Below are 144,179 nucleotides of genomic sequence, written 5' to 3' on the forward strand. Positions count from 1 at the left end.
AACTCAAGGTACAATTGGGGGAAAAGACCATAATGAAGGCAAGCATTGACAATGCATCCAACCTGAGTTATAAAGCTATGAGCACCATTTAGACCTTCCTCCTCGCCAGTATTAAATAAAAATATTATGGCATTCTTGAATCCATGAGCCCACTGAGAAATCCCTCGAGCAAGTTCCAACATAACACCCACACAAGAACTGCAATCTCCAGCACCTTCCCTGAAACATTTAGAGTTCTTATTTGAGTAAAGGCAACAGAAAATGACGTATTTGTTAAAACAAAATTGAAGCATTGTGTGATCAAAGCATATGAAAGATATTCAAGGATGCAGCATAAAGGCCAACTTGTGGATGTCTTAAAAACATAATGTATAGGAGAAAGTATGAAACCTTTCCTAAAATTTTTTTCTGGAAGAAAGCATTAAAGATTCCTAATAAATTTCCTCCTTCCATAAGCTACTGGAAAAGGCAACTTTTTCCTGAATCTTTATCACAAATGATAATAGAATATACAGTTATTTCAATTCATAGAATTAAGACTTATATAAGGATTTATAATCAATCATGCAGTATTCTGGTTCTTGACAACAATTCCAATGACCATACATAACAAGGTTATATTGAAACTTGGAAGTCTCCAGTAAGATAATTTTTTTTTTCTTACCTTTTCTAAATCTAATCATGAAATTCTTAAAAGAATTAATAGTGTTTAGTCTTAAAACTGAATTTTTTGATTCTGTCCAATGCTACCATTTGTAGTGGCTGCATAAATTCATACATGCTAGGACCCACAGGACAGAGCAAGAGAAATAATCATCACACAATACACTATTAAAAGAAAGGCAGTCAACAAAAAAGGTGAAAAAAGGTTTTGGTCAAGATAAGCATTAGATTCTCATTAGGAAGAGAAAGATAGCATACGTTGAGAATACAGTATCAATGTGAGAAGAGACGAGAATAGCATTTTCTTCTGCCTCAGATGCATATTTTGGCAAGATTCTTAGAATGATGTGGTTCAGATCTGAATAAACAAGTGTTTTCCCCTTAAAGAGGCCACTGACCAGACGATTTGCGCCAGTTTTTGCATGGAAAAGCTCCACTTGAACATCAACCTCCCAATGGGCTGTTTTCTTAATATTTTCTGCTGCTGCCAAAACATACTGTGGTGGAATGCATGTTAAATGAATATATCAACATTTGTACAAGAAACGGATAGCCAAAAAGTCATTATAAATGATGATATCCAAGTAAAAGCAGCAGGGAAGGGAGTAGTATTAAATGTACATGGTGTAGAGCCCAGACTGAAATCAAACATATGGATTGCATGTACAAAAAACTATAAACAATTTATAAAGGTCTTTTTATCTTGTTCCCCATTCCCAAACCAAGATGTAAAATAAAACTTAAATTAATGATCTGATATCTGACTGTTATTCAAAAGAAAATAAGCAACAAATATCAATAAACAAGGGACTCCAGAAGTGATAAATGGGACATTATATATCTTTAGAGACAAAAACAGGATGTTACAAATCTGTTCCCATTCATTTTCAACGATCAAGCAAGAGATTAACAAGTATAGGCTTCAGCAATTATACTAACACTAATTAGCAGATTGAAGCACAGGAAACATGACTTTTTTTCATTTAAACACAGACAAAGATGAATTCTTTCAACCTAGATTTCCCATATTAAAATTCGCTAATCACAACTTCACATTCACAATCCAATTTTCTAGCGATACATAATATGATTAGAGACAATTGATTATGCTATTGCTAAGGACTAACATACCAAAGTAACCTCAAAAAACAAAACCCACCTCATTTTTTCCAAAATAAACTCATAAATCCATAGTACCTGCAAAGCAAGGTCAATAGCATCAGACCCAACAGGGTGAGGGCCCAATTGAGTCAAGGCTTGGACATGTTTCATAGCCTCCACCTCAGAAAAACCCCTCTTGCCGGCCTGCTCAGCGGTGAGAGGCAAAGGCAAACTCTCGAACTGGTAATAGTAAACAGCCCATGAAGAGTATATGATCACCCCAAACAATATCAGCCATACAAATCCTGACCTTCTCGTCTTTCCACTAATCAAACCGGCATCTTCCACAACATTGGCGGTTCCAGTGGCATCAACTCCGATGGGTTCTTGACTGGTCGATGGTTCCGATTTGGAAGAAGAATTGTTGGGTCTTCTTCGCATTTTGAATTGAATATACAGAGACAGAACTCAGAAGGGAAGAGGAGAGCGATGTCAGCGATGAGTGTCCAGAGCAGTTCGGTTTGACTTGAGCTGATAACGATGAGGTACCGAGAATCACAAGACCCTTGACTCTTAACACACTTTGCCTTTTAAACTGATTCGCGAATTGGGCCTCGCAGGTTTTCATAGCAGTTCGGAAAACGACACCGTAGTGTTCAGTTAGATAATCTAGGTAAAGCTTTGCACGGCTCCCCGGATTCCAAACCAAAATCGAAAACTCGTAGCTGCTCTATCGAATTTATATTTATTATTTTAATTCAGTTTTAATATTTTATTAAAAATTAAACTGAAAAAATACTAAAACTATTATTATATATCACTAAAACAGATAATATTTTAATTGTTCTTAAGAAACAATAAAAGTAAAATTTTATCCCTTTTTTATAACTAAAGCAGCTGACAATTTTACCATTCTTACCATTTTGCCCTTCTTTTACTTTGATTGAATGGTTAAGTGATGACATCTGCTACTAGGGGAGATCAGTTTTCGGTTTAAATTGAAAAATTAAATCGAATCAATTAAATTTGATTTAATCGATTCGATTTTAAAATTCAATCGGTTCGGTTTGATTTATAATTTTAATAATTTTGATTAATCAGTTCGGTTCACTTATTTTCATAAAAAAAATTAAAAAAACCGAACCGAACCGAAATTATTAATATATATAGGAAATCAAAAATAATCCAACCAAATTGAATCGAACCGAATTAAATCGAACCGAAATCAAAGAAAACCGAACCGAACCTTAAGATTTTTGAGTTTTGATTTCTAATTTTTTTGTTTTCATGTTTTTATTATTTAGATTTAATGTTAAAAATATAAAATTTTATAAATTTCAGTTTGATCAGTTTAAAATCGAACCGAACCGATATTTATCGGTTTGATTCGGTTCTTATCGATTCGGTTCGATTTTCTCTTATCAATCAGTTCGGTTTGATTTTCTATTATCAATCGGTTCAGTTCGATTTTTAAAATTTTTTATTTTTAATTTTATCAATTCGGTTCGATTCAAAATCGAACCGACCGTTTGCACACCCCTGTCTTCTGCACACTGCAGTCAGAGGGATACGTAATTTTTTTTTCTTATTCAGCTTCTTTAAATAGTTTTCAAGCATATAATGACAGGTTTACCCTTCTCAATATATGAAATTCATCGAGGATAATCTTGACCTTTTATGTATTATGTATTATTATTATTATTATTATTATTATTATTATTATTATTAAAAGAGCAATTAAAGAAGTAAAATTATCTTTTTTCCTTTGACCTAAAATAAACTTGCTCTCTTATTCACTTTTTTTTTGGCAAGATTTCTACTCAGTTATGTGTCTATTGTATTTTCATACACACAAAAAAAAAATCTTTCATTTATTATCTTAAAAAAATAAAATATAATTTTTAAAAATATATAATTTATTTGTTTAGTACATTGATTATATTTTTATCAATTATTTATATAAATAAATAAATCTTTTTTATTGACCTTACTTTAATTTATTTAAATGTATAATTTTTATTTTACTAATTTAATAAAAAATTTTATTTTATATTATTTATAAATTATAATTTTTTTCTAAGCATCATTATAATTTGAAGTGAATTAATACGTTCAATTTAAGCTATTTTATAAGACATATAGATTGTCGAGCACTGATAAAAAGTATTGACTCGTTTTAAAATAACTTTATTTTATGATAAAAATGAATTTTACTCTATATTAATATTAGATTAATGAAATATCAAAGTTTCATCTTATTATAATGAAAGTGTAATAATAAATTATTAATTTACTTTAATAATATTTCTTAATTTTTTTATTTTACTTTTATTGTAAATACTATTTTAAAATAGAGCAATTTTGATTATCATCATTATTGTTATTTAAAAATATTAAAAATAATATCTATTGATTTCTTATATTATATATTTATAGATTAATTTATTAAAGTGTACAAGTAACAAATAATTTAGTTATACTCTTAAATTTTGATGTAATTAAAATATATTTAATTTATTTTTTAATGATTAAAAAATATTTTAAAGCGATGCATATAGACATTAATCTTACATGTTAAATCTATTATTATGAGAAAATGTTAATTTTTTTAGATGCGTTAATTAATTTTATTTTCTAATTATTATTATTATTATTATTATTATTATTATTATTATTATTATTATTATTATTATACTCTATAATTAAATTTCTTTTATTATTAAATTATATTTCAATGTATTATAATAATTAAATAATAAATATTATATTGTTTTAAAAAAAAATATTATACTATTAGCATTAGTTGATGTTAAACAAAACTATATATATGTAACTAATATGCAATATAATTTTATTAATAGATAATAATTTTATTTATATAATATAAATATAATATTTCATATTATTATAAAATAAAATTAAAATTTTCTCATTTATTATTTATATTCTCATAATACATATATAAAAAAAATAAAATTAGCAGCATCGTGTGGCATTAAGCTTGTCTCGAAATAAAATAGAATTAAAAGACGGATTTTATAAATATATGTTTTTTAATTATTTTATAATTTATATATATAATCTCTTTTAATTGTAACTGTATAATTTAATATTATCTTTTTTTAAAATAATTTTAATCATAAATATATTAAATTATTTTATGATTCCTAATTATATAACTAAATCACATACTAGTCATATAATATAATTTTTAGTGTAATCACATAATAGTCATATAATATAATTTTTAGTGTAAAAAAATCTAAATTTTCATAATTTTTATAATTTTACTCTATACTTTTTTTAAAAATAATTTTATCCTAACCTATGGAGAATGAATTAATTGCACCCTATTGTTAATTTCTTTTGTTATACTTAACAGCTCTGCTAGCGCAACACACTTAATCTCCTAATTAAATATAAAATAAATTTAGTCATTTTACGTTAACAAGTGTTTGATGAAATGCACAAGTTTAACACTTGCTATTATGCCCAGGGAGCTGAGATTGAGAAGCAACTCTCTCAATGGGTGATTCCCTTTTTTGTTCAAACTGAGATTGAGAAACCATTATCCCAACAGAAGCAGCTTTCCAATTGAGATTAATTAACAACAATTATCAACTCTGCCTGTAATTAGAGGTGATTTCCAATGAGTTTACATAAACCAATCAACTCCACTTGTTCCAATACCATCTTTTTAATATCCCCTATTTGTAAAAGCAATTCAGGGATGAATTTTCTTAGGGGGAGGGGGGAATATAACAACCTAAATTTTTTTAAATAAATAAAAAATCATAAAAAATTTTTATTTATTAATACAAAACTTAAATTTATAGTCTGAACAAGATTAATACTATTGCTAGTACATGTGAAGTTCTAAATTACAAATTTAGATAATACTAATACAATTAAATAATTATTAATAACCTGCGAGAAAAAAAGTACGTTATTCTAAAAAAAGTTTCATCCTGTAGCCTAAAAAAAATAGGGTGAACAGGAGTAAGTGTTCGACTTAGAGAGTAAAATATAAATTTTAAGTATAATTTCTATAACTATCTAAAACTAATACATCATAAAGAGTGGAATGCAACACCTTTATAGTTTTCATACAAATCACATCATAACAGTAAAAAATGTAAATTTAGAGCATTCACGAACCCATATAATATTCAAACAGTACATATATGAAAACTGATCCCTTATACAGCTCTCTTAATCCAATATCTGTCAGCGAGTGTCTTTCAAGCCGGACTTTAACTTGATAAATCAAATGCGGGCCAACGAGATCATCTCGAGTCGTGCCTTCATTGACTTATTCATAAAGGACCGGGTCCAAGCGAGTATCTCTCAAGCCGCGTCTACCCGTCCTATCCATATCCAATACCACACACCACACACACGCCAATGCACGCACACTATTCTAAATTACTATAAATAACATCAATGGCACTTCATCAATTAAGAATGCAATATAAAACGTGTCTAGTGTCTAACTACATAGATATATATTTATAAGTGATGCATGGATATGTCTGAACATATAATAATATTGAAATTATAATTAAAATTAATATTTTACTCACAGTACAACAGAGACGACTGTAGAGGTTGGGTGAAGGAAGATGGTTAACCCTGATCACCTACATAATTTTATTGTGAATTTATTAGTACAAATTCAATTAAAAATAAATTTAAAGAGGCAAACACATCATAATTTATGCTGAAAATTTGATAGAATTTTCCCTATACCTAGAACATACCCAGCCTGTAAAATAGTTCAAATAACACTTATAAACTAAACCCATATCTCATTATCATTATATGGCTCATTCTGAACCCTCCAAACCAGACAATAATCACAACATCAGACAACTAAATTATAAGACTTCAAAATTAATATTTTTAAAAAACTATCCAAATTAACTTTAAAAATTCTATAAACTTACGCCGCAGTCCTTAAAAATGGTTATTGCAAAAAGGATCATAATTTTCTGATTATACACAAATATTTTATAAATTTTATTCTTACTCAGTACAAGACCAAATTTGAGCAATGTAGAGTTCGGGTTTACTTATGTCAAATCTGACACCTGAAACTTGTCCAGAACATTTGAAAATTCTAGGATTGGCTATAATATCGACCACGTTCTAAGCTGGGCCATCGGGCTGTCAGATCTGACTGAAAATGCGATCCCAGTGTCATTGAGCTATGCTCGATCCGATTGCACCTAAATTAATTTCAAATTTTGTTAATAATTATCATAAAATTATTTTTAAATTTTGAGAATAGAAAAAGTTCGAAAATCTCAACAAACGATCTAAATCATCCGATTATGATATTTTTTCAAACGGTGTCGGGATTGATCCGAAGATTTTATTGCCCTCAGTCCAACAATAGTCTCGGATCGTCAATCCAACGATTGGATCGCCGAAGAAATTGTCAAAAAGCCACTGCCTCTTCTTTCTCTCTCCTCTTTCTCTCTCTTCGATTCTCACCAGAAACTCTATTAAAATAGGCAAGGCTTGCTGCCATCTTCCTCTTTGGACTAAGGCGTGTTGAATGCTAGCTGGGACGTGGTGAGAAAGTGGCCAGAACGACAGGAGCAAGATAAAAGCTTTGGTCCTTCTTTCCTTCGTATCGCCGGAAAGAATGGAGGACTCCACTCCATTCAGCCTCTGTTTGAAGGCCGATCTGCTTGCTAGACGTACTAAGTACTGCACCAATTCATGGCCTTTGTTGGATCTGCTGGTCGGGGAAGGTGCAACGCGAACCAGATGGCAAGAGGGAAAGTGGCTCGTGACATGAGCTGAAGTTGGAAGAAGGAAAAATTAAACATTCATTTTGTATTATTATTATTATTATTATTATTATTATTATTATTTTACAATATTTGACTAAGCTTTGTACTTTCTGCCATGCTTAAAATTTTCTTTAAAAGGAAATAAAACTAAAGGTGCTATTAATATTAATAGTAACCATAGCATTAATAAAAGCATTACAATAGTAATAATAAAATCAATTGATCAATAACTTGACTTTTGTTAACTCTAAATTGATTGAGCTTATGCGTAAAAAAAAAAAAAAAATCTTGTTATATCTTAAATAAATCTTGTAAATTTATAGCAAAACTTAGTTACAAAAGTATAGTAATATAACCACATTAAATTTATTATAATCTGAAATTGATATAATGCAACCTAACAATTTCTTTTTTTTTTTTAACATACTCATAAAAATAATATTATAATATATACTTGTTTAATAAAAATGGTTCAATCACCATTTTATAACTTTGGTCATTTCATTTAAAGTAAATAAATAAATAAAATGTGTACTTTTGAATACATAAATAATTTAACCATGTATTCAAACCAAAATTTATTTTAGATAGTAATTATAGATTTAAATAAGTTCAGAATATGTATGAATAATATTAAAATAATATTTCAAGTTCATAAAATTTATATCATTATTTATTTAAAAAAATTTAGATTATTACATCAATACTTAAACACATAATTGTACAATAAAGAACAAGTGAAATATACGAGCGATGACATGTATAAAAATAGCCAAATGGCCAACGTGTATTCTGACGTGGCACTCAAGCTTTCTCTTCCCATCTATCTTCTTCTTCTCGTAGAAATCCAAGAAGTAAGAAAGGCACATGCAGAAAAAGGCACAGAAAATGTAACGTATGATGAAAGATCCTTAATCATCGATGGTGAACAATGAATTGTCTTCTTTGTTTTCATCCATTATCCTCACAGCACTCCTCAGGCACATACCAACTGCTATTTCTACCAAGTAAATCTCACTTGTCATGAGTAAATATATCTTTTATTTTCTCTACCTTTTCTTGATAAAGAAAACAAAGAAGAACCAAAACATTGCTTTTCTTGTCATTTTCTCGATTGTTTTATTGGGTTCTAATTGAAGTGCTAGATGTTCATGCTTTTAATTTTTTCTTTACTCTTTTCTTTTTCTATTCATTTGGCTAACTTAATTAATGGGTTTTCTTCTTACTTTTTACGTGCATATAAAACAAAGCAGCCTAAGAGACTTTATCCATTTGTCAAAGATGCTGTACTCTAGATGTGAATGAAATGAAGTTATTGAGCAGTCTTGATGACGTAATAGTAAAATAAAGCAGGTTATTTGCCACGCTGTAATGACGCGAGCTATAAAGGTTCTGCATACGATTAGGGGGAGCAAATTTTAATTTTAATTTAAAAATTAAATTAGATTGAGTTAATTTAATTTAATTTAATTGATTTAATTTAATTTATAAATTTTAATAATTTTAATTAATCGATTTGATTATTTTTATAAAAAAAATTAAATTAAATTAAAATTATTAATATATATATATATTAAGAAAATTTTAAAATTTTTTAATTTTAATTTTTATGTATTTTTTTATATTTTTATTATTAAAATTTAATGTTAAAAATATAAAATTTTAAAAAATTTAATTTGATCAGTTTAAAATCAAACCGGATTGATATTCATCGATTTGGCTCAATTTAATTTTCTCTTAATAATTAATTTAATTTAATTTTTAAAATTTTTAATTTTTAATTTTTAATTTTTTTAATTCAAAATTAAACTGATCATTTGGACACTCGTATATGCAATAATTTTATGAACAAAGTTTAACAGATGGGCATTGTTTTTATATCTGTAGACAAAAAGGTAGATCTAGAGATTATACAAACTCATATTTTTGGATAAGCCATTAAATGCATTTAATAGTTGATAGATGTTTAAATAATTAAATAAATATATTTAATAAATTTTAAAAATTTAGTGAACAATTGATAAAGAGCTAATAAAATATTAAATTGCAATAATTTATATTAACTTTAAAATATTTTATATATCAAAAATAACCCTCTTCATAACGCTAGGCCTCGCGACTTCACTGCTTCCACTACGGTTCTACTTCCTCGAATATACTTTCTTTTTTAGACATTATTGTAAATATCTTAGAATAAATAAAATATCATAAAATTAATATTAGGTATGCATACAGTCAATTTGTTGTCTACTTAATATTGACAAATAATGACAAAATAATAAAATAAATAATATTTCAATAATAAAATAAATGATATAGTATACTAAATTAGTAATTATATAATTAATTTAATAATAAAATAATATAATATAATACAGTACATCAATAATTATTTGTTTATTTTAATAATAAAATTAATAATTATATCATTTATAAAATTAATAATTATATTATTTATATCTTTATTAATAATTTTATATATAAATAATAATAATAATTAAATATAATTTTACTAAATTTTTAATAAAAATAACTATCATAAATTATCAATTAATTATAATATTATTAATTATATCCGATTGTTAAATCAAATAGACACTACCAATAATTTCACTCTAAAATGAACGAAGGGCTTTTTAACGAAATAAAATTTGGGACCAATTTGTGCAACTTCAAACAGTGAGGATTGACTTGTAATTTTTGAAAAAATTATGGTTATTTTGTGAATTAATCCTTAAAATACTAGTACAAATTACTAAAGGCAAGTTAAATGCGATCGGTTACCGGTCCTCCCGGTTCAAAAAGGCCCCGTATAAAAAAGATCCCAGTTTACGGAGAAGAACATTCTGTATAGACGCAGAAAATTTGATCCCAAATTCTCCGGCGACGGAGCTCTTTCCCTTTCTGTATAAATCCACTAACTGAAAGAGCTCCTTTTTCCTTTTTAAGTGTATAATAAAGCTAAGGGTTTTAGGTTTCACCGCAGAGCCATGTCTGCTATCAACCGATCTTCCAGCACCCCGTTGAAGAACGGCGGCCTCCCTCCTCAAGAGCTTCTTGACGATCTCTGCAGGTCCCTACCTACACTTTATTTCAATTCTTCTTATATGTAGCCGTATGAATTTTTGGATTTTTCAGTCCTAGGGAAGTGAATTTCTATTTCTATTTGGGTTGTTATGAATCGAGTTGGTTGAATGTGGGGATCGATAAGAATTCGAGGGTTATTTATGATTGTTTCTGTAGTTTCTTTAGCTGTTTGGATGCTGAGAACATGAGGGAAAAAAATCAACATGAACTTTTGGAATTCTGTATTTCTTTTTTTTTTTTTAGTTTGAAGAAATATTAGCTAAATAATTGAATAATTGGATATCCTTTTCTATCATGGTTAAATTTTACTTCTGAATTTGTTGTTAAATGTTTAGTTTGAACTTTCTACTCTTATTCAACTTCCAGAACCAAAATGTTGTCTTAGCAGTGAGATATAAAAACAAGCAATGTCATCGCCAATATTATATGAGCGAACCTGCAGCTTTTAGTCTTTATCACCCTTTGGTAATCCGTTGCTTAGTAATATGCACTCTGCTTCAATTAAAGTATAGAGTTTGCTTCTTGCCAAGTGATGATTGAAACTTGATTAAGATCAATTAACATACTGCTGGTTATTCTGCTCAACTTTTGGCTGTGGTTTAACTTTAAGGCTAATAATCCTGCTCTGCAGTAAAGAAACCCACTTGTATCAGAAGAAGTATTTTTCAATTTTTCCTGTGCTCTCTTAGCAGTCCAAATGAAGAAATATTCTCTTAGCATTCCAAAATATTAAGTTTCATCATTTGTTATTATTTACCTTGTGGTGAAGCCAAATACCACATAAACGGAAAACAAGTTGACATGTGTGTTTCTCTCTGCTGTGTCAGTGTAGTCAAAAGTGAAAAAAGCTCTTGTTTAAGTGTTGAAGTGCAACAACAAATAGGAAATGCTTTTCCATATTCTAAGCGAAGCGCTTTTAGTGAAGTGAGGGCTTTTTGTTCTTAAAGCACAGAGTGTAAACAGCCTCAACTTCAAGGCTAATGTTGGAAGATGTTGAGACTGATTTAGATGAAGATTTTAATGGAAATGGATCTGATTTCGGAGATGAGGATGGAAGTGTTGGGGACTTTGATGGGAAATCTAGTTAAAATCTTTAGGTTATGACTATGAATTTGAATGCTAAAAACTTTTGGATGTTTGATGATTTCTTAAGGGTTTAAATTTTATGTAGAGGATTGTATTTTCTTTGCATATGATATTATTAGTTAATTTTTTAAATAAATTTGCGCGTCGTTAAATGAGCAAGTGCTTTTTTTGCGCTTTAAGTGGTGGGGTGATAATTGCTTTGACTGTGCCTTATGCTTTTAACTACGTTGGCCTATGTGTGAGTATTGCTTCAACCTAATAAACATGACTTGCATGCTGTGATCTAAATTGATGGCATTAGTGTTCGTGGTCTCTCATAACTTGAGGAGTTTATTTGTTTATTTATTTCCAGAAGTGAGCTATCTACTCTTATTTTGACTTGATATTTTAGTCATTGATATGTAAGTTCTGGAAATATTTCTCTCATTATTGTTGGGGTGGGCCCCTAGGATTGGAAGAACTTTTTCACTTGTTTTCCTCTTTTTCCCCTTAAAAAAACGATATCATATACTTTTATAACATTTCATCTGAAGCCTTTTTATCAATAATTTGATGCAGTCGGTTTGTTTTGAATGTACCAAAAGAAGATCAACAGTCATTTGAGAGAATTTTATTCCTCGTCGAGTATGCACATTGGTTCTATGAAGATAATTCAGTGGAAAAGAATCCCTCACTGAAGTCGTTCAATCTAAAGGAATTCACATCCTTACGTATCCTCTTTATAGCATCTTCTTGGAATTGGTTGCATCCTTTAATTTTGGAAATGCATTATTATTTACTAATCTACTATTCACTTGTTGATGAATATGTTAAGTTAATTCTGTGATGTATATTTCTTGTGTTGTTCTTTTGATGACATATTTTCATTAAACATACCAATCCAGTGTAAAAGAAGGAAGTATTGGCATTAATTGATCAAATGATGGACCGTTTGGCTATTAAGCCTAATGCTAGATTTTTCTTGACTATGGTGTTGTGAGGCTAACATACTAATATGTTTGTATCTTTATTCAGGTACTTCTTCTCCATTCTTAGACTGTAAATCTTTGCTGGTATTTACAAATAATAATAATAATAATAATAATAATAATAATAATAATAATAATAATAATAATTAATAAATACATAAATAAATAAATAATAATTCAGATGGTTAAGGCGTTTAAGAGACTTTGAGATTCATGTCTTTATAATAGGTGAAGTCTGTGACAATCAGTTTGTTCTTTAACATGAGATGCTCAGGATTCCTGCTGTTAGAATTAGAAGAACTTGTTGCCGAGGTTTTTTGTGATTATTAGATTTAATAACCTTTGTAAATTTTCATGTTGTTTGTTAGCATGTTCATTGTGAAAAAAGAATTCTGGTGTACAGAAATGGTTGATGTTTGTTTCCATGAGATCAGCGTCTTGGATGTTGTTTCATTGGTCAATTGGAGAAAGTGAAATGGAGTTTGGAAGAAGCTAATGCAGCTTTATTCCAAGTATAGCAGGCTGATTTAATCTTTTGCCATAGCTTTATTGTTTTGGCCTTAGGGCTGTGTTGACCCTAAATTTGGAATGAGATTTATCCTTGTTAAATTGACATGCACTAAAGAAGTGGCTTGCTTTTGCAGAAAACAAAGAAATAAACCAGCTAAACCAATGTGCACAACCTTATGGTTGCCATGGACTTTTGTATGGATGTGTAGATTCTAGATATGCTGCGTTTATATTGTGCTGCTCTATCACTATGTTAGGACTATTTGCAACGTATTTTTATATTTTTGCATCTATAATTCCTTGTCTATCATCATGTGTTTCTATTTTATTAATATGTATTTTATCATTTTATCCTGTTTCCTTAATATATCACAGTGTTTAACAGTTGTGATGTATTGAGACCTTATGTTGCTCACATAGATGACATATTTAAAGACTTCACTTCATACAAGGTTCGAGTTCCTGTAACTGGAGCAATCATTTTGGATGAAACCTTTGAAAGGGTGAGGCCTCCTATGATGAAATCTAGTGTGAATACTTGTATATGGTCCCTGTTTAGTGACAAGATTCGTAAATGTGAAGTTTTCTCTTAATTTGCAACCAATCCCATATGTCTTTGTTCTATCTTTGCGCATGATATTGTTGTCATTTTATGCAATCATGTGAGGATTTGAACATGAGTATATAGCATTACTGATGCCTTAGTTTAGTTATTTTCTTTCAGCTATTGGAATTCTTTTTGCTGCAACACATCTTCACCATTTTTCTTTAGTGTAACAGTAAAGTTATACCATTTGTGACCTGGATTTCAATGGTTAATAGTAATGGAAACATGTTCTTTGCAAAGCAGGGATAAGGCTGCGTATATCAACACTCCCCAAAGCTCACAAGTTGGGTTGCTTCGTGCACTGAGTTACCCCTTTTTCTTTACATCTTCACCATTTTCCTGAAGTCCTAAATTAAGATATCTCTTTCTCTCTCTCTCTATCCCCCGCACCTCCCTTCATCAAATAACATGCTGAATGATTAGGTTATAGAAAAAATATTAAAGTATTATTTATAATGAGACTTTAAAAAATGAGAAGAATCCAAAATGTTTCTCTCATTTGTTTAGCTCTTAGTAGTAGTTGATAGCTTGTAGTGGTTGCTAACTGTTAATGGCTAATAGTTGTTAGTTGTGTAGTAAATCTTTGGGGATATAGTGGAAACTTTTTATTTCTTTTCTTTAATGAGTTATACAAATTAAAAATGTATTGAATAATAATTAATAAAATCACAGATAAGTTTCTTTAGATGTCTTTCATATTTTTGTTCTTGCTTAAATATATGAATGCCATTGTTAATTTAAATATTTACTTAATATTTTGATGGCAAACATTTTATCACTTTCATAAAATTGTAAATAGTTTGATGATGTGACATGTTTATTAGAAGAGATGGTGTTTCTGTAATTGGCAATTTTTTATGAGGATAATTTAGTCCAACTGTTAAAACAATTCCCAATAGCTAACAACTTAGGAAAAAACTCCAAAATGGAACTGACAAAACCAATAGCTATTTGGGATTTCCAACAACTAATACATCTTGATTTCATTTGCTGAGAACATTTTCTATTCACCTTTTGACTTGTTGGTGGGATTGGCTAACAGCGGCTCTCAATTGCGGAACCCAATGCCTGCTTACTGTTGATGAAAATGTTGAATGCTTTTTATGGTAGCAAAAATCTTAACCCTGATTTTTAAGTGAGTGTCATGAAGTGTTAAATTTATTGCATGTAAGGCAGTTTGGCCTTGATATTACCTGAGAAGAGATGGTCCAGTACTTGAAGATTAAAAGATTATAGAAGAAAAAGGGAAACATGCTCCTAGGTTCAAAGAGTAGTCCAACAACTTGCAATTAAAGGTTACAGAGATGGGACATTAGTAGGAGATGATATTGGCTTTATTTGAAGAGCTAATGTTATTGTACACAGCATAAATTCTTGCTCCTATCTATTTTGCAAAAATTCTAAATATTCATATGCTTACCTATTTAAAGCATGCCTTGTGCCTATCTATTTGTATGGCGTTTGACCAGAGTATTTATAATTAACATGTCAATCCCTTACAATTATCTGTTTGGACTGATTCTCATTTAGCTCCGTGAGGTGACCAGTGAGCACTTTTTTGTGCAATTTAAGAAATAAAATTTTTAACTTGTAATACTTGTCAGATTTATCTGATGTTGAAGTAAATGTTTGAATTCATTCTATCTAGTTTCATTGCTTGGTTGATGTGATTTTATTTGTGATTTGCAGTGCCTGCTAGTGAAGGGTTGGAAAGGGACGAGCTGGAGTTTTCCACGGGGCAAAAAGAACAAAGATGAGGAAGACCATGCATGTGCCATCAGAGAAGTAAGTTTTTATCTTGCATAGTATTGTATTTGTGTAATACCTCATTCATCCATCTTTTAGCACTCTTTTTGCTTGAATGATGGATACTCTTTACATGAACAGTTGAACCACTGGACAAGTGATGATTAGAATTCTTTTTTCTATTATCAAAATGTATTACTGCTGCTAGTGACTATATGATGAATGCTTTAACTGACTCAATAAATGTGGATAGGCTATTGATATCATGTTAATAAATAGTTCTGTAAATGTATGATGTGAATCATGCAATACATCTGTTCAGGGTAATTAATCTTGTTGAGATAAGGATGATGAGCTCAACCAAGGGTGCATATCATGAAGAGCCTTATTGTTCCATGAGAAAGATGGATGGATTGCATAGATTGCTTAAACTTTGGAGGAACACTGTATTTTCTTCTTCATCTGCTCAGGCAAACAATGAAGCTGGCTCTTATTAATATGATCGCCAATTCCTTCTAAAATCAAAAATTACTTTCTTCCTTGAAAGTGTTGATTGTTATACTTTAAAAGTCTCAGGTGGCATAAATATTAGGTTTTTTTTGTGCCTGATTCAAATGCTGGCTTACTTTTATTCATAGCTGAAGTGGAAGAGGTTTTTGCATTTGGCATTTGAAAAATAAATATTTTACTTTGTGGCACAAATGTATCTCAGTTGGATTACACCAAGGTTCAGCTGTAAGCATTTACTTTTTTACGAAACATATATAAGTGAGTATCCTTTGGTGCATAATGCTTGCGGATGATATAGTTCTGATAGATGAAACGCGAGAAATAGTCAATAGAAAGCTAAAGTTTTGGAGAAGTACTTTAGAGTCAAAGGGCTTTAAGTTAAGTAGAAAAAAGACAGAATACATGCAGCGCAAGTTCAGTGAAGGCCGAACTGGTGATAGAGAATGAATTAGTTTGGATGGAATGGTATTGCTCCAAAATAATCACTTTAAATATCTCGGCTCAATCCTTCAAGTAAATGGAGGATGTGAGGAGGATATTAGTCATTGGATTAAAGCCGGATGGTTGAAGTAGAGTTGTGCCACGAGAGTTTTATGTGATTGTAAAATTCCCAATAAGTTGAAAGGAAAATTTAACCATACATCCATACGACTGGTCATGTTTTATGGCAGTGAGTGTTGGGAAATGAAGAAGTCGTATGTGTTTAAGATAAGATTTGCGGCGATGAGAATGTTAAGGTGGACGAGTAGCCATACCAGACTAGATACAGTCCGTAATGAGAGTATTAGAGAAAAGGTAGGAGTGGTGCTAATTGAGGATAAGTATTGAGAAGAGAGATTGAGGTGGTTTGGTCATGTGAAGTGTAGACATACGGAGGCTCCAGTTAGACAAGTAAAGCATATTGGGTTAGAGGATAAAAAGAAAAGAAGGGGTAGACCTAAACTGACTTGGAGGAGAGTAGTACAACATGGTTTAGAAGCATTACACATTTTCAAGGATTTAACCCAAAATCGTTTAGAGAAGAGAAAGAGAATTCATATAACCGACCTTAATAAATTTTTGAAATAAAGGCTTAGTTGAGTTGAGTTGAGTTGAGTTGAGTTGCATTGCACAAATGTTACTGAGAGAATTATTTTACTTGTTGAGTTTGAGGGTAAAAGAAAAGTAGGAGATTCTTTCTTGGATGAGGAACTTTACATTAATTGATTGATTCAACACAAAATTTTCAACAGTTACTTGGAGAAATTGATATAAGTAGTTTTAGGAGCATTTGAATATCCCCTTACTTCCCCCCACCCCAACAGCACCACACCCACACCGCGCGCCTGGACCCCCCCCCAGCGGGCGGCGGCTCTGCAGTGTTTTCTCTTTTGCGTGCACATTTAACTATTTGCTTGATTTCTGTGTGTTAAATGCAGGTTTTGGAGGAAACAGGTTTTGACGTTTCAAACCTTCTCAACAAAGAGGAATGCATTGAAGAGATGTTTGGACAGCAGAGGGTGAAGCTTTACATTATTGCTGGCGTGAAGGATGACACTGCCTTTGCACCACTTACGAAAAAGGAGATCAGTGTATGTGATCCCATTTTATCTAAATTTATTGACAGTTTCTTCTGCCTTTGTTAATTTAATATAATGTTCTTAACTGGTAACTTAAAGTATCGGTTCAAAATTCAGATCTGTAATTAAAAATTTAATCGTCTGTGAAATTCATTTTTAAACCTGATATACATTTTACTCAGATTCTTGGCTGAACCACCTGCCAAGGGCTGACAATTGGGTTTTTAACCATGTTCATATCAGTATTTTGCGTCGTCTCTAAAATTGCTACCCCTATTGACATTTTAACCTAGTATCTATTTGTTTCCAATGTCTTTGTCTCCTGTAGCCTTACCAATTTTTTATGTCTGACTTCATCATTGATGGGATAACCTCAATGAATTTTCCATTGCATAGATATCTTCATCAAGACAATGGAATGCATCTTGTAGAATATCATCGTATTAAGAGCATATTTTTATTGTATCTGCTTGCAGGAAATTGCATGGCAACGACTTGATGAACTGCAGCCAGCAAGTGATGCTGTAATATCTCGTGGGATCACTGGCCTCAAGCTTTACATGGTTGCCCCATTTTTAGAGTGAGTGCTTTAGTGCATAATCTTGATAATTTTAAATATCTAACTATGTCTTCCTAAATTCAATGGACTCGACTTCATGCAGGTCCTTGAAATTGTGGATTTCAAAGCATCAGCCCCCTGTAGCTCCAAGACCTGATATGCCTATCAAAGGTTTCATTTTCTTTTTCTTTAGAAATTCTGATGCTTTGTCGTTGTCATTAGGTTTGTGTGAATCTTATGGATAGAAATGGTGAATAAATAAATAAAAACTCAACAACAATAACAGACTTGCAGCATTAAATTTGCCATGAGAGCATCTTGCATACTCGTGGCATATGTTTCTGCCCATAGATGGTCTTCCAGAAAAGTTGTTAGGGCCAAGAGTGATGATTGTGTGGTGTGTTGATGAACAGTAAAATATCACTAGAAGATTGGAACCATGTTAGATTGCATTTGGAGTAGGCCTAGCCACGGGCTGGTTCTGGGTTGGAGATGGGGTGGAAAAAGGATTGGATTGTTTCCAATCGGTTTTAGTTCAACCCAGTTATATATATATATATATATATATATATATATATATATATATATATATATATGCACTGTTATTAAAGGTGCGCCTGAGGTGCAATGCGCACTAGGCAAGGGACCCATCGCCTGAGACACCTGAAGGCGAGTGACCTACAGGAGGTGCACCCAGGCGCACCTATCAGGCGTGCCTAGAGAGCCCAACCGTAAGCGCACGCTTTTTTTTTTTCTCTTCCCACATGTAGACAACTGTCACAACAAAAAGAAGAAGAACAGAAGAAGACGACATTGAAGACAGCAGACAACAACCTTGAAACAGAAGAAGAAGAAGAAGAAGTTGGAGATGATGCGTACCTGGCTGCCTGCTGATGAAATGTAGGCTGCTGCTAAGTGGTGGGCGTTTATTGGTGTGGCATGTATGTCCTAATATTATTTAAATGGGCTGATTTTAATGGATTGATGGTTATTGGGCTAAACTTAATTTAGAGATAATATATTTTGTTAATACTTGTTTGCATGTATTTTTTTAATTATATTTTTCATAAAATAAAAATAAAAATAAATTATAGTTATAAAATTCAATTTAAATTATTTTAAATTATGTTTTGGTAGATATTACTAAATTAAACATATAGTTAAAATTAAAATTGTAATGCAATAAAAATTAAAATTATTATTTTAATATTATATTAAAAATAAAATTAATATATTAAATTTTAATGATAATTTTCAATAATATCAGTGTTATCAAAGGCGCGCCTCAGGCGCAAGGCGCATCGGGCGCAGCCCCAGGGGCCTCGGGGCAGCTGAGGCGCAAGACCTCACCGAGGCGCGCCCCAATGAGGCAAGACCTCACCGAGGCGCGCCCCAATAAGGCAAGGCACATTATAAAATGATGGGCTGCTAGGGTTTTTTTTTTTAAACTTGTCCAGCAGCCAACAGCCAGCAAAAAGAAAAAAAGAAGAAGAAGAAGAAGAAGAACAAGAAGAAGAAGAGGAAGAAGAAGAAGAGGAGTGAAGGGAGAGATCTCAAACAAACCTGGAATGTATTTTTTCTTCTTCTTTTCTTATTCTTCTTCTTCTCTCTCTCTCTCTCTCTCTCCTGTGCTGGGTATTCTTTTTCTGCTTCCTTTTTTTTTTTGGACTGCCATGCTCTCTCTTCTGCACTGCACTTTCTGTTTCCTTTTTTTTTTTTTTGGACTGCCATGCTCTCTCTTCTGCATTGCACTTTCTGTTTCTGCTTCCTTTTTTTTTTTTTTTGGACTGCCATGCTCTCTCTCTCTCTCCCTGCTGTAGTGTTTCTGCACTGCACTTTCTGTTTCTGCTTCTCTTTTTTTTTTTTTTTGGACTGCCATGCTCTCTCTCTCTCTCCCTGCTGTAGTGTTTCTGCACTGCACTTCTTCTCTTTTTTTTTTTTTTTGGACTGCCATGCTCTCTCTCTCTCTCCTGCAGTGTTTCTGCACTGCACTTTGTTTTCTGCATTTTTTTTTTTGCTGCCATGCTCTCTCTCTCTCTTTCCTGCACTGTTTCTGCACTACATTCTTCTTCTGCATCTTTTTTTTTTTTTGCTGCCAATCCTTACCCTGCAATGTTTTTCTTTTCCTTTTCTTTTTAGTATAAATTTGTGATTTTGACATATTATTTATTGTGAATATGTGAACATTTAGTAGTTTACTAGTTTATTAAACTTTAATTTTTAGTAGTTTATTTTTATCTCTTTTGGATTATAAACTAATTATTACTTGCATATTTGTTAGTTATTATTATATAGTTTTATGTTACTTGAGGTGTGATAGCATAATTATAATTTTTTTATTTTTAATATATATTTTTTATTTTTGCGCCTCGGCTCTCTCGGGCGCGCGCCTGCGCCTTGCGCCTAGGCTCCAAGACACCTTGGCGCCTCGGTGCGCCTTGAGCCTTTGATAACTATGAATAATATATATAACTTAATTAACAATAATGGTGGTTAATATATTTTTATATGATTACTAATATAATAATTAAATTTATGGTGCTTATTTTTAATGAATTTATTATATAATTTATTTTTAATGAATTGCGCCTCACTGCACTAAGGCACATGCCTGTGCCTTGCGCCTAAGCTCCTGGATTCCTTGGCACTTTAGTGCTCCTTGAGCTTTTAATAAATATATATATATTATTTCATCGGACAAGTCTTCAAAATTTTGAAGACAATCCTTAATTGTCATGAATGAAAAAGCAAGAGTATTTATAAGAGGAGATTGCTTCTCAATTCTTGTATGCTTTTAATCTAGGATAAATATGCAACTTACAAATAGACATATTCATAAGAGGCAATGACTCTTCAACTTTAGTTTTTTGTAAACTTTTAATGTGAGAGTGGGACAACTTATTCATATTTATGATAGGAGGGAGATAGCTAAATTCTGTGTAACTTGAAAATTTCAATGTTCTACTTCTACATTGACAATGATCAAGAATTTTGAGAAAGTTTTTATTTATAAAAGGAGCTCTTACCTACTAAAAGGATATTGGCTTGGGCTTGTATGATGTGTAATATTTGAGGTCATCAAGTTAGTTTCTTTTTTTTTTTCTCTTTAAATATAATTACTCTTTTTCTTATTTTTTAAAAAAGTTTTTTGTTCGCACTGAACTGGACCAACGAGGACTGAATTGGTAGTTTGGGTCCTGTCTGGTTCATATTTAGGGTGAAGGGCCCTTAATCTCCAGAGGTGGGGTGTCCTGGTTTGGAACCAGGAACCAGTGACAGATTCCATTTTGTTACTGGCTCTGAACTGGCCTGTGGCCAGGTATAATTTAGAGTTTAGATTCAAAGCATTTGTCTGATGACTTTTCAGTCAAATAAGCAGCCAATCTGGAGTCGGAAAAGTTCTTCAGCTTAGTCTGTTGTAGGATACTAGGATTTCAAGTTGCTCTTTCCAATTTATGTTATTTATCAACACCAGAGTTCTGCATATAGTGATGAATTCAAAAGCATAGTTATGCGTTCAAATGTAAAAAAGAGGGATTGCACTTCTGTTAAATGGTGGCAAATACAAACTCTGTTCATCTAATTGGCTCTGGAAGCCACATATGATGACTTCAATTTGTAATCCTGTATTTTTCTAGAATAGGTAACAGCTAACAGCATCCTTGAAGCTTTTCATTGAAAAAAATAAAGTTAGTATGCTTAATTATACTGTCCATTTTTTTGCTAATGAGTTCCTTTTCATTTCTGTCAAGGCATGTGTGTGTGGAAAGCCAAGAACACTTCCATAGGGAGTGGCACTAGCACAACAATAGTTGATACCCAATCAACTAAGCCTGGAACTGATGCTCATCCTCCTGATGCTGGCCCTGGCAAAAGCTTTAGAAATTTTAGATTTGACACTGCTGGAATCTTGCGAGCAATGGAAGCTGGGTTTTCTTCCTGACGATTGGCAATGGTAACTCTTTGTAGATGCTCCATGGTTACATAGATGGGTTAGTGTTTCTTATGTATCACCAAGCAGCTGTAATCATCTTCATGTCAACTAGCTGTGCTTGATGTATATGAATTGTGTCGGTATTTGGCGGTTGGGTTTAGTGTATATCCTGTACAGAAGCCCTTTTTGTGTCAGAGAGTGTTTTTGTCAAATTTTCTTAGTACATTGCACTGAACTGCAGATCCTTTTGCCACAAAAGCCAAGTGACTTGCTATTGGCTGTTGTCCTTGTCTCTGGGTTTAGATTCTCAATCATGTGTAAGAGTACTATGTCATCCGTAAACCTATTGTTGTGTTGCTTCTTTATTCACTTTTAGTCTTTCTTTTTTTCAAGAAAAAACAAAAGCTGAAGTAAGTGAAATTTGTGAGGCAAAAATGTGGTATGCTTGGAGAACTGGTGGTGTGGTTTTGGCCTTAGCTGGGTTTAGTGATTTTGTTGCACTGTGATTTCCAGGCATTGCTGTATTTTGAACTCACTGTAATGTTCGGCAACTTTTAAGGTAGCATTAGCATTTTGACCATAGTTAAAATACTATCTCTTATATTTATACTGTTTGGTAACATAATGTTTAGAGGTTGAGGGAGTGATCTATAAAAAGTTATCCTCTTAAACTTTTGTAGATTGAGAGAGTATTTTAATCGGGTCAATAAGATAATATAATTATTTTTATAAAATAATTAATTTAACAATTATTTTTATCGAATAATTTTGTTTTAAATCACTTTATAAATCGTGAAGATCTAATAGTTAATTATTATTAAAATACTTGTCAGCTATTAACATAAGTAATAGCTATTAGAACAGCTAATATTGATTTTGCATTCACTATTCACTTGCTAAAAGATGGTTTGAGAAGTTGATAACTTCAAAATAGTGGTGCCCTTTGATTTTAGGTTCTAATTTCCTAGAACACTAGCTTTGAGCAGAGAGGGAGGGGAGAAAATTTGAGATGGTAAGATTTTGGTTGTAAGTTATAATTATTCATACCATACCGCATGCATCTTAATTATAATTATAGTATGATTTTGGTTCTTTATCAATATAAAAAAGTTAAGAAAAACTGATTTTTGCTTATAATTTTTTAATATTTTTTAAAAGTGTTGTACGATTATTTTATGTGTTCAACAATTTTGCTTCTGTAATTATTGAAGAAATTTAATTTAGCATGTTTTTTAACTTTTTATTTAAATTAATTTAAAAAATTCAATTCAAGTATAATTTAACTTAAAAATTAAAATTTATGAGTTAAATTTTAAAATTTAAATAAAAATTTAAAAAGTTTTATTTCTTAATTTAAACTTAAAAATTAAAAGTTTAATTTCTTGATTTTTTTTTAATTTTTAGATTAAATTGAGCTGAAATTAAAATTTTTTATTAGACAAAAAATTAAAAATTAGTTAAATTAAATTTTTTCAGTAAGTACAAGATGAAATTTATCTTTTAAGTATTATGTATATATATAAAAAAAAAAGTTAATGAAAGAATTACATTTATTTTAAATAAAAAAAAAGAAATAATATTAAAACAACATCTTTTAAGCTTAAAATTATATAGATATGAGTTCAAGTTAACAAGATCTGATTAGTTAAATCTTAGCCATTCAATCTTAAAATCATTAATCTAAACCATTCTTGCATATTGTATGTTGACATCATATTTTATGTGGGAAAAATTTAAATATTTTCTTGAAATCAATATTTTACGTAATTTTCTTATCAAAATTTAAATTACATAGTTTTTATTTAAAATTTTAATGCTTTCATTATTTTATTTTATGATTTAAAAAAATAATATTAAAAAAGAATATTAAAGCTATAAAAAAAACAAAAAAAAAATAAAAGAGAAAAAAAATGGCATATTTGATTAAAATAAATTTCAACCCTGCAAAGGTTTTCATTACCAAGCTTCTCCATGACAAGGACCACTGCCATTGACAAGGACAAGGGCACCAAGCTCACAGCTGAGGAATTTTTCACAAGCTTCCTTCTCTTCTTCAGCATGTATATATACTTTGCTATTTTATTTCTTTATTCAATTGAAGACTGTATTAATTATGCAGGCAGACTGTATTAATGTGAAATTAGGATACAAGTGTAGGCTTGAGAAAGCCAAAACTCTTTGTATCTGGACTTTAAAGAGTATCACATGAAATGAAGAAATTATCCTACATGATGAATTTGAAATGAGTTCTACAACAATAGTGGATACCCAGTAAACTAACCCTGGAACTGATGCTCATCCTCCTGATGCTGGTCCTGGTAAAAGCTTCAGAAATTTTAGATTTGACACTCCTGGAATCTTGCAAGCAGTGGAAGCTGGGTGGGTTTTCTTCCTGACAATAATTGACTTTGGAAACACCTATTATAAATGCTCTATGTTTATATCGATGGGTTTGTGTTTCTCCTGTATTACCAAGCATTAGTAATCAGCTTCATGCGAACTAGCTGCTCCTGATATACATCCTTTGTGTTAGTTAAAATGTGACTTGTGTTTTGAATATATTTTTATCGATTCCAAATTTGACTCAGCTTGTAAATTACGTGTTACGATCTAAATAAAATATTTTGTAAGATTTGTGTGGTGGTAGAAGACATGAACCGATAGGCTCGAGCTCAAAACCCGCATAATATTGTATTATTCATCTATTTCAGCAGTCTTTTGAGAGTCTAAAAACACAAGTTGGTATTAAGATTATAGATTTTACCATCAAACTACATAAATTTAGTATATTTTCGTTTTTATTTATATTGTGATTATAAGACTGTGTGTATGCATTAGATATGGCAGTGTCGGTATTCCATAATAGGGCTAATGTATATCCTGTGCATAAGCCCTTTTGTGACACACTATTTTTTGTCAAATTGTCATTGTACATTGCACTGAACTGGAGATCCCTTTTGCCACTAAGAGCCAGGTGACTTGTTATTGGCTGTTGTCCTTGTCTCTGGGCTGAGATTCTCAATAATGGTTATGGGTACAACTTTTCACCAGTCTGCATATTGTTGTGTTGTTTCTTTATTCACTTGTATTCTTGTTTTTAGCATATTTGAAGTTAGAAGTGAAATTTATGATGCAAAATTGTTGAACGCTGGGAAAGCTGGTGGTGTGGTAACTACAAAAATGGTTTTCTGATCAATTTCGTTAGAGACGGCAATGGTTCAGATTTTTATGAGTATTTGATTTGATCAAATTTTAATAGGATAGATTTGGTAATGTCTAATCGTACTTGAAATAGGTTCGGGTTTAAAAAAATAATATCATGATAGATCCGAGTTTTATGTGTCGGGTATCTGTTATCCAAATCATTTACATAAATATTTAATTAAATATAAAAAATATATTTTTTATAATAATATTTATTAATTTTATTTTTTTTAAATAAAACAGAATTTAAATATTTATGAGAATCCAAAAAAACACAATAGCATGGATTCTCATAAAACACAATATCCCCTCCAATGTTTCCTTTTGGAATTTATTTGCTTGGGAAGATCACTTATAATCAAGCTTTCTGTCGAATTGGACTAGGATTTAGAGTTTAGACTTAGAAGATACAAATATGTGGATCCCACTTATTTAATATATACTCCCTCCATCCCATTTCAAGTGATGTTGTAGAAAATTTTTTTATCCCATTTTATTTGCCATTTTAAAAAAATTAAGAAAACATTAATTTTTTTTTTCAACTTTACCTGGTTTATCATTATTCCCGATGCATTTATATCTTGTTACTACCTTTCTACATTCTAAAGATATTATAAGGATGCTTTAGACAATAATTAGAATTTTTTTTATAAAAATGAGATTATTCAATAATTAATTCTTGAAATTTAATGATTCGGGCTTTAGAGTTGTCTTAAGGAATGACGAAGGAACTTTTGTGTCTGTAGAGTTGGGAATTATGCCAAGTTTGCTGTCAAAAAATGGTTGATGTCTTAGGTTTGAGAGAGGCTTTAAGATGGCTATTATCTCGGTTTCCTTTCAACATGGAAATTGAAGTTGATGCTCTTAAGGTTGTTCAAGCAATTTCTTTCTTGGTCCTAGGTTGAGATGTCTATTGATTCGGGTTAGAGTGGACTTTTTAAACTAAGTTTTTCCTGATTCTTAATAGATTATTATTTAAAAAAAATCTTAAAAAACATTTGAATTAGGATAAAGAGAGTATATCCCACCATACATAATGTGTTTTAATTCATGATAAATCAAATCTAAACATAAATTTTCCATTGTAGAATTGACAAGAAGCTAAATATAAAATATACTATATAGTTGTACAAACATATTAACAGTAAATAGATAAAAAGTTAATTTGTGATTTTTATCTTCTTCTTTAATAGTGATATTTTGTCCTTTTTCTTTGAAAATTCGGGTCAATTTTAATTTTTTAATTATTAATGATACTTATTGAGTGTAGTAAATTCTATTGATCACATTAGCAATCAAAGTTTCAAAGTGAATAATTTTAGCCTGTGAGTATAAAAGACGAATGATTGAGAAGAAATTTTTCGAAGTCATGTTAGTCTAAAAAATATTATGTAATTTTATAAAATTCATTTTAAATTCTATCAAATTTGTTAGGAGTTCGTTTTCCTTATAAATAATTTTTAGAATTAAATCTGTGGAATTGAATTTTATTTTATTTTTATCTAACTAAATACACAAAATATAAAATTTAATTGAATTTCACAAATTTTTTTCTGAATGTAATTGTACTAAACAGCTGATAAATTTTTCTTCTTAGTTAATGCACCAACTTTCCTCTGCAAATGAATTTTATTCCTCTTGTGAAAGGTACATTATCTGCAACAAGCTGTTGGATCGGCAGAAGTGAACTGCATCTTCAGACAGAACTTTATCTGTAATGACAGTAATTCGAATTTTGGAGTTATCACTTTTAAATAGTTTATCTGAATATCACTCTGAGTCAGAATATGGATTAATCCCATTTACGTAAGTTATGGCTTATACAAACTGTGTTCATATAATTGTCTCTGAGACCATATGTGATGTGTCCAATTTGTAATCCTATGGTTTTCAAAAATAGTTAACAGCATTCTAGGAGCTTTTCATTGAAAATCAGTTTAGTATGCTAATTTTATTATCCATTTTAGTTGATGAGTTCCCTTTCATTTCTGTCAAAGGCATGTGTGTGTGTGGAAAGCTCCCAAGAACACTTCTCCAGGGAGCGGTATTCACTTCTCCAGGGAGCGGTATTGGCACAGCAATAGTGGATACCCAGTCAACTAACCCTGGAACTGATGCTCATCCTCCTGATGCTGGTCCTGGCAAAAGCTTCAGAAATTTTAGATTTGACACTGCTGGAATCTTGCAAGCAGCGGAAGCTGGGTGGGTTTTCTTCCTGACAATAATTGACTTTGGAAACACCTATTATAAATGCTCTATGTTTATATCGATGGGTTTGTGTTTCTCCTGTATTACCAAGCATTAGTAATCAGCTTCATGCGAACTAGCTGCTCCTGATATACATCCTTTGTGTTAGTTAAAATGTGACTTGAGTTTTGAATATATTTTTATGGATTCCAAATTTGACTCAGCTTGTAAATTATGTGTTACGATCTAAATAAAATATTTTGTAAGATTTCTATGGTGGTAGAAGACATGAACCGATAGGCTCGGGCTCAAAACCCGCATAATATTGTATTATTCATCTATTTCAGCAGTATTTTGAGAGTCTAAAAAAACAAGTTGGTGTTAAGATTATAGATTTTATCATCAAACTACATAAATTTAGTATATTTTCGTTTTTATTTATATTGTGATTATAAGACTGTGTGTATGCATTAGATATGGCAGTGTCGGTATTCCATAATTGGGCTAATGTATATCCTGTGCGTAAGCCCTTTTGTGACACACTATTTTTCGTCAAATTGTCATTTGTACATTTCACTGAACTGGAGATCCCTTTTGCCACTAAGAGCCAGGTGACTTGTTATTGGCTGTTGTCCTTGTCTCTGGGCTGAGATTCTCAATAATGGTTATGGGTACAACTTTTCACCAGTCTGCATATTGTTGTGTTGTTTCTTTATTCACTTGTATTCTTGTTTTTAGCATAGTTGAAGTTAGAAGTGAAATTTATGATGCAAAATTGTTGGACGCTGGGAAAGCTGGTGGTGTGGTAACTACAAAAATGGTTTTATGATTGATTCCATTAGAAATGGCAACGGTTCAGATTTTTATAAGTATTTGATTTGATTAAATTTTAATAAGATAGATTTGGTAATGTCTAATCGTGTTTGAGATAGGTTCGGATTTAAAAAAATAATACCATAATAGGTTCGAGTTTTATGTGTTGGGTATTTATTATCCAAACCATTTACATAAATATTTAATTAAATATAAAATATATATTTTTTATAATAATATTTATTAATTTTATATTTTTATTTTAAATAAAATAGAATTTAAATATTTATGAGATTATTAAATTTTTAAAATATAAATTATTAATAAAAAAATATTTTTTTACATAAATTATTAATTAAAATATATAAAATTAAACATATTTAGATTTTAAAAGTATTAATCGAATTTAAATTTAAATAGAGTGATTTTTACGAGTATCCTATTCATTGTCATTCCTAACAGCTATCGTGGATTTATTATGTGAAGTCAAATTTCTTAATTGCTACTACCTACGTAAAGTGAGTGTGAAATGAATTAAGTGTATACATCAATTGTCTTATTGTGTTTTATATATTCTGGTGGCTTTCTACTCTTCACAAGGTAGATTTTCTATGAATTTCTTACATCTTTTATTGGATTCTCACTTATATATATATATGCTATTTGTTTTTCATATGTCCTCTCCAATGTTTCCTTTTGGACTTTATTTGCTTAGGAAGATCACTTACAGTCAAGCTTTATGTCTGTCGAATTGGATTAGGGTTTAGGGTTTAGACTTAGAAGATATAAATATGTGGATCCCACCTATTTAATATATACTCTCTCCATCCCATTTTCAGTGATATTGTAGAAAATTTTTTTATTCCATTTTATTTGCCATTTTAAAAAAATTAAGAAAATATTAATGATTTTTTTTCCAATTTTACCTCATTTATCATTATTCCTAATGCATTTATATCTTGTTATTACCTTTCTACATCCTAATGATATTATAAGGATACTTTAGACAATTATTAGGTTTTTTTTTTTAATAAAAATGAGATTATCCAATTATTAATTCTTGAAATTTAATGATTCGGGCTTTAGAGTTGTCTTAAGGAACGACGAAGGAGCTTTTGTGTTCGTAGAGTTGGGAATTATGCCAAGTTTGCTCTCACAAAAAATGGTTGGAGTCTTAGATTTGAGAGAGGCTTTTCAACATGGAAATTGAAGTTGATGCTCTTAAGGTTGTTCAAGCAATTTCTTTCTTGGTCCTAGGTTAAGATCTCTATTGATTCGGTTAGAGTAGACTTTTTAAACTAAGTTTTTCCTTATTCTTAATAGATTATTATTTAAAAAAAAATCTTAAAAAACATTTGAATTAGGATAAAGAGAATATATCCCACCATACATAATGTGTTTTAATTCATGATAAATCAAATCTAAACATAAATTTTCTATTATAGAGTTGACAAGAAGCCAAGGAAGTTCTAAATATAAGTTTGAATGCCTCTCCCATTCTTTAACTATGGAAATCTAAGTTAGATAAAATTAATGAAAATGAAATCATATGTACAATTGTCCTCTCATAATTCATAAAAGCTCTATATAGTGATGTTAAATGATATGTAGAGGAAGAAAGCTAAGAATTGAAAATGGGTGTATTGAATTTGTGAGTGGTCCAACTCCTATGGGTTGATTCTAAATTTTCCATTTCTAAGGTGCTTTTGGACCCATGCAAATCAGCATATATTTGATTTGATGGCACCCCACCAAATGGACAGGATTTCTTTGAGACTTTATAGAGTGGAATCAATGAAGGATTTAGTCATCTTTTTGAAAAATGCCCATTTTGCTTTGTTTCTTTGTTCTATATTTCATATTCTAATATATCTTTCTCATTTTCACATCTTTTTTTTCCCTTTTAGTTTAATAAAATTAATTAACTAAATAAAAAGATAATAATATAATAGTAAATTTAAATATTTTAATAAAGTGAATTCAAATGAATTTGAAAAAAAAGAAGATAAAATTCATTTAAACTTTATTGTTTAAAACAATTGATAAGTGAAATGAATGTATTTATTTTCATATTTTATCCTTAATTTTGAATATTTAATAAAAAAAAATCATTGAATCATGCGAAATCATATCATTTAGTATGAATTCATTTTTCTTTTAAATAATTTATTTTTTTCAATTATAAAATTAAATTTTAACAATTTTAAAATATTTAAACATAAAAATTAGTAAAAAAAATTCAATTTTTTTTTCAATTTTAAACTTTTCAAACACGACCATTGAATTTGAAAATGTTGTAAGATTTGTATATTTTTGTTGGAAATAAAAAGGTAGAATTTGGTAGTCAAGAAGGAGTAATAACAAAGAAAGTGAAATGTTAGGCAACCGACCAAGCAAATGAAAGGCAACCAAGCCAAGCATTGATAAAGACTTTGTGATCGTTTGACATTAAGGCAAAAATTACTTTTTAAAAATAATATAATTTTAAATATTATTAAAAAAATAATTTAAAAATATTATTTTATTATTTAATATTTTTATAAATAAAATGTATTAAATTTAATTTTAAATAAAATTTTAATATAGTTTCAACAACTTGATTTTGATTATTTCCAAGGAAATCCAATTCATTTCCCATTTCTCCTTATCTCTTTCTACAATAAATTCCTGATGGTTAAAGTCTCCAGTCGGTGACTCACAAATCATTAGTCTTTCACTATTGCAAACTAAGCTCCCACCCACCTCCTACTGCTACGTGGCACTAACCCATTGTTCACTTCTCGTTTCGTCTACTTTGGTCGGTTATTGCCTTATTTTACCGACATCAATTTTATATGTTCTCAAAAAAATTTTAAAAAACGTAAAATAAAATTAACAAAAATAAATAATTTATTTCAATTAATTTTAACTTAATAATATTAAAATTGATAAGTAAAATTTTGTAAGAATTTATTTTTTTTTTATTTTAAAAGAAAATATATAATTCTTTAAAACATTTTCTATATAAAAAATAAAATTAAAAAAATATTCCTCTGTGATGGACTATGGGATCACATGCATGATGAGACAGCCACCAAATTATGAAAAGGTGTACAAAATATATGTAAAATTAATTCAATTATTTAACATATTTTTCCTAATAATTATAATTATGAGAATGTATGTATTCTCACGAGCCATATCCAAATTATTATATTTATACACTGCTATGATCATTTTATATTTGAACATGATACTGCTATTCAAATTAATCTTATATATTTTTTATTAATAATTAAATATTATAACAACCTCTTTTCAATGGAATCATTGTTTTATCGTAATAATTAATTATAATAAAATTTATGTGAAATTATTATAATTAATAATTATAATAAAATTATTATATATATATATATAGTAATAAGAAGAATATATTATTAATTGTGAGTGATGCAATAATAAATATATTTAAATTATTTATTCATTTAGATTTTATTATTTAACACTCACTTTTGCATTTGAGTTTTTTTTTTCTAAAATTATCAATCACATTTAGAAAATTAGGGAGTGTTAATTATTATTTTTTTTTAATTTTACCCTTTATCTCTATTAAATATAATAAATATTTATATAACTTTTTGAAACTAATAAATTAGAGTAATTAGATGAGATAAATGATAATTTAATTAATTATTAGTATATTTTTATAAAAATGATATTATTCAATTATTTATTTAATTACTATATAAAATTCAAATGTGAAGTATAAAAATGGGTTGCGAGAAATCACATTGCTAATTAAGAAATAATTTAGTTAATTATTAGTATATTTTTATAAAAATGAGATTATTTAATTATTTCTTTAATTACTATATAAAATTTAAATGTGACATATAAAAATGGACGGTAAGAAATCACATTGCTAATTAAGGAATAATTTGATTGGAGATCAAGTTAGCATTATTTTACAATAAATTAATCTTGTATTTGGATGAAAAAATCTTAAATATGAGATTTAATTTTAATAAAAATAAATATATTTAATTCAATTAATTAAAGTTATAAATATATATTAGGTTCATAAATGTGATAATATTGTTGGATTTAAAATAATTTATAAAATGTTTTTATTTCAAATTCATTATAAAAATTTTTTAATAAATGAAATAGTAATATTTGAAATTCACACTTTTTTAATAATTTATACTAAAATTAATTTAATTTCCTTATTTTAAAATTTAATAGCCAAACACAACGCAAGTATATTTAATGCTAAAAAATTGCAATTTTTAGATACTTTATTACAAATAATCATAATTTTTCTACTATTTGTTTTCTTATTTAAATAAATAAATAAATAATGAATATTAAGACTTAAAGGACATTAACCAAACAAAGATGAGTCTTTTTAGTATAATAAGATTCGATTAAAATATTAATTATATTTTTTAAAATTTATATAAAAAAATAAGTAAGCCTATTTTTATGAGGCGGACGAAATATTCTCCAAGGAAATAATAGTTAAAAGGCATTTTTTTAGGTATTTTCTCTCCAACTTCCTATGGATTCTAAACATATCAAGAGATTGGATTCTGCTTGCAGTTGGATTGCAGCTGCTCCCTTTTGTTTCCACTTTGACCTTTGTGGTTAATAATAATCATAATAATAATAATAATAACGCACACAGAGGATGAAATCAAATGGGTGGCTGGCAATAAAAGATAAGCGTGCATGTGAGGCGAAGGTGGGTGGGGTCTCTCGTGCATGATGTGCTTTTCTGCTTAACGCTTAGCTGGCTCACCCACCATTCCAATGACTCTTGTCTTTATGAATGGACATGAGACGACGGACCGAGAACGGAGATCACTCTTTCCATTCTCCTTCTATACAAGTTCAAGATTAGGGCACAGATTTTTCCGCTGAAATGCACGGGGCACCATTTTTTTGTGGAATTTTTTTTTTCTATTTTTTAATTTATAGTTATATCTAAATTTATTTATAAAAAAATAAATTATAAATATAAATTTTAAAATATTTTTAATATAAATATAAACTCTAAATCTTTTAATTTGAAAAGCTCTTAAGTTAAAGTTTATAGATGAAAATTTTAAAAATAATTTTATATTCTCTTATTAAATTTTCTATCATTATAAAAATAATATATATATATATATATATATATTAAATGCAGTTAATAATTCCTCTTCTATATTCAACCAATCCCACATTTTTGCTCTAAGAATGATTTTGAGCATGTGTTATAGTTGTCTAATATTTTAAAATCGCAACGGTCATATAAATTATTAACGTTATAACTCCTTCCTAACAAACATTCGTAATTCATTGTTACACCCATTTGCAAATAACTCATTAGCCCACCGCACTGCCCCCACAAATCTTTTTTAAAATTAATATATATATATATATATATCTTTAATTTAATTAAAATTCTTTAAAAAAAAATAAGTTAAAATTATATTATATTATATATTCAATTCTGATATTTTATTAAAAATATTAAAGTTGTTTATAAAAAAAATTAATAAAAAATAAATAATTTTATATTTACAATCACCGTTTTCTTCTTAAATGCCAAATATGATCACGCTGGGTCCCACATCCCTGCTCTTCCAACGTTCACTACCAAACCGTCGGGCCATCTCAGGCTATATATTGTCCCACGTGGACAAAGGAAACTTTACAGTTGTTGTAGAAGCTTAACTTAATTCACATAAAAACAAGTTAATAATTATTAAATTAAATTAAATATTTATATTTAATTTTATATATTTATTAAATATATTTTAATTAATTTTATATAAATTTTAATATATTAATTTAATAATTATAAAATTCTTTCTCATAAAAATTCAAGCTTATCCAACAGAATGTCTCTCTTTTCACTCATTGTAGTCGACACTCATCAGCTGATGGCTAAGCTGCATCCACGTGTCCTGTCTGAAAATTCTCGATTTAAGACAAAAAAAAGAAATTTAACCTCGAAGTGTGGACTGGATAATCATCAACAGCCAATAGCAAACTCACGCGCACGCAAAATTGACTAGACTCTAGACATAATAAAGACTCGTACACTGGTTTCTTTAATGGGTCTGTGCTCGCGGTCGTGAGTGCCCACCGGCTATCTTTTTCATGTGCCGTGCCCCCTGGGTGCTCACCGTGGACTCAGTCACTTTTTCATGCAAGTTTTTAAAATTGCAAGTTGTTATTACACAGTTAATATTTTAATTATTTGTTTTTAATCTTTTAATTACTATTATTAATATTTAATTATTGCCCTTAAGAGTTAGCTCTGTGGCAAGAGATTCATTCAAATTAAATTCTATCACTAATTTTTTGTTATAATAATATATTTACATTTAATTAATTTTATTTATAAAAATATCTTAAATTTTGATTGTGATATTAATAGAGTAGAATGCTTTTAAATATGTATAAGTGATAAAAGGTTCAATATTCTTCGCAAAGTATATGATCGACATATATATTTATTAATTTTTGTTAAAAATTTCAATATAAAGTAAGTTAATAATATATGCATATTTTATAAATATATATTTTATATTTAATTAAATATTTATATAAATATATTTAAATAATAAATATCCAATATATAAAATTTAAATTCGATTCAAATTCTTGATAAATATTAAATTTTAAATCTGAATTCGTTTCAAACTCCATTATGTATTATCCAAATCTATCATATTAAAGTTCAATTGAATCGAGTATTTACAAAAATTTGATTCGTCGCCATTCTTAATAATATTCTTCACAAAATTTATAGTCTGTCTATATATATACTAATTTTTATTAAAAATTTCAATAGAAGGTAAGTCGATAATATATGCATATTTTTCCTTTCAATTTCTTGCCTTAAAAAAAATAGAAAAAAACAGCTTTAAAGGCTAAAGAGCTTCCCCCTTTAACGAAGGGCATCAAGTAAACGCTTGCTTCTAAGGCAGAAGTTACCAGGTCAAGTTCATGATCAGCGGATTGGCTACTTGCTTTCTTCGTGTAGGATTTGCCAAAGCAAGCTAAAGTAGAAAGGGAAAGGGATGACATATATAATTAAAATATTTAGAGTAAATTATGAGTTGGCGCAACTAATAATTCAGTTGATATATTTGTAAAATCAAAATAAATTAGCCTCTTATTTTTTTATTTTATTAATAAAATAATTTTCTTCGCATTAATTTATCATTAATTATAGTTTTAATTGAAATAATTAAGTCCTTAATATTTTAATAAATTAATAATTTAATCTCTATTTTTTTAAAATTAAATAGAATAATTATCAAATAAGTTAATTATTAATAATAATTGAAATATAATCAGGTGTTAAAAATTTAATATTTTAATTTTATAATTTTATAATTATTTTATAAATCAATTACTATTTATAAATAATTTAACAATTAAAAATAATGAAAAACTATTTTAAGTATAATATATATGATTATTTAAATATAAAATATATTAATTATTCAAATATAAAATTTTAAACAATGAGAGAATAATTTATTTGCTTTTAAAAATACATAAATTAAGTTGTTGAATTTATCAAAATATTTAAGACTGAATTATTTTAATTAAAATTTAGTTTAATAATAAATTAATAGTAAAGATTATTTTATTAATAAAATAAAAAGTGAAAAGTTAATTTAATTAATTTTAAAAATATAAAAATTAAATTGTTGATTACACCAAACCTTAAGAAAATATATTATAAATTACTTTTAATTTAAATTTTATATTTTACATTTAATTAAACTTTATTATCAATTTAAATAATTAGATTGGCCTTTTTGTCCAGTAATAAATCAATCCTTTACCAAAATTACAAATAAAAAAATAAAATAATAATAAAAAAAAAAAAAGCCTCTCACTCCCCATATATACCCCCTCAGTGTTTCCCCTACCTGTCCTCACTTTCAAAGCCAATAGGCCAAACTCTCTCTCTCTCTCTCTCTCTCTCTCTCTCTCTCTGTGTTAAGGGAACTTCTTGTTGTTTGTCTTCTGAGAAGCTCATTTAAGCGCAATTGTCGATCATGGTAAAGGACATTACAGAACAAGGATCATTCTCTGCCAAGGACTACCATGACCCACCACCAGCTCCATTGATTGATGCGGTGGAGCTAACCAAGTGGTCATTTTACAGGGCTCTGATTGCTGAATTTATAGCAACTTTGCTCTTCCTTTACATCACTGTTTTGACTGTAATTGGATACAAGAGCCAGACTGATCCTGCCAAGACTCATGACGCTTGTGGTGGTGTTGGAATTCTTGGCATCGCTTGGGCTTTCGGTGGCATGATCTTTATTCTTGTTTACTGCACTGCTGGTATTTCAGGTGAGCTAGCTAGCTAGCTTTCCTCCTCTTTATTTCCTTCTTTTTCTTCTTCCTTACCTATCAAAATTTTTACAACTTCAAGAATTTCTTTTGGCTTCTTCACAATGTTTATTTTTCTTGGAAGTTTTTGCATCTTATCAAATTTTCTTGGGAAACAAACAGATTATCTCTATCATTAACGAATATCATGACCGTTTTTCTTAAGCTAAATACAAAAAAGGATTTGCCTTTTATACTTGAAAAAAGAAAAGAAAAGAAAAGAAAAAGCATTTCCTTTTTAAAGATTTTCTCAAGAAAAGCTGATAAGCTTATGTCTAGAGTTTTCCATCCACTCGCAAAAGGGCTAGTTAGTAGTTAAATTTCATCCTTGAAAATTGAGTTTATTTTTAATTTATTTTAATTATTTAAATTTAAATTTAATTTAATTTAAAAATTAAAATTTTTAAATTAAAGATTTCTTAATTTAAGTCAAAAATTAAAGTTTAATTTATTTTTTTAATTTTTTGATTTAATTTAAAAATAAAAATTAAATTAAATTAAATTTAAATTAAAAATTTTGAGTTAATTAACATAAAAAAATTAATAAGTTAAATTAAACATAAAAGTGAAATTAAATATTAAGCGTAAAACAAACACGGCTGTAGCTTTTGTTGTCCTATTATTAGCGTATTTTAGCAGATGGTGACGTGATTTTCCTAATATGACCAGGAGGGCACATTAACCCAGCAGTGACATTCGGGCTGTTCCTGGCCCGAAAGATCTCATTGGTGCGGGCCGTGATGTACATGGTGGCTCAGTGCTTAGGAGCCATAGCCGGTGTCGGATTGGTGAAGGCCTTCCAGAGTTCCCACTATAAGAGGTATGGTGGTGGGGCCAACAGTCTGGCTAATGGGTACAGCACAGGCGTTGGATTGGGTGCCGAGATCATCGGTACTTTTGTTTTGGTCTACACAGTGTTCTCCGCCACAGACCCAAAGAGGAGTGCCAGAGACTCGCATGTGCCCGTATGTACCGTAACATCTCTCATTCCCTCACTTTTCTCTATTCTTTTACTATTTAAAATTAATTAACATGGTGTGTAGCTTTTTAAGAAAATATATTATTTTAAATATATTTATTAAAATTTAAAAATTAATTTTAAATTAATTCTAATATATTTGAATTATAAAATTTTTAAAACTAATTTTCAAAAAATAAAATTATAATTTTTTATTACTAATAAACATGACTACCTACTTAATCTGACTTTATTTGATAGCAAAAGGTATATTATTCATATGACAAACTCAATTTAAATCCCATTGACCCCACCTAATTTGTGGTTATGGTAACCTAATTTATTGCCTTTGCCTCAAGGTAAATGCAAAGGTGGCTTAGAAATTAATGCTAGGATCTAATTTCAATGAAAAAACAGTTATAATTAAGAAAGAATGATAGTGTGGACTTATAAACCAAGCATAGGTGGAATATTAAGCCTTCATAAGAAATTAATGGATTAAGCTAGAAGAACTCTCTAGTTAGGATTTCAGGACCATTTATGCATATTTGAAATACAAATTGAGCTTAATTGGTGTTCTAATTTAATTTTAATCAATATGATATTAGTGTTATTTTTTTTAACTATTAAAAGAAAGAATTCTATTCTTTGGTAAGATTTAGAAAATATAATTTCATGGTATGTAATATTAATTTAGGCTTATTTTCATTAGTTTCAAGAATAAAAAAAAAAAGATAGACGGATTCTTTTCGTTCACATCATCTTTAATCAGGAGTTTTTAATTATTTATATTTATATTTTTTTTATCTTATGAAAATATTATGCTGTATTTCATTATAACACTTATTAATGAATTGCCAAAGGGTAAGATTATAAAAAAAAAAATTGTGAAGGAGAAAAGAAAAGTGATAATTGGGATGATATATAATAAAAATTATTAGATGGGTATGGGACCTTGGCGCTTGTGGTTGCCACAAAAAGGGGTTTCAATGCCATTTTCTTGTGTTTTTTTCTTTCCTTCAATGAGTGAATTCTACTGTTTTCGACCCTTTTCCAATTCTTGTTCTTAATAAATGGGTGGTTTTGCTTTTGTGTTACTATTCATTGTCATTTTCTCCTACTTTTTAGTTGCAAAGATCTTAAATAGATTTGTATGTTTGCTTCACATGTGCTATAGTTTTTTTCCTAGTAATTAACAAATTTTATTTATTTGATTATAAAATTAGGTTTTGGCTCCACTTCCAATTGGATTTGCTGTATTCATGGTTCACTTAGCCACCATTCCAATCACTGGCACTGGCATCAACCCAGCCAGGAGTCTAGGAGCTGCTGTTATCTACAACCAGGACAAGGCCTGGGATGACCAAGTCAGTACACACACACACATATCATTAAATATATTAATTATACTTAATTAATTTTGCAAAGGGTACTTAATTTTCTTGTTAAATTATTATTAATTTATTTTTTTTTATTGCAGTGGATCTTTTGGGTTGGACCTTTCGCTGGTGCAGCCATTGCAGCATTCTATCATCAGTTCATCTTGAGGGCTGGTGCTGTGAAGGCTCTTGGGTCATTCAGGAGCAACCCCAGTACTGTTTAAGAAAAATCCATCATCAAAAAAAGAAATAATAATGAAGGAAGAGAGAGCATATGCATGCAGCTGGTTGGCTGGTTTCTTTGTAGTGGTGGGTTAAAAATCGATGAATGTGAAAGAGAGAGAATGAAAGGATTATGTAATTTGTAGATATAAAGTCTCTTTCAAAAGTGAGGCTTTTATTATTTTTACTGTTATGTGGCAATGATGTGATGGTTTTCTAGTTAGTTTCACCCTCTTTTGTCTACTTTTCTTCTATGCACTTATCATGCTTGTGAGCAAAGTTAAGCTATTTGGTCAAGTCTTTTGTTGCTTCTGTCAAAAGTTTAGGTTGTGAGTGTATTATTATGAGCTTTTTTTGTTTTTTTTCAGTATCAAATATTCATTTCTTGTTAATGAAGCATCACAAAAATAACAATAATTACAAATCAAGTACAAAAATTATCAAATCTTTCAACAAAATAACACAATTCAATCTACAGCTAAGAATTTGATTGGTATAAGATAAAAAAAAAAAAAAAAAGTTGACTGTTACTTTCCTTAAGTTTTTAACTCCTAAATAGAGCAATAGTTAAATTTAGTACTCTAAGTTTAACATTTAATCCTTAAAGAGAGAATGAATATTAATTAGATTAAAAGTTAACTTAATTTTTTATATATTCAAACATCATTAATAATGGATTAAAAATTATAATGATAATAATGAGTAATTATCATACGTGATCACTCAATTTTATCAGTGTAACTTTAATTTCTTTCATAAAATTTATTAAAATTAAATATTTTTAAATTAATCTACTAATCTGTCAACTATTTTGTAAATAAAATGAACTAATTAGTAGTTACATATGGAGAAGGAGTAGAGAAAAATGAGGGATTTGACAGCAAGAGAGTAATTAGATGTATTTTTTGTATTTTATTTTTTTAAAATTAATAAAATAAAATATTTTATTAATAAAATAATTAACAGATCCGGAGGTTCATCTAAAAATTTTTAGCTTTCGATCACTGATTTTATGAGAGTGGAAGACTTTGGAATGTTTGAACCTTTCAAAATTACTAAAAAGTTGGAAAATGGAAGGGTTAGATTAATGGGTTGGTGAAGCATATGTATTATTACTTGGTAGAATCTTTGCTTTTAGAACTCTTTCTTATTATTTTATTAATAAAATAGACCTATTCTTTTGCTTTTAAGTACTATTTTTATCATTAAACTATAATTAATGGGTAGTTAACCGGTTGTTACTTAATTGTTGGTGCAATCCCACAGTTGAACTAACGTAACATGTGGTTATTGAACTGTCAACTAAATTAATTAATTAATTAGTGATAATTAGAGATAATTTAGTTGATTTCATTTGTTTTAAAGAAAAATTATTATTTTATCCCTGTATTTAATCGAAATCAATTATTTAATTTTTATATTTTAAAAAATATATTATTTAATTTATATATTTTATTTCTGTTAAACTATTTAACTTCCTTATTAAATTTTATATTATTCATACTATTTAAATTACTATTTAATATCTTTATTTTAAAGAAACTAATTAGTTAATATCTATATTTTAAAAAATATTACTATTTAATTTTTCTATTTTACTTAAATTAATTAATTACTCTATATATTTTGAAAATTTTAATATTTTAAAAAATATATTCTTCAATAAAAATAAAAATTTTGCCATATTTAGATTAAATTTGAATTTATATATTTTTTAATTTCTAATTCATTGGACATCACTTTGTGTTTTCTTTACTAAAAAATAATTTTCCTTTATTATTTAGAAATTTAAGGAAACTAATTAATTTTTTTGTGTAGGCGGTTTGTACCATTCTTATCGATAGATGAAAATAAAGAAAAAAAATGAGGAGGGAGAAAGGTGTAGATATAGAGGAGAAGAAACATGAAGAGAGAAATAAGGGAGAATAAAAGAGAAATAAGAGAGAGAGAATTATGATAGTTTACGTATAAAAAATAATTATGAGAAATAGTAAACAGAATAAATTACATGGACTAAGTAATAAGTTTTTTTAAAAAATAGGAATTAACTAATTAGTTTCACTAAAATAGAAGAATTAAATAGTAATTTAACCAGTACTGACTAATAAAAAAATTGATGAAAGACCAAATAGTTTTACGGAAGAAAAATATAGAGACTAAATAATATATTTTTCAAATGAATTAACTAAATAGTTAATTTTGTTAAAATATAAAGACTAAATAGTAATTTAGCATTTTTAAAATGAAAAAAATCATAAATCTGAATTTAAATTTCTTTATTTATTAATTATAAAATTAATTTTTCAATTTTATAGCAATTAAGAGTTATTAAAAAAATTTATTATTAAAAAAAATTATCTCATATTATATAGCTCATTAATTATTTCTTAGTGTAGTACACAGATATACTGGGTAGAAACTATGTAAAGGCAAGGCCCTTCAAAAGTTTTTAAAATTAAAAGATTACCATAAATTTTAATATATTTTTAAAAAATATCTGCTTGCTCTTTAAAAAATTTTTAAAATTAAAATTCTATTTTTGTAAATTAATTTTTTTTTAAAATAGCATAACTATTAAATTTATATTATTAATTTTTTTTATTATAAGATAAAAACACTAAATTATTATTTTAATAAAATATTAATATTTATTTTTTTAAAAATAAGAGTAAAGATGTTTAGGTCATCCCCATGGGCCTCCTTCCCATATGTGCCTTTCATGGGCCTTATAATGAAGACATTGTGGCCTTATCTTATCTCTATGCTAGTCAAACTAAATGCCTTTTTTTTTTTTTTATTTTTCTTTTAAGATGGCATACACACCTTAATAAAATTATAATAATTTTTTCAATGTAAAGTAAGTTATGGCTTAAAACTCAATTTAATCCCCTGTACTTATTAAGAAAGTGTAATTTAGTTAATTTTTAATCTTTTATCTAAATTAGTTCAGAAATTTTAATTTAAGTTCAATTTAGATCGAAAATTAAGAAAATCAATAAATTAAACTTTTTAATTTTTGAGTTTAAAACAAAAAATAAGAAATTTTACCTAAAAATAAAGAAATTGAACTTTTTAATTTTTTATTTAAATCAGAAAATTTAGCTTATAAATTTTAATTTTTGAGCTAAGTTGAGCTTAAATTAAAATTTTTAAGCTAATTTAGACAAAAAATTAAACTTCTACAATAAGTATAAGAGTGAAATTAAACATTTTGCTGCTAAGTTATATATTTAGTGATGTGAAATCCAAAAAACCAATCTCCACATGCTGAGAGACCTAAAAGAAAAGATAGTATACAATATCACACCACACACCAATACTGTTTTAGCTTTAAAATTTATAAGAATTTAATTATAACCATTGATCATTGTGAGACTTATCTGTGACTAATCAATCACCATGATAGATTATTATAATAAAACTATTGTATATACATCGATTTCATAATATAATTTTTCACCATTTTATTATACATTGAGATTGAATTTGATTTTAGTTTTGTAATTTTAAAGTTGATAAATGACATTTCAGGTTAACGGTTGAATGTCCAACTCAACTGACCCAATTGATGTTGATCCTAGTGGCAAATATGTAAATGAGACCAAAACTAAAAGGATGTCTCAACCAACGATTCATTGGCTTAGTGGTTAATGATGAAATAGGCTTGGGAGGAATCCCAAGTTTAAGCCTGGAGATTACAAATATGCCATTTAACCCGGGGTTTTACAGTTCAATATTTGGCTTCCATGGTTTCTAGACTATTGCGAAAAAAAAAAAAAGTCTCATCTAAATTAAGGATTTTTTTTTGTCTGAAATCTAAATTAAGGATTACTAACGTTAATTGCCTACCTGTGACATATGTTTGATATGTTATTTATTTTATTAATAGCAATTTTCTTTTTAAAAATTTTGTTGCGCTTTTCAAAAATCAAAGTAATGAGTAGCATTGCTCCATAATGGAAGGGCTCTTCATTTTCTTTGTGGGGATTAGGGTTTTGACTTTAGAAATTAACATTTATAAGTTAGTATATTTTTCATTCAGCAGGTATCAAGTTCGAGTTCACACTTTCTTAATTCTCTAAAAAAAAAATACCACTTATTTGTAATATTGTGTGACACCCCTTACCCGTCTACAGTATAGCCGAGTAAGATATGCTACACTGTTTACCGAAACACCCTATTTTATTTCAATTATTTTTATTTTTCCTTATTTATTTTTTTTTTCATAGTTATGAAGTACAATTTGTGAGATATCATTCATTTAAGTCATTTATTGAAACATAAATTCATTTGAGGTTTCGCAAATTTTATAGAAAATCTGACAAAGTACCGGCTAAAAATGGAGAAAACAGTTCTTCGGAACCTGTGAAAAACACTTCTAATATATTTTCAGTTATTCCCAAACTTCATTTTATCAACAAAGTCTCAATATTTTTCAACAACAATTCCATTTCTCATTCATTCATTCCTCATGATATTCATATACAAATCATAAATAAATACTCAATTTTCCATTCATAAACACAATTTTCACTATTTACATTAATACCAAAATACATTACATAAGTCTCAATTACACATGAGAAAATAAAAGTTAATTATAATATACCAAAATGGAACCTAGTATCCTACCAATGCACTGAAAACGGTGAGGTGACACGGATACTATGCAGAGCTGCAGATGATCTCACATAGTCTGTGGTCTACTGGGCTCTCTATCGGTCTCTTCAGAACCTACGCGTGGCAAAAAGTAACGCGCTAAGCAATAATGCTTAGTAGTGCCAATAATAGAATAAAAATAAATAATATAAAATAAATATGCAGTGCATGTTCTGATATCTTATGCAGACAATTTTTTCTATAATTATTTGTGGTTGTATTTATTTGGTACTTGTTATATTCATTATTTCATTAAATTTATCAACTTTCATTTTTGGTTGCCCAAGTAACCTATACTGGATGACTGGACTGGATAAACGGGTAAACTGGCACTGGGTATCAAGTACTTCGAGCGGTCACACCATTAGTTATATATGTATCTCCCGGTGTGCAACAGAACAGCTAATGAGTTGTAATAAATATTAGGCACAAGGCCAAGTATCATCACAATGTCAGAATGGCTAAAAGCCATGAAATCACAGAATGGCATAATGTCATATGCAGTACTGCTAACTGAACCCTATTGGCATGCCAACCTATCCAAACCAATCTTGCTAGGTGTACTAGGGCATGTTACACTTTTAAATTTTACAATTCTTGAAATTTAGGTTTAGGTGTTACTATTCATTTCCTTAGTCAACTAAAATGTTGACTTTTGCATAGACAATAGGTACATTGGTTCTAATACTCTCAACATACCACATTTTGCATTCTAAAGTTGTTGGTATTGGTTGCCAATACCATTTCTAAGCTTAGTGTTAATTATTCACAATTTTCAGATTTCAAGCCTTATGTTTACTGTTCCATTGGTCATTTGTACAGTAGAAATTTGATAAAGTTCTCTTCATAAAAGTTGTTCCTTATTGTGTCTAGTTACATTTCCTTTTTTGAATCACTCCATTTGGAGTTTTGTAACTCAAGTTATGGCCTAAACACCATAACTGGCCGGATTGGACAGAATCCAAAATTATGGGCAAAATTGGTTCTGCCATATTTGGTAACCTAAGTTTGGTTGGCAATTTGACTAGGTTATAGTCAGAATTTGGATTTGTGTTCCTCATGAAAGTTGTAGGTCTATGTCTCAGCTTTCTGCTGATAAAATTATAGGTCAATTGGACCTTTCTACACTGAGTTATGACCAAATGAATAGACACTGTTTATTTGGTCATTTTGCCCAGGCAGAATGCAAGTCATCCGGATTAGGGCAATTTTTAGGCCAACTTGGTTTAGTTTTCTAGGTGGGGTTTCTTCACCAAGGTGGTGCCATTATGTGTCTAGTTTCATGTCCAATTAGCCTTGCATCAATTGAACCTCTACAACTCCATTTATAGCTGCCTAAACTTGATGGACTCACACTCAGTCCTGCAGGTCAGTCAAGGCAGCTCACCCAAACTCAAATACTAATCCACAACTCATTTCTTTTCCTCCTCACACACATTCAAATGGTCACAAATTGACCATTACAAGATTAATAAACCATCACATGAACAAACCCTAGAATTGTTCAAGTGTCCAATTTTTTTCATTTCATATATGCACAATTCTTGCATTTCATTTACTTAATTATGTTCAATCCCTTATCCACTATCAAAGGCTGCTCATAACTATTTTTCTACCAAGCAAAATCATCAAACCCTAGCTAACCCTAGCTGCCAAAATTTGTAAGGTGCACACACACACTTGTTTGTTTTATTTTCTTATATTTCCTACACAATTCATGCCATTGAACATGAATTAAAGCAAAAGGAACAAGAATTGGACACTAACCTTGTTGGAGCAGAATTTCAAGCTAACTAAACTCTTTTTTTTCTTCCTCTTTTGGCTGCCTAGAGGATGTTTAAGTTGCTAGGTTAATTTTTTGTGAAGCTAGGCAAGGATTTCAAGTGAGATTTGGTGAGGTTTAAAGCTTTGATAAACTTTAATGGAGATTGGGTATGGAGGAGAGGAAACGGCTGGTTGAAGGAAGGAGAAGAAGCAACTGATTTTTTTCTTTTTTTTTTCTGCCCATAAAGTCATTTTAAATAAGTTAGTGCCATGTGTCAAAGTTTGATTGGGTGGGAGGATTTTAATGACATCATAATGATGTCATAATTCTAATTTCTTTCATTTTCTTTTCTTTTTTTGTCTACTTAATTTTAATTTAATTTTTAGCAATATTTATTCACATTTTATGTCATAATAATTATTTACTTAACTGGACAAGTCAGCCAAAAATCACCTCTGAAGGCGAAATGACCAAAATGTCCTCCGTTTGTCTTAATAGACTAAAATTGTCTGTACCGATTGAAAAATTTTTCTAAGCATTTTCTTGGCATTCTAACACCATAGAACCCTCAATGACTCTTCTCTGGAGTCTCAAAAATTATTTTATAAATTTTTCCCCAGTTTTAAGGCTCCTAGTTGCGAGAACCGTAACTTCCCACTGGGTTACCCATCGCTAGGGCACGGGCTCATTTAACTTGATTGTATTTTATTTCTAAAATTTTTCCTAAATTTTTTTTTATTAATATTTGAGTTAATCATGGTTCCTCACTTTAGTTTAAATATTCTTCCAGACGTTCTAGCTGTCCGGACCAACACCGGTCACCGAAACAGTAGAATGTACGGAGTTGCTACAGGAGGGTGTTACATATTGTGTCATAAGTGGACCTGGCCAAGCATTTGCTATGATGTTTAATTTTATTAATATTTTAACTAGTTTGTTTTTTTTTTATAAAATAAAAGATAAATCTTTCATTAGATGAAGACGGATACAAATTTAAAGTATAAAATTTTATACTATTATAATTTTGTATAAAAAAATTTAAGATAAATCACTTGTGCAAAATATAATAGTAATTATCTTGATTTGAAAGTTCTGATTGTGTTGACAAAGTATTTGAATTGGTCATTCTGCAAAAAGCACACTTTATTCGGTGGTAATTTACCATTATTCGATTTTACGTTCTTTTTAATATCCTTATTAAAAGAAAATCTATACTTTTATCATTGCTCTCATACCCAAATAAGAAAGTAAAATACTTGACAACTACATGATAAGAAGAAAAATAGATCATCTTAATAGAGGAAATATTAAATATTTGCAAAGGAGGAAATATCAAATTCTCAATAAGAGGAGACATCAAATCCTCCCAAATGAGCGATGAAACTCATATCTAACATAAGAATAGACTGAAGACAAATACAAATCTATTCTAAAATGATAAAGATTGGAGATTATTGGGGAAAAAAAAAACACAAAGAAAAAAGAGAGAGCAAAAGCATTTGAAATCTAGAAATGCCCTCAAAAATTTTTATTTTTTTTAAAAAGATCATTTTTCATTTTTTTTTTCAAGAAAAGAATAATTTTATAAAAAATCTTTCTTTTTTTTTTTTTTACAAAGAAAGCTTATTTTGAAGAAGAAATCTTTTCTAGAAATTTCCCAAGATTTTTTTTATGATCTTTATTTCAAATCAATTGTCACCTTATTAATTAATTAATTAATTAATTAAAGCTCTAACAAGAATTAGCAGTATTAATTAAATTAAATAAAAAATCATTTTCAAGCCCTTAACTTTGTTGAATTTTATCTCTTGCTTCCCTATTTTTCAATCGTAAGTCAATAATAATACAGTTGCTTCTAAGCAAGCATTTCCAGTTGTCATTTCACATGGTCCACTCTATCTCCATCTTAATTTCTTTATCATCCATAGCTTTCCCTTGCAAGAGTTATCAAGAATCCAAGCAAAGCAACTATATCCCATGGACACTAAAAAGACCACGGATCAGAGCTTCAAGTTTACGTTACAGCTCCTATCACCACCTTCTTCTTCTTCCTCCCATCTTCTTTTCATCTTCTAACTGAAAGTTCATCTTCTTTCCTGTACTTATTAAGAAAGTTCAATTTAGTCAATTTTTAATTTTTTCTCTAAATTAATTCAGAAGTTTTAATTTAAATTAAATTTAATCCAAAAATTAAGAAAATTAAGAAATTAAACTTTTTTAATTTTTGGGTTTAAAATAAAAAATAAGAAATTTTACCTAAGAACAAAGAAATTAGACTTTTTAATTTTTTATTTAAATCAAGAAATTTAACTCATAATTTTTAATTTTTGAGCTAAATTGAGCCTAAATTGAAAATTTTGAGCTAATTTAGATAAAAGTTAAACTTTTCCAATAAGTATAGAAATGAAATTAAACATTTTACTGCTAAGTTATACATTCAGTGATGTGAAATCCCAAAAAACTAATCCCTACATGCTAAGAAACCAAAAAGAAAAGATAGTATATAACATCACACCACACACCAATACAGTTTTAGCTTTAAAATTTATAATGGTTTAATTATAACCGTTTATCATTAGGAAACTTATATAGACTAATCAATCACCATAATAGACTATTATAATAAAACCGTTGTATGTATATTGATTTCATAATATAATTTTTCACCATTTTATGATACATTGAGATTGAATTTGATTTTAGTTTTGTAATTTTAAAGTTGATAAATGACATTTCGGGTTAACGGTTGAATGTCCAACTCAATTGACCAAATTGATGTTGATCCTAGTGGCAAATATGTAAATGAGACCAAAATCAAAAGGATGTCTCAACCAATGATTCATTGGCCTAATGGTTAATGATAAGGTGGGCTTGGGAGAGATCCCAAGTTCAAGCTTGGGGGCTGTAAGTGTACCGTTTGACCCAGAATCTTATAGCTCGCTATCTGGCTCTCATGATTTTCAGGCTATTGCGAGGCCCAGGGAGTAATTAGTCTTGTTGATTAATAATTGGAATATACCTCTTGACGATAAAAAAAAAATGTCTCATCAAAATTAAGGATTTTTTTTTTGGTCTAAAATCTAAATTAAGGATTACTAACATTAATTGCCTACCTATGACATATGTTTGATATGTTATTTATTTTATTAATAGCAATTTTCTTTTTAAAAATTTTGTTGTGCTTTTGAAAAATGAAAGTAATGACTAGTCATTACTCCATAATGGAGGGGCTCTTCATTTTCTTTGCGGGAATTAGGGTTTCGACTTTGGAAATTAACATTTATAAGTTAGTATATTTTTCATCTAGCAGATATCAGGTTCGAGTTCACACTCTCTTAATTCTCTAATAAAAAAAAAACCACTTATTTGTAATATTGTACCATAAGTGGACCTGGCCAAGCATTTGCGATGTTTAATTTTATTAATATTTTAATTATTTTGTTTATTTATTTTTATTTTTTTATAAAATAAAAGATAAAATTTTCATTAAGTGAAGACAGAATATAAATTTAAAGTACAAAATTTTATAGTGTTACAATTTTGCAGAAGAAAATTTAAGATAAACTACTTATGCAAAATATAGTAGTAATTATCTTGATTTGAAAGATCTGATTGTATTGACAAAGTATTTGAATTGACTATTTTGCATAAAACACACTTTGTTCGGTAGTAATTTATCACTGTTTAACTTTACGGTCTTTTCAACATCCTTATTAAAAGAAAATCTATACTTCTATCATTGCGCTCCCACCCAAATAACAAAGTAAAATACTTAACAACTACATAATAAAAAGAAAAATAGATTATTGCAATGAAGAAAATAGTAAATATTTGCAAAGGAAGAAATATCAAATTTTGAAATATCAAATCCTCCCAAAAGAGTGATGAAACTCATATCTAATACAAGAATAGATTAAGGACAAATACAAATCTATTCTAAAATGATAAAGATCAGAGATTACTGAGAAAAAAAAAACAAAAAGAAAAAGAGAGAGAGGTAACAATCGGAGAAAATGTTGATCAATAGCAATTTCAAAAAGCTAACAAAGAGGAGAGAGAGAGAGAGAGAGAGAAAGAAAGTAGGGAGTTTTTTTATTTATTTTTTATTTTTTTCTAGTTTTTCGTTATTAATAACTAAAAGAAACAGCCAAAAGTTCAAAAGCATTTGAAATCTAGAAATATCCTCAAGAATTTTTATTTATTTTTTTTAAAGATCATTTTTCAATATTTTTTTAAGAAAAGAATAATTCTATAAAAAAATCTTTCTATTTTTCTTTTACAAAGAAAGCTTATTTTGAAGAAGAAAATTTTTCAAGAAATTTCCCAAGATTTTTTTTTTATGATCTTTATTTCAAATCAATTGTCACCTTATTAATTAATTATAACTCTAACAAGAATTAGTAGTATTAATTATGTCACGACCCAACCTATGGGTCGGACCGGCACTAGGACCTGAGTCAGCCTAAAGCCCTCGAGGCCCGTAGTAAGCCTAATCATTCTTTGACCCAATTCTAAGGCCCATATTAAGCTCAATTTCAAGAAAATAACTGGACAGAGTCTGGCCAAAATTTAGACTATACAATGGAGAGTTTTTGACTCGTCTGACCTGTAAGTACAATATATAATAATTTGGGGAGCTCAGCTCACCCTCCACATACTCATAATGTCATAAAATTAAACAGGAGCTCAGCTCCCTCATCCAATCCAATCATACATGCATCTAATAATTTTACAGATCTAACACGATATTATATTACAGGCCCAATTTAAATAAAATGCTTCTAACATATGCGGAGTCTAGAATTTAGTAAAATTATACAAGCATAATAGATATTAATAGATTGCCTACGAGGGAGAGAGGCAGGTTAGAACTCAACAAGAAATCTCCTGTATCCTGTAAGTACAATATATAATAATTTGGGGAGCTCAGCTCACCCTCTACATACTCATAATGTCATAAAATTAAACAGGAGCTCAGCTCCCTCATCCAATCCAATCATACATGCATCTAATAATTTTACAGATCTAACACGATATTATATTACAGGCCCAATTTAAATAAAATGCTTCTAACATATGCAGAGTCTAGAATTTAGTAAAATTATACAAGCATAATAGATATTAATAGATTGCCTACGAGAGAGAGAGGCAGGTTAGAACTCAACAAGAAATCTCCTGTATCCTGTAAGTACAATATATAATAATTTGGGGAGCTCAGCTCACCCTCCACATACTCATAATGTCATAAAATTAAACAGGAGCTCAGCTCCCTCATCCAATCCAATCATACATGCATTTAATAATTTTACAGATCTAACACGATATTATATTACAGGCCCAATTTAAATAAAATGCTTCTAGCATATGCGGAGTCTAGAATTTAGTAAAATTATACAAGCATAATAGATATTAATAGATTGCCTACGAGAGAGAGAGGCAGGTTAGAACTCAACAAGAAATCTCCTGTATCTTGGAAAAATAAGGTTATCACACCTTACCCCTTCGTAAAGCATAACATGATCCCATAGTATACCTAATGAATTACCGAACTTAGCCGACTGATAACCCATTAAATATACTACAAGGGATTTTAAATAAATTTCTATTCATTTTAAAGTGTGGGGTAATGATGATCAAGTAAATAAAAAAATAAAAAAAAACCTTTAATTGAAATTTAGCTCATAAATTAAATTTTTGATTAGTCTGGGATTTTCGAAGATTTTACAGAAAATTCGACAGAATGCCGGCTAAAAATGGAGAAAATAGTTCTTCCAAAACCTGTTAAAAGCACTTCCAATATACACAAGATCCACAACTCCATTTAAATCAACCCAAACCAATCTCAACCAACACAGTTTCAAACAATCTCAATAATATTTCATTCAGTTCAACTCAAATATAAAATTTGTAATTTCAGAAAAGAAAAAAAATATTAATATCATTACAACTTTGATTGTACAACTACTCGACTAGTTCAATAGATACATATGAATAAAAAATTTACGTAAAAAATAATTTACAAGGGTATAAGGTGTTATACTCGTACAAGATCCAAAAATAGTCTTTTCCTGCAGCTATAGCAGCTCACTCTGCTACTTTTTCCTTCTCCCTATCTGCGACGGCAAGAAAAGCCATCGCTGAGTAATTTTACTCAGTGGTACACAACTAATAGCAATTAAAAATCATTGTAAAATAAAATAAATTAATTCATAACAGATCAAGGTTTTCGTAAGAATGAAGCATATCCAAATTATCAAGTCACTAAGAGTCATTATTTCAAACATAGTTCACAAATCTCAAAGAAAAAGTGTTGCCACGAACACAGAATCTAGACCATGACACAAACTTTTATGATCAATATCGTGTTGTACACTACGACAAAACAAATCACCTCACTAGCCGTTATTAATGAGGGAAAGACTAGCTAGCTAATGAGTACTTATATAGTCTTACCCCACTAACCGTTATTAATAGGAGACATAAGCAATTTTAATTGCCAAACCCCTAATAATCGTTATTACTGGGGAGTTTCAAATGGGACTGTCATGTTAACTGTGGTTTAAAAACTAATTTATAAAATTTCCATTTAAATAATTGCATTTCAATTCACTTAACACAAGTCATTCAAAGAATTTACCCTTATAGGGTTGACAACACATAATTCATAAAATTCAAGAAGAAAATCATAATTGCCACCAAAACATATATAATTACAATTCATTCAAAACAATTTACAAAATTAAAATCAATTGAATAAAATTAGTTGTGTACAAACCTCTAATGAGTCACCTCTCTGCCTTGACTTACTTTTTCCTTATCCTTCCCAGTCTCTTTTTCTACTGAAATACATAATTTAAAGTGTTTCAATATTTATCCAAATTATTTGTAACAATAATTCTAACAATTGCATTTTGTATTTAAAATTTACTTATATAATCCCATAAATTAAGTTATTTGTATTATTAGTTATGGTGGTTACTATTTACTTGACTAATTTAGTAAAATATTGATTTTCTCATACTTAATAGGTATGCTAATTCTAATTACCCCCACATACCACATTTTGAGTCCTAAATTTATTGGCATTGGTTGCCAATCTCAATTCAAAACTCATTGGAAGAAATTCCAAAAATTCAGATTTTGTCTCCTAAGTTTACTGTTCCATTGGACCAATTTACAGTAGAAATTTGGCTAAACTTTCTTCATCAAAGTTGTTCCTTAATGTCTTATCTTTAATTCTCTTTTTTAATCACTCCATTTGGAGATTTGTAGCTCAAGTTATGCCATTTTTACTAAGGCTAGCCGGATTGGTCAAAACCCAAAAATTCTGGGCAAATTTAGGTCTGACAGATTTGGTGACCTAAGTTTGGTTGGAAATTTGACTAAGTTATGATCAGAATTTTGGGTTTATGTTCTTCATAAAAGTTGTTATAATATGTCTAAGCTTTCCAATGGTATAAAAATCAGGTCATTTGGACCTTTCTACACCAAGTTAGGACCATTTGAACATGTATTGTTCATTTGGTCAGTTTTGTCCAGTGGTAGGGTACCTAATTCGGAATTAACCAAAATTTACACCAACTTGTGGTCGGTTTTAGGGTAAGGTTTCTGCATGAAAATTGTTGCTTTGGGTCTTAGTTTTCATCTCCAATTGGCCTCACACCAATTGGAGTAACATAATTTCAGTTATAGCTATTTGAGTGGGCAAGGGTCAAGCTGTCTAGATTTAGACATTACCACATTCACACTTCAATTCCATTCCATGTATTCAATTACACTCATAAAAACACCAATTGACCAATTTAAGTATCAATTATGTCAATTGGGCATCAATTCACTAAAATCTCCAAATTTTCCAACCAAAACCCTAAGTGCTAAGAATCCTAATTTCCAATTATCACAATTCATGAAAATAAAGTGTACCACTAATGTACCACCCTCACTGTAGCAATTCCATACATTCTACTGTTTTGGTGACCGGTGTTGGTCCGGATAGCTAGAACGTCTAGAAAAATATTTAAACTAGAGTAAGAAGTCATAAATAATTCAAATATTAATAAAAAAAATTAAGGAAAAATTTTAGAAATAAAATATAACCAAGTTAAGCGAGCCGGTGCCCTAGCGATGGGTAACCCAGTGGGAAGTTACGGTCCTCGTAGCTAGGAGCCCTAAGCTCGAGAGAAAATTCATAAAATAATTTTTGGGACTCCAGAGAAGAGTCATTGAGGTTTCAATGGCATTAAAATGCCAAGAAAATATTTAGAAAAATTTTTAGATCGGTACAGACAATTTTAGCTCATTAAGCTAAACGAAGGACATTTTGGTCATTTCACCTTCAGAGATGATTTTTGACCAACTTGTCCATTCAAGTAAGTGAGATTTATGACCTAAAATGTGAATAAATATTGCTTAAAATTTAATTAAAAATAAGTAAAAGAAAGAAAAAAAAAGAAAAGAAAATAAATTGAAATTAAATCTAATTATTACATAAGCACACCTCATTAAAAAAATTTCTAACCAATCATAAATGGACAACCACATATAAAAAGACTTAAAAATCAATAAAAAGGACCAAAACAACTCATCTTCTTCATTTTGGATCACCTTGGCTGAACCACTCCATGAAAGCTCTTCTTCCATTTCTTTCATCTCAAGCTTAAATTTCTTGTCTTCTTCTTTATATTTTCTCAAAACCCAAACACAAAAATTTGCTAATTGATCTTGGTGAAGATATTGGGAGCAAAAAGAAGTGGAAATAGTGAAGGTTTAGCTAGCTTGGGAATTTCACAAAAGAGGTTAGTGCACTATAAAACTTTCCTCCCTTATTTTATAGTTATTAACACTCAAACTAAGTCAAATTTTTATGAAACTGAAAAGAAAACCTTGGATACATAGGACTTTAAATTTCAGCAGCCATGGGTTAATTGGAGTTTGATGCTTTTTATGGATGTAAACTAGTATGTGATGATGTTTAATGAGTTGTTATGTATTGAAAGTTGTATGGATTGAGTAAGCTTGACCTTGAAACCTTGAGTTAGGGTTTTGACCTAACTATTTGAGGATTTTGTAAAATTGTTTGAAATTGATCAAATTGAGACTGATTGATGAGATTTAGAAGTGATATGAATGACAAATTGTAGTTTGGAAGTAAGGAGGAATGAATATAAGGAGTGCATGTTCTTTGCAGGAAATTTGGACTTATGAGTCCAGTGCCTTATTTGAGCTATAACTGAAATTGTATGACTCCAATTGGTATGAGGCCAATTGGAGGTGAAACTAGACTCAAAATACCCCATTTTTCATGAATAAACTATGCCCAAATTTTGTCCAAATCTAATTAATTTACTATCCCAATCCTGAAATCCAAACACTGAACCCAGAAAATTGGCCAAATGAATAATATATGTTCATTTGGCCATAACTTCCTCTAGACATGTCCAAATGACCTGATTTTTATGTCATTGAAAAGATTAGACATAGGACTACAATTTTTATTGAGAACACCAAGCCCAGAAATGCCTCTAACCAAATGAAATTGCTGGCCCAAGTGAGGTCACCAAACTGACCAAAACCATTCTGCCCAGAATTTCCTGGACTAAAGCTGTAACACCCCAAGATTTTAAATTTTATTATTATTGAGTATTTTTGATACTTTAATTTTATTTAAATTTTAGAAATTTTTTTGAGATTTTTCGGATTTTAAAAATCAGGTTCGATTTTCCGAAAATATAAACTTTGATGATTTTTAAAAATTAATTTAAAGACCACGTGGCAAAACTAAAAATATATTTGGCGTCTACGTATTTTTCTGAGTTTTATGGAATTTTTTCGGAATTTTTGGACCTCGTTTTCGGTCCCGAGGCAGAGTAAAAAATTTAAAATTTTATATCCTGAATCGAACCGGCCGAATCGAACCGGACCGGATCGGACCGGTCGAATCGGACCGGCCTTTTTCCTTCTTCCCTTTTTCTTCCCCGCGCGCGTCGTCCCTCTCCCTTTTCTCTCTCGTTTCTCTCTCCTCCCCACCCCCAGCCGCCGGCCAGCCACCAGCCCAGCCCCCCAGCAGACCGGCGCCGCCGCCCACACGGCCGGAAAAACGCGCGCAAAGCCTTCCCCCCTGCGCGCGCGCCGTTTCAGCTTCCCCGGCCAAATCCGGCCGATCCGGCCACCGATTGGACCGGGTCTTGTGTCTAAAATCATCTACTCGGCGAGAGCTTTCCATAGACACCAAGAACGCCGAAATCCATTGAGCGGATTGTCCGATTTTTGCTCGGGAAGATTTTAGCCCATTTCGACTTTTGGGCTAGATTTCTCGAAAATCGTGAATCCCACGAGAAAACCGAGGCCACCAGCACGCTCCATTCGTCGAGAGCTTCGCAACGACATAAATTTCGAATTTTTCCGACACCGTTTTTCGGTGGGTCCCACGGAACTTCGCAGTGTTTTTCCGAGCATTTAATGAGCTTAGAAAATTCTGAAAAATTTATGTACTAACCCCCGTGTTATGGGCTTCGTGTAGGTATCCTCGATTCGCGAAAATTCGACAGTTGACCGGGTCTGCAAATTTCGGGCCAGACAGACCCGTTACCAGAAAAGTCTCCGAATTGGACCAAGGTTTTGGCTAGCCCCCCATTGTCAGACGTCCCGAGTGCGTTCCTGAAGTCGGAATCGGCAAAGGTAAACCTGAACCTTGCTTTTTCGTAATTTTCTAGTGCTTAAATGGGATTAAAAATCCATAAAATATTCGTGGTAGCTTAGAAAATTACGATTCTTTTTGTAATAGCTTAGTAATATTGCTAAGGACCGCGGGGCAAAGTTTTATAATTTTTAGAGCTTGTTTGGGCAGTTTTTGCAAAAATGATCAATAATAAAGACTAAATTGAAATTTTGCGTATTGTGATGGATGACTGATTTGATGGGCCCAGGAGGGGCTGTGTGATATGATTGAACTGTGGATATATGGATTGTGAGTATAGAAGTGTGTTTTAAACCCTTTTGCAGGTTGGGTAGGTCCTAGGTATAGGGGAGACTCTGCCGGATTTTCGGCACGACTTAGGACGTAATTGGTCTTTTTCTTTGTTTGTATTGAGTCAGATTGTATTAAATAATTGTAATATAATTGTCAGGTGAGCCGATGACCTTCTTCCTCCGCCACCGCCTCAGTGACCATCGTCAAGTCTGTGAGTAAAATATTAATTTTAATTGTAATTTCGATATTATTATATGTTCAGCATGCCCATGCATCACTTATATGCATATATTTATGTAGTTAAACTCTAGGCACGATTTTTGTTGCATTCATAACTGTTGATGTGCCATGGATGTTGTTGTGGTAATTTGGAGCAGTGTGCGTGCGTTGGCGTGCATGTGATGTGGTGTGGACTATGGATAGGACGGGTAGTCACGGCTTGAGTTCTTCGCTGGGACCCGATCCTTCGAGGGGTAGTCACGGCTTGAGTTCTTCGCTGGCACCAGGTTGGAATTAAGAGAGCTGTATAGGGGATCAGCTCCCATATATTATGAATGATGTTACAGGGTGTGTGAGTGCTCCAAATTACCTTTTTGATGTTATGATGTGAAAATGTTGTGTATGTTGCATTTCACTCTACAGGGTGCATTAGTTTCAGATAGTTATAGAGATTATAGTTAAGATTGATATTTTACTCTCTGAGTCGAACGCTCACTCCTGTTCAAAAATTTTTACAGGCCACAGGAGGATATTTATTCTGGGTTAACCTGCTTTTATACTTCGCAGGTTGTTTATCGATATTTGTGTAATTTTATTTACTCCTAGAATTTCCGCATGTGTTAGCAGTAATTATTTGAATTTGGTCTGTAATATTATTATCATGTTGGACCTGTAAACTTAATATTCTATGTCTGTTTTGATGGATTGGATGAGGGAGCTGAGCTCCCATTTATTATTATGTTGATGAGTATGTGGAGGGTGAGCTGAGCTCCCCATTTGAGAATTTATTGTGTTTACAGGTCGGGTGAGTCGAAAACTCCCCGTTGGAAAGTCCATTTTATGGTCGGACTCTGTCCGTTTGTTTTCTTGAATTTGGGCCCAAATGGGCCTTAGAGTTGGGTTAATGAACAGTTAGGCTTACTACGGGCCTCGGGGGCTTTAAGCTGGCCCAGGTCCTAGTGCCGGTCCGGCCCATAGGTTGGGTCGTGACAAAAGCTCACTCGACCAGTTTTGGCAAAATGGCCATAACTTGGTCTATAAAAATCCAAATGCAATAAAACCAATGGAAAAAGTTTTATAAGACATAGGCCTATAATATTGGTCTTTTGGCCAAAACCCAGAACCCAAAAGAATTAGGTCAAATGCTTAAAAGAACTTGGTACATCCAAACCTAGAAATTTACCCAATTTCATCTGACCCCGGATTAGTGTTTATAGCATGTCTTTCACTAGAAAACTCCATTTAGGATGAGCCATACCTTTTCAGAAACCTAAACACATGGCTCTAACTTTGTTTTAAAAACCTTCTTCAAATTATGAATGTAAGAACCTTAAAAATCCACTTGCAATCACTGACCTGAACTGGAACCCTGAAGACACAGGGTACCTGAGTCCAGGCCAGTGATTTAGTTATAACTAATTCTACAAAATTAGGAAAATTGTGATTCAAAATTTTAAGTGACCATAAGACATAGGGCAACAAATCCTATGAAGAACACTAGACCTAAAAGTAACTGCAACTTATTCAATAAAATTTGTAAAGTGCAATTACAAAATCTGCCTAGTCAAGAAACTAGAATTAGGAAGTGAACCAGTTATGGTTATTTGACCATAACTTGAGTTCTAAAAGCCCAAATGACATGATTAAAAAGGAAATTAAAGAAGACACATAAAGGAATAACTTGATGAAGAGAAGTTTGTCAAATCATCACTGTAGCTTAGACCAATAGAACAGTAAACATAAGACACAAAAACTGAAAATTTCAAATAAAACCTAAGAGGCTAGGAATTAAGTTTGGCAATCAATGCCAACAAAAATAAAATGCAAAATGTAGTATTTTGGTAAACTTAGGTTCAACAAATCTATTATGTATCAAAAAGTCAACCTTTGAAAGGAAATGGTCAAGTGAATAGTAATCTCAATAATATTAATGTAAAGGACCAAAACTTAAATTGCAAATGATAAGTTATATAAATAGTGTAATAAATAAATGGATCAAGTTAATGTATGAATGAGACATTAGTTCTCATTATTGTAGAAAGGAAAAGTACTTTGAGTACAATGGTATAGAAGGATAATTGATTTTGAATTGTGATCATGTGAATTATCAAATGAATGTATAAATTATGGAATTTGTCATGAAATAATGAAGTCATAAAACATAATATATTAATATTTAATGGTATTATGTGCCCATGTATTGCCTAGACACTTGTGTCAGATTGGATAGATTAGCATGTCAATAGGGTATTGTTTTAGCAGTACTGCGAAAGGCTTTATGCTTGTATTCATGGCTTTATGCCCGCACTCATGGCTTTACGCCCGTACTCATGGCTTTTATCCCTGATTATGTGTTATTATGGCTTTTTAGCTATTCTGACTGCATAAGTGGTTGACGTTCCGCGTCCCATGGTATGACGGCCTGAGGCACCGCGGTGTCCAGTGCCAAGGACCCGTTATCCAGTTTAGTCAGCCTGTCATAGGTTACTTGGGCAGTGAAATTTATTAAAATAAGTTAAGAATATTAGCAACTGAAAATATTAGCAATTAAATAAATGAGTAAGAATATTTAAAATAAATTAGATTAGTTATTTAGCAGAAAGAATTGAAATGAATTAGACGATATTAAAATTTAATTATTATGAAAGAATTGAGCGCTTCTGAAGAGGAATAAATTAGAACAAAGGATAGTTAATACTAGAAGTATTATATAAAATTAGATTAAATTCCAGAGTATCCAAATTTTGATCCATTTTTTTTATTGTATATTATTTTCTTGTTATATTATTGCACCACTAAGCAGCAATGCTTAGCACGATGAAATTGTTTACTCGTGCAGGTACTGAAGGTAAAGCCCAGCGAATATTAAACAGAGATTTTAGAGTTTTGATCTGTAGAAGTGTCTGAAGTATTCAAGGTTGTCACCTCCTCAGCAATGCATGTAGATAGGGCCCATATAGATCATAATTTGTATGTTATATAAAATGCTTAGTTATAGTATTGTAATATAAATTATGGAAATGTAATTAATAGATATGTGATGTAAATTAATAAATGGGATAATTCATATATGATTAATTTGTATATCATGTAATTTATGAATTTATGTCATTAGTTTGTACATTGTGTAATTAATGAAGATTTAAAAATTTTGATATATGAATTAAACATGGAATGAGTTGAAAGAGTTAAATATGAAATGATTATGATGAGCAGGGATGATATTTTTATTGTAAAATATTGTTGAATTTCAAACAGGTGAATAGTAAAACACATCAAACGTTAATAAAATTGGAGAAACTCTGTTAGTTTCTTCGTCGAAAAATAATTGATATTAAAAGATAATAACTTGAAAATGATTAAAGGAATAAAGTAAGATAAGTTAGGGTGCTCCGGCACCGAATGTAGCACGCCTCGCTCGGTTACACTGTAGACGGGTGAGGGGTGTTACAACTAACACCTACTCACTCAATTGGGCTTGTATACATGATTAATTGAATTAAAGCACATCATTTCCCTTAATACCCCATGGCTGCCGAAATTCATAGAGTTCCCTAACTTGTCATTTTTGTTTCATTTTCAACAAATTCTAACTTAATTTAAGTGCCTACTCATGAATATAGAGAGAAAATTGGAAGAATCATTGCTAACCTCTTTGGTGAACCTTTGCAAACTCTAATTCTCTTCAATTTTCTTCAAATTTCCTCCTCCCAATCTTTTTCTTGAAGTTCAATTTGAGGGTTTCTACAATTTTTATAAGGGATTTATGGAATAATTTAGGGTTTACAGAGCTTACAAAGGGGTGTTAATGGAGGAATTTTTGAGAGAAGATAGAGAGAGAGAGTTGGGACGGCTACAAGGTGGAAGAAGACTCAAATTTTGTCTTTTTAATTTGTAATTATCTCATTTTATTTTTATCTCAAAATTAATTAAATTTTAAATTTTTATTATGTCATGCTTGCATCACTATGATGATGTCATTTCCTTCATTAGTTTTTCTTTTCTTTTCTTCCACACACACCTCTTCATTTGCAATCGAATTTCCACAATTTTAATTTTCTACATTTTAATGGACATTTAGGCCAAAAGTCACCTCTAAGGGTGAATTGAGCATTTTGCCCCTTATCGATCTGATCCGTTTTTCCAATAGCATTAAATTGCTTCCGAAACTCTGGTTTAATTATTTGAGCTGGCTCTCTATTCTTTTCTGTGGTTTTCATAATACCATTAGCTTCACAATAATCCTTGGGCCTGGGGTGCCATAAGGTCCCACACAAAATTAGGGCAGTGACTGAGCTCGCAGTTACTTCCCGGTTCGATTACCTATCGCTGTGGCCTCGACTCATTTAACCCATTATGCCTTGTTTTCTTGATTTCTATTTTACCTTCATGTAATTATTATTAATTTTTGTTTGTGGATTTTCTAGGTGACTTAAATATAGTTCTAAGCCCTTTAACTGTCCGGACTGACACTGGTCACCAGGCCAGTGAAATGTATAGAACTAATGCATATAGGGGTGTTACAAAGGTAAACAGGAGTGAGCGTTCGACTCAGAGAGTAGAATACCGATTTTAAGCACAATTTCTATAGCTATCTAAAACTACTGCATCCTAAAGAGTAGAATGCAACACCTTCATAATTTTCATACAAATCACATTATAACAGCAAAAAGGTAATTTGGAGCACTCACGCACCCATATAATATGCAAACAGTATATATATGAGAGCTGATCCCCTATACAGCTCTCTTAATCCAACCTTTGTCAGCGAGTATATCTCAAGTCAGACTTTCGCTTAATAGACCAAATGCAGGGGCCAGCGAGATCATCTCGAGCCATGCCTACCCGACTTATCCATAAAAGGATCGGGTCCCAGCGAGTCAAGCTCCACCCGCGTCTACCTGTCCTGTCCATATCCAACACCACACACTACACGCACGCCAACATACGCACACTGCTCCAAATTACCATAAAATAACATCCATGACACTTCATCAATTAAGAATGTAATATAAAATGTGCCTAGTATTTAACTGCATAGATATATAATTATAAGTGGCATGGGCATGCCTGAACATATAATAATATTGAAATTATAATTAAAATCAATATTTTATTTACAAACGTGATCCGAGGTCACTATGGCGGTTAGGAGGAGGAGGAAGGCTGTCCCGGATCACCTGGAAATTTCATTATAATTATTTAATATAATTGACTCAATACAAGCTTAAAAAGAATCAAAGACACTCTAAGTTGTGCTGAAAATCCGGCAAAATCTCCCCTATACCTAGGACCTACCCAACCTACAAAATGGTTCAAAATACACTTTTATATCCACAAATCATACAACTATAACTCAATCACATCACATGGCCCCTCCTGGGCTCATCCAAACAGTCAACCATCATAATTTGAAAAATTACCATTTAGTCCCTATAGCTAACCCTGTTGCAAAAACTACCCCAATGAGCTCTAAAAATTCTAAAACTTTGTCCCGCAGTCCTTAGCAATATTATTAAGCTAATACAAAAGGAATTATAATCTCCTAACCTACCACGAATATTTTATAGATTTTTAATTGAAATCAGACCTAGATAATTAAGAAAAATGAGGGTTCGCCTATGCCAATTCTGACCCTTGGGACGCGTCCGAGACGTCTGAAAACAGTGGGATAGCCTATAATCTCGACCCGATTCTGAAGCTTTTCCGGTAGCCTGTTTACCCAGCCCGAAATTGTAGACCCGAGTAACTGTCGAATTTCCCCAAAATGAGCGTACCTACATGAAGCCCACAACACGGGGGTTAGTACATAATTTTTACGAAATTTATTAAGCTCATTTAATACCCGGAAAACACTGCAAAGTTCTATAGGACCCACAAAAAAACGGAATCAGGAAATTTTGAAATGGGTATTGCCGCGAAACTCTTATCGAAGGCAGCACTCCGGTACTCCCGAATTTTTTGTGGGGTTCACGGTTTGTGAGAAATCTAGCCCAAAAATCGAAATAGGCTAAAATTTTCCGGACAAAAATTAGATAAACTACTCGATGGATTTTTGTATTCTTGGTGTCTATGGAAAGCTCTCGAGGTGTAGATAGGTTTTAGGACAAGACCCGATTCAATCGATGGTCGGATCGGCCAGAATCAGCTGGGGAATCCACAGCTTCGCTCGGGCGTTGAGGAGTTTTTGGTGCTGTTTTCCAGTGGCTTGGAGCGTCGACCGGCTGCGGGAATGCATCCAGGCGGGGCGCCAATGACCGGGGAAGGGCTGGGTGGCGGTGGGGCGGCAAGGGGAGGAGAGAGGAGAGAGAAAATGGAGAGAGAAGAGGGAACGTCGGGCGCGCAAGGAAGAAGAGAAAAGAAAAGGAAGAGTGCTGGTCCGATTCGACTGGTCCGACCCGATCCGATTTGATTCGACCAGTCCGATTCAGGATACTCGAAATTGAATTTTTGCTCTATCTTGGGACAAAAAACGAAGCTCAAAAATTTCGAAAAAATCTTAGAAAACTCAGAAAAATTTGTAGAGTCTAAATATATTTTTATTTTTGTCACGTGATCTTTAAATTAATTCGTAAAAATTAACAAAGTTTATTGATTTTGAAAAATCAAACCTAATATCTAAAATTCGAAAAATTTCAAATAATTTTCCAAAATTTTTAATAAAATAAAATACTAATATTTACCCATAAAATAATAAATTTAAAAATTTAGGGTGTTACAAATTAAGTTAAATACAATTCATTTTCAAGCCCTTAACTTTGTTGAATTTTATCTCTTGATTCCCTATTTTTCAATTGTAAGTCAATAATAATACAGTTGCTTCTAAGCAAGCATTTCCAGTTATCATTTCACATGGTCCACTCTATCTCCATCTTTCTTTATAATCCATAGCTTTCCCTTGCAAGAGTTATCAAGAATCCAAGCAAGGCAACTATATCCCATGTATACTAAAAAGACCACCCATCAGAGCTTCAAGTTTATGTTATGGCTACTATCACCACCCTCTTCTTCTTCCTCCTATCTTTTTTTCATCTTCTAACTGAAAGTTCATCTTCTTTTCTGTACTTATTAAGAAAGTTTAATTTAGTCAATTTTTAACTTTTTGTCTAAATTAATTCAGAAGTTTTAATTTAAGTTATATTTAATCCAAAAATTAAGAAAATCAAGAAATTAAACTTTTTAATTTTTGGGTTTAAAACAAAAAATAAGAAATTTTAATTAAAAATAAAGAAATTGGACTTTTTTAATTTTTTATTTAAATCAAGAAATTTAACTCATAAATTTTAATTTTTGAGCCTAAATTGAAAATTTTGAACTAATTTAGATAAAACGTTAAACTTTTCCAACAAGTATAGGAGTGAAATTAAACATTTTACTGCTAAGTTATATATTCAGTGATGTGATATCTTAAAAAACTAATCCCTACATGCTAAGAAACCAAAAAGAAAAGATAGTATATAACATCACACCACGCCATAATACAGTTTTAGCTTTAAAATTTATAATGATTTAATTATAACCGTTGATCATTGTGAGATTTATATAGAACTAATCATCACCACAATAAACTATTATAATAAAATAGTTATATGTACATCGATTTCATAATATAATTTTTCACTATTTTATGATACATTGAGATTAAATTTGATTTTAGTTTTGTAATTTTAAAGTTGATAAATGACATTTCGGGTCAATGGTTGAATGTCCAACTCAACTGAGCCAATTGATGTTGATCCTTGTGGCAAATATATAAATGAGACCAAAACCAAAAGGATGTCCCATCAAAATTAAGGATTACTGACGTTAAGTGCCTACATGGGACATATGTTTGATGCGTTATTTATTTTATTAATAGCAATTTTCTTTTTAAAAATTTTGTTGTGCTTTTGAGAAATGAAAGTAATGACTAGTCATTACTCCATAATGGAGGGGTCCTTCATTTTCTTCGTAGGGATTAGGGTTTTGACTTTGGAAATTAACATTTGTAAGTTAGTATATTTTTCATTTAGCAAGTATCAAGTTTGAGTTTACACTTTCCTAATTCTCTAAAAAAATCACTTATTTGTAATATTGTGTCATAAGTGGACCTGGCCAAGTATTTGTGATGTTTAATTTTATTAATATTTTAATTAGTTTGTTTATTTTGTCTATAAAATAAAAAATAAATTTTTCATTAAATAGAGACAGAATATAAATTTAAAGTATAAAATTTTATACTATAATTTTATATAAGAAAATTCAAGATAAACTACTTGTGAAAATATAACAGCAATTATCTTGATTTGAAAGATCTGATTACGTTGACAAAATGTTTGAATTGGCCATTCTACAGAAAGAACACTTTATTCGGCGGTAATCTACCATTATTATGGTATTTTTAATATCCTTATTAAAAGAAAATTTATACTTCTATCATTACACTCCTACCCAAATAATAAAGCAAAACACTTAACAACTACATGATAAAAAGAAAAATAGATTATTGCAATAAAAGAAATAGTAAATCTTTGTAAAGAAGGAAATATCAAATTCTCAATTAGAGGAGACATCAAATCCTCTCAAAGGAGCGATGAAACTCATATCTAACACAAGAATAAATTGAGAATAAATATAAATCTATTCTAAAATGATAAAGATCGGAGATTATTAAGGGAAAAAAAAAAGAGAAAGAGAGGATAAAGATTGGAGATTATTGAGATTAAAAAAAAAGAGAAAGAAAGGTAACCATTGGAGAAAATGTTGATCAATAGTCATCTCAAAAAGCTAACAGAGAGAGAGAGAGGTTTTTTTTTTTTTTTTTTTTTTTTTTTTTTCTATTTTCTCGTTATTAGTAACTAAAAGAAACAGTCAAAAGTTCAAAAGCATTTGAAATCTAGAAATACCCTCAAGAATTTTTATTTTTTTTTAAAAGATCATTTTTCAATTTTTTTTAAGAAAAGAATAATTTTATGAAAAATCTTTCTATTTTTTTTTTACAAAGAAAGCTTATTTTGAAGAAGAAATCTTTTCAAGAAATTTCCCAAGATTTTTTTTTTATGATCTTTATTTCAAATCAATTGTCACCTTATTAACTAATTAATTAAAACTGCAACAAGTATTAGCAGTATTAATTAAGTTAAATAAAAATTCGTTTTCAAGCCCTTAGCTTTGTTGAATTTTATCCCTTGCTTCCCTATTTTTCAATTGTAAGTCAATAATTATACAGTTGCTTCTAAGCAAGCATTTCCAGTTATCATTTCACATGGTCCACTCTATCTCCATCTTTCTTTATCATCTATAGCTTTCCCTTGCAAGAGTTATCAAGAATCCAAGCAAAGCAACTATATCCCATGTATACTGAAAAGACCACGGATCAGAGGTTCAAGTTTATGTTATGGCTCCTATCACCACCCTCTTCTTCTTCCTCCTATCTTCTTTTCATCTTCTGACTGAACCTCAGCTATTATCATTCCATGTTTTAACATATCAAGAACCTCTGTCAAGTCTGGGCTTTTCCCTTCTAGATGTTCAAACCGTCCTCTGATATATCTGATTTGCATCAATGGATTAGGTAGGCTTTAATATTTCTTTTAAGCTGGGAAGCAATGGAATTGGTAAAAGCTTCTTCTTATTTATTTTTTTATTTATTTGTTTTCTCCTCCTCTGATATATCTGATTTGCATCTATTGATTAGGTAGGCTTTAGTTTCTTTTGAGCTTGGAAGCAATGGAATTGGTATAAGTTTCTTTATTTATTTATTTATTATTTTCAAGTCCCAATAAAATTTTGAGTAAACCTTCATAATCATCAAATCTCTCTTCAATTTCCCATTTAGTGACCCAATAATTAGACAGCCTTTTGAGTTTTTTATGAATATTGTTTTTTCTCTTTAACTTACTCCAAGCTCTGCATGCAATAACTTTAATTACTTTGCAAATGACAATAAAAAGACATTATAATTAATTTTCAAAACATAATATTTATTAAAAAAAAAACTAAAGTAAACTTATGCAACTCAAAGGTAATTGTCTAGGTTTTTTTTTTTTTATATATATAACTCTAACACAAAGGACAGAAAAGATATATTCTTTGATAAAATCAAGTCTTATATCTCATATACACACTGTTCACAATCAATATAGAATCTAGAAAGATCAGTCCGGACACTCAAAAGCAAATAGACACCCATTACACATGCTTATTTTTTTTTTTAATTGATTAAAGACACATGCACACTCGGGACAAGAAAGTCACACATCATTTAACAAAACTATGAAAATTTTGTCATACAACAGGTAATGGGATCTATTTGGTGATCGATTTTCTATTTCAAATCAATTCTCACCTACTCTTATATATAAAACTCTAGTAGCTGCTTCCAAGCAAGCAAGCATTGACATATTTTCATCATCCTCCAACAGTAAAAAATAAAAATTAATAAAAAAAAAAGATACCTTTCCCTTTGGAAGAGATATATCAACAAACCAAGCAACTACACTACCCATTTCTCTCAAATTAAAATCCCATATATTAAGCTTTGCTCTTCAAGAAAGAAACATACAGATATATACATGGCTCCTATCACTACCCTCCTCTTCTTCCTTTTCTCTTCTTTTCATCTTCTCACAAGCCCTCAGCTTTTAGCATTCCATGTTTCAACTTTCCAGGAACCTTCATCAAGATTTGGTTTTGCTCTCATGGATGTTCCTACCTTCTTATGATCTGATGGCTTTGTGTGCTGGGACTTCAAGCACTTTACCCCTCATCTCAGTCTTGCTGCCTCTGCATGTCATGTATCTCTCTCTATGTTATTTCGTGTATCCGTTGTATGTATGCCAAATAGATTTTGATTATGGTGAGATTTATGAGCTTCACTATGATCAATGGTTATGATAATGGTTATAATGAAATTTTGTGCTCTAAATTTTTTTTTTGTCATGGTTTTATTTTTTTTCCAAATTTTATTTTTATATTTCTTTTCCTTGAATTATACCTTCAACATAATTTTTCAGTTTTGGATTCTGTAATTACATAATTATATTACAAGTTTTAGATTATTTTTTTTTTATCTATTGAGAATAAAATAATGAAAAATCCAATTGGAGTCATATTAAAAATTTAATTTAATTTTGATTTTGAGTGACAAACTCCAAATTAAAAATAAATCGCATAGTCCTAAATGAGAGATCTGGGCCAAAAGCAAAAACATGCATGAATGCTACGAGGGATTAATTATTAAAAAATATAAAAATAAAAAGTATTTATAAATCTAATATAGTTTCGAAACAACTTCAAAACTACAGTTTACTTAAGAAAATGCCATTGGAAAAAAAATTTTTCTTGACAGATCAAATCAATAACTTTTCGGTAGAAAATATAGTCATATGTTTTTCGAAAACGCAATTTTCAATGGCATTTTTAGGAGCATATAACCATATATTTTTTAAAACACTACTCTCAATAGTATTTTCAGAAAATATATAATCATATACTTTTAAAAACACCACTCTCAATAATATTTTTAGAAGCACGTAAAATAGAAGAAAAAATTATTTAAAGGTTTTTGTCTATAATAAATATATATTTTAAAATTATTTAAATAAAATGATTCTTACAATTTTAAAATTATTTAAAACTAAAATCAAATACAAAAATAAAATATTTATAATATCATAAGAACTCTACCTAATGGACAAGCTGGAAATTTTATATCCTTTTTAGTGAGTTTTAAATTTTATAATATCATAAGACCAAGACACATAATTGTCGGCTAAAGCCCCAAATTAGATTTTAAATTCTCACAAGTTTTAATTTTCTTGTTAAATTATTATTAATTTATTTTTTTTTATTGCAGTGGATCTTTTGGGTTGGACCCTTTGCTGGTGCAGCCATTGCAGCATTCTATCATCAGTTCATCTTGAGGGCTGGTGCTGTGAAGGCTCTTGGGTCATTCAGGAGCAACCCCAGTACTGTTTAAGAAAAATCCTTTATCAAAAAAAGAAATAATAATGAAGGAAGAGCATATGCATGCAGCTTGTTGGCTGGTTTCTTTGTAGTGGTGGGTTAAAAATCAATGAATGTGAAAGAGAGAGAATGAAAGGATTATGTAATTTGTAGATATAAAGTCTCCTTCAAAAGGGAGGCTTTTATTATTTTTACTGTTATGTGGCAATGATATGATGGTTTTCTAGTTAGTTTCACCCTCTTTTGTCTACTTTTCTTCTATGCACTTATCATGCTTGTAAGAAAAGTTAAGCTATTTGGTCAAGTCTTTTGTTGCTTCTGTCAAAAGTTTAGGTTGTGAGTGTATTATTATGAGCTTTTTTGTTTTTTTTTTTCAATATCAAATATTCATTTCTTGTTAATGAAGCATCACAAAAATAACAATAATTACAAATCAAATATAAAAATTGTCAAATTTTTCAACAAAATAACAAAATTCAATCTACAACTAAGAATTTGATTGGTATAAGATAAAAAAAATAAAAAGAATTTGATTGTTACTTTCCTTAAGTTTTTAACTCCTAAATAGAGCAATAGTTAAATTTAGTCCTCTAAGTTTAACATTTAATTCTTAAAGAGAGAATGAATATTAATTAGATTAAAAGTTAACTTAATTTTTTATGTATTCAAACATCATTAATAATGGATTAAAAGTTATAATGATAATAATAAGTAATTATCATACGTGATCACTCAACTTTATTAGTGTAATTTTAATTTCTTTCATAAAATTTATTAAAATTAAATATTTTTAAATTAATCTACTGATCTATCAACTATTTTGTAAATAAAATGACCTAATTAGTAGTTACTTATAGAGAAAAAATAGAAAAAAAGAAGGGATTTGATAGCAAGGGAATAGTTAGATGCATTTTTTGTATTTTATTTTTTTTTACATTAATAAAATAAAATATTTTGTTAATAAAATAATTGACAGATCAGAAGGTTCATCTAAAAATTTTTAACTTATCGATCACTGATTTTATGAGAGTGGTGGAAGACTTTGGAATGTTTGAACCTTTCAAAATTACTAAAAAGTTGGAAAATGGAAGGGTTAGATTAATGGGTTGGTGAAGCATTAAACTATAATTAATGGGTAGTTAACCGGTTGTTACTTAATTGTTGGTGCAATCCTATAGTTGAACTAACGTAACATGTGGTTATTGAACTGTCAACTAAATTAATTAATTACTTAGTGATAATTAGAGATAATTTAGTTGATTTCATTTTTTTTAAAGGAAAAATTATTATTTTATCTCTGTATTTAATCGAAACCAATTATTTAGTCTCTATATTTTAAAAAATATATTATTTAATCTATATATTTTATTTATGTTAAACTATTTAGCTTCCTTATTAAATTTTATATTATTCATACTATTCAAATTACAATTTAATATCTTTATTTTAAAGAAACTAATTAGTTAATGTCTATATTTTCAAAAATATTACTATTTAGTTCTTCTATTTTACTGAAACTAATTAGTTAGTTTATATATTTTAAAAAATTTAATATTTTAAAAAATATATTCTTGGATAAAAATAAAAATTTTATCATATGAAGACTAAATTTGAATTTATATATATTTTTTTAATTTTCAATTCCTTGGACATCATTTTGTGTTTTCTTTACTATAAAATAATTTTTCTTGATTATTTAAAAATTTAAGGAAACTAATTAATTTTTTTGTGTAGGCGGTTTGTACCATTCTTATCAATAGATGAAAATAAAAAAAAAATGAGAGGGGAGAAAGGTGTAGATATAGAGGAGAAGAAATATGAAGAGAGAAATAAGGGAGAATAAGAGAGAAATAAGAGAGAGAAAATTAGAATAATTTAAGTATAAAAAATAATTATGAGAAATAGTTAACAGAGTAAATTACATGGACTAAGTAATGTATTTTTAAAAAATATAGAGATTAATTAATTAGTTTCACTAAAATAGAAAAATTAAATAGTAATTTAATCAGTATTGATTAACAAAAAAATTTGATCGAAAACCAAATAGTTTAACGGAAGTAAAATATAGAGACTAAACAATATATTTTTTAAATATATAAATTAAATAGTTAATTTCATTAAAATATAAAGATAAAATAATAATTTATCCTTTTTAAAATGAAAAAAATCATAAATGTGAATTTAAATTTCTTTATTTATTAATTATAAAATTAAAATTTCAATTTTATAGTAATTAAGAGTTATTAAAAAAATTTATTATTAAAAAAAATTATCTCATATTATATATCTCATTAATTATTTCTTAGTGTAGTATACAGATATACCGGCGAGAAACTATGTAAAGGCAAGGCCCTTCAAAAGTTTTTAAAATTAAAAGATTACCATAAAATTTAATATTTTTTTAAAAAATATCTGCTTGATCTTTAAAAAATTTTTAAAATTAAAATTCTGTTTTTATACATTATTTTTTTTAAAAAAATAGCATAACTATTAAACTTATATTATTAATTTTTTATATTATAAGATAAAAACACTAAATTATTATTTTAATGAAATATTATTATTTATTTTTTTAAAATAAGAGTAAAGATGTTTAGGTCATCCCCATGGGCCTCCTTCCCATATGTGCCTTTCATGGGCCTTATAATGAAGACATTGTGGCCTTATCTTATCTCTATGCTAGTCAAACTAAATGCCTTTTTTTTTTTTTTTTAATTTTTCTTTTAAGATGGCATACACACCTTAATAAAATTATAATAATTTTTTCTATGTATACTAAGTTATGGCTTAAAACTCAGTTTAATCCCCTGTACTTGATTTTAGTTTTGTAATTTTAAAGTTGATAAATGACATTTCAGGTTAGTTGTTGAATGTCCAACTCAACTGACCCAATTGATGTTGATCCTAGTGGCAAATATGGAAATGAGACCAAAACTAAAAGGATGTCTCAACCAATGATTCATTAGCCTAATGGTTAATGGTGAAGTAGGCTCGGGAGGAATCCCAAGTTTAAGCCTGGAGATTATATATTTGACCCAGGATTTTACAGCTCGATATTTGGCTTCCATAATTTCCAGACTATTGCGAAAAAAAAAAGTCTCATCTAGATTAAGGATTTTTTTTTTTGGTCTGAAATCTAAATTAAGGATTACTAATGTTAATTGCCTACCGGTGACATACGTTTGATATGTTATTTATTTTATTAATAGCAATTTTCTTTTTAAAAATTTTGTTGCGCTTTTCAAAAATGAAAGTAATGACTAGTCATTGCTCCATAATGAAAGGGCTCTTCATTTTCTTTGTGAGGATTAGGGTTTCGACTTTAGAAATTAACATTTATAAGTTAGTATATTTTTCATTCAGCTGGTATCAAGTTCGAGTTCACATTTTCTTAATTCTCTAAAAAAAAAATACCACTTATTTGTAATATTGTGTCATAAGTGGACCTGGCCAAGCATTTGCGATGTTTAATTTTATTAATATTTTAACTAGTTTGTTTTTTTTTATAAAATAAAAGATAAATCTTTCTTTAGATGAAGACGGATACAAATTTAAAGTATAAAATTTTATACTATTACAATTTTGTATAAAAAAATTTAAGATAAATCACTTGTGCAAAATATAATAGTAATTATCTTAATTTGAAGGATCTGATTGTGTTGATAAAGTATTTGAATTGGTCATTCTGCAGAAAGCACACTTTATTCAGTGATAATTTACCATTGTTCGATTTTACGTTCTTTTTAATATCCTTCTTAAAAGAAAATCTATACTTCTATCATTGCTCTCATACCCAAATAAGAAAGTAAAATACTTGACAACTAGATGATAAGAAGAAAAATAGATCATCCTAATGGAGGAAATATCAAATTCACAATAAGAGGAGACATCAAATCCTCCCAAATGAGCGATGAAACTCATATCTAACATGAGAAATGACTGAGGACAAATGCAAAGATTGGAGATTATTGGAAAAAAAAAAAAACAAAAAGAAAAAAGAGAGAGCAAAAGCATTTGAAATCTAGAAATGCCCTCAAAAATTTTCATTTTTTTTTTCAAGAAAAGAATAATTTTATAAAAAATCTTTCTTTTTTGCAAAGAAAGCTTATTTTGAAGAAGAAATCTTTTCTAGAAATTTCCCAAGATTTTTTTTATGATCTTTATTTCAAATCAATTGTCACCTTGTTAATTAATTAATTAATTAAAGCTCTAACAAGAATTAGCAGTATTAATTAAATTAAATAAAAATTCGTTTTCAAGCCCTTAACTTTGTTGAATTTTATCTCTTGTTTCCCTATTTTTCAATTGTAAGTCAATAATAATACAGTTGCTTCTAAGCAAGCATTTCCAGTTATCATTTCACATGGTCCACTCTATCTCCATCTTAATTTCTTTATCATCCATAGCTTTCCCTTGCATGAGTTATCAAGAATCCAAGCAAATCAACTATATCCCATGGATACTAAAAAGACCACCGATCAGAGCTTCAAGTTTATGTTACGGCTTCTATCACCACCTTCTTCTTTGTCATGACCCAACCTATGGGCCGGACCGGCACTAGGACCTAGGCCAGCCTAAAGCCCCCAAGGCCCGTAGTAAGCCTAACTATTCCTCAACCCAACTCTAAGGCCCATTTGGACCCAATTTCAAGAATTCAACCGGACAGAGTCCGGTTATAAAATGGACCATTTAACGGGGAGTTTTGACTCACCCGACCTGTAAACACAATATATAATCATCTGGGGAGCTCAGCTTACCCTTCATATAATCATGATGTCATAAAAATAAATGGGAGCTCGGCTCTCTCATCCAATCCAACCATACATGCATTTAATAAGTTTAGAGGTCCAACATGACAATTATATTACAGACCCAATCAAATAAATATTTCTAACACATGCGAAAATTCTAGGAGTTAACAGACTTATACAAACATTACAGACATTAATAGACAACCTGTAAAGAAAAAAAGCAGGTTAACCACAACAATAATCCTCCTGTAACCTGGAAAAATAATAAACAGGAGTGAGCATTCTACTTAGAGAGTAAACTATCAATTTTAACCATAATCTCTATAGCTATCTAAAGCTAATGCACCCTGCAGAGTGAAATGCAACATCATCATAAATTTCATACAAATCACATCAAAAAGGCAATTTGGAGCACTCACACACCCGATAATGTCAAACAATACATATACAGGAGCTGATCCCTTATACAGCCCTCTTACTCCAACCTCTGTCAGCGAAGATCTCAAGCCGGACTTTTGCTTAATAAACCAAATACGGGATCGCAACGAAGATCTCAAGCCGTGTCTATCCCGAAGGACCGGGTCCCAGCGAAGATCTCAAGCCGTGTTTACCCATCCTGTCCATATCCAACACCATACCACACGCACACCAACGCACGCACACTGCTCCAAATTACTACAAACAACATCCATGGCACTTTAACAGTTGTGAATGCAACATAAAATGTGCCTAAAGTTTAACTACATAGATACATATTTATAAGTGATGCATGGGCATGCTTGAACATAAAATAATATTGAAATTACAATTAAAATTAATATTTTACTCACAGACTTAATCGCAGTCACTGTGGTGGTTGGGCGGAGGAGGAAGGCTGTCCCGGCTCACCTGACAATTTTATTACAATTATTTAATATATTTGACTCAATACAAATTAAGAAAAAGATCAAAGATGTCCTAAGTCGTGCCGAAAATCTGATAGAATCTCCTCTATACCTAGGACCTACCCAACCTGCAAAACGGCTTAAAACGCACTTCTATATCCACAAACCATACACCTATAACTCAATCACATCACACAGCCCCTCCTGGGCCCATCCAAACAGTCATCAATTACAACTCAACTCAACTAAGCCTTTATCCCAAAAATTTGGAGTCGACTATATGGATTCGCTTTCTCCACTCTAAACGATTTTGGGTTAAATCCTCAGAAATGTGTAATGCTTCTAGGCCATGTTGTACTACTCTCCTCCAAGTCAATTTAGGTCTACCCCTTTTTTTCTTTCTATCCTCTAACCTAATGTGCTCTACTTGTCTAACTGGAGCCTCCGTATGTCTACGCTTCACATGACCAAACCACCTCAATCTCCCTTCTCTCAACTTATTTTCAATTGGCACCGCTCCTACCTTTTCTCTAATACTCTCATTACGGACTTCATCTAGTCTAGTATGGCCACTCATCCACCTTAATATTCTCATCTCTGCAACTCTTATCTTAGACGCATACGACTCTTTCAGTGCCCAACACTCACTACCATATAACATAGCCGGTCGTATGGATGTACGGTAAAATTTTCCTTTCAACTTATTGGGAATCTTAAGATCACATAAAACTCCCGTGGCATGTCTCCACTTCAACCATCCGGCTTTAATCCTATGACTAACATCCTCCTCACATCCCCCATCTACTTGAAGGACTGAGCCTAGATATTTAAAGTGATTACTTTGGGACAGTACCACTTCATTCAAACTAACTCCTTCCCTATCACCAATTTGGCCTTCACTGAACTTGCAATGCATGTATTCTGTCTTCGTTCTACTTAACTTAAAACCCTTTGACTCTAGAGCACTTCTCCAAAGCTCTAGCTTTCTATTGACTCCTTCTTGTGTCTCATCTATCAGAACAATATCATCCGCAAACAGCATGCACCAAGGAATACTCTCTTGTATATGTTTCGTCAATTCATCTAAAACTAATGTAAAAAGGTAAGGGCTTATGGCTAATCCTTGGTGTAATCCAATTGAGATCGGAAAATCTCTTGTGTCCCCTCCCATCGTGCGCACAATAGTAGTTGCTCCTTCATACATATCTTTCAACACTTGTATGTACCTAATAGATACCCTCTTTTGTTCTAACACATTCCATAAGACATCTCTTGGAACACTATCATAAGCCTTCTCCAAATCAATAAAAACCATGTGTAGATCTTTCTTTACATCTCTATATTTCTCCATCAAGCTTCTAATAAGAAAAATCGCTTCCATAGTTGAACGACTGGGCATGAAACCAAATTGATTGAGAGAGATAGAAGTATCATGACGTAGTCGATGCTCCACAACTCTCTCCCACAACTTCATAGTATGACTCATGAGTTTAATTCCCCTATAGTTTGAGCAACTCTGTATGTCTCCCTTATTTTTAAAAATAGGTATTAAGATACTCCTCCTCCATTCATCAGGCATTTTCTTTGAGTTTAGAATCTTATTAAATAATTTAGTTAACCATGCCACTCCCATATCTCCCAAACACTTCCACACTTCAATTGGTATTTCATCAGGTCCATAGGCTTTATCCACTTTCATTCTCTTAAGTGCTTCCTTTACTTCTAAAGATCTAATCCTTCTAGTATAATTCACATTCTTTTCTATTGTTCTACAATCTATATTCACGCTATTACCATTTTGACTATTATTAAAGAGATCATTAAAATAATTTCTCTATCTTTCTTTAATGTCTTCATCTTTTACCAACACTTTTCCTTCTTTATCCTTAATGCACCTAACTTGATTGAGATCTTGACATTTCCTTTCTCTCCTCCTTACTAATCTATAAATATCTTTCTCCCCTTCTTTAGTTCCAAGTTTCTCATATAACTTTTCAAAGGCCTGTGCTCTTGCTTGACTAACTGCCTTTTTTGCCTCTTTCTTTGCTATCTTGTACTGTTCATATGTCTCATTATTATCACATTTAGGTAATTTCTTATACCATTCCCTTTTTCTTTTCACTGCCTTTTGTACTTTCTCATTCCACCACCATCTCTCTTTTGAGGGTGGTTCATGTCCTTTAGACTCTCCAAGTACTTTTCTAGCTACTTCTCTAATCTTTGATGCCATCTGTATCCACATATCATTGGCCTCCACATTCAGCTTCCATACTTCAGACTCGAGAAGCTCATTTTTGAATTTCACTTGTTTTACTTCTTTGAACTCCCACCACTTTGTTCAAGCTACACTATTTCTTCTGATCTTACTTGAATTGTTCCTAAACTTGACATCCAAGACCACCAACCGATGTTGACTTGTTAAAGCCTCTCCTGGAATGACCTTGCAATCCTTGCATAGAGCTCTATTTGTCTTCCTGGCTAAGAGGAAGTCGATTTGGCTTTTATGTTGCCCACTTTTGAAAGTCACTAAATGTGACTCTCTTTTTATAAAGTAGGTATTTGCTAGTATTAGGTCATATGCCATAGCAAAATCCAGGATGCTTTTTCCCTCCTCATTTCGATTTCCAAAACCAAAACCTCCATAAACATTCTCATAACCTTGTCTATCACTTCCCACATGTCCATTCAAATCTCCACCAATGAAAACATTCTCTTTATTCGGTATGCTTTGCATTAAATCATCCATATCTTCCCAAAACCTTTGTTTACTCTCACTGTCTAGTCCTATTTGTGGGGCATAAGCACTAACTATATTTATTGTTTCTCCTTCTAATAATAACTTTACTAGTATAATTCTATCTCCTACTCTTTTCACAGCTATTACTGCGTCTTTCAATGCCTTATCTATGATTATGCCCACTCCGTTCTTATTTCTCTCCTTTCCGGTAAACCACAGTTTGTACCATGAATTACCCACTTCCTTACTTTTCTCTCCTACCCATTTAGTCTCCTGAATGCAAGCAATATTCACCCTTCTCCTTTCCAAGGTATCCATAAGCTCCATTAATTTTCCTGTAAGTGATCCAACATTCCAAGTACCAACCCTGATCCCCATCCTAACCTGCTCATTCCTAATTGGTCTCTTTCTATGATATCTTCTATTGTTTTCTATGTCTATCTTGTGTTTTGTTCCACTATCTGTTCTACTATCTGTCCTATGGACTAACTTCTTTACCCACACCCGTCCATGATATGGGAACCCTTGCTCACTTAACACCACACCCGAGCGTCGGTGTCACACCTTACCCCTCTGTAAGGCATAACATGATCCCATAGAATACCTAATGAACTACCGAACTTCACCTACCGATAACTCATTAAGTACCCTACAAGGGATTTTAAAACAATTTTCTTATTTTTGATAAGTGGTGAGCATTTCTAATAAGTATTTAAAACATGTAATTAAGTTGAAAGCTAGTTGGAAATTTTGGCCCATTTTATTTTTTCGCAAATTTTATAAAAATTTTGACAGAGTTCTGTCTGTATTTTGAGAAACCAGTTCTTCAAATACCTGTAAAAAGCACTTCTAAAAATTTTTCTCAACAACTGCTTCAATTTCATACTCAATCTCAATCAATTTCTCAACTCATTTATCAACTTTCAAATTTCAAATCCACTATCCAATGATCATCAAAATACTAGCAATCCATTTCATTCAAATTAAATAAAATAGTTCCATTCATATTTCATTAGAGACAAAACACTTCATTACAAAATTTACATTAAGAGAATTTTAAACTACAATATATATTACAACTTTATACAAATTTTATATAAACTGCTCAAGACCCATTTTTACATGTCCATACATTTATGTGCAATATATACATCAAAAGAAATATTTACAGTTAGGGTATAAATTATACCCGAAGACTTCAAGCTGATTGATCCTCAATCTTTAGCAGCTCAGTCTGCTGCTCCTCTAGTCTCTGTATCTGCGACAGCAATAGAAGCTATCGCTGAATACTAGGACTCAGTGGTGCACAACATACTAAAATAATCTTTATGCAAAACTTAAATCACATTTATTCAAAAAAATTTGACTACACATGAGCATTAAACACAAAACATGAATTATGAGATTTTAATGCAAACCAAGTTCATTTCAAAGTATCAAAACACATTTCATAAAACCCACAGTTAGATAATGCCATTCGAAACAAATAGAATCTCAATAGCCAGAGGCTAAAGAGAAATCACATCACAAGGCTAGCTAGCTCAAATATATGGATATCCATTCACATCCTCTTCTACTGGCACACCTCAACACTTCTCCAGAGAAGGAATCAAAATTCGAAACTAATTACCCCCACTAGTCATGCTAGTGAGGTGTTCAAATATATGGTCATGACACTGTGGTTTTAAAACTTATCTTAACAATTTGCTAAACATTGTCATTTCAAATATACACAACTAACTTTCCACAATTTAAATCAAAACATTATAAAAATTGTCATAATTCACTTATTCAAATTATTCAAAACAATATGCATAAATAATTTAGAAAAGTTATACGTTGTGCACAAACCTCAAGAGAGTCGCCTCTTGGCCTTGACTCGGTTCTTCGGGTTTTTTCCCGGTATTCTTTTCAACTGAAACACATAATTTTACAATGTTTCAGTACCATAACTTAGCATAAATCCAGAAATAAATTTAACTTCACTTTTACTTAGCTCTAACGTGCTAAATTCGACGTTCTTGAAATTTTGTGTTTCGGGTTACTATTCACTGCACTATTCAAGTCAAATTATTGACTTTCTAAGGCTTAATAGGTATGGGAATTCCAACTTTACCCACATACCACATTTTGATCACCAAACTTGTTGGTTTTGGTCATTTTCTCAAAACTTAGGTCTTTTAGGCAAAATTGTCAAATTTTTCGCTTTTGGTGTCCCTAATTGTACTGTTTCATTGGTCAGTTACTGTTGGAATTTGGCAAAACTTTCTTCATAGAAAATGTTCCCTATTGTCTTAAGTTTATTCTCCTTTTTGAATCACCCCAATTGCAGTTTCGTAGCTCAAGTTATAAGCAAATTACGTTTACTGTTCATGCTGTAGAATTTGGTTCTACAGATTTGTTGATCCAACTTCATTTAGTAATTTGATCAAGTTAAGTTCATAATTTGGTCTAATTTTCTTCATATGAAATGTTCTACCATGTCTCAGGTTTCCATCGGTTCAAGAATCGCCTAAATCGGAGTTTTCTAGAGAGAGTTATAGCCATTGAAACTTTACTGTTCAAATGGCAAATCTGCAGTCTGTAGATTCAGTGACCCAACTTTGCTCAGTAATTTGATTTGGTTAATGGCATAATTTGGGTTTGTGTTCTTCATGAAAGTTTTAGGTATATATCTCATCTAACCTCTGGTAAAATTTCAGGTCATTTTGACCTATCTAGCTCGAGTTATGACCAAATGAATAAACACTGTTCATTTAGTCAGTTTGTGCAGTGGCAGCCTGCAATTTTTCAACTTTGATCAATTTGTTTACTAGGTTTTAGTCACTTTTTGGGCATGCTTCCTAAATGAAAATTGTGTCATTTAGTGCCTATTTTCATCCCCAACTGGTTCCATATCCATTGGACTTGTAAAATTTTATTTTTGGTCCCTCAAAGAAGGTTTTGGTCATGCTGCCAGCACATGACCTTCTCCAATCTGAATTGGCTTTTAATTCCAACACTTCTAACACACCTCATTTGGTCACAAATGACCATTTTTCACTTCACATTAGGTCAAAGACACCATTTACAAGTTTTTCACATTTTTGGTCTCTAAACCCTAATGTCCAAACCCTAATTCACTAACCTCATGCATTTACTTGATTCCATACCTCTAAACATAGTCATTCAATTAACTAAGGTTTATATACCCAATTAAATCCATCAAACCATGCAAATATACTCCCATATACATGCTGGCTGAAAATTATTCATGGTCCCTCACAAATTTTTATTTCATTTTAAGCATTTTTCTAAGTTAACTAAGTTATAAACACAAGTAATAAACTCATTTGCAACTTAAATCACTAACCTTTGTGTAGCAACTTCTAACTCCCCTTTTCTCCAATTTTCTTTCTTCTTTTCTCCTTTCTTTGATGATCAATCTTCTTCTCAAGTGATTAAATCAAGTTTTTATGGGAGAATTTGGGGTAAGGTAGGGTCAAATGGGTGTTTAAAAGCTTGTATTCAAGCTTTCATGGAGGATCAATGGTGGGGTTTGGGAAAGACTATGGCTGCCGTTTTCTTTGAGGTAGGAGAAGGTTGATATTTTTGTTTTTATGTATTTTATGTCTTGTTTTATGTATTTGAATGGGTCAACAATTGTGAGAATTAAAATAATTAATTTTGACATCATTTTGATGTCATAAGGTGATGTAATTAACTTTTTCTTTTCTTTTCTTTTTCTTTTTTTATTTATTTATTTTTCTATTAGTTTTTTAATTTAATTTTCGATTCTGAAATTTTCTTTTCTCCGATTTTATTTGACAGTTAGGTCAGGAGTCAGCTCTCGGGGTCAATTGACCAAATTGCCCCTCGCCGGCTCAACCCGGTTTGCAAATAATCCAATATTTCTTTTGGCTCCCTGACCTAATTATTTGACTGGCTTAACAGTTCTTTTTCATGATTTTCTCTTTTCCACTGTGTTCATAAGGTTCCTAAGGACCACAGCGTCACTTTTTACGGTTCAAAATTTGAGTTTAAAACGACTTCGCAGTCGTTCCAGAGAAGGTCACCCATCGCTGTGACTCTCGGCTCGTTTAACTTCTTATGTTCTGTTTTTCTTGTTTATACTTAACTAATTGAACATTACTAATTATTTGTGTTTATGGCTTCTCTAGTTGTCTTAAGTGTGGTTTTAATCCCCTTAATTGTCCGGACCGACACCGGTCACCGGAACAGTGAAATCTACCAGGCTATGCAAACGGGGGTGTTACAATTCTCCCCCCCCTTAAAATAAATTTCGTCTCGAAATTTTACCTGGTACTAATCTCTGAATAGCTGTGGGTGCTGTCTCCTCATGTCCTCTTCTCATTCCCAAGTAGCCTCCTAGCCCGAATGATGGTTCCACAGCACTTTTACCAATGGTATTTGCTTGTTCCGTAGCTGCTTCACCTCATAAGCCAGAATCTCTATGGGTTCTTCTTCATATGTGAGGTCTGGATTCACTTCAATTTCTTCTACTGATAGTACATGAGATGGGTCTGATCGATACCTCCTCAACATAGACACATGGAAGATATTATGTATCTTCTCTAACTCTGGAGGTAGTGCCAAACGATATGCCAAAGGACCCACTCTTTCCAGAACCTCATATGGCCCGATAAAATGAGGACTCAGTTTCCCCTTTCTGCCGAATCTCATAATTCTCTTCCATGGAGAAACCTTGAGGAAAACTTTCTCACCCACTGTATACTCAATATCCCTTCTCTTCAGATCAACGTAGGACTTTTGATGGTCTGATGCAGTCTTAAGTCGATCTCTGATCACCCTGATCTTTTCCTTAGTTTGCTAAACAATTTCGGGTCCAATCATCTTTCTTTCACCCACGTCATCCCAACACAGCGGGGTTCTACATTTTCTGCCATACAAAGCTTCATATGGAGGCATTCCAATGCTTGATTGGTAGCTATTGTTGTAAGCAAACTCAATCAAAGGTAAGTGTGTATCCCAACTGCCCTCAAATTCAATCACACAAGCCTGTAGCATGTCCTCCAAGATCTGAATTACTCTCTCGGTCGCCATCATGCGTGGGTGGAATGCCGTCTTGAAGTTCAATTTAGTTCCCGTGGCTCTCTGAAGACTACCCCGAGAATCTAGAAGTGAACCTAGGATCTCTGCGACACGATGGATCGGCACTCCATGCGATCGACAATCTCATCGATGTATAACTTGGCCAATCTTTCTAAGCGTAGTCCATCCGATCGCGTAAAATGAGTAGACTTAGTTAGTCTGTCGACAATGACCCATACTGCATCATGACTCTTCTGTGTCCTCGGAAGTCCCATCACAAAATCCATTGTTATTCTTTCCCATTTCCATTCTGGTATTGGTAGTGGATATAACAACCCAGCGGGTATTTGATGCTCTGCCTTTACTTGCTGACAAGTTAGGCATTTGGATACAAACTCTGCCACATCTCTTTTCATACCCATCCACCAGTAATGCTCCTTTAGCCCCCTAAACATTTTTGTGCCACCAGGGTGCATGGCAAAAGGAAACTCATGTGCTTCCTTCAAAATGATCTGCCTCAAATCAACATCATTAGGAACACACATTACGCCTCGTGTAGCAAGAGACCATCATCTCGATTGAGAATTCGGTTTTGGCCTGGGACTTCTTTCAACGACACGATACTTCTGATCATTCTGAGTAGCCATTCTAATCTGATCAATCAACACTGGCTGTACATGCCATGCAACTACTGTCTGCCCATCATCATTAATCTCTAAGCTGGCATGTAATAATCTCAACTCGTGTACCAAAGACAAAGGAGTAACCCGTAGACTTGCCATAGTCTTGCGACTTAAGGCGTCAGCCACAACATTAGCTTTCCCTGGCTGATAGTCTATCAGACAATCATAGTCTTTTATCAACTCTAACCAACTCCTCTGTCTCAAATTCAACTCCTTCTGAGTACCCAGATACTTCAAACTCTTATGATCTGTGTAGATGTAACACTTTTCCCCATACAAATAATGCCTCCAGATCTTAAGAGCAAACACAATAGCTGCAAGCTCCAAATCATGTGTCGGATAATTCCTCTCATGCGGTTTCAGCTGGCGTGATGCATAGGCAATGACATTTCGATCTTGCATCAATACACAGCCTAACCCATTGTGAGAAGCATCACTATAAATGGTGTATTCTTTACCCGGTGTAGGTAAAGTCAGGACTGGAGCTTTAGTCAAACATCTCTTCAATTCATCAAAACTCTGTTGGCATTTATCCGTCCACTGAAATTTTACATCTTTTCTAAGCAGCTTGGTCAATGGAGATGCCAACATGGAGAATCCCTTCACAAATCTACGGTAGTATCCAGCTAAACCCAGAAAACTACGAATTTCTGTGACATTTCTAGGTAGCCTCCAATTAAGGACAGCTTCTATCTTACTTGGATCTACCTTGATGCCCTCTTCTGATACTACATGCCCCAAGAAGGATATTTTCTTCAGCCAAAATTCACACTTCGATAATTTGGCATATAGCTGTTTCTCCCTTAAAGTTTGCAATATAATCCACAGATGTCTATCATGCTCTTCTGCATTCCTCGAATAGACCAATATATCATCTATGAATACCACAACAAACTGGTCGAGGTATGGTCTGAAGATAGTGTTCATCAGATCCATAAAAGCAGCCAGAGCATTAGTTAACCCGAATGGCATAACCAAAAACTCATAATGGCCATAACAGGTTCTGAAGGCAGTTTTAGGAATACTCTACTTTTGTACTTTTAGCTGATAATAACCTGATCTCAGGTCAATTATAGAAAACACAGCTGCACCCCTCAACTAATCAAACAAGTCATCAATACGGGGCAATGGATACCTATTCTTTATTGTCACCTTATTCAACTGCCGATAATCAATACACAAACGGAGAGTGCCATCTTTCTTCTTTACAAACAACACTGGCGCTCCCCAAGGTGACACACTAGCGCGGATGAAGCCCTTGTCAAGCAATTCTTGTAATTGCACTTTCAACTCTTTCAATTCTGCAGGTGCCATTCTATATGGCGTTATGGAGATTGGGTCCACACTAGGTATAACATCAATCTCAAACTGCACCTCTCTTTCAGGAGGTAATCCTGGCAATTCATTAAGAAATACATCCGGAAAGTCACATACAGTAGGGATGTCCCTCAGTGCTGGACTCCCCACTTGGGTGTCTATCACATGTGCCAAGTATGCTTCACACCCCTTTCTGATCATTCTTCTGGCTAGTGCAGCCGAAATGATGTTTGATGGCAGTAAATGCCTCTCCCCATGTATTACCACATCGCTGTACAAAGGGAGACCAAAAGTGACTGTCTTCAGTCTACAGTCAATTATGGCATGATGCTTGGCTAACCAATCCATGCCCAAAATGATATCATACTCTCTGAAGGGCATTTCAATCAAATCTGAAAGAAAAACATATCCTTGGATCACCAAAGGATAATCTCTATAAATTCTGTTGACCCGGACCTCTTGTCCTAACGGACTAGTTACTAGCACTTCAAAACCCATTTGCACACATGGAACAGCAAGTGAACTGACTATGCTAGCACTAACATATGAATGGGTTGAACCCGGATCAAACAATACAAATACTTCTTGATCAGAGATAGAGAATGTACCGGCTACAACATCAGAAGTCTCAGCCTCTTCTCGCTGTCTCATTGAATAAACCCTGACTGAAGCACTCCCTTATGCCGACTGACCAACTGTGCCCTGAATGCCAAAAGCAGTGCTTCTACCTCTACCTCTTCCTCTGTCAACTGACTATGAACCTCTGGGAGCAAGACTCTGAATAGATCCCTCAGCAGTAGTAGGAGCTGGACCATATATCGGAGCACTAGTACAGTCTTTAGCTATATGGCCCTTGCCTTCGCAGTTAAAGCAGGCTCCAGTGGCCCAATAACACTCCCCCCCATGAATCTTGCCACAAGTCTCACAGGGACGGGCAGAATGTGAACCCCTGCTCGACTACTGACCAGACCTAGGGGGTCTTTGTCCAGAGAATCGGCCCCTATCAAATCTTCCACCTCGACCCCTGCTGGGTCCACCAAATTTCTTCTTCTTCCCAGAAGTACCACCAGAACTCGGCTCTACTGACTTTTCCCCCTTGTCTTTCTCTGAATTCTCAGTTTTCTCTGATTTTTCTTTCACTGAGGTTGCTTCTGATTCAATTCTCTCCAGCTCAAGTGCTTGAGACATGAGTTCTGAGAAGTTGCTGTGTCGAAATCCCACAACTTGCATTCTTATACTGGGCTTCAAACCCGTCTCAAATCTCTTGCACCTTGCCTTGCTGGTAGTAAGGAGACTCCCAGCATAATGACTTAAGCAGGAGAACTCCCTCTCATACTCTGCCACTGTTCTGTTGCCTTATTTTAGACTCAGAAACTCTTGTAACTTCTGATCAACATATGCATCTGGGATATATTTCTGTCTGAACTCTCTGATGAAGTCATCCCAGGTCAGCATTGGTGGTTCAGCCAAGCTGTGGGGGATGGTCTTCCACCAATCATACGCATCCCCTTACAGTAGAGACATAGAATACTCAAACTTCAGTTCATCTTGGCAGTGCAGCTTCTTAAATACTCTGTCCATTCTTTCAAGCCATTGCTCTGCCTCTAAAGGGTCCATTGTACCCTTAAATTCTGCAGCCCCATACTTCAGTAACTTGTCATACTGTCTGGCTGGAGGCAGTGGTTGTGCCACAGGTATCTGGGGTGGAGCTTGAACAGGCATACCCCCAGCCATTTGTTGAAACATCGCGACCATCTGCATGCGCTGTCTGCAGGAAACTGCGGCATTTGCAGGGCTGGTGCTACTGACCCACTGACATTCGGTAAATCTGGGGCTTCCCCTTGTGCCTCAGCTTCAACAGACTGCTCAACTGAGCGATCCCTTTCTTCCATTTCAGGCTGAAGTTAGGGTATCTCCTGAATAAGTAACACATGGAGATTTCCCATCGTTAGTTCATATTCATGATGTAATGCACTGTATGTAACAATTATGGACATTGAGCAGTTGTACTTAACAAAGAAAAGACACAAATTCATAGGTTAAAACATACTTCAAAAATTTTGCTCTGATATCACTAAAACATGTTACACCTTACCCCTTTGTAAGGCATAACATGATCCCGTAGAATACCTAATGAACTACCGAACTTCACCTACCGATAACTCATTAAGTACCCTACAAGGGATTTTAAAACAATTTTCTTATTTTTGATAAGTGGTGAGCATTTCTAATAAGTATTTAAAACATGTAATTAAGTTGAAAGCTAGTTGGAAATTTTGGCCCATTTTATTTTTTTCGCAAATTTTATAAAAATTTTGTGAGTTAATCTGTATTTTGAGAAACCAGTTCTTCAAATACACGTAAAAGCACTTCTAAAAATTTTTCTCAACAACTGCTTCAATTTCATACTCAATCTCAATCAATTTCTCAACTCATTTATCAACTTTCAAATTTCAAATCCACTATCCAATGATCATCAAAATACTAGCAATCCATTTCATTCAAATTAAATAAAATAGTTCCATTCATATTTCATTAGAGACAAAACACTTCATTACAAAATTTACATTAAGAGAATTTTAAACTACAATATATATTACAACTTTATACAAATTTTATATAAACTGCTCAAGACCCATTTTTACATGTCCATACATTTATGTGCAATATATACATCAAAAGAAATATTTACAGTTAGGGTATAAATTATACCCGAAGACTTCAAGCTGATTGATCCTCAATCTTTAGCATTTCGATCTGCTTTGCTCCTCTAGTCTCTGTATCTGCGACAGCAATAGAAGCTATCGCTGAATACTAGGACTCAGTGGTGCACAACATACTAAAATAATCTTTATGCAAAACTTAAATCACATTTATTCAAAAAAATTTGACTACACATGAGCATTAAACACAAAACATGAATTATGAGATTTTAATGCAAACCAAGTTCATTTCAAAGTATCAAAACACATTTCATAAAACCCACAGTTAGATCATGCCATTCGAAACAAATAGAATCTCAATAGCCAGAGGCTAAAGAGAAATCACATCACAAGGCTAGCTAGCTCAAATATATGGATATCCATTCACATCCTCTTCTACTGGCACACCTCAACACTTCTCCAGAGAAGGAATCAAAATTCGAAACTAATTACCCCCACTAGTCATGCTAGTGAGGTGTTCAAATATATGGTCATGACACTGTGGTTTCAAAACTTATCTTAACAATTTGCTAAACATTGTCATTTCAAATATACACAACTAACTTTCCACAATTTAAATCAAAACATTATAAAAATTGTCATAATTCACTTATTCAAATTATTCAAAACAATATGCATAAATAATTTACAAAAGTTATACGTTGTGCACAAACCTCAAGCGAGTCGCCTCTTGGCCTTGACTCGGTTCCTCGGGTTCTTTCCCAGTATTCTTTTCAACTGAAACACACAATTTTATAATGTTCAGTACCATAACTTAGCATAAATCCAAAAATAAATTTAACTTCACTTTTATCTAGCTCTAACGTGCTAAATTCGACGTTCTTGAAATTTTGTGTTTCGGGTTACTAGTCACTGCACTATTCAAGTCAAATTATTGACTTTCTAAGGCTTAATAGGTATGGGAATTCCAACTTTACCCACATACCACATTTTGATCACCAAACTTGTTGGTTTTGGTCATTTTCTCAAAACTTAGGTCTTTTAGGCAAAATTGTCAAATTTTCAGTTTTGGTGTCCCTAATTGTACTGTTTCATTGGTCAGTTACTGTTGGAATTTGGCAAAACTTTCTTCATAGAAAATGTTCCCTATTGTCTTAAGTTTATTCTCCTTTTTGAATCACCCCAATTGCAGTTTCGTAGCTCAAGTTATAAGCAAATTACGTTTACTGTTCATGCTGTAGAATTTGGTTCTACAGATTTGTTGATCCAACTTCATTCAGTAATTTGATCAAGTTAAGTTCATAATTTGGTCTAATTTTCTTCATATGAAATGTTCTACCATGTCTTAGGTTTCCATCGGTTCAAGAATCGCCTAAATCAGAGTTTTCTAGAGAGAGTTATAGCCATTGAAACTTTACTGTTCAAATGGCAAATCTGCAGTCTGCAGATTCAGTGACCCAACTTTGCTCAGTAATTTGATTTGGTTAATGGCATAATTTGGGTTTGTGTTCTGCATGAAAGTTTTAGGTATATATCTCATCTAACCCCTGGTAAAATTTCAGGTCATTTTGACCTGTCTAGCTCGAGTTATGACCAAATGAACAAACACTGTTCATTTGGTCAGTTTGTGCAGTGGCAGCCTGCAATTTTTCAACTTTGATCAATCTGTTCACTAGGTTTTAGTCACTTTTTGGGCATGCTTCCTAAATGAAAATTGTGTCATTTAGTGCCTATTTTCATCCCCAATTGGTTCCATATCCATTGGACTTGTAAAATTTTATTTTTGGTCCCTCAAAGGAGGTTTTGGTCATGCTGCTAGCACATGACCTTTTCCAATCCGAATTGGCTTTTAATTCCAACACTTCTAACACACCTCATTTGGTCACAAATGACTATTTTTCACTTCACATTAGGTCAAAGACACCATTTACAAGTTTTTCACATTTTTGGTCTCTAAACCCTAATGTCCAAACCCTAATTCACTAACCTCATGCATTTACTTGATTCCATACCTCTAAACATAGTCATTCAACTAACTAAGGTTTATATACCCAATTAAATCCATCAAACCATGCAAATATACTCCCATATACATGCTGGCTGAAAATTATTCATGGTCCGTCACAAATTTTTATTTCATTTTAAGCATTTTTCTAAGTTAACTAAGTTATAAACACAAGTAATAAACTCATTTGCAACTTAAATCACTAACCTTTGTGTAGCAACTTCTAACTCCACTTTTCTCCAATTCTCTTTCTTCTTTTCTCCTTTCTTTGATGGCCAATCTTCTTCTCAAGTGATTAAATCAAGTTTTTATGGGAGAATTTGGGGTAAGGTAGGGTCAAATGGGTGTTTAAAAGCTTGTATTCAAGCTTTCATGGAGGATCAATGGTGGGCTTTGGGAAAGACTATGGTTGCCGTTTTCTTTGAGGTAGGAGAAGGTTGATATTTTTGTTTTTATGTATTTTATGTCTTGTTTTATGTATTTGAATGGGTCAACAATTGTGGGAATTAAAATAATTAATTTTGACATCATTTTGATGTCATAAGGTGATGTAATCAACTTTTTCTTTTCTTTTCTTTTTCTTTTTTTTTTTATTTATTTTTCTATTAGTTCTTTAATTTAATTCTCGATTCCAAAATTTTCTTTTCTCCGATTTTATTTGACAGTTAGGTCAGGAGTCAGCTCTCGGGGTTAATTGACCAAATTGCCCCTCGCCGGCTCAACCCGGTTTGCAAATAATCCAATATTTCTTCCGGCTCCCTGACCTAATTATTTGACTGGCTTAACAGTTCTTTTTCATAATTTTCTCTTTTTCACTGTGTTCATAAGGGTCCTAAGGACCGCAGCGTCACTTTTTACGGTTCAAAATTTGAGTTTAAAACGACTTCGCAGTCGTTCCCGAGAAGGTCACCCATTGCTGTGACTCTCGGCTCGTTTAACTTCTTATGTTCTGTTTTTCTTATTTATACTTAACTAATTGAACATTACTAATTATTTGTGTTTATGGCTTCTCTAGTTGTCTTAAGTGTGGTTCTAATCCTCTTAATTGTCCGGACCGACACCGGTCACCAGAACAGTGAAATCTACCAGGCTATGCAAACGGGGGTGTTACAGTCGGCATGGCATGTCGCTTTCAGTGAACGCCCTACACCCTTGCATATTTCTCACTACACCCGCGCTCCGATGTAGCGCGTCGTTAGTAGAGGACGCCCCAACGTTTATATCATTTGAATCCATATCATAAGGTGTGACGAAATTTTTACGCTGGTTGTCACCTATCGCAACCCTCCTCCTTTATCCGGGCTTGGGACCGGTTAAGCACAAACTATTTAGGCAGAGTTAAACAGTCATCAATTACAATATGTAAAATTATAGTTTAGTCCTTATAATTGATCCTTTTGCAAAAACCACACAAATAAGCTCTAAAAATTCTAAATCTTTGCCCTGCTGTTCTTAGCAATATTACTAAGCTAATGCAAAAAGAATCATAATTTTTTGAGCTATCACGAATATTTTATGAATTTTTAATCCAATTCAAGCACTAGACATTTAAGAAAAAGTAAGGTTCGAGTTTACCTATACTGATTCCGACCCCGGGAACGCACTAAGGACGTCTGACAACGGTGGGGTAGCCAAAATCTCGACCCAATTCCGAGACTCTTTCGGTAGCCTGTCTGACTGGTCGGAAATTCACAGACCCGGGTAACCGTTGAATTTCCACTAATTGAAGGTACCTACACGAAGCCCACAACACGGGGGTTAGTATATAATTTTTACGAAATTTTCAAAGCTCATTTAGTACTAAAAAAAACACTACGAAGTTTCATGGGACCTACCGAAAAACGGTATCGAAAAATTTTGAAATTTATATTGCCGCGAAGTTCTCGATGAGTAGAGCGCTCTGGTACTCTCGGTTTTCTCTTGGGCTTCACGGTTTGCGAGAAATCTAGCCCAAAAGTCAAAATGGGCTAAATCTTCTCGGACAAAAATTGGGCAAACCGCTCAATGGATTTTAGTGTTCTTGGTGTCTATGGAAAGCTCTCGACGAGTAGATGAGTTTAGACACAAGACCCAGGCCAAACGATGGCCGGATCGGCCGAATTTTGGCCGTGAAGCCGAAATGGTATGCACGTGCAGGTGGGTCTTCGCGCGACGTTTTCGGCTGCCTGGCCCGTCGGCTGGCGGTGGGGAAGAGGCTTGGAGGTGCGCTGGCGAGCTGGGGAGGGCTGGGTGGCGGCTGGCCTGCTAGGGGGGGAGGGAGGAGAGAGAAAACGAGAGAGAGAGGAAGAGCGGCAGGGCGCACAGAAGAGGAAAGAAAAAGAAAATGGGACGGTCCTATTCGGCCGGTCCAATTCAAGATACAAAATTTTAAATTTTTACTCTACCTTGGGACCGAAAACGAGGTCCAAAAATTTTGAAAAAATTCTAGAAAACTCAAATCTTCTTTTCATCTTCTAACTGAAAGTTCATCTTCTTTCCTGTACTTATTAAGAAAGTTCAATTTAGTCAATTTTTAATTTTTTGTCTAAATTAATTCAGAAGTTTTAATTTAAATTAAATTTAATCCAAAAATTAAGAAAATTAAGAAATTAAACTTTTTAATTTTTGGGTTTAAAATAAAAAATAAGAAATTTTACCAAAGAATAAAGAAATTGGGCTTCTTTATTTTTTATTTAAATCAAGAAATTTAACTCATAATTTTTAATTTTTGAGCTAAATTGAGCCTAAATTGAAAATTTTGAGCTAATTTAGATAAAAGTTAAACTTTTCCAATAAGTATAGAAGTGAAATTAAACATTTTACTGCTAAGTTATACATTCAGCAATGTGAAATCCCAAAAAACTAATCCCTACATGCTAAGAAACCAAAAAGAAAAGATAGTATATAACATCACACCACACACCACTACAGTTTTAGCTTTAAAATTTATAATGGTTTAATTATAACTGTTTATCATTAGGAGACTTATATAGACTAATCAATCACCATAATAGACTATTATAATAAAACCGTTGTATGTATATTGATTTCATAATATAATTTTTCACCATTTTATGATACATCGAGATTGAATTTGATTTTAGTTTTGTAATTTTAAAGTTGATAAATGACATTTCGGGTTAACGGTTGAATGTCCAACTCAATTGACCTAATTGATGTTGATCCTAGTGGCAAATATGTAAATGAGACCAAAATCAAAAGGATGTCTCAACCAATGATTCATTGGCCTAATGGTTAATGATGAGGTGGGCTTGGGAGAGATCCCAAGTTCAAGCTTGAGAGCTATAAGTGTACCGTTTGACCCATAATCTTATAGCTCGCTATCTGGCTCTCGTGATTTTCAGTCTATTGCGAGGCCCAAGGAGTGATTAGTATAGTAGATTAACAATTGGAATATACCTCCTGACGATAAAAAAAAATGTCTCATCAAAATTAAGGATTTTTTTTTTGTCTAAATTCTAAATTAAGGATTACGAACGTTAATTGCCTACCTATGACATATATTTGATATGTTATTTATTTTATTAATAGCAATTTTCTTTTTAAAAATTTTGTTGCGCTTCTCAAAAGTGAAAGTAATGACTAGTCATTGCTCCATAATGGAAGGGCTCTTCATTTTCTTTGTGGGGATTAGGGTTTCGACTATAGAAATTAACATTTATAAGTTAGTATATTTTTCATCAAGCAGGTATCAAGTTCGAGTTCACACTTTCTTAATTCTCTAAAAAAAAAAAATACCACTTATTTGTAATATTGTGTCATAAGTGGACCTGGCCAAGCATTTGCAATGTTTAATTTTATTAATATTTTAACTAGTTTGTTTTTTTTTTTATAAAATAAAAGATAAATCTTTCATTAGATGAAGACAGATACAAATTTAAAGTATAAAATTTTATACTATTACAATTTTGTGCAAGAAAATTTAAGATAAATCACTTGTGCAAAATACAATAGTAATTATCTTGATTTGAAGGATCTGATTGTGTTGATAAAGTATTTGAATTGGTCATTCTGCAGAAAGCACACTTTATTCGGTGATAATTTACTATTGTTCGATTTTACGTTCTTTTCAATATCCTTCTTAAAAGAAAATCTATACTTCTATCATTGCTCTCATACCCAAATAAGAAAGTAAAATACTTGACAACTAGATGATAAGAAGAAAAATAGATCATCCTAATGGAGGAAATAGTAAATATTTGCAAAGGAGGAAATATCAAATTCTCAATAAGAGGAGACATCAAATCCTCCCAAATGAGCGATGAAACTCATATCTAACATAAGAATAGACTGAGGACAAATACAAATGTATTCTAAAATGATAAAGATTGGAGGTTATTGGAAAAAAAAAAAGAAAAAAGAGAGTGCAAAAGCATTTGAAATCTAGAAATGCCCTCAAAAAATTTTATTTTTTTTAAAAAGATCATTTTTCATTTTTTTTTTCAAGAAAAGAATAATTTTATAAAAAATTTTTCTTTTTTTTTTTTTACAAAGAAAGTTTATTTTGAAGAAGAAATCTTTTCTAGAAATTTCCCAAGATTTTTTTTATGATCTTTATTTCAAATCAATTGTCACCTTATTAATTAATTAATTAATTAAAGCTCTAACAATAATTAGCAGTATTAATTAAATTAAATAAAAATTCGTTTTCAAGCCCATAACTTTGTTGAATTTTATCTCTTGCTTCCCTATTTTTCAATTGTAAGTCAATAATAATACAGTTGCTTCTAAGCAAGCATTTCCAGTTATCATTTCACATGGTCCACTCTATCTCCATCTTAATTTCTTTATCATCCATAGCTTTCCCATGCAAGAGTTACCAAGAATCCAAGCAAAGCAACTATATCCCATGGATACTAAAAAGACCACCAATCAGAGCTTCAAGTTTATGTTACGGCTCCTATCACTGCCTTATTCTTCTTCCTCCCATCTTCTTTTCATCTTCTAACTGAAAGTTCATCTTCTTTCCTGTACTTATTAAGAAAGTTTAATTTAGTCAATTTTTAATTTTTTGTCTAAATTAATTCAGAAGTTTTAATTTAAATTAAATTTAATCCAAAAATTAAGAAAATTAAGAAATTAAACTTTTTAATTTTTGGGTTTAAAATAAAAAATAAGAAATTTTACCTAAGAATAAAGAAATTGGACTTCTTTATTTTTTATTTAAATCAAGAAATTTAACTCATAATTTTTAATTTTTGAGCTAAATTGAGCCTAAATTGAAAATTTTGAGCTAATTTAGATAAAAGTTAAACTTTTCCAATAAGTATAGAAGTGAAATTAAACATTTTATGGCTAAGTTATACATTCAGCAATGTGAAATCCCAAAAAACTAATCCCTACATGCTAAGAAACCAAAAAGAAAAGATAGTATATAACATCACACCACACACCACTACAGTTTTAGCTTTAAAATTTATAATGGTTTAATTATAACTGTTTATCATTAGGAGACTTATATAGACTAATCAATCACCATAATAGACTATTATAATAAAACCGTTGTATGTATATTGATTTCATAATATAATTTTTCACCATTTTATGATACATTGAGATTGAATTTGATTTTAGTTTTTTAATTTTAAAGTTGATAAATGACATTTCGAGTTAACGGTTGAATGTCTAACTCAATTGACCAAATTGATGTTGATCCTAGTGGCAAATATGTAAATGAGACCAAAATCAAAAGGATGTCTCAACCAATGATTCATTGGCCTAATGGTTAATGATGAGGTGGGCTTGGAAGATGTAGGGGGTGGGGCATGAGGCGAAATATCATCCATTGGAATTATATAAAATGCACCAGGTAATGCCCAGGAAAGATGGTGGAGTCACAATGGTCTCACTTAAATATCACCTCCTTAGACAGCATTTCCTAGACATGCACTTCATACAATCCTAATAGAATCAAACCACTGGTAAGTACCGTCTTCCCATAACACTACCACGGTACTAAGAATTTATGCCACGAAGGCATAGATAGACAGGAGTCGCCACCCGGGTAATAACCAGGACATATTCAGTGTTTCTTCCGAGGGTCATGGTTGGCAACTTACTCCTTGCAGAGTTTCCACAACCGTCATTACCATAGCCCAATGTCTAGGTTTGGGATAGTGGGTACATAAGGGGAAGGTGTTAGACACCCCTTACTCCTGGTCTAACCTCGTTGATTCGAGTGCCAATCCTCTACTAATGTTTCTAGAAGTCTTGTTTATTATTCCTTTATTAAACTTTATCCTAAAAAATGCAATTCTAATCCTACACACGCAAGTAATTCACAAAAGGGTTGTTGCTTGCACACAATTTTCATGCATAAGTAATTCCTATCTATGGGGTTGCTAATTATTTAAATGATATTTACCAGATGACTAAAATTAATTTATTATTGGGAATTTAATTTACAAACAAATTGAATTTCAAATAACCCTATATTTCTATTTAATCTAATTAATTAATTTTCACCAAGTTACCCTAAGGATAATTGAACTAAGTTAATTATGTACATGTGTAATTTATTCTAATATCACATAAGGCCCAAACATTCACAACCTAATAAAGATTTCTAACATGCAAATTTATTTTACAATTACCAAATATTAAATTAAATTTATTTACATGCCAATGTTAGTTTAATTTACAAACAAGATTAATTTTAATTTACAAAGTATTTATTTAAATTAATTACATGCAAAAGTCAGTTAAATTAAAAAACAAGGTTAATTTTAATTTACCAAATAAAAGTTCTATTATTACTACAATTTCATGCCAATGGTTATTTGATAAGTTTAGAGTTACTTACCTGTTGGTAAATGCAGTTGCCATTGGGGCAAGCTACCCTTAAAAAAGGGTCTTCTCTTCTAGTATGGCAATGATATCCCTGGCTTACTCCCGTTTAGCTCCATATAAGCTCCGCGCAAATGCCCTCTTTGGTACTTACCTTAGGGCTACTTACCAATTTTGTTTGTAATAAAAAAATAAAGAAAATAAAGAAAAATAATAAAAGTACGAAAGACAGAAACTAAACATGTGCAGAGTTGTGTATCCCCTCAAATTAAACATGATTACATGATTTATATGAACATATAAAATAAATTGAAGACAAAGAGCATAGAATTAAAATATTGTGTGGCATAGATCTTGAAAAGAAAACAATAAAAACTGACCTTCCAGAAATCTTGTATGAAAATCTTCTTGAAGAAAAAAAAAATAATAAGGAAGAACTCAAAGAGTCTTAAATATCTCTAAATTTCTTATAGCTCTGAATTTTCTCTACCTCTTTCCTCCCATCATCCCCTTCTTCTCTTCTCTAGTAGGGTATTTATAGGGTTTTGGGAGAGAGGTGTGATAGGGTTTGGAGTCTTAGGATGATAAAGTTTAGATGACTTAAACAACTACAATTGCAGAATTCGAATAAGACTGGGATATAGGTGAGGTGTTTCAACCAATAGGAAGACAGGAAAAAATGGAAGGCACCAATAGGGAATGAGGAAGAGGTGTGGTAGGATTTGGAGTCTTAGGGTGATAAAGTTTAGATGACTTAAACAACTACGATTGTAGAATTCGAATAACACTGGGATATGGGTGAGGTGTTTCAACCAATAGGAAGACAGGAAAAAATGGAAGGCACCAATAGGGAATGAGGAAGAGGTGTGGTAGGATTTGGAGTCTTAGGGTGATAAAGTTTAGATGACTTAAACAACTACGATTGCAGAATTTGAATAAGACTGGGATATGGGTGAGGTGTTTTAACCAATAGGAAGACAGGAAAAAATGGAAGGCACCAGTAGGGAATGAGGAAGAGGTGTGGTAGGATTTGGAGTCTTAGGGTGATAAAGTTTAGATGACTTAAACAACTACGATTGCAGAATTCGAATAACACTGGGATATGGGTGAGGTGTTTCAACCAATAGGAAGACAGGAAAAAATGGAAGGCACCAATAGGGAATGAGGAAGAGAGTGGGGCCAAGAAGGAGAGAGATATTTTATTATTTTAATTTTTAGAAAATAATTAAATGGGTCCCATTTAAAATTCCTAACTAGGCTTTCTTAGGCCCGTAAAGCCTAATTAAACTTAATTATATTCATTTAAGAACTACCCACATTAAATTTAAACAAAATAAAATTTTATTTAAATTTAATTAAATTAAGTTTCCCAAAACTTTATTATTATTTTTATTTTTTCAAGATCATGCCACGGAATTAATAATTCAGCTCCATGCCTCCAATTACATCTTACAGTCATATAATTTTTCATCATCGGGTTTCCCACGGCCTCAATGCACATACTCATCACAAAATAAGGGTCTACAGTTTGCCCCCCAACTTTGGTGAAAGTTGAAATCAATGCGAAAGCATTGCTCAAGTTTCGTCAAAGTGAAACTCAAATTTCTAATAACTATGAAACATTGGCTATGAGAATTAAGTATATCCTGCTCGGTCGACATACTCTATATTATGAGTATAGCTACGGTCTCATAACAGTAATAACTGTGTCGTGTGAAAAATGAGTGTATCTTGCTCTGTCAATACACTCTGCGTCATGAGACTAGCTACGGTCTCATAACAGTGATAACTGTGTGATTTGAAATGTTGTGGATTCGTATTTAGGATCGCAGTCCTAAACTACCTACGTATCCCCCTCATTATCCTGAGGAAGAATCAGACCCACTCATAGTTCGACACTTGAAACTGTGGTGATGCACGTTCTTCTACGCCTTATACACCTACAGGTGACATGTTAATGCGTGTTCTTCTACGCCTTACACAACTATGCCATATGCCCTAAACAACGTCTAAGGACTTACCAAAAAATATCTGTCATGAAATGTTGTGGGTTCGTATTTAGGACCGCGGTCCTAAACTACCTACGTATCCCCCTCGCTATCTTGAGGAAGAATCAGACCCCCTCGTAGTTCGACACTTGAAACTGTGGTGATGCATGTTATTCTACGCCTTACACACCTACAGATGACATGTTGATGCATGTTCTTCTATGCCTTACACAACTATGTCGTGCGCCCTAAACAACGTCTAAGGACTTACCAAAAAAATCTATTTCATGATTTGAAAAAATTGAGATGACTAGGTCTCGAAACTCTTTTTGTGATTTTTGTGCTTCTTGTATGCTGCTTCCTATCATGGCCATGCTGATTTTGCTAGAGATTCTAAAAAAGCTTAGTCCTCTGGGGACCTCTTTTTGCAAAAACTTTCTTATAGCCTCAAAGTTTTTTAGAAGAATTGTTCACTAAAAAAGACTTCCTTAAGGTCACAATACAATTTCCCTTTGATTTTTCTTTTTCTTCTCTCCCCCCATGGTTTCTCCCTTGACTCATTTCTCTTTCATGAACTCCATTCTCTGTGCCCTAACTTTTGCCTGAAATGTCCTTTTGGATTTTCATCTCAGCGGGCTTGCTTTAACTTTTGCCTAAGCGGCCCTTTCGGGTTTTCCACCTAGCAAGCTCCCCTTTTTTTTTTTTTTAGATAATTATCAGGGTATTCATATCAAGTACCTATCTTGTCATGCTCAAAAGGCATAGATTAAATCAAAACAATGTAGTTCAATTACTTAATCATTTGATGTATCCCTCAAGACACAAACATTCGTGATCATAATTAAATAAAATCCATTCCTAGTTAATGCAATAAAAAAATTCTTTATTTATTCAGGTACACCATTACTCCCTCTACATTTAGTTTTGCCAAATTTCTAACCTTCCAAAGTTAGAAATAAGCTTTATAACCTGCTGAATGACCTTTTCAGGTTTTCCATCCAGATCTTCTCTCATCTCTCCTTTTGCCTAGACCGCCTTTCGCAAGTTTTCAATCTAGCTTTTTTTTTTTTTTTTTGACCCTTACTTTTGCCTAGACCATTTTTTGTAAGTTTACAGCCTAGCGGGCCTATCTCACACAAAGTACCGTTTGAGCTTGTCTAAGTTGACTGGTTCTTGAAATTCATTCCCATCCAGGTCTGATATTCTTACAGCACCTCATGACAAGATCTTTTTGACTACGTATGGACCATCCCAGTTAGGCTTAAACTTTCCTCTTGGATCAAAAGGGATGGGCCGAGCTTGTTTTAAAACCATGTCTCCCTCTTTGATCTTTCTTGGCTTCACCTTCTTATTAAAGCTCTTGCTATCTTCCTTTGATAAGCCTGCATATGATACAAGGCTCGCATCCTCTTCTCATCAATCAAAGCTAGTTCTTCATATCTTTTCTGGGCCCACTCATTTTTCGAAATCTTAGCTTCTAGTATCACTCTCAAGGATTTGACCTCTAGCTCAATGGGTAGCACTACTTCAGTCCCATACACTAAAGAGAATGGAGTTGCCCCTGTGGATGTTCTTGTAGTAGTGCGATAACCCCAAAGAGCATAAGGGAGTTTCTCAGGCCAATCCTTATAGGTTTCAACCATTTTTCTCAGAATGGTTTTCACATTCTTATTTGCTGCTTCTACTGCTCCATTAGTCTGTGGCCTGTATGGTGAGGACTTGTGATGCTTAATCTTGAATTCGGTAATTAATTTTAAGAAATCACTTTTGAACTGGCTGCCGTTATCTGATACTATCTCATGGGGTACCCCAAACCTGCAAATCAAGTTCTTTCGAACAAACTTACTTATCTGCTTGGCCCCTACTACTTTATAAGATTCAGCTTCAACCCACTTGGTGAAATAGTCAATTGCCACAATGATAAATCTATGGCCATTAGAAGCCGTGGGAGAAATCTTCCCAATAATGTCTATGCCCCATATTGAGAATGGCCACAGTGAAGTCATACTGTAGAGTTCACTAGACGGTAGGTGATTCAAATTCCCATGGATTTGGCACTTATGGCATCTTTTCACAAATTTAGCACAGTCAGTATCCATGGTAGACCAGTAATAGCCCAATCTTAAAATTTTGCCAGCTAATACCCTTCCGTTCATGTGAGGACCACACACTCCTGCATGTACTTCCTCCATTATCTGCTCAGACTGCTTTTTTGTCACACACAAGAGCAATAGTCCTTCGAAGAACCTTTTGTAAAGTTGGCCCCCAGCCAAAGTGAACTGAGTGGCTAATCTACGAATTGTAGCTCTATCCCTACTATTGGCTGACTGTGGGTATTCTCTTACCTCTAAATATCTTCTTATGTCCTCATACCATTTCATCTCATCTTCTAGATCTAAATGTGCTATTATTAACCCTTCATAGCATGGGATTCTACTCCTCATCAGGATAACTAGCTGGGTCAGCTTCTGATCACCCTTCTCCCATAAGGATGCCAGCGTGGCTAGAGCATCAGCCATCTGGTTCTGAGCTCTAGGCATGTGCTTCATTGTCACTTCCTCAAAGCTAAATAATAGTTTCTTAGCATACTCTAGGTATGGCCTCAACTTTTCTTCTTTCAATTCCCATTCACCTTTAACATGGGAAACCACTAGCATTGAATTTCCGAACACCTCCACTTTTTTAGCCCCAACAGCTATTAATGCCTCTAGGCCACAAATGCAAGCCTCATATTCTGCAATATTATTAGTGGTTGGGAAACATAGCCTTTTTGACACTAACAATTGTTCTCCATTCGATGCTTTCAAAACTACCCCTATACCGGCTCCGCTCTTATTCATGGCCCCATCAAAGTACATTTTCCATGGCTGGACCTCTACTAGCTTGAGACTCTCATCCGGGAAGGCTGTTTCGACTTCTTCCTCTTCATTAACTGGATTTTCAGAAAGAAATTCGGCCACTACACGCCCTTTGATGGTTTTTCGAGTCTTATACACAATATCAAATTCAGACAGTAGGACCAACCATTTGGCCAATTTTCCAACTAGCATCGGTGTAACACCCTAGGCAAATCCCACATCGACAAAACACGGGAGAGATGCTGGGTTCATAAGTTGATAGTTCGTAACCCCTATTGACGCGTTTTAAAACCGTGAGGGCTTTAGCCCAGAGCGGACAATATCACTAGTGGGCTGGGCCATTACATTTGTGGTATCAGAGCTGTTCCACGTGCAACCTTGAACGATGGTGGGGCAAACCTCGTGAGACGAGTCCCATAAGAGGGTGGATTGTAACACCTAGGCAAATCCACATCGACAAAACACGGGAGAGATGCTAGGTTCATAAGTTGATAGTTCGTAACCCTATTGACGCGTTGTAAACCGTGAGGGCTTGACCCAGGCGGACAATATCACTAGTGGGTAGGGCCATTACATTTGTGGTATCGGGCGCTCGCGTGCAACCTTGAGCGATGGTGGGGCAAACCTCGGCGAGGACACCGAGTCCCATAAGGGGGTGGATTGTAACACCTAGGCAAATCCCACATCGACAAAACACGGGAGAGATGCTGGGTTCATAAGTTGATAGTTCGTAACCCCTATTGACGCGTTTTAAAACCGTGAGGGCTTCGGCTCAGAGCGGACAATATCACTAGTGGGCCGGGCCGTTACATTTGATCGGGGACATCCGATAAAATTGGAACGATACAAAGAAGATTAGCATGGCCCCTGCGCAAGGATGACACGCACAAATCGAGAAATGGTCCAAATTTTTTTCAAATGTAACGGCCCGGCCCACTAGTGATATTGTCCGCTCTGAGCCGAAGCCCTCACGGTTTTAAAACGCGTCACTAGGGGTTACGAACCGCCAACTTATAAACCCAGCATCTCTCCCGTGTTTTGTCGATGTGGGATTTGCCTAGGGTGTTACAATCCACCCCCCTTATAGGACTCAGCGTCCTCGCTGAGGTTTGCCCCACCATCGTTCAAGGTTGCACGTGGAGCGGCTCTGATACCACAAATATAATGGCCCGGCCCACTAGTGATATTGTCCGCTCTGGCCTAGCCCATACTAGGCCTCACGGTTTTACAACGCGTCACTAGGAGTTACGAACCATCAACTTATAAACCCAGCATCTCTCTCGTGTTTTGTCGATGTGGGATTTGCCTAGGGTGTTACAATCGGTACTTCAAATAGGTACTTTAAAGGATCCATCCGGGATACTACAATAACTCGATGGGTCTGAAAGTAGTGCCTTAACTTCTTAGTTGCCCATACTACAGCCAGACAGGTTCTTTCTATTAGTGAATAATTCTCCTCATAAGCAAGGAGTTTCTTACTGATGTAATAGATGGCTCTCTCCAGATTCTCTACTTCTTGTGCCAACATTGCCCCCAGGGCCATGTTTTCCACTGATAGGTAGAGGATTAGAGGGATGCTAGGGATGGGTGGTGACAAAATTGGTGGATTGCTCAGGTACTGCTTTATCTTTTCAAATGCCTCTTGACATTGCTCATTCCACACCACTGGCTGATTCTTTCTTAGTAGCTTAAAAATTGGTTCACAGGTAGTTGTGAGCCTAGCTATGAACCTACTAATGTACTGTAATTTTCCTAAGAAACCTCTAATCTCTTTTTCTGTTCTCGGGGCTGGCATCTCCTGGATTGCCTTCACCTTATCTGGGTCAACCTCAATCCCTTTCCTACTGATTATATGCCCTAACAGTTTGCCTGAAGTGACCCCAAACACACACTTGCTAGGGTTCAGTCTCAATTTATACTTGATGACCCTCTGAAAGAACTTCTCTAATGCCTCAAAATGTCTCTCCCTAGTTGGGGATTTTACTACCATGTCATCCACATATACTTCAACTTCTTTGTGCATCATGTCATGAAACAACATAGTAGCCATTCTCTGATAAGTCGCACCAGCATTTTTTAGCCCAAAAGGCATGACCTTATAACAATAAGTCCCCTATTCAGTGATAAAAGTTGTCTTTGCTTTATCTATCAAATCCATGAGGATCTGATTATATCCCGAAAAACCATCCATGAAAGAGTACATGGCCATGCAAGCAGCACTATCAACAAGCACATCGATGTGAGGCAATGGGAAATCATCCTTAGGAGTAGCCTTATTCAGGTCCCTATAATCTACACACATCCGAACTCGCCCATCCTTCTTGGGGATTGGCATAATGTTGGCTAACCACTCGGGATACTCAATTACTTCAATGAAATCAGCCTCAATGAGCTTTTTCACCTCTTGATCTATCTTTTCTTCCCATTCTGGCCTAAGGCGACGCTTCTTTTGTTTTACTGGCCTCATGTTAGGGTCTGTGGGGATCTTGTGTTGTACTATGTCTCGATCAATTCCCGGCATATCTTTATAAGACCAGGCAAATGCTTCTTGGTACTTTATTAATAAGGCTATAAATTTATCTCTTTCTTTTTTGGGTTAAATCTTCAGCAAACTTAATGTCTTTAGGATCATCTGGTGTACCCAAATTAATAGAGATTGATTTTAATGCATTAACAGAAACAGATTCTAAATGATTATGAATGCCATGCGTGTAGCCATTAGGATGAACATCAAACAAGTAAGCAAAAGGACTAGTCATATTATTTATTTTTGCCTCAAAATTGTCATCAAGTACATCAGAAATGACAATATCAGTATCACTACTGTGAGCATTACAAAAGACAGACTCAAACTTAGGGGTGTAGGTCCAAGTGCTTGGCTTCCATGCAGACCTTAACTTGATGGCACTGACCTCTTGTTCTAATTCCTCAACATGCGGCAGCTCCTGGTCATCAGTCCATGCAATTGCGCCCTCCCTGATAAACTTGGTGGGCTTGAGTCCCTCTTCATCTTCAGTTGGCTGATAGCCCAACCCATATTTAGTGATCTGTCCCTTTATTTCTGGAAAAGTCACTAAGCCATTAGCTCGTTTTCCCAAACCCATGCCAGGAAAAAACTTTATCTCTTTCATCATAGTGGCCACCCTAGGGTCCATCCAGTCTCCATAGATCCCAGCAATTTGGAAACCAGACAATAGTGGTACCGAACCATCCACTTGCAGCATAGCTACTTCCCCATCTCTTTCAGCATTGACAGTGATTACACCATCCTGGTGCGGGATGTTGATCTTTTGGTGGAGTGTAGAGGGGACTCCACCTAAGGGATGGAACCAGATTCTACCCAACAGTAAGGAGAATGTCATGGGGATGTCTAGCACAGTGAACTCAACTTCAGTCTCTATAGGCCCCACCTTAACCATAGTCTTGAATTACACTATGAGGTTTCTCTTTGAATCATCATAGGCCCTGATAACCAGATCAGAACTAATTAGTTCAGACATAGAAATTCCTAATTTTGGCAGAATCTTCAGAGGGCATACGTTGATGGCTGACCCATCATCTATCATCACACAAGGCACTTTCCACCCTCCAACCTCGGCGGTCACGAACAGAGCCCTACTATGGTTTCTCCCCTCAGCTGGGAGATCATGATCAGAGAAAGTAATATGACCCCCATCTTCTATAAGCACAACTTTGGCAATCTCTTCGGGAGTTATCTCCGTGGAGACCTTGAGTACACTCAGGGCCTTGGTCAGTGCGGTTCTGTGTTTTTCTGATGCCAATAGCAATTCCCAGACCGTTACACTAGCCTGAGTTCTCTTCAATTGCCTAAGGAACTGATCATCCTCTTCATCTGTTTCCTCTTCAGCCAACACCTTGGCTTTCCCTCTCACATTGTCCTTCTCCATGGGTGGATCAGGATAATATCCACCACTCTTGGTCATGTGGCTCACCCTACTCTTTTCCTCTCCGTCAGAGTCAACCCAAACATCTAACAAACCTTCCTCATCACTGGAACTATCCCAAATATCAATTATCATTACAGATCGAGGTTCATCAAGCTTTTGGATAGGTTGGATAAGGTTGAGAATTTGGTCAGGGTCAATTGAGGTGGTGGAAATCATGTAAAGTCCTGGTGGAGGTGGAACATTATGGTTGGCCATTGGGTTGGTGCGTGTGTTGGGTCGATTTTCTGGGTCAGCTATTTTCTTAGCATCGATCAAGTCCTGAACTTCGTGTTTAGCCGAAAACATCTATCAGTGTCATGGCCATGAGTTTGATGGAATTGACAATATAGGTTAGCATTGTAATTGGGTGGCAGTGGGTTTGGTGGTGGTCTAGGTGCCAAGGGTTGGAGGAGACCCCGAGCTTTGAGTCGCTCGAAGACTTTAGATAGAGGTTGGTTGAATTGAGAGAACTTTCTAGGGGTGCGAGACACGGTTTAAACCTCAATGACTTTGTTTTCCCCAGTAATGTTGCCCGGTGTTGGTATCCTCCTCTTGGGCTGATAACTCTTCTTTTCATTGTTCAATACATCCTCCACTAATACCCCAGCATCATATAGCTATTCAAAGGTAGCCAAGGGATAATAAAAAAGTTTCTCATAATAACTAGGCTGCAGACTTTTCACTACCAATCGCACTTGATCCTTTTCAGCAGGCCTATTGGTCATCTTCATGGCCTTTTTCCTCCATCTCAATAGATACTCTGAAAAGGTTTCATTTGGTTTTTGCCTAGTGGTCTCTAAGTCTCTCAGGGTAACATCTAAAGCTGTATTATAGGAGTATTGTTGCACAAATCTCCTAACTAGCTCCTCCCAATCTTTTCTCACAGTGGCTTCTAGCCCATGATACCATGAAGATGCAACCCCTTCTAGTGACATAGAAAAGAACTGAGTGACTTGGTTCTTAGTCAAACCAGTTGTTTTCATGACTATAAGATAAGACCTGAGGTGGGTTTTTGGGTCACCAGTACCATCGAATTTAGCCAAATCAGGCATCTTGAATTTTTCAGGTAGATTTCCATCCAACTAGATGTCAAAGTCATCTGCATCTAATGACCCCATTACAAGAATTCAGCTTGCTTTTTCACACTGGCCTGAAGTTTTTCCATCATCTCAGTAACAACTCTAATCTCCTCACTCATCCCCTTTTCTTTCTTTTTGGCCTTATCTTGGAGATAATCTTCCTCATCCCAAACGTCATCAAAGGCCTTCTTTTTACTAGTCTCTTCTTCGAGCCTTTTCACCTGAACATCACTAGGCCCACCCATCTCTAACTTCTTCTCAAAGTTGGCCATGATTTTTCCTTCAAGCTCAGCCATCTTGGCATTCAAAGCTTCTTCAAGCATCTGTCTAAACATGACCTTAGTGTCTTCCATTTTAGCTTGTGCAGGTGTAACTCTTACTAATCTCTTTCCCTCCCTAACCCAAGTGACCTGATTAGAAGTCTTCCTGATGTGTTCTAAAGTTATGTTTACTACAAGAGAAAAAAAAATACAAGGTTTTAACATCTTATGCTATGTACAAATGCAATGCATGAATGCATGAATATGAACTTTCATTTTTACCTTTGCCTTTACAAAGCCAAAACCGAACCGTACTAATATGACCAAAACTGAACCAAAACCAGACCATATAAACTGAGCTAAAATCGAACCAAAGACTGAATCAAAACCAGAAAATAAAAATCTCCAGAACTGAATCTTCGCCTCTTTATACCTTCAACTCTCACGTGCAGGGTAAGAAAAAATTTTATCCTAAGCTATGGTACACTGGACACACCAACAAGGGGTGGTCCAGGACGATCCTTCCCTTACAAACAAAGGATTTATATCCTTAAAGTGTAACCATAAGTAAGCATCCTCTTGCTTAACACTGGTTTTGAAATGGTCTTGGGCCTATACACATATTGGGTTTATGCATAGGCCTAGGTTCATCTCAACTACCATTAGAACTTATGGTTTGAATAGTAAGGTTATAAATCCAACACAACAAAAATCTATGGGGTACCTAGGGCTGAAATCTATGGCTCATGGGCTTCATCGGGTAGGAAAAGGGTCACCCATGCGAGAGCTTGTCCATTAAGCACAATGGCCGGAGCTGTAGCTCTTTTATATACTCGAAGGTACGGGCATGAGGTGCTAGCATTCACCAATTCGTCATAGCTCAAGTGGAGCTATGGTCTCCTTGGCTGGTACTAGCGGGGCTAAAAAGGGTAAGGGTGATCCGTGTGATAGTGTAGTGCAATGCAAAAAGTTTAAAAAAGGAATAATATTAGACTAATAGAAACATGTTGGAGTAACAATCCATTTAATCCCCAGTGGAGTCGCCAAACTGTAGGGGGTGGGGCGTGAGGCGAAATATCATCCATTGGAATTATATAAAATGCACCAGATAATGCCCAGGAAAGATGATGGAGTCACAATGGTCTCACTTAAATACCACCTCCTTAGACAGCATTTCCTAGACATGCACTTCATACAATCCTAATAGAATCAAACCACTAGTAAGTACCGTCTTCCCATAACACTACCACGGTACTAAGGATTTATGCCATGAAGGCATAAATAGACAGGAGTCACCACCCGGGTAATAACCGGGACATATTCAGTGTTTCTTCCGAGGGTCATGGATGGCAACTTACTCCTTGCAGAGTTTCCACAACCGTCATTACCATAACCCAATGTCTAGGTTCGGGATAGTGGGTACGTAAGGGGAAGGTGTTAGGCACCCCTTACGCCTGGTCTAACCTCGTTGATTCGAGTGCCAGTCCTCTACTAATGTTTCTAGAAGTCTTGTTTATTATTCCTTTATTAAACTTTATCCTAAAAAATGCAATTCTAATCCTACACACGCAAGTAATTCCCAAAAGGGTTGTTGTTTGCACACAATTTTCATGCACAAGTAATTCCTATCTATGGGGTTGCTAATTATTTAAATGATATTTACCAGATGACTAAAATTAATTTATTATTGGGAATTTAATTTACAAACAAATTCAATTTCAAATAACCCTATATTTCTATTTAATCTAATTAATTAATTTTCACCAAGTTACCCTAAGGATAATTGAACTAAGTTAATTATGTACATGTGTAATTTATTCTAATATCACATAAGGCCCAAACAATCACAACCTAATAAAGATTTCTAACATGCAAATTTATTTTACAATTACCAAATATTAAATTAAATTTATTTACATGCCAATGTTAGTTTAATTTACAAACAAGATTAATTTTAATTTACAAAGTATTTATTTAAATTAATTACATGCAAAAGTCAGTTAAATTAAAAAACAAGGTTAATTTTAATTTACCAAATAAAAGTTCTATTATTACTACAATTTCATGCCAATGGTTATTTGATAAGTTTAGAGTTACTTACCTGTTGGTAAATGCAGTTGCCATTGGGGCAAACTACCCTTAAAAAAGGGTCTTCTCTTCTAGTATGGCAATGATATCCCTGGCTTACTCCCGTTTAGCTCCATATAAGCTCCGCGCAAATGCCCTCTTTGGTACTTACCTTAGGGCTACCTACCAATTTTGTTTGTAATAAAAAAATAAAGAAAATAAAGAAAAATAATAAAAGTACGAAAGACAGAAACTAAACATGTGCAGAGTTGTGTATCCCCTCAAATTAAACATGATTACATGATTTATATGAACATATAAAATAAATTGAAGACAAAGAGTATAGAATTAAAATATTGTGTGGCATAGATCTTGAAAAGAAAACAATAAAAACTGACCTTCCAGAAATCTTGTATGAAAATCTTCTTGAAAAAAAAAATAATAAGGAAGAACTCAAAGAGTCTTAAATATCTCTAAATTTCTTATAGCTCTGAATTTTCTCTACCTCTTTCCTCCCATCATCCCCTTCTTCTCTTCTGTAGTAGGGTATTTATAGGGTTTTGGGAGAGAGGTGTAATAGGGTTTGGAGTCTTAGGATGATAAAGTTTAGATGACTTAAACAACTACAATTGCAGAATTTGAATAAGACTGGGATATGGGTGAGGTGTTTCAACCAATAGGAAGACAGAAAAAAATGGAAGGCACCAATAGGGAATGAGGAAGAGGTGTGGTAGGATTTGGAGTCTTAGGGTGATAAAGTTTAGATGACTTAAACAACTACGATTGCAGAATTCGAATAAGACTGGGATATGGGTGAGGTGTTTTAACCAATAGGAAGACAGGAAAAAATGGAAGGCACCAATAGGGAATGAGGAAGAGGTGTGGTAGGATTTGGAGTCTTAGGGTGATAAAGTTTAGATAACTTAAACAACTACGATTGCAGAATTCGAATAAGACTGGGATATTGGTGAGGTGTTTCAACCAATAGGAAGACAGGAAAAAATGGAAGGCACCAATAGGGAATGAGGAAGAGAGTGGGGCCAAGAAGGAGAGAGATATTTTATTATTTTAATTTTTAGAAAATAATTAAATGGGTCCCATTTAAAATTCCTAACTAGGCTTTCTTAGGCCCATAGAGCCCAATTAAACTTAATTAGATTCATTTAAGAACTACCCTTATTAAATTTAAACAAAATAAAATTTTATTTAAATTTAATTAAATTAAGTTCCCCAAAACTTTATTATTATTTTTATTTTTTCAAGATCATGCCACGGAATTAATAATTCAGCTCCATGCCTCCAATTACATCTTACAGTCATATAATTTTTCATCATCGGGTTTCCCATGGCCTCAGTGCACATACTCATCACAAAATAAGGGTCTACAGAAGAGATCCCAAGTTCAAGCTTGGGGACTGTAAGTGTACCGTTTGACCCCAAATCTTATAGCTCACTATCTGGCTCTCATGATTTTCAGGCTATTGCGAGGCCCAGGGAGTAATTAGTCTAGTTGATTAATAATTGGAATATACCTCTTGACGATAAAAAAAATGTCTCATCAAAATTAAGGATTTTTTTTTATCTAAAATCTAAATTAAGGATTACTAACGTTAATTGCCTCCTTATGACATATGTTTGATATGTTATTTATTTTATTAATAGCAATTTTCTTTTTAAAAATTTTCTTGCGCTTTTCAAAAATAAAAGTAATGACTAGTCATTGCTCCATAATGGAAGGGCTCTTCATTTTCTTTGTGGGGATTAGGGTTTCGACTATAGAAATTAACATTTATAAGTTAGTATATTTTTCATTCAGCAGGTATCAAGTTCGAGTTCACACTTTCTTAATTCTCTAAAAAAAAATACCACTTATTTGTAATATTGTGTCATAAGTGGACCTGGCCAAGCATTTGCGATGTTTAATTTTATTAATACTTTAACTAGTTTGTTTTTTTTTATATATAAAATAAAAGATAAATCTTTCATTTGATGAAGACGGATACAAATTTAAAGTATAAAATTTTATACTATTACAATTTTGTATAAGAAAATTTAAGATAAATCACTTGTGCAAAATATAATAGTAATTATCTTGATTTGAAAGATCTGATTGTGTTGATAAAGTATTTGAATTGGTCATTCTGCAGAAAGCACACTTTATTCGGTGATAATTTACTATTGTTCGATTTTACGTTCTTTTTAATATCCTTCTTAAAAGAAAATCTATACTTCTATCATTGCCTTCATACCCAAATAAGAAAGTAAAATACTTGACAACTAGATGATAAGAAGAAAAATAGATCATCCTAATGGAGGAAATAGTAAATATTTGCAAAGGAGGAAATATCAAATTCTCAATAAGAGGAGACATCAAATCCTCCCAAATGAGCGATGAAACTCATATCTAATATAAGAATAGACTGAGGACAAATACAAATGTATTCTAAAATGATAAAGATTGGAGATTATTGGAAAAAAAAAAAAAGAAAAAAGAGAGAGCAAAAGCATTTGAAATCTAGAAATGCCCTCAAAAATTTTTATTTTTTTTAAAAAGATCATTTTTCATTTTTTTTCAAGAAAAGAATAATTTTATAAAAAAATTTTCTTTTTTTTTTTTTCAAAGAAAGCTTTTTGAAGAAGAAATCTTTTCTAGAAATTTCCCAAGATTTTTTTTATGATCTTTATTTCAAATCAATTGTCACCTTATTAATTAATTAATTAATTAAAGCTCTAACAAGAATTAGCAGTATCAATTAAATTAAATAAAAATTCGTTTTCAAGCCCTTAACTTTGTTGAATTTTATCTCTTGCTTCCATATTTTTCAATTGTAAGTCAATAATAATACAGTTGCTTCTAAGCAAGCATTTCCAGTTATCATTTCACATGGTCCACTCTTTCTCCATCTTAATTTCTTTATCATCCATAGCTTTCCCTTGCAAGGGTTATCAAGAATCCAAGCAAAGCAACTATATCCCATGGATACTAAAAAGACCATCGATCAGAGCTTCAAGTTTATGTTACAGCTCCTATCACCGCCTTCTTCTTCTTCCTCCCATCTTCTTTTCATCTTCTAACTGAAAGTTCATCTTCTTTCCTGTACTTATTAAGAAAGTTTAATTTAGTCAATTTTTAATTTTTTGTCTAAATTAATTCAGAAGTTTTAATTTAAATTAAATTTAATCCAAAAATTAAGAAAATTAAGAAATTAAACTTTTTAATTTTTGGGTTTAAAATAAAAAATAAGAAATTTTACCTAAGAATAAAGAAATTGGACTTCTTTATTTTTTTATTTAAATCAAGAAATTTAACTCATAATTTTTTATTTTTGAGCTAAATTGAGCCTAAATTGAAAATTTTAAGCTAATTTAGATAAAAGTTAAACTTTTCCAACAAGTATAGAAGTGAAATTAAACATTTTACTGCTAAGTTATACATTCAGCAATGTGAAGTCCCAAAAAACTAATCCCTACATGCTAAGAAACCAAAAAGAAAAGATAGTATATAACATCACACCACACACCACTACAGTTTTAGCTTTAAAATTTATAATGGTTTAAGTATAACTGTTTATCATTAGGAGACTTATATAGACTAATCAATCACCATAATAGACTATTATAATAAAACCGTTGTATGTATATTGATTTCATAATATAATTTTTCACCATTTTATGATACATTGAGATTGAATTTGATTTTAGTTTTTTAATTTTAAAGTTGATAAATGACATTTCGGGTTAACGGTTGAATGTCCAACTCAATTGACCAAATTGATGTTGATCCTAGTGGCAAATATGTAAATGAGACCAAAATCAAAAGGATGTCTCAACCAATGATTCATTGGCCTAATGGTTAATGATGAGGTGGGCTTGGGAGAGATCCCAAGTTCAAGCTTGGGAGCTATAAGTATATCGTTTGACCGAGAATCTTATAGCTCGCTATCTGGCTCTCCTGATTTTCAGTCTATTGCGAGGCCCAAGGAGTGATTAGTCTAGTTGATTAACAATTGGAATATACCTCCTGACGATAAAAAAAATGTCTCATCAAAATTAAGGATTTTTTTTTTGTCTAAATTCTAAATTAAGGATTACTAACGTTAATTGCCTACCTATGACATATGTTTGATATGTTATTTATTTTATTAATAGCAATTTTCTTTTTAAAAATTTTGTTGTGCTTTTGAAAAATGAAAGTAATGACTAGTCATTACACCATAATGGAGGGGCTCTTCATTTTCTTTGTGGGAATTAGGGTTTCGACTTTGGAAATTAACATTTATAAGTTAGTATATTTTTCATGTAGCAGATATCATGTTCGAGTTCACACTCTGTTAATTCTCTATAAAAAAAAAATACCACTTATTTGTAATATTGTGCCATAAGTGGACTTGGCCAAGCATTTGCGATGTTTAATTTTATTAATATTTTAATTATTTTGTTTATTTATTTTTATTTTTCTATAAAATAAAAGATAAAATTTTCAGTAAGTGAAGACAGAATATAAATTTAAAGTACAAAATTTTATTCTGTTACAATTTTGGTAGAAGAAAATTTAAGATAAACTACTTATGCAAAATATAGTAGTAATTATTTTGATTTGAAAGATCTGATTGTATTGATAAAGTATTTGAATTGGCTATTTTGCATAAAACACACTTTATTCGGTAGTAATTTACCACTGTTCGACTTTACGGTCTTTTCAACATCCTCATTACAAGAAAATCTATACTTCTACCATTGCGCTCCTACCCAAATAACAAAGTAAAATACTTAACAACTACATAATAAAAAGAAAAATAGATTATTGCAATGAAGGAAATATTAAATATTTGCAAAGGAAGAAATATAAAATTCTGAAACATCAAATCCTCCCAAAAGAGTAATGAAACTCATATCTAATACAAGAATAGATTAAGGACAAATACAAATCTATTCTAAAATGATAAAGATCAGAGATTATTGAGAAAAAAAAAAGACAAAAAGAAAAAGAGAGAGAGGTAACAATAGGAGAAAATGTTGATCAATAGTAATTTCAAAAAGCTAACAAAGAGGAGAGAGAGAGAGAGAGAGAGAGAGAGAGAGAGAGAGAGAGAAAGTAGGGAGTTTTTTATTTTTTATTTTTATATTTTCTAGTTTTTCGTTATTAGTAACTAAAAGAAACAGCCAAAAGTTCAAAAGCATTTGAAATCTAGAAATATCCTCAAGAATTTTTATTTATTTATTTTTTAAAGATCATTTTTCAATATTTTTTTTAAGAAAAGAATAATTCTATAAAAAAATCTTTCTATTTTTCTTTTACAAAGAAAGCTTATTTTGAAGAAGAAATTTTTTCAAGAAATTTCCCAAGATTTTTTTTATGATCTTTATTTCAAATCAATTGTCACCTTATTAATTAATTAATTATAACTCTTACAAGAATTAGCAGTATTAATTATATCACGACCCAACCTATGGGCTGGACTGGCACTAGGACCTGGGCCAGCCTAAAGCCTCCGAGATCCGTAGTAAACCTAATCATTCCTTAATCCAATTCTAAGGCCCATATTAAGACCAGTTTTAAGAAAACAACCGGACAGAGTCCAGCCATAATATGGACCATACAATGGGGAGTTTTTAACTCGTCTGACTTATAAGCACAATATATAATAATTTGGGGAGCTCAGCTCACCCTCCACATATTCATAATGTCATAAAATCAAATGGGAGCTCAGCTCCCTCATCCAATCCAATTATACATGCATCTAATAATTTTACAGATCCAACACGACATTATATTAGAGACCCACTTCAAATAAAATACTTCTAACACATGCGGAGTCTAGAATTTAGTAAAATTATACAAGCATAACAGATATTAATAGATTGCCTAGGAAGGAGAGAGGCAGGTTAGAACTCAACAAAAAATCTCCTGTATCCTGGAAAAATAAGGTGAATAGGAGTAAGCGTTCGACTCAGAGAGTAAAATACCAATTTTAATCACAATTTCTATAGCTATCTAAAACTAATGCATCCTAAAGAGTGGAATGCAGCACCTTCATAATTTTCATACAAATTATATCATAACAGCAAAAAGATAATTTGGAGCACTCACGAACCTATATAATATGTAAACAGTACATATATGGGAGTTGTTCCCCTATACAACTTTCTTAATCCAACCTCTGCCAGCGAGTACATCTCAATCCAGACTTTCGCTTAATAGACAAAATGCAGGGGCCAGCGAGATCATCTCAAACCGTGCCTACCCTCACTTATCCATAAAAAAATCAGATCCTAGCGAGTCGAGCTCCAGCCGCGTCTACCCATCCTGTCCATATTCAACACCACACACACGCCAACACACGCACATTGCTCCAAATTACCATAAAACAACATCTATGACACTTCATCAATTAAGAATACAATATAAAATGTGCCTAGTATTTAACTACATAGATATATATTTATAAGTTATGCATGGGCATGCTTAAACATATAATAATATTAAAATTATAATTAAAATTAATATTTTATTCATAGAAATGAACCGAGGTCACTGCAGCGGCTGAGCTAAGGAGGAAGGTTGTCCCGGCTCACTTGAAAATTTCATTATAATTATTTAATATAATTGACTCAACACAAGCTTAAAAAGAATCAGATACACCCTAAGTCGTGCCGAAAGTCCGACAGAGTCTCCCTTATACTTAGGACCTACCCAACCTACAAAAGGGTTCAAAATACACTTCTATATCTACAAGTCATACAACCACAACTCAATCACATCACATGGCCCCTCCTGGGCCCATCCAAACAGTCAACCACCCCAATTTGAAAAATTACCATTTAGTTCCTACAACTAACCTTTCTGTAAAAACTACCCAAATGAGCTCTAAAAATTCTAAAACTTTGCCCCGCGGTCCTCAGCAATATTATTAAGCTAATGCAAAAAGAATTATAATTTTCTAACCTACCACGAATATTTTATAGATTTTTAATTGAAATCAGGCCTAGATAATTAAAACAAATTAGGGTTCGGGTTTACCTATGCCAATTCTAACCCTTGGAACACGTTCAGGACGTCTGAAAATGATGGGGTAGCCTATAATCTCGACCCAATTTTGAAGCTTTTTCGGTAGCCTGCCTACTCGGCCCAAAATTGTAGACCCAAGCAACTATCGAATTTCCGTGAAATGAGCATACCTACACGAAGCCCACAACACGGGGGTTAGTACATAATTTTTATGAAATTTATTAAGCTCATTTAATATCCGAAAAAATACTGCGAAGTTCTGTGAAACCCACCAAAAAACGGCGTTGGAAAATTTTGAAATGGGTATTGCCGCAAAGCTCTTGTCGAGGGGAGCACTCCGGTACTCCTGAATTTTTCCTGGAGTTCACGGTTTGTGAGAAATCTAGCCCAAAAATCGAAATTGGCTAAAACTTCCCAGACGAAAATTGGACAAATCGCTTGATGAATTTTATATTTTTGGTGTCTATGGAAAGCTCTTGAGGTGTAGATGGGTTTTTGGATAAGAACCGATCCAATCGGTGGCCGAAATCGGCTCGGGAAGCCAAAGCTTTGTGCAGGCGCTGTGGAGTTTTTGGCACGATTTTTCAGCAGCCTGGAGCGTCGTCCGGCTGCGGGGAGGCATCCAGGGAGGGGCTAGGCTGCGATGGGGCTGCAAGGGGAGGAGAGAGGAGAGAGAAAATGGAGAGAGAAGAGGGAACGTCGGGCGCGTGAGGAAGAAGAGAAAAGAAAAGGAAAAGGGCCGATCCGATTCGACCAGTCTGATCCGATTCGATCACTCCGATTCGATTCGATTCGACCGGTCTGATTCAGGATACCCGAAATTGAATTTTTGCTCTATCTTGGGACAAAAAATGAGGCCCAAAAATTTCGAAAAAAATTTAAAAAACTCAGAAAAATTTGTAGAGTCTAAATATATTTTTAGTTTTGCCATGTGGTCTTTAAATTAATTCATAAAAATTAACAAAGTTTATTAATTTTAAAAAATCAAACCTGATATCTAAAATTCAAAAAATTTCAAATAATTTCCCAAAATTTTTAATAAAATAAAATACTAATATTTATCCATAAAATAATAAATTTAAAAATTTAGGGTGTTACAAATTAAGTTAAATACAATTCATTTTCAGGCCCTTAACTTTGTTGAATTTTATCTCTTGATTCCCTATTTTTCAATTGTAAGTCAATAATAATAGAGTTGCTTCTAAGCAAGCATTTCCGGTTATCATTTCACATGGTCCACTCTATCTCCATCTTTCTTTATAATCCATAGCTTTCCCTTGCTAGAGTTATTAAGAACCCAAGCAAAGCAACTATATCCCATGTATACTAAAAAGACCACCCATCAGAGCTTCAAGTTTATGTTATGGCTACTATCACCACCCTCTTCTTCTTCCTCCTATCTTTTTTTCATCTTCTAACTGAAAGTTCATCTTTTTTTCTGTATTTATTAAGAAAGTTTAATTTAGTCAATTTTTAACCTTTTTATCTAAATTAATTTAGAAGTTTTAATTTAAATTAAATTTAGTCCAAAAATTAAGAAAATCAAGAAATTAAACTTTTTAAATTTTGGATTTAAAACAAAAAATAAGAAATTTTACCTAAAAATAAAGAAATTGGACTTTTTTAAATTTTTATTTAAATCAAGAAATTTAACTCATAAATTTTAATTTTTGAGCTAAATTGAGCCTAAGTTAAAATTTTTGAGCTAATTTAGATAAAAAGTTAAACTTTCTCAACAAATATAGGAGTGAAATTAAATATTTTGCTGCTAAGTTATATATTCAGCAATATGAAATCCCAAAGAACTAATCCCTACATGCAAAGAAACCAAATAGAAAAGATAGTATTTAACATCATGCCACACACCAATATAATTTAAGCTTTAAAATTTATAATGGTTTAATTATAACCGTTGATCATTATAAGATTTATATAGAACTAATCATCACCACAATAAACTATTATAATAAAATAGTTATATATACATCGATTTCATAATATAAATTTTCATTATTTTATGATACATTGAGATTAAATTTTATTTTAGTTTTGTAATTTTAAAGTTGATAAATGACATTTCGGGTCAATGGTTGAATGTCCAACTCAACTGACCCAATTGATGTTGATCCTGGTGGCAAATATATAAATGAGACCAAAACCAAAAGCATGTCCCATCAAAATTAATGATTAGTGACGTTAATTGCCTACATGGGACATATGTTTGATGCGTTATTTATTTTATTAATAGCAATTTTCTTTTTAAAAATTTTGTTGTGCTTTTGAAAAATGAAAGTAATGACTAAGTCATTACTCCATAATGGAGGGGTCCTTCATTTTCTTTGTAGGGATTAGGGTTTTGACTTTGGAAATTAACATTTGTAAGTTAGTATATTTTTCATTTAGCAAGTATCAAGTTTGAGTTTATACAATCCTAATTCTCTAAAAAAAATCACTTATTTGTAATATTGTGTCATAAATGGACCAGGCCAAGCATTTGTGATGTTTAATTTTATTAATATTTTAATTAGTTTGTTTATTTTGTCAATAAAATAAAAAATAAAACTTTCATTAAATAGAGACAGAATACAAATTTAAAGTATAAAATTTTATACTACTATAATTTTATATAAGAAAATTCAAGATAAAATACTTGTGAAAATATAACAGCAATTATTTTGATTTGAAAGATCTGATTGTGTTGACAAAATATTTGAATTGGCCATTCTGTAGAAAGCACACTTTATTCAGCGATAATCTACCATTATTCGACTTTACGGTCTTTTTAATATCCTTATTAAAAGAAAATCTATACTTCTATCATTGCACTCCTACCTAAATAACAAAACAAAACACTTAACAACTACATGATAAAATGAAAAATAGATTATTGCAAAAGAAGAAATAGTAAATCTTTGCAAAGAAGGAAATATCAAATTCTCAATAAGAGGAGACATCAAATCCTCTCAAATGAGCGATGAAACTCATATCTAACACAAGAATAAATTGAGAATAAATATAAATCTATTCTAAAATGATAAAGATCGGAGATTATTAAGGAAAAAAAAAAAGAGAAAGAGAGGATAAAGATTGTAGATTATTGAGATTAAAAAAAAAAAGAAATAGAGGTAACCATTGGAGAAAATGTTGATCAATAGTCATCTCAAAAAGCTAATAGAGAAAGAGAGGTTTTTTTTTTATTTATTTTTTTCTATTTTTTCGTTATTAGTAACTACAAGAAACAATCAAAAGTTCAAAAGCATTTGAAATCTAGAAATACCCTCAAGAATTTTTTTTTATTTTTTTAAAAGATCATTTTTCAATTTTTTTTAAGAAAAGAATAATTTTATAAAAAATCTTTCTTTTTTTTTTTTTTTACAAAGAAAGCTTATTTTGAAGAAGAAATCTTTTTAAGAAATTTCCCAAGATTTTTTTTATGATCTTTATTTCAAATCAATTGTCACCTTATTAACTAATTAATTAAAACTGTAACAAGTATTAGCAGTATTAATTAGCAGTTTTAATTAAGTTAAATAAAAATTCGTTTTCAAGCCCTTAGCTTTGTTGAATTTTATCCCTAGCTTTGTTGAATTTTATCCCTTGATTCCCTATTTTTCAATTGTAAGTCAATAATAATACAGTTGCTTCTAAGCAAGCATTTCCAGTTATCATTTCACATGGTCCACTTTATCTCCATCTTTCTTTATCATCTATAGCTTTCCCTTGCAAGAGTTATCAAGAATCCAAGAAAAGCAACTATATCCCATGTATACTGAAAAGGCCACGGATCAGAGGTTCAAGTTTATGTTATGGCTCCTATCACCACCCTCTTCTTCTTCCTCCTATCTTCTTTTCATCTTCTGACTGAACCTCAGCTATTATCATTCCATGTTTTCACATATCAAGAACCTCTGTCAAGTCTGGGTTTTTCCCTTCTGGATGTTCAAACCGTCCTCTGATATATCTGATTTGCATCTATGGATTAGGTAGGCTTTAATATTTCTTTTGAGCTGGGAAGCAATGGAATTGGTATAAGCTTCTTCTTATTTATTTATTTATTTATTTGTTCTCTCCTCCTCTGATATATCTGATTTGCATCTATTGATTAGGTAGGCTTTAGTTTCTTTTGAGCTTGGAAGCAATGGAACTGGTATAAGCTTCTTTCTTTCTTTCTTTATTATTTTTAAGTCCCAATAAAATTTTGAGTAAACCTTCATAATCATCAAATCTCTCTTCAATTTCCCATTTAGTGACCCAATAATTAGACAGCCTTTTGAGTTTTTGATGAATATTATTTTTTCTCTTTAACTTACTCCAAGCTCTGTATGCAATAACTTAATTACTTTGCAAATGACAATAAAAAGACATTATAATTAATTTTCAAAACATAATATTTATTTAAAAAAATAAAGTAAACTTATGCAACTCAAAGTAATTGTCTAGGTTTTTATTTTTTTTATTTTTTTTTTATTTTTTATATATAACTCTAACACACGAGACAAAAAAGATATATTCTTTGATAAAATCAAGTCTTATATGTCATATACACGCTGTTCACAATCAATATAGAATCTAGAAAGATCAGTTTGGACACTCAAAAGCAGATAGACACACATTAAACATACTTAATTTTTTTTCAATTGATTAAAGACACATGCACACTCGGGACAAGAAAGTCACATCATTTAACAAAACTATGAAAATTTTGTCATACAATAGGTAATGGGATCTATTTGGTGATCAATTTTGTATTTCAAATCAATTCTCACCTACTCTTATAAATAAAACTCTAATAGTTGCTTCCAAGCAAGCAAGCATTGACATATTTTCATCATCCTCCAACAGTAAAAAATAAAAATTAATAAAAAAAAAGATACCTTTCCCTTTGGAAGAGATATATCAACAAACTAAGCAACTACACTACCCATTTCTCTCAAATTAAAATCCCATATATTAAGCTTTGCTCTTCAAGAAAGAAACATACAGATATATACATGGCTCCTATCACTACCCTCTTCTTCTTCCTTTTCTCTTCTTTTCATCTTCTCACAAGCCCTCAGCTTTTAGCATTCCATGTTTCAACTTTCCAGGAAGCTTCATCAAGATTTGGTTTTGCTCTCATGGATGTTCCTACCTTCTTGTGATCTGATGGCTTTGTGTGCTGGGACTTCAAGCACTTTACCCCTCATCTCAGTCTTGCTGCCTCTGCATGTCATGTATCTCTCTCTGTTATTTCGTGCATCCGTTGTATGTATGCCAAATAGATTTTGATTATGGTGAGATTTATGAGCTTCACTGTGATCAATGGTTATGATAATGGTTATAATGAAATTTTGTGCTCTAAATTTTTTTTTTTGTCATGGTTTTATTTTTTTTCCAAATTTTATTTTTATATTTCTTTTCCTTGAATTATACCTTCAACTTAATTTTTCAGTTTGGAATTCTGTAATTACATAATTATATTACAAGTTTTAGATTATTTTTTTTTTATCTATTGGGAATAAAATAATGAAAAATCCAATTGGAGTCATATTAAAAATTTAATTTAATTTTGATTTTGAGTGACAAACTCCAAATTAAAAATAAATCGCATAGTCCTAAATGAGAGATCTGGGCCAAAAGCAAAAACATGCATGAATGCTATAAGGGATTAATTATTAAAAAATATAAAAATAAAAAGTATTTATAAATCTAATATAGTTTTGAAACAATTTCAAAAATACTGTTTACTTAAGAAAATGTCCTTGGAAAAAAATTTTTTCTTGACAGATCAAATCAATAACTTTTCGGTAGAAAATACAATCATATGTTTTTCGAAAACGCAATTTTCAATGGCATTTTTAGAAGCACATAACTATATATTTTTGAAAACACTATTCTTAATAGTAATCTCAGAAAATATGTAATTATATGCTTTTAAAAACACCACTCTCAATAGTATTTTTAGAAGCACGTAAAATAGAAGATAAAGTTATTTAAAGGTGTCTGTTTGTATCTTTTTTTTTTATTTTTATTCAATTATTTTTCTTTTAATGAGTCTATAATAAATATATATTTTAAAATTATTTAAATAAAATGATTCTTACAATTTTAAAATTATTTAAAACTAAAATCAGATACAAAAATAAAACATTTATAATATCATAAGAACTCTACCTAATGGAAATTTTATATTCTTTTTAGTGAGTTTTAAATTTTATAATATCATAAGACCAAGACACATAATTGTGGGCTAAAGGCCCAAATTAGATTTTAAACTCTCTCAAGTTTTATTGCAATCAATAAAATTTTGGACAATTTATAATAAAAATATATATATTAATCTCTAATTTGTTTTTAGTTACAATTTGATTCTTAAATTTAAATTTCATCAATAAATTAATTATTGCAACTAATACTCTTTACTTTGAAATAAATAATAATTTAAATTAAAAATTTAAATTTAAAAATTATTTTATTAATAAAATAAAATTTTAAATATTAAATTATTTTAAATTAAAAGCAGTTAACCGTCAATTTAAAAGGCATGAGTTAAATTTGTTAATAACACTAAATTTTGAGTACTAAATTGTTATGTTTTCGTTATACTTTAGGACTTTATTGTAAATTATCGTAAAATTCTATATTTTTTAATTAAAGCCAATTAAGCGAACGACGTCGCTGCAATTTCAGCTGCTTTGGATTTGTTTTTGGGCTTTGGGTCTTCTTCGTTATACTTTGGGTCTTCTTCAGTCGCAAGCTCCAGCAAACAACGTTCGCGATCAACGAGAGAGAGAGAGAGAGAGAGAGAGAGAGAGATGCATCTATGGCCTTCTATGAGAATAAGGGACTCTTTCAAAATAGCATATCTGAAAAAGCTGGAGTGGAATCTCCACAGAATGAGCAGAGAGAAGCAGCGGTCTCAGCAAAGCGGTAGCAATCAGGAGAAGCTCTTGGATGATCAAGAAAACGGTATAGTTGATGGGAGAGTTGCAGAAGAAACAACAAGTTCAAAGAATTCTTTCTTAGCAAAATCTGCTTTAATTTGCAGAGAAATCCTCCTGGTCCTTACTTGCTGCTACTGTTGTTTCTGTTGTGGAGGTGATTTAATTTCCTTCTTGCTTTTTTTTTTTTGGCATTTTCTATGTATTTCTTTATGAATTTTTGCTGGAATGGTGCTCCTGCTCATATGTGGGTTTGGTTGTGCTTTGTTTTCTTGAGTTTATGCCTAATTGCATACACCCTTTTAATCTCCATGTATTTCTTTGTTAACACGTATAGAATTCGATTTTTTTATATGTCTATTTTGAGGGTAATGGTTCGAGGTTAATGGTTTGAGGAAAATTATTTGATTTTTTTTGTTGGTGGGGTTGTTTTGTAGTTAATTTCTCTTCAAATGTGTTTCTTATTTGAATTCTGTTCGAATTTAATCGATGGGCATCTGTATATGTGTGGTAGCAATAGAATCTTTCAATTAGTTGATGGAATAGGAGAAATTTGGCTTAGATTGTGGAGTGAACTAATTTTAATAATTTAACAATTGCAATCATTGTGTTTTAATTTTGACCTGATAAGAAAATTATAAGAAGAGCCTTGTGGGAATCCTGACAAAGAGGATGCTAAGGCATGAGTTGCTCGTTGTTTGTCCTTCATAGTACATGTCATCCTATACTTGGAAGCATGATCTTCTAATGCATCTCATTCATTATATTTTGCATGGACATGGTATCATGAGCTCAAGGGAGAAGTATCATGAGCTCAATGGAGAAGATGATCTTATATTGTTAAGTCTATTCATTGCACTATTCTCTGTAGTCCTCTAAGCAAATGATAAAAGCAAGAGGATGAGACCCAAGTATTCATTTAGCATTTCAGTTCCATAACATTGCAGAACTGGTTTTCAATTTTTTTTTTTTTTTTTTGAATGGGATGGAGGCAATATTCCTTTCATCCTTTTTTAAGAAATTAGAAAAATGACAATTGATAATTTTTTAAAAGCTAGTCTAACCTGTTTTTGAAGGGGAAGAGCATTTTGCAAATTCAGATTGCAATACGACACACTTGCTCGTTCATGTCAGATTCTTATGTAATACCGATGTTTTTATAAGTGGACCAGAAGTCAAACCAGTCCCATGCCCTGTTCTGCTCAACTTGTTTGACTGGTTCAGTTGATAGGTCTATTTAGAAATTTCAAATGGATTGGTTCTTCTCAAATTTGGCCTAATATGCAATTAAAATCACTCTAAGGCACAATTATTCATTGCTGAACTCTTAAGAACCTCAAATAAGAGAACAATGTTTTTTAAAAAAAAAGGATTAAATCTGGAATTTTAATTTAATAAAGCAAAATTGAGCTAAATAAAAAAGACATTCAATTAGAGCATTGAGGCATTCAATATAATGCACAACAAATTTCTTGAACTTACCTATAGAACACTGATTGTTTATGTAATATCAAGATAGCTATTAAGATACCCAAAGTTACTTGCATCAATTGCAATAAAAATTCCATAATCAGCTGAAAAATTAATGAAAACACTATTAGCGTTGCTTCTTAATGTAAAGCAAAAATGAGCTGAAACAAAATTACTTGTGAGAACTCATTTTCCATTTTGCTTCTCTATATCATCAATTTGAAATTTAAAGTGGGGGAAAGAAAAACCTCTCCATTCCCCTAATAATCCTGAAATTGAGCTTTTAACCTACCTTGTTTTCCACAAAATCTGAGCTGTCCATTTTCTTCCTGGACTGAAAATGGTTGAACCTAGGTAGTTTCTTGCAATTGAATTGGGGTTTGGATTCTCAATTCCAAATCACCACAAATACCATTATTCCCAATGCCAGTGAATTTGCTTTCTGGTCTGAATGTGGATTGGACCATCAATCCAGAAACTTCACATATTGATGTTGCATAGTGTCTTCACATATTAGGATTATGAACAGAGAGGGATGGAGTGAGAGTTTCAAGATTACAGATAGTGACGGAGTGAGAGACAATGGGAAAGTATGAGGGAGAGAAAGCGGACAGAAAGTCACTGCAGGCTTATTTTCTTTGCTAAAATGTTGTAGTTTTAGCAAAGATTGAGTTTGAACAGTTCTTTATGAGTCTGCCAGTTCACTAGATTTTGTCAAATGTAAACGGAAACCAATTCTAACAGCATGTAAAGTTCTAAACCAGTTCTAACACTTTTGCTAAAATATGGAGTTCTATAAAATCCAAGTTTCAACTGTTCTCTGCAGGTTTGCTTTTTCACCTGGTTTTGCCAGATCATTTAATATTTGTCAATAAGAACACTTAAATTGGATTGGTCATGGGGCCAGTTCCAATTCGGTGGTCAAACTGTCAGCTCTGAAATTGTTTTAAAATTTCCTTGTTATACGCTTATAGAAGGAAATCACTATTCCTACATTAGCCTAGAATCTTCCATTGCCACCCTTTCTTATTTTGCAAATGGAATTTCTTTTTGTCTTTTGGTGACATCTTAATCAAGGAACAAGTATTTGTAGGGAGGTGGGACTTGGGAGATAGAGCACCTCATGAGCAAACAACCTCCTGAAAAAGAAAAAGAGGAAAACAAAAAAACCATTCATTCACATTCTCTTTTATTTTCATTGTATCATGGAAAATTTAATATCTTTGCCAAATGGGAGAGCTTATTTGTCAAAATTGCTGTTCCGGATGACATTAATTAAAAAAAAAAAAAAATTCTTATAACTCATTTGCTTAGTTCTAATGGTTTAGGTTTTAGAAAGTATAAGAACTTTATTGAAAAGTAAAATAGTTATGGTACTTAATTGGAAAATATATTAAGTATTAGTATTTGTGATGTAATTATTCTAGACAATTGCACGTCTTTTGTTTTCGCTTTCTAATTTTATTAATCTTATGTAAGTTGTTATCTTTGCCTTTTTTTTTTTCATTTAAATTTTCTTTGCGGGTGTCTAAACTTGCATTGCTGTGGTGAAAGTAGCCAATAATTCATATAGATTGGGTTTGGGAAAAGGTGTAGGAGATTGCTGGGACCATTTTGTTGGAGATGTCTTCTATGGTATCGGGTTGGAAGATAGTTCTCTTAGGGAATGTTGCTTGATTCAACATGTGGCTCGGAGGCATGTTACTTGTATTATAGAGAACAATGCTTCAGTAGCTGGTATGAGCTGGTGTGGTGTGGTTATACTGTAGAAGCCAGTTTTTGATGTCTGTCAATGACTGGGAAGTGGCCTCTGTGCTGAAATTTTTGGGATTGGTTTATAGAGCAAGAGTGGTTGGAGATTTTGATATCAATCTATCCTCTAGGAGTAAAAAGCTTAAGGTTAAATTGTACCGCTAAATTGCTGAGGGGCTAGGTTCTGGTGAAGATATTTTTTTAAGGACTTCTCCCAAAGTGGTTCTTTGCATGGATACCTTCTATCAAAGGATTCCCAAAGTGTACTGCCTGACTAAGAGAATCAATATGGAACTGAAATGATGCAATGGTGAATCAATTTGTGGATTCATTGTCCTTGTGGCAAGATCTTTATGGGGTAAGAAAAGAATGTTGATGTGGGCAACAACTCTGTTGTGCCTAAAGTGTAGTACTTCAATGGAGATCTATAGCTGCACCATCATGGGAAAGAAATAGAGGTTTTCCAATATTTTTTCCACATTTGCCCCCTCCACCACCCCCTCTCCATCATTTCTGTTTAATGTTGGAACTAGTGTTATCAAGGCGAAAGGCGACACTAAGGCGACAGAGTACCTTATGGCCTTAGGCGAGAGGCGAGGCGAGAGCCTTTTTAAAGCAAGGCGCTATAATCTTAATTGCCAAAATTACATATATATATATATATATATATATATATATCTGTGTGTGTGTGTGTGTGTGTGTGTGTGTGTGTGTGCTTATAACAATGCCTATATAAATTAAACAATTAATTAACAAAAACAAAAAGTAAAATAATCAAATTAATAATAAATTAATAATTCCTATATAAAATGAGCAACTAATTAACAAAAAAAAAAAGTAAAACTAATTAAATTAACAAGAATAACAATTAAAAACTAAATTAATTACAAACAAATTGACAATACTCATATTAATTAAACAATAAATTAATAAGAACAAAAAGTGAAATAATCATATTAACAATAGAATAATAATTACTATATAAAATAAACAACTAATGAGAATTAATGTCTAATTAACAAGATAAAAAGCAAAATTAATCAAATTAACAAGAATAATAAGTAAAAAGTAAATTAATTACCATAAATTAACAATACACATATTAAATAATCAACCAATCAATAAGTAAAATAATTAATTTAACAATATCCATGTTAAACAATTAACAAGTAAAATAATTAATTTAACAATATCTATAAAATTTAAATAATTAATTAATAAAAAATTCATGGTAAAATAATTAAATTAATAGCAAGTAATTAACTTATTAATAAAACCAAGCACAGAGAAGGAGAAGGAAAGGAAAAAAAAGAGAGGGCAGACTGCTGTACACCGACAGCATAACAGGGTAGGAAGAACCGAAGAACCCAACCAAGAAGAAGGAGAAGAAGGAGGAGGAGAAGGAAAGGAAAAAGAAAAATTTGCAGTGCTGCTGCGTTTTCCAAAGAAAAGTGCAGGAGAGGGAGGAAGATAGGATGACAGAGGAGGAAGAAGATAGCAGAAACAGAGGAGAGAGAGAGCGAGAGAGAGAGAGAGAGAGAGAGATACCTGGACTCGCAGCTCTGGAGGTGGAGGCGACACTGTCTTCCTTCTCTCTGTCGGCAACAGGTAAGCGTGTAGGGTTTTATATTTTTGTCTTAAAAAATTAAAAAAAAAAAGGGATTCTGCTCTGTTTTAAAGAGGCAGCACCTCTCGCTCGCCTGGTTTCTTGCCTTGCCGGCATGAGGCATCGACTCTGAAGGTGCCAAGAGGGGCGACCCAGTCGAGGCCTCGCCTCGTCTGGGCGCCTCCCACGCCTTTAATAACACTGGTTGGAACTCATGATTTTTTCATCATGTTATTTGGTCTTCACTGCCATTCATTTCCATTTTACCTGTTCTTAATTTGCCTTGTTTACTTGTAAGTCAAAATTAGGACTGATATTTGTCAATTCTCATAGCAATACTCACACTTGCCATCGTTTCTAGGAGAACACATGTTTTAATACTTGAATGAGGTTTTACTTCTAGTTAAGCTATTAATCTACTTCAAATGATTTTTAGTTTAGTACATATTCTGCACTTTGGAATTTCTGATTTCATAATTGTCCATGATAGCATACAAAATATTAGCACTGTAATTACTTTGGGACAAATTGTTAATTGACTTGACTGTTTTTTTTTCTTTCAGCTTGTGTTGATCAAGATGAGGGTTGATGCTTTGTTTGGCAGACATTTTGGTCACTGAATCTGTCCCTGTAATGAGAAAATTGTAGGAGGTGAAAATTAGCAGCAAACTTCTGTACAGATTTGCTATAAATATGATAACCATTTGATCAACTTGTCATATAGCCATAGTGTTACTCCATTTCATTCTTACTTGAAACAGGCGCAGATTTGTGATCAAATGTTTTTAGCATGCCTTAGCATATGGAACATGCTCAGTGTTTCTATGTTGTGATTTTGTTGTATGAATTATTTGCACAAATGAAAAATGAAATATTTGCTTAAAGCTTTCTTCTTCATGCAATCAACAAATATTGTGGGTTTTGCCTGCCACAAATAACATTCTACCTCATTTTGTTTATTTTTCTTGTTTGTTCTTTCATTTTTCATGATTTTTTTTTTATGGCAGATTTTTCATTTTTCATGATTCTTAGCAACTCTGCAATGAGCTCTGTGAGCGTATCTATACATTAAATGGTGTTGCCAAGAGTTTCCTTTTTTTTTTTTTGCCAAGGACAAAAAAAAAAGCCGAATTTTTGCCGCTTTTTCAATGATATTTTCTCTATAGGTATAATTCTTTAATACTGGATTGGAACCACTAGCGAAGCAGCATGAGGAACAACCACTTATGGAACTGAGCTGGGAGCCAAAGAAGATGTGAAAATGAATGTGGATGTGGAGAGGACTACTTCTGCTGCTCTAGTAAAAGATTATGAAAATGGGTTGTATATATTTTTAAAGCAAATGGATCATGAACTTGTGATTTATAGGATTGAGAGGCAAAGGCAACGGTGGTGGTTCAGAAGGCTTGGGTAAGGTGGGCAAAGGAGACAGTATACTGCTTTATAAGCATCCTTGTACGTGTTGTGATCTAATGGTTTTTTGTCTGCAGTGTCCATGTTCATACATTTTGCATTTGTGCTTCCTGGATATTCATTGGGGAAAAGTTATAGCAATTGTGAGAATTCTGCAGCTACAGAAAAAATTAGACTAGAATCGAAATCAAATTTCCACTTTCAGCTGACGAACCCATGAAGATCCTAATTCAATGCTCTGTTTTCTCCTCTGCATATAATCTCATCACCCACCTCTCAATCCTCTCGCGTTCATAGAATCTGCTTCCCCTTTTCCACTCTGCTGAATTTCACTCCTCACCCTTTCGTTCCAAACCTCTTTCCACTCCCAAATATCGCACAAACCAAAGGGCTGGGCAAGGGAGGAGCAAAGAGGCACAAGATGGTTCTTTGAGATTAACATCAAATCACCAAGCCTGCGGTTCATCTGCTGGCTCATAGAGGTGGATGAAGAGGATCAGTGAGTTGACCTACAAGGAGACTCGTGGTGTCCTGAAGATTGGATAAATTACAATGTGATCCTTGGATTTTGATAATATTAACGATTTAGATTCCTCTATTTTTGAAAGGAAAAAATTAGTATTTAGTATTTTATTATATCGAAATGAATGATTAGATTCTCGTATTTTAAAAAATAAAGACTAATGAATATTGTTAATCCGTTTGTCTCATTTCATTAGTTTTTTAAGATTAATATTATTTTTATAAAAAAAAATAATATATATATATAAAATAATCAATTTAATTACAGTATAATTATTTCTTTCATTAATTTAAATTATATTTTATTAATTTAAAATAATTAATAATTATTTTTTATTTATATTATTACAATATAAATAAATTTATTTTAATAATTATTTATAAAATATATAAAACTGCTAATAATTATAATAAAATATTATTATTAATAATTTTATAATATTTATTTAATAATAATATATCCCTTAAATTCAGTTCAGCTTAATTCATCCTTAAATCCTTCACTTTCCACCGCTTTGTACAATTCATTCCTCTCCCTATCATTTTTGCCTCTCTCCGTCTCATGATTTCAATCGACATAAATTTCACAAAAATTGCATAAAAATCCAATGATTTCAAGAAATTCCACAAAATCCAACAATTTGCTTAATTTTAGTCAGTTTGAAAATTACAAAATTCCAACAAATTGCACAAAATCCAACAATTTACTTAATTTCAGTCGGTTTGAAAATTAAAAAATTCCAACAAATTGCATTCTTTTTAATAGAATTGAATTGAATTTTATCATAAAAATTATTTCAAATGGGTATATATATATATATATATATATATATATATATATATATATATATATATATATATATATATATATATATATATATATATATATATTTATTTATTTATTTATTTATTTATTTATTTAGAGAGACTTTCTTATTTGAGATCGATTTATCATGATTTTTTTTTATTAAACATCATGAATTTAAGATAAAAAAAATATATAGTAAAATTCATATGTAAAATAAGTAAAATCTATATGTTTATATTTTAAATTTATGATAATTTAAATTTAAGTAAAATTTTCTCATGTATTGAATATTGACACAATTCATATATAGACTTTTTGAGATAATAAAATTTTAAAAATAAATTAATATATAAATGATGTTAAATATATGAGTGTGTCAATTTTAATAAGAAAACAAAAATTTTAATAAATGTTTGGTAAGCTTGTATTAAATTGAATAAGCTACTTTATATGAAAAATGGAAACTTATTTAAGGTTGCTGAGTTGGGAAAAACACAGCAAAAAAAGATACATTTTTGCAGGATCAGAAAACTAGCCAATTAATGCAATTATATTTAAGAAAATTGAATGCTGCTCTGTATTTTATGTAACAACCTTAAAAAAAAAAAAAAAAAAAAAAAAAAAAAAAAAAAATTTGAAAAATGGGATTGGCGTGTGACAGTGGGTTTCCCACTGTCACAGCAGCCTTTTATATAAAAAATAAATAAAAAAAAAAAATTTTCAAAAACGGGAGGAGGAAAACACCCCCCCCCCCATTTCTCTTCTTTCCCTCTCCTTCCCTTTCTTCTTCTTCTTCCTTTCTCCGGTGACCGGCCGGCGACGTCCCAAGCAGCTCCCCACCGGCCGGCGACCCTCCGGCGACGTCCAGGACCACCAGAAACGGCGGCAAGAGAGGGAGAGGAGAGAGAAAACGCGCGCACAGTGGGCAGCGGCTTTCCGGCGCGATTCCGGCTTCATCCGACGTCCGATCGAGGCGATTCCGGTGGCGTTGGAAAGCTTGTTCCGAGAGCTTTCTTTTGACACCAATTTTGAAGCAAATGGAGGTCGGATGAGTGAGATATGGAGGAGAGAAGTTTCGGGTTTTTCAAGCTTTTTCGTCAGATCTACGACGATCCGACCGTTGGATCGACGATCCGAGACCACATATGGACTGAGGAAGAGGAGAGGAACATGGTGGTATGATCAGATTCGGCAAATGTCGCCGGCGACCGGCGGCCGGCCACCGTGCGCGGTGGTGCCGGCGGTGGCTCCGGTGAGCTATGGAGATGGTTCAACTTCCAGAGGCTTCCTCATAAATTTTTGGAATTTTTGAGACACAGATAAACTTCGGGTAAGACAATTTTTATTATTTCTCTGTCTGTGGAGCATAAATACAGTGTTTCTTAAACAGGAAAAATTGGAGAAAAATTCTAAGAAAAATATATGATGAAAGTAAAATTATTTGGAGATATTCTATGGTGTTAGTTGAATTTTTGGGTGATCGTAGAATATTTTTGAGAAATATGGATGGATTTTAGTTATATTTTTAGCATGTGGGCATATAAGATTAATTGAAATTAAGATAATTAAATTTTATATAATTGGTTGAAGCTTGAGGATGGAGGTTTAAATATGTAAATATTGAATTGGGTTGAATTAGGAATATGTTAACTGTTGGAATCTTATGGAATCGAGTAAAATTCTTGAATAAAATATTCGTGGATGATCGAAAAATTATAATTCCTTTTGCAATAGTCTTGTAATATTATTAAGGACCGCGGGGCAAAATTTTAGAATTTTTAGAGCATGTTTGAGTGGATTTTTGAAAAATGTCAATTATAGGGACTAAAACGTAATTTTTAAGATTTTGAGTATTGTCTGATTTGGAGGGCCCAGGAGGGGCCATGTGATATTGATGAGATGTGATTGTGGGAATTGAGAATTTAGAAGTGTGTTTTGAGCCATTTTGCAGGTTGGGTAGGTCCTAGGTATAGGGGAGACTCTGCCGGATTTTCGGCACGACTTAGGACGTATTGGTCTTTTTCTTTGTTTGTATTGAGTCAAATTTATTAAATGATTGTAATAAAAATTGTCAGGTGAGCCGGGACAGCCTTCTTCCTCCGCCCAGCTGCCACAGTGATTGTCGTCAAGTCTGTGAGTAAAATATTAATTTTAATTGTAATTTCGATATTATTATATGTTCGGCATGCCCATGCATCACTTATATGCATATATTTATGTAGTTAAACTCTAGGCACGAATTATGATGCATTGATAACTGTTAAAGTGCCATGATGTTGTTGTGGTAATTTGGAGTAGTGTGCGTGCGTTGGCGTGCGTGTGATGTGGTGTGGACTATGGATAGGACGGGTAGTCACGGCTTGAGTTCTTCACGGAACCCGATCCTTCGAGGGTAGTCACGGCTTGAGTTCTTCATTGGACCCTCGATTTGGTTTATTAAGCGAAAGTCAGGCTTGAGTTCTTCGGCACTGTGTTGGATTTAAGAGAGCTGTATAGGGGATCAGCTCCCATATGTTATGATTGATGCTACAGGGTGCGTGAGTGCTCCAAATTACCTTTTTGATGTTATGATGTGAAAATGTTGTTGATGTTGCATTTCACTCTACAGGGTGTATTAGTTTTAGATAGTTATAGAGATTATGGTTAAAATTGATATTTTACTCTCTGAGTCGAACGCTCACTCCTGTTCAATATTTTTTTCCAGGCCACAGGAGGAGTTATTTTACAGAGCAACCTGTTTTCTTCCTCGCAGGTTTAACGTCAATTATTTAATTGTTTTACTATCTTTTCTAAATTAAAAATCTAGAACTCCGCATGTGTTAGAAATAGTGTGGACCTTGGTAGAGGTTGTGCTAACTTAAATTTTTAAGATTAATAAATGAAGATTTCTATGGTATTTAAACAGTTTGTAAATGAGGTAACAGGGTTGAGCTGGGCTCCCCTGATTTTAGTTTCTGAAAATTTCTGGGCTAAGTTGGCCCGAAATGAAATTATAACAGTTTGATTTAAATTATTTTATATGCATATTAGGCCTAAATTGTGGGCCTGGTTATGGATTTGAGGAATAGTTAGGCTTACTACGGGCCTTGGGGGCTTTAAGCTGGCCCAGGTCCTAGTGCCGGTCCTGCCCATAGGTTGGGTCGTGACAAAGTTGGTATCAGAGCTTAGGCTCTAGATTCATGGGAAATGCTATACTTGGGAGTGTAAAATGAGTCTTGTTTGGATGTTACATGCGGAGTATAGGATTCTGTTTTGTCTTTCTGTAATTCTTTGTTTCTAGATTCTGCGTTATACCTCGGGAAATATAAAAGTTTCCCAATTAGTGTCTTGATTTTCGTGGAGTACATAGAAATGTGAAATAGAGTTAGTAGACATGTGAGGTCCATCATGAGGATACGTACTCCAAGAAATGATATGTTTCTGTCTGTATGGGTTTAAATGGTATGCCCATTTCGTGCAAGGCACGAGTACATAAAGGTGAGTCTTGAACGTACAATTGCCCTAGATAAGGATGAGGATACCACTGCTGGCAGTCATCAGTGGATGACCCAGTCAGAATAAGTTTATGATAATAGAAAATTCAAGAGATATAAGAAATTGGGAGACCTAGTCTGTCAGGACGTATCGTAGTAACTATACAATGTTCTCGATGTCTGCTCTGTAGTCGCAGATTACGATGCAAACATGAGATTATTGTGTAGAGCTGCGTGCATCCCGTGGTGCTCCATAATGAGGGTGTTTGCGGATGGCTTCGCTTTGGTACAATTATGCGAGCGAGTTCTATATCTGAGAGGAGTTGGGAACTCTGGTTAAGAGTTTAGAGCTAGAATATCGAAGGTCACGGTTGGGTGGTAACTAGAGTCGATGACTCGATTACCTAGCATGAGCTAGAGTTGCCATCAGACCAGAGGTTTCGGATTAGTTGCAAAGTAAAGGTGACACTTATAGAGTGAGAATAGTATACCTTTTGTGTATCAGTATGGAATAAAGTACAACCCTACTACCTAGAGAAGGTCGAAACTATGAGTTGATAATTTTTAGAGTTATGATATGATAAAAGAGTCATTAAGTTGACATGATTCTGGCAATGTGGTAAATGTAGTACCTTTGTTGCTACAAGTTAGGGTATAGTCCTATCTTTTCAGAAGGGATCGAAAATTATTATTAATAATGGTGACCAATAAAATAGTGCCCCAGATAGGACTGTAGAGTGTGGTAGAGAGTAGTTGGCTCGGGTATCCTGCAGAGGATACAAGTTTCATTATAGGAATCATATATAATCAGATCACGATGGATGTAAATCCTTTGAATTGGATGACGGGTTTGGATGCCTGGAATCTTAAGTTTTGGCTAATTGAGTAAACATGGAAAATAATAATAATAATAATAATAATAATAACAAATAAATAAAATTACTGCAGAATCAGTTCTCGAGGTAGTAAGGGTATTATGTAAACTAAAGGATAAGAATAGAAATCATACGATAAAGGTATGACTGCGATTTCCTGAGTTCCTTTCTAACTTTAGATCGTTCAAAACAATAGTATAATCTAATTATAATAGTGTTAAGAGTAATAAATTAGCAAAGATAAATCATAGAAGGCCAATGGATAGAGAAAGTGTAGAATAAAAATTTGGATAATTGATTACAGATGCAATATAATCTAAGTGCCAGTGGCAGTACTAGCTAGAGTAGTCAAAGGACCAAATCTGAGTAGCACAGATATGTGATAACGCGGTAGAGACTCTGAAAGATAGAGTCAGCAGGTACAGCTGTCATGTTAGGAAGAAGAATGGAACCAGGGATAGAATAGTCAAGTTCTATTTTGGGTAAGACAAAGGAAATAAATGAAAGGACAATCTGAAGGGCGCATAATAAACGGAATAAAGTTAAGATATAGGGTAAGCTAAGTGTTATTCTTGGCAAGGTAAATGACAAGGACGGAGAACCCAAAATGGGACCACATTAGTAAGAACAGTGATGGAGGTATGGAATACAATAATAATGAGTAAATGCTAGAAGGTGTACGATGGTGTTGCGGACTACCTAATTAGGTAGAGAAAGAGAAGTTAGTAAGCAGTAAGTTGAATAAAAGTCAGTCTAAAGGATTAAATAGGTATGATGATAGGAAAAGAATGATAGATAATGATACATATGCTTAGTTTAGACTTTTGAGATTGTGAGAAGGTGGTTAGAGGTTCGTTATGAATGTCAGGCAAACGTCTTTAGTGTGATCAACAGAATCACTTTGCAGTGAAGCAATAACGACAGAACAACAATAGCGATAGAACGAGAAGTGACAAGTCTGGGTGGTTATAAATCACTAGAAAGTTCAAGGATCAAATTAATGACCATAGATAAGGGTGGAATTAGTGTTGGAAGAATTTATTAATGAGAGAAATCTTTCAGGAATCAACAAAAAGTTAAGGGCACTATATAAACGATGATAGATATGAATCATAGGCCGAGTATAAGTAAAGTTAATAAATTATAAAATATTATGTCAGGAAGGATAATGGTACAGTAAAGGGTTCATGCAGATGATACCTTATAGGTAGAGCACAATTGTGCTATGAAATTTGGAGAGAAGAACTAAGAAACATAGGTTAAACGTTATTATATGGACAATCGGCGTAGTTGAATATAAAAGGATATTTTCTTTCTTTTCAAGTTTAGCTTGTGCTATTCGTTCTAGAGGGTTATATAAGGAACAGAGACTGAGTCAAGGAGACCTAGTTATTTGAGAGTTTGGTAGGCACCAATTCATATACAATTTCCTGATATGAGAATGACAGTAAGTGCATACCTAGTGTTAAGTATGAAAGGATGATCAGAGTAATGACAAGAGTTAAATTGAGTTAGCTACTAAGGCTTGCAACTGTTTTAAACTATGAGCTAGAGGAAATACTATTTATGGATGAGTTTCAATAGATGAAATTGTTGCTGATGGATAATTTGAGGTTGAAGTTTAGAAAGCTATAGGCAGTATATGTGATTATATTAAAGAGAATGAACACATGAAGTATTTTGTTTAGAATTAAGGCATGGCACACATTTCCCATAGCCGTGTTAGTTAAGATGGAACTTATAGTTTCTGGAGCTCCTATCCATCCAGGATAAGTAATTTCCTACTAAGGCTGGTAGGGAATGATAATGTTCTGATAGTTAAGTTGGAAAAATGGGATACAAGGAAAATTTTCTATGGTTAATTACAAGTGTTACATAAGGTGAAGAATGTGCTGGTAGGAGTAAATCGTAAGGTTAGAATTCCTGAAGTAATAGAACTAGTAATCAAGATAAGACTAAGAAACAAAATTAAAGTTAAAGTTGATGATGGGATAGACATCTTTGAAGGAAAAGGTGTAAGGATGAGATAGGACTAAAATTAAGGAATAAGTACAGCAGGTTGAAAAGATATCAACAATACCAAAAAAAAAAATAGGAAAAGGGAAGTGGATAAGATGCAAAGGACAGAAAAAGAGCTCGATAGTGCCAGTTATAATGATAAGGATAAGGAGGAATAGGTATGCTAGGAACACACTAAGGGATGTTTAAAATAAGTTATTATGAGATGATAGATTAAAGGAGTAGTGGAGCCTCGATCTGAGTGCCAATGTGTCAGAAGTAGGCCACATACTAAGAAGCTATAGGAAGAAGTCTAGATATTTCCACTCCAGAGAAGGAGTGGGAATTGATAAAGTTGCATGAATTGAGTTGTCAGGAAAATAAACACGTTTGTCATATAAGAGAGGAGACTCTACCTGACTAGTTACATAAGATGGACAGAGGTTAGTCTAAGTACCTTAGTAATGAAAAAAAAAAAAAAAAAAATTTGAAGTATCATGGGAGGAGAAGATTTATAGGTATTGACCACTGAAGTCATAGGAAGAGTAAAGATCTCGAACAAGATGCCTAGATTAGGTGCTACAGGAAAGCTACTCATAGGATACCATGGAATAAGGAACATAAGTTATGTCATTGGGGAAAACAGAGATTATTAAAACAAAGGAATGATGACTGAAGTCACCAAGAGACACGTTAGGGCGTAATAAAAGTGAGGTAAGCGCCAAGGTTAATTAAAGTTATCAGATATCAAGTCGAGAGTAATAGAGTTATAATGAATACTTGAAGTGTCAGAAGAATGGTCAATGAATAGCCAAGAGATAAGAGCATCTCTAGAAAGAGATGATGACAAATAGGACACTATAGTAGAATCAGAGAACACTAGAATGTCATATATAATGTACAAAGAGTTTGAAGAATAAATGTTTTACCAATCTCTGCATAGCTGGAGGAGTAATGATTGCACTTGTTTTGATAATCTTCTTTTCCATATCTCTGGTTTATTCGAAAATTCGAGGACGAATTTTTCTTAAGGGGGGAAGAATGTAACAACCCTTTAAAAAAAAAAAAAAAAAAAAAAAAATTGAAAAATGGGATTGGCGTGTGACAGCAGCCTTTTATATAAAAAAATAAAAAAAAAAAAATTTTTTTCAAAAATGGGAGGAGGAAAACCCCCCCCCCATTTCACTTCTTTCCCTCTCCTTCCCTTTCTTCTTCTTCTTCCTTTCTCAGGTGACCGGCCGGCGAATTCCCAAGCAGCTCCCCACGGCGACCCTCGGCGACGTCGGGACCACCGAACGGCGGCAAGAGAGGAAGAGAGGAGAGAAAACGCGCGCACGATGGCGGCTTTCCGTAGCGATTCGGCTTCGTCCGACGTCCGATCGAGGCGATTCCGGTGGCGTTGGAAAGCTTGTTCCGGAGCTTTCTTTTGACACCAATTTTGAAGCAAATGGAGTCGGATGAGTGAGATATGGAGGAGAGAAGTTTCGGGTTTTCAAGCTTTTTCGGATCTCGACGATCCGACCGTTGGATCGATGATCGAGACCACATATGGACTGAGGAAGAGGAGAGGAACATGGTGGTATGATCAGATTCGGCAAATGTCGCCGCCACCGTGGCCGGCTCACCGTCTTGTGGTGGTGCGTGATGGCTCGGCGAGCTATGGAGATGGTTCAACTTCCAGAGGCTTCCTCATAAATTTTTGGAATTTTTGAGACACAGATAAACTTCGGGTAAGACAATTTTTATTATTTCTCTGTCTGTGGAGCATAAATACAGTGTTTCTTAAACAGGAAAAATTGGAGAAAAATTCTAAGAAAAATATATGATGAAAGTAAAATTATTTGGAGATATTCTATGGTGTTAGTTGAATTTTTGGGTGATCGTAGAATATTTTTGAGAAATATGGATGGATTTTAGTTATATTTTTAGCATGTGGGCATATAAGATTAATTGAAATTAAGATAATTAAATTTTATATAATTGGTTGAAGCTTGAGGATGGAGGTTTAAATATGTGAATATTTAATTGGGTTGAATTAAGAATATGTTAGCTGTTGGAAAGTTATGGAATCGAGTAAAATTCTTGAATAAAATATTCGTGGATGATCGAAAAATTATAATTCCTTTTGCAATAGTCTTGTAATATTATTAAGGACCGCGGGGCAAAATTTTAGAATTTTTAGAGCATGTTTGAGTGGATTTTTGAAAAATGTCAATTATAGGGACTAAAACGTAATTTTTAAGATTTTGAGTATTGTCTGATTTGGAGGGCCCAGGAGGGGCCATGTGATATTGATGAGATGTGATTGTGGGAATTGAGAATTTAGAAGTGTGTTTTGAGCCATTTTGCAGGTTGGGTAGGTCCTAGGTATAGGGGAGACTCTGCCGGATTTTCGGCACGACTTAGGACGTATTGGTCTTTTTCTTTGTTTGTATTGAGTCAAATTTATTAAATGATTGTAATAAAAATTGTCAGGTGAGCCGGGACAGCCTTCTTCCTCCGCCCAGCTGCCACAGTGATTGTCGTCAAGTCTGTGAGTAAAATATTAATTTTAATTGTAATTTCGATATTATTATATGTTCAGCATGCCCATGCATCACTTATATGCATATATTTATGTAGTTAAACTCTAGGCACGAATTATGATGCATTGATAACTGTTAAAGTGCCATGATGTTGTTGTGGTAATTTGGAGCAGTGTGCGTGCGTTGGCGTGCGTGTGATGTGGTGTGGACTATGGATAGGACGGGTAGTCACGGCTTGAGTTCTTCGCTGGGAACCCGATCCTTCGAGGGGTAGTCACGGCTTGAGTTCTTCGCTGGGACCCTCGATTTGGTTTATTAAGCGAAAGTCCGGCTTGAGTTCTTCACGGCACCAAAGTTGGATTTAAGAGAGTCGTATAGGGATCGGCTCCATATGTTATGATTGATGCTACAGGGTGCGTGAGTGCTCCAAATTACCTTTTTGATGTTATGATGTGAAAATGTTGTTGATGTTGCATTTCACTCTACAGGGTGTATTAGTTTTAGATAGTTATAGAGATTATGGTTAAAATTGATATTTTACTCTCTGAGTCGAACGCTCACTCCTGTTCAATATTTTTTTCCAGGCCACAGGAGGAGTTATTTTACAGAGCAACCTGTTTTCTTCCTCGCAGGTTTAACGTCAATTATTTAATTGTTTTACTATCTTTTCTAAATTAAAAATCTAGAACTCCGCATGTGTTAGAAATAGTGTGGACCTTGGTAGAGGTTGTGCTAACTTAAATTTTTAAGATTAATAAATGAAGATTTCTATGGTATTTAAACAGTTTGTAAATGAGGTACTTAGGTTGAGTGGGCTCCACGATTTTAGTTCTGAAAATTTACAGGCTAAGTTGGCCCGAAATGAAATTATAACAGTTTGATTTAAATTATTTTATATGCATATTAGGCCTAAATTGTGGGCCTGGTTATGGATTTGAGGAATAGTTAGGCTTACTACGGGCCTTGGGGGCTTTAAGCTGGCCCAGGTCCTAGTGCCGGTCCTGCCCATAGGTTGGGTCGTGACATTTTAGGTGTGCTAACAACTGCATTAACACTCCAATTATTTTGAGGGAAATAAAAAGGACAAAAAAAAATTATTTAATTTATTTTCTTAGACAAGTAGGGTTCATACAGAAGAAAATATTTCTAATTTTTTATTTGTTTTATGAAAGATATTTTTAATATTTTTTAGCGTTTAAGATATTTAGAAAATTATGTTAATGAAAAATATTATTTTAATTAAAAAAATTAAGTTATTTAAATTTTTTTTATTTTAAAAAATAAAGTTATTTTTTATTTTTTAAATTTTAATAATTTTATTAAAATATAAAAATACTTATACATATATGATATAAATATATATTATTAATTTAATATTACAATCAAATACCGAATAATATTTTTATGAAATTTTTAAAAAAATATTTTTTTATATATAAATTACTTTCTGCGAGATAAATGGAGTCTTAAAAAAAGAATTCAATTCTAATATAATTATATATTTTTTAAAAAAATAAATTAAAAAAAATTATTTTATTTATTAAAATTTTAAATATAAAGATTGACAAAAAAAATTTATAAAACAAATTTTTTTACGGGTTAGAAATTATCAAAATGCAAGTGTCAATTAGCTAGTGTTATGTAATCCTATATATTCTGTATATAAAGAAAGGTTTTTTTTTTTTTAATTTTTTTAAAAAATGCCATTTGGCATACTATTTTTTTTTAATCTTATTATTGCAAAATAAGTACTAGTTTATGGTTTAATGACTATGAAAATTTGAATTTTATTTTTTAATTTAATTTATGTTTTATTAATTCGAATCCAAAATATTAATGTTAATAACAATTTTAATTCATTTAATAATTTATAACTAAATAAAATATTAATGTTAATAACAATTTTAATTCATTTAATAATTTATAACTAAAATATACATACAAATTCTACAAAATTATTTAATAAGGAAAAAAATAATTCTCACCACTTATTTATTATGATATTAAAAAAATATTATTTTTTAAAATTTTCTTTTTGAAAAAAATTATATTTTTAAATAAAATTTTTTTATATTAATCAAAATTCGTTTAAGTAAAAGAAATAATTTTCTTTATTAATAGATATAATTATATGTAATTTATATGTACATTTTCATTTTTTATTAAATGCATACAAAAATTTTAAAAAATAAATTAATAAAAAGAGAATTTAGGTAATTTATCAACATTTATCTTATAAGATAAATCATTTTTCACCATATAGTTAATTAATTATTATTTATAAAAAATAAAAGTTAATTAATTATTATTTATTTCATTAATTTTCTATTGAATAAAAATTAATTATTTTTTTTGAAATTAAAACAAATCCCTAATTAAATGTGAAAAAAAAATGTATGCTATTGTAGTCCCGAATGCAGTGAATCATCCCACCCGCCAACGAATCAAAATAAATAAACCCCAACGCTCAACCGCCTTCAAACATATGAAGACCCTCCTTCCCTCCCTCTCAATTCACATTTTCCTCACCTCGTATCTTCCGCTACCCGCGCAAGTTAGCCTTCCAGAGCAACGAAAATGGCGGTGCAGCACCCGGTGGCAGAGGCAAGCGAGGAAAGCCCCTTCGGATCACTCTCGCCTGCAGAATTCTACGCCCGCCACCGCGTCACCCACTCCTCCGAGTACATAACCAACTCCCGCGGCCTCAAGCTCTTCACCCAGTGGTGGGCCCCGCTCTCTCCCACTGAACCCATTGGCTGTGTCGCCGTCGTCCATGGCTACACCGGTGAGACTAGCTGGTTAGTGCAGTTGACTTCCATCCTCTTTGCCCAATCTGGTTTCATTGTTTGTGCAATTGACCATCAGGGCCACGGCTTCTCGGATGGCCTGATCTACCACATCCCCGATATCAATCCCGTCGTCGATGATTGCATCGATTTCTTTAAGGCATTTCGTGAAGCCCACGCTCCCAATTTGCCCGCGTTTTTGTATGCCGAGTCACTGGGTGGTGCTATAGCTTTGTACATCACCCTTCGTCAGAAGGGAGCGTGGGATGGGCTGATTTTGAATGGTGCCATGTGTGGGATTAGCGACAAGATTAAGCCTCCATGGCCTTTAGAGCATTTGCTTTTCATAGCCGCTGCGGTGATGCCCACTTGGTGCGTAGTTCCCACTCGCGGATCGTTGCCTTCTGTCTCATTCAAGGAGTCGTGGAAGCGGAAGTTAGCTGTGTCGAGCCCGAGGAGAGTAGTTATGAGGCCACGCGCGGCTACGGCGTTTGAGTTGCTGAGGGTGTGCAGAGACCTGCAAGGGAGTTTCGAGAAGGTGGAAGTACCGTTGCTGATTGTACACGGCGGTGATGATGTGGTGTGCGACCCTGCATGCGTGGAGGAGCTACATCGACGCGCCTCGAGTAAGGACAAAACTTTGAAAATTTACCCAGGAATGTGGCACCAGCTTGTTGGTGAGCCGGAGGAGAGCGTGAATTTGGTGCATGGTGATATGATGGAGTGGCTAAAAACCCGAGCTGAACGTGCAAGAAAGGGTGGGGAACTGCCACAGGAAGTTGGAGGCGCGTGATTGTTACGCTTAGATATTTTAATATATTAACCAATGGGAAGCTGAGTCATGGGATAGAAGCTTTAGGGGTTATGGCATGTGTTCTCGGTTTGTATAATTACTCTATAATCGTCGTTGGCCCGTCTTCTTTAAATATCAGACAGGAACTTCACCTGCCTATTTAGAACTGGTTAAATAGGCAGGAACTTCACCTGCCTATTTACATGCAATGGCTGAACACTTATTATCTCTGTTTCTTTTAATTGCAAAAAGGGAAAAAAAAAAAAAAAATCTTGCTGTAATGTTCATTGCCTTTGAGGCTCAGAGTCTACAGTTAAATAGTTAAATGATTTTATAGTCCTCGTTTTAACTCACTCCATAAAGGATTTACCAGGAGTCATTGTCAAGTGTCAAGAGTATAGACAACTTGCAATGGATTCACTCATTCCAAATAGAGACGATATTGAGTCTTTAATGCTGGGCGAAGAGTCGAATAAAAGATTGGATGCATTTAACACGACTGAAGGCTCCAACACACTTGATGGTAACATATGTTAGATCAATAATCTTAATTATCAGTTTGAATTGAATTAAAAAAAAAAAAAAAAAGAAGGCCATTTGCAACTTGGGCGATCAAAGTTAGATAGGTAGACTCTGACCACAGTTACATAAGGATAAGCCCACAAGGGTTCGATCAGAAGGGCTAAGGGAGTCCAGGGAGGGTTTGTTAATTCTCTAGTTGGGAAAAAAGTGATTTGAGAAAAGGAACGGGAAAGTTAGAAAAATAGGTGAGAGAAAAGGACAAGAGATTTAAATTTCTTCTTTGTTTGGATGGGTTATATAGATAAAAGGAATGAAATTTAATATTTTGTATTTGATGCTGTCTTAAGTCTCTTTTAATTAGGGGTGAGTATTCGGTTTAAATCGAATCGAATTGAATTAAATCATAAAAATTAAATTATATATTTTAGAAACTGAATCAAATCGAATTGGATGAAAAATTGAATCAAATCGAACCGTATTATTTCGGTTTAATTCTGTTCAGACCAATCGATTTTGATTTTTGATTATTTCTTAATATAGACTTAACTTTCAAGTTATTTGATCTGATTTTAATGTTAGTTTAAACCTAATAACCATTAATAAATGAAATTAAATAATATATATATATAATTACATGTAATTCAAAAATTTTTCATAAAAATAAATTAATTAAAAAATTAATAAACTTATTCAGTTCGATTTAATTGATTTTTTTTTCTTCAAAATCGAACCAAATCAAAATAATCCAAATTTTTATAATATAAAATCAAATCGAACCAATTTACGAAATTAAAGCGATTTGATTTGATTTATTTGGTTTGAACCGAATAATGCTCACCCCAACTATTACTAGCGTACTAGTGATGTAAGCCTGCACACAGAGATAGTGAGGCTAGTGACTTATTGGCAAGCCACTTTAACGCTTAAGTCAGTAACTTATTTGTGAGGCTGACTTTAATAGTCATTAGAGGTAGTTTTTTAATCTCAAATTGTTTAGTTGTGATCCCGAGATTATTAACGGGCATGACCGTTATCAATCACAGATCCCTTGCTGGCTAGTTATCTGAGTTGCTTGTGTTCTTGAGCCACAACCAATTGACACTCAGTTAGCCGTTACTTAAAAGATCAATATTCTAACAAAATTACACTTACGCTCTTAATAAAAGAAGGTGACAAAAGTACTGTAAAAGGGTAAAAAGATTAAGGGGAAAAAGATTAATTGAGAATGAACTGTAAAAGGGTAAAAAGATTAATTGAGAATGAAAATTTTTATTTCCATTTTTTTACAATATTTGGAGAGAATTTAAAAATTGAACTAGGATAAAAAAAATTTTGTTCTAATTTTCCTTCCCTCCCTTTCGCTTGATCTCCCAAATAGAATAAAAGTAAGTTTCTCTCTAAACCTTTACTCTCCTTTACTTTTTCACCTCACTCTATTTTCCATTTGCATTTTCTTCAACTCCCAAACATAAGGTAAAAGATAGGGAGGGCAAATAAGTATTTAAGTTTATTTTGTTCGGGAAAAAGTGAGGTGAAGGAGAGAAGTGAGATATCAAAATGGCATAAAGTTCAAATTTACCTTTGAATTTGTTCACAATATCAAACTGAGTCTAATTTAAACTTTATGGTAAAATTGGAATGAATTACTTACTTTTTTTTCTTAATTAAGTCCAATTTAAGTATTTAAATTCTATTATCTAAAAGAAGGATGCAACTCAAAAATAAATTAACATGATTAATGAAATTAATGAAATAGAGGAGTGTGATGAGTATGCTATGTGACTTAG

The 144,179-nt window shown here is 32.4% G+C and overlaps 6 protein-coding genes, 4 long non-coding RNA genes and 1 other non-coding gene across 12 annotated transcripts in view; 8 read left to right on the forward strand and 3 right to left on the reverse strand.

Moving 5' to 3' along the window:
- The window catches only part of LOC110643419 (uncharacterized), an 11,153-nt gene extending 8,718 nt beyond the window's left edge, over positions 1-2,435 (reverse strand). Inside the window, exons 1-3 of the mRNA XM_021795790.2 lie at positions 1,861-2,435; positions 922-1,160; positions 63-219 (exon numbers count right to left, since the gene is read on the reverse strand). Coding sequence (XP_021651482.2) covers positions 63-219; positions 922-1,160; positions 1,861-2,205 — 741 coding nt within the window. The 5' untranslated portion in view covers positions 2,206-2,435. The remainder of the gene's footprint in view (positions 1-62; positions 220-921; positions 1,161-1,860) is intronic.
- A 7,962-nt stretch (positions 2,436-10,397) lies between these two features.
- LOC110636808 (mRNA-decapping enzyme subunit 2) lies at positions 10,398-22,496 on the forward strand. Its single transcript, XM_058133426.1, has 8 exons — positions 10,398-10,638; positions 12,297-12,448; positions 13,592-13,719; positions 15,513-15,608; positions 17,498-17,650; positions 18,115-18,218; positions 18,301-18,368; positions 21,950-22,496. Exons 1-8 carry the CDS (start codon positions 10,556-10,558, stop codon positions 22,138-22,140), a joined length of 975 nt encoding a protein of 324 aa, XP_057989409.1. The 5' UTR covers positions 10,398-10,555; the 3' UTR covers positions 22,141-22,496.
- A 13,766-nt stretch (positions 22,497-36,262) lies between these two features.
- LOC110647223 (probable aquaporin PIP2-5) lies at positions 36,263-69,073 on the forward strand. Of its 2 annotated transcripts, none has more exons than XM_058133427.1 (4): positions 36,263-36,687; positions 37,396-37,691; positions 38,911-39,051; positions 68,734-69,073. In XM_058133427.1, the coding sequence occupies exons 1-4, from the start codon at positions 36,387-36,389 to the stop codon at positions 68,854-68,856; spliced, it is 861 nt and encodes a 286-aa protein (XP_057989410.1). In that variant the 5' UTR covers positions 36,263-36,386; the 3' UTR covers positions 68,857-69,073. The 2 variants fall into 2 exon arrangements, with proteins under 2 accessions (XP_057989410.1, XP_021656643.1); XM_021800951.2 differs by lacking the exon at positions 68,734-69,073 and adding an exon at positions 39,165-39,508.
- LOC131172517 (uncharacterized) lies at positions 43,778-45,915 on the reverse strand. Its single transcript, XR_009143035.1, has 2 exons — positions 45,712-45,915; positions 43,778-44,019 (listed from the first exon to the last, which is right to left on the reverse strand). It is a non-coding gene; the product is annotated as an uncharacterized LOC131172517 (long non-coding RNA).
- On the forward strand, positions 66,079-67,812 carry LOC110647218 (uncharacterized). The gene is made up of 2 exons (XR_009143034.1): positions 66,079-66,614; positions 67,547-67,812. It is a non-coding gene; the product is annotated as an uncharacterized LOC110647218 (long non-coding RNA).
- A 21,465-nt stretch (positions 69,074-90,538) lies between the features above and the next one.
- Positions 90,539-100,759, reverse strand: LOC110640165 (uncharacterized). The gene is made up of 2 exons (XM_058134648.1): positions 99,525-100,759; positions 90,539-90,668 (listed from the first exon to the last, which is right to left on the reverse strand). The coding sequence occupies exons 1-2, from the start codon at positions 100,757-100,759 to the stop codon at positions 90,539-90,541; spliced, it is 1,365 nt and encodes a 454-aa protein (XP_057990631.1).
- Positions 100,760-101,372: 613 nt separating this feature from the next.
- On the forward strand, positions 101,373-101,480 carry LOC131173629 (U6 spliceosomal RNA). Its single transcript, XR_009143943.1, has one exon. It is a non-coding gene; the product is annotated as a U6 spliceosomal RNA (small nuclear RNA).
- A 17,005-nt stretch (positions 101,481-118,485) lies between these two features.
- Positions 118,486-120,280, forward strand: LOC110651910 (uncharacterized). Its single transcript, XR_009143036.1, has 2 exons — positions 118,486-118,912; positions 120,017-120,280. It is a non-coding gene; the product is annotated as an uncharacterized LOC110651910 (long non-coding RNA).
- Positions 120,281-121,582: 1,302 nt separating this feature from the next.
- Positions 121,583-127,561, forward strand: LOC110647224 (uncharacterized). Its single transcript, XM_021800953.2, has 2 exons — positions 121,583-122,006; positions 127,241-127,561. Exons 1-2 carry the CDS (start codon positions 121,724-121,726, stop codon positions 127,264-127,266), a joined length of 309 nt encoding a protein of 102 aa, XP_021656645.2. The 5' UTR covers positions 121,583-121,723; the 3' UTR covers positions 127,267-127,561.
- A 9,850-nt stretch (positions 127,562-137,411) lies between these two features.
- LOC131172521 (uncharacterized) lies at positions 137,412-139,082 on the forward strand. The gene is made up of 3 exons (XR_009143037.1): positions 137,412-137,496; positions 138,242-138,299; positions 138,876-139,082. It is a non-coding gene; the product is annotated as an uncharacterized LOC131172521 (long non-coding RNA).
- Positions 139,083-140,693: 1,611 nt separating this feature from the next.
- LOC110647220 (caffeoylshikimate esterase) lies at positions 140,694-142,219 on the forward strand. Its single transcript, XM_021800948.2, has one exon. It carries the CDS (start codon positions 140,869-140,871, stop codon positions 141,868-141,870), a length of 1,002 nt encoding a protein of 333 aa, XP_021656640.2. The 5' UTR covers positions 140,694-140,868; the 3' UTR covers positions 141,871-142,219.
- Positions 142,220-144,179: the final 1,960 nt, after the last annotated feature.

This window comes from Hevea brasiliensis, chromosome 14 (genome assembly GCF_030052815.1).
Source record: "Hevea brasiliensis isolate MT/VB/25A 57/8 chromosome 14, ASM3005281v1, whole genome shotgun sequence".
NCBI classification, from domain to species: domain Eukaryota; kingdom Viridiplantae; phylum Streptophyta; class Magnoliopsida; order Malpighiales; family Euphorbiaceae; genus Hevea; species Hevea brasiliensis.

Coding starts and splice junctions, on each gene's coding strand:
- LOC110636808 (XM_058133426.1), top strand. CDS start 10,556: ATGTCTGCTATCAACCGATCTTCCAGCACCCCGTTGAAGAACGGCGGC. Junction 10,639..12,296: donor CTTCTTGACGATCTCTGCAG/GTCCCTACCTAC, acceptor AATTTGATGCAG/TCGGTTTGTTTTGAATGTAC. Junction 15,609..17,497: donor ATGCATGTGCCATCAGAGAA/GTAAGTTTTTAT, acceptor TGTTAAATGCAG/GTTTTGGAGGAAACAGGTTT.
- LOC110647223 (XM_058133427.1), top strand. CDS start 36,387: ATGGTAAAGGACATTACAGAACAAGGATCATTCTCTGCCAAGGACTAC. Junction 36,688..37,395: donor CTGCACTGCTGGTATTTCAG/GTGAGCTAGCTA, acceptor TAATATGACCAG/GAGGGCACATTAACCCAGCA. Junction 37,692..38,910: donor CCAGAGACTCGCATGTGCCC/GTATGTACCGTA, acceptor TTATAAAATTAG/GTTTTGGCTCCACTTCCAAT.
- LOC110640165 (XM_058134648.1), bottom strand. CDS start 100,759: ATGCTAGTTGGAAAATTGGCCAAATGGTTGGTCCTACTGTCTGAATTT. Junction 90,669..99,524: donor CGAAAGAACTTGATTTGCAG/GTTTGGGGTACC, acceptor GGCTTCGTGTAG/GTACCTTCAATTAGTGGAAA.
- LOC110647224 (XM_021800953.2), top strand. CDS start 121,724: ATGCATCTATGGCCTTCTATGAGAATAAGGGACTCTTTCAAAATAGCA. Junction 122,007..127,240: donor CTGTTGTTTCTGTTGTGGAG/GTGATTTAATTT, acceptor TTTTTCTTTCAG/CTTGTGTTGATCAAGATGAG.
- LOC110647220 (XM_021800948.2), top strand. CDS start 140,869: ATGGCGGTGCAGCACCCGGTGGCAGAGGCAAGCGAGGAAAGCCCCTTC.